General features: G+C 51.2%; 12 protein-coding genes and 2 pseudogenes across 24 annotated transcripts; 7 read left to right on the top strand and 7 right to left on the bottom strand.

The window, feature by feature from the left end:
- The first annotated feature begins 3,396 nt into the window (after positions 1-3,396).
- Positions 3,397-18,583, top strand: SNX15 (sorting nexin 15). 3 transcript variants are annotated; one of them, XM_009008449.5, is made up of 8 exons: positions 3,397-3,600; positions 10,456-10,491; positions 10,704-10,824; positions 13,105-13,220; positions 13,322-13,469; positions 13,778-13,921; positions 17,168-17,425; positions 17,740-18,583. In XM_009008449.5, exons 1-8 carry the CDS (start codon positions 3,502-3,504, stop codon positions 17,781-17,783), a joined length of 966 nt encoding a protein of 321 aa, XP_009006697.3. In that variant the 5' UTR covers positions 3,397-3,501; the 3' UTR covers positions 17,784-18,583. The 3 variants fall into 3 exon arrangements, with proteins under 3 accessions (XP_009006697.3, XP_002755565.3, XP_054097023.2); XM_002755519.6 differs by having other exon boundaries at positions 17,751-18,583; XM_054241048.2 differs by lacking the exon at positions 10,456-10,491 and having other exon boundaries at positions 17,751-18,583.
- A 391-nt stretch (positions 18,584-18,974) lies between these two features.
- SAC3D1 (SAC3 domain containing 1) lies at positions 18,975-22,378 on the top strand. 3 transcript variants are annotated; one of them, XM_009008450.5, is made up of 3 exons: positions 18,975-19,116; positions 19,238-19,889; positions 21,779-22,378. In XM_009008450.5, the coding sequence occupies exons 2-3, from the start codon at positions 19,316-19,318 to the stop codon at positions 22,291-22,293; spliced, it is 1,089 nt and encodes a 362-aa protein (XP_009006698.3). In that variant the 5' UTR covers positions 18,975-19,116; positions 19,238-19,315; the 3' UTR covers positions 22,294-22,378. The 3 variants fall into 3 exon arrangements, with proteins under 3 accessions (XP_009006698.3, XP_035119135.1, XP_035119137.1); XM_035263244.3 differs by having other exon boundaries at positions 19,083-19,951; positions 21,779-22,013; XM_035263246.3 differs by lacking the exon at positions 21,779-22,378 and adding an exon at positions 20,591-20,897 and having other exon boundaries at positions 19,083-19,889.
- NAALADL1 (N-acetylated alpha-linked acidic dipeptidase like 1) lies at positions 22,379-33,237 on the bottom strand. The gene is made up of 18 exons (XM_035263243.3): positions 32,968-33,237; positions 32,709-32,881; positions 32,494-32,615; positions 31,988-32,110; positions 29,166-29,449; positions 28,960-29,064; positions 28,212-28,297; positions 27,933-28,052; positions 25,833-25,918; positions 25,685-25,748; positions 25,514-25,581; positions 25,181-25,272; positions 25,009-25,099; positions 23,966-24,047; positions 23,710-23,883; positions 23,547-23,634; positions 23,344-23,436; positions 22,379-22,996 (listed from the first exon to the last, which is right to left on the bottom strand). Exons 1-18 carry the CDS (start codon positions 33,210-33,212, stop codon positions 22,810-22,812), a joined length of 2,283 nt encoding a protein of 760 aa, XP_035119134.1. The 5' UTR covers positions 33,213-33,237; the 3' UTR covers positions 22,379-22,809.
- A 4,410-nt stretch (positions 33,238-37,647) lies between these two features.
- On the bottom strand, positions 37,648-55,461 carry CDCA5 (cell division cycle associated 5). The gene is given in 11 exon segments (XM_054241052.2): positions 37,648-37,888; positions 37,891-38,041; positions 38,174-38,240; positions 38,994-39,092; positions 39,380-39,471; positions 39,838-39,951; positions 50,985-51,419; positions 54,768-54,803; positions 54,883-54,948; positions 55,027-55,121; positions 55,323-55,461. Coding segments are annotated over 11 exon segments (1,398 nt in total). The 5' UTR covers positions 55,369-55,461; the 3' UTR covers positions 37,648-37,691.
- A 150-nt stretch (positions 55,462-55,611) lies between these two features.
- ZFPL1 (zinc finger protein like 1) lies at positions 55,612-60,420 on the top strand. 2 transcript variants are annotated; one of them, XM_002755522.6, is made up of 8 exons: positions 55,612-55,768; positions 56,072-56,181; positions 56,496-56,607; positions 58,457-58,650; positions 58,755-58,827; positions 58,960-59,106; positions 59,345-59,462; positions 59,951-60,420. In XM_002755522.6, exons 2-8 carry the CDS (start codon positions 56,080-56,082, stop codon positions 60,135-60,137), a joined length of 933 nt encoding a protein of 310 aa, XP_002755568.1. In that variant the 5' UTR covers positions 55,612-55,768; positions 56,072-56,079; the 3' UTR covers positions 60,138-60,420. The 2 variants fall into 2 exon arrangements, with proteins under 2 accessions (XP_002755568.1, XP_035119139.1); XM_035263248.3 differs by lacking the exon at positions 56,072-56,181.
- CATSPERH (catsper channel auxiliary subunit eta) lies at positions 60,394-61,129 on the bottom strand. Of its 2 annotated transcripts, XM_009008452.5 has the most exons (3): positions 60,849-61,129; positions 60,643-60,742; positions 60,394-60,551 (listed from the first exon to the last, which is right to left on the bottom strand). In XM_009008452.5, exons 1-3 carry the CDS (start codon positions 61,038-61,040, stop codon positions 60,475-60,477), a joined length of 369 nt encoding a protein of 122 aa, XP_009006700.1. In that variant the 5' UTR covers positions 61,041-61,129; the 3' UTR covers positions 60,394-60,474. The 2 variants fall into 2 exon arrangements, with proteins under 2 accessions (XP_009006700.1, XP_078197526.1); XM_078341400.1 differs by having other exon boundaries at positions 60,643-61,129.
- An 8,610-nt stretch (positions 61,130-69,739) lies between these two features.
- VPS51 (VPS51 subunit of GARP complex) lies at positions 69,740-97,686 on the top strand. Of its 3 annotated transcripts, XM_078341397.1 has the most exons (11): positions 69,740-69,984; positions 70,499-70,628; positions 91,899-91,996; positions 93,452-93,598; positions 93,674-93,893; positions 94,059-94,776; positions 95,171-95,386; positions 95,587-95,805; positions 96,308-96,429; positions 96,520-96,607; positions 97,321-97,686. In XM_078341397.1, exons 4-11 carry the CDS (start codon positions 93,466-93,468, stop codon positions 97,579-97,581), a joined length of 1,977 nt encoding a protein of 658 aa, XP_078197523.1. In that variant the 5' UTR covers positions 69,740-69,984; positions 70,499-70,628; positions 91,899-91,996; positions 93,452-93,465; the 3' UTR covers positions 97,582-97,686. The 3 variants fall into 3 exon arrangements, with proteins under 3 accessions (XP_078197523.1, XP_035119141.3, XP_002755647.2); XM_035263250.3 differs by lacking the exon at positions 91,899-91,996 and having other exon boundaries at positions 95,076-95,171; XM_002755601.7 differs by lacking the exon at positions 91,899-91,996.
- LOC100410134 (large ribosomal subunit protein uL4 pseudogene) lies at positions 88,214-89,684 on the bottom strand (annotated as a pseudogene).
- A 169-nt stretch (positions 97,687-97,855) lies between the features above and the next one.
- Positions 97,856-102,232, top strand: TM7SF2 (transmembrane 7 superfamily member 2). Its single transcript, XM_002807364.7, has 10 exons — positions 97,856-98,043; positions 98,452-98,648; positions 98,748-98,802; positions 99,152-99,346; positions 99,424-99,527; positions 100,701-100,820; positions 100,909-101,077; positions 101,318-101,398; positions 101,482-101,604; positions 101,896-102,232. Exons 1-10 carry the CDS (start codon positions 97,992-97,994, stop codon positions 102,054-102,056), a joined length of 1,257 nt encoding a protein of 418 aa, XP_002807410.7. The 5' UTR covers positions 97,856-97,991; the 3' UTR covers positions 102,057-102,232.
- Positions 102,233-102,414: 182 nt separating this feature from the next.
- Positions 102,415-103,799, bottom strand: ZNHIT2 (zinc finger HIT-type containing 2). The gene has a single exon (XM_002755602.6). It carries the CDS (start codon positions 103,663-103,665, stop codon positions 102,454-102,456), a length of 1,212 nt encoding a protein of 403 aa, XP_002755648.3. The 5' UTR covers positions 103,666-103,799; the 3' UTR covers positions 102,415-102,453.
- Positions 103,800-106,565: 2,766 nt separating this feature from the next.
- FAU (FAU ubiquitin like and ribosomal protein S30 fusion) lies at positions 106,566-108,067 on the bottom strand. 4 transcript variants are annotated; one of them, XM_017978271.4, is made up of 6 exons: positions 108,017-108,067; positions 107,867-107,882; positions 107,667-107,749; positions 107,428-107,572; positions 106,916-106,971; positions 106,566-106,747 (listed from the first exon to the last, which is right to left on the bottom strand). In XM_017978271.4, exons 3-6 carry the CDS (start codon positions 107,739-107,741, stop codon positions 106,622-106,624), a joined length of 402 nt encoding a protein of 133 aa, XP_017833760.1. In that variant the 5' UTR covers positions 107,742-107,749; positions 107,867-107,882; positions 108,017-108,067; the 3' UTR covers positions 106,566-106,621. The 4 variants fall into 4 exon arrangements, with proteins under 4 accessions (XP_017833760.1, XP_078197528.1, XP_009006704.1 ...); XM_078341402.1 differs by having other exon boundaries at positions 107,667-107,763; XM_009008456.4 differs by lacking the exon at positions 107,867-107,882.
- A 171-nt stretch (positions 108,068-108,238) lies between these two features.
- Positions 108,239-114,035, top strand: MRPL49 (mitochondrial ribosomal protein L49). The gene is made up of 4 exons (XM_035263258.3): positions 108,239-108,356; positions 110,523-110,673; positions 111,777-111,901; positions 112,014-114,035. Exons 1-4 carry the CDS (start codon positions 108,279-108,281, stop codon positions 112,158-112,160), a joined length of 501 nt encoding a protein of 166 aa, XP_035119149.1. The 5' UTR covers positions 108,239-108,278; the 3' UTR covers positions 112,161-114,035.
- Positions 113,948-121,195, bottom strand: SYVN1 (synoviolin 1). 2 transcript variants are annotated; one of them, XM_035263256.3, is made up of 16 exons: positions 121,116-121,195; positions 120,143-120,291; positions 119,855-119,947; positions 119,617-119,769; positions 119,425-119,473; positions 118,908-119,011; positions 118,159-118,285; positions 117,963-118,062; positions 117,821-117,886; positions 117,613-117,729; positions 117,353-117,516; positions 116,967-117,095; positions 116,716-116,886; positions 116,402-116,588; positions 115,237-115,388; positions 113,948-115,159 (listed from the first exon to the last, which is right to left on the bottom strand). In XM_035263256.3, exons 2-16 carry the CDS (start codon positions 120,272-120,274, stop codon positions 115,053-115,055), a joined length of 1,851 nt encoding a protein of 616 aa, XP_035119147.1. In that variant the 5' UTR covers positions 120,275-120,291; positions 121,116-121,195; the 3' UTR covers positions 113,948-115,052. The 2 variants fall into 2 exon arrangements, with proteins under 2 accessions (XP_035119147.1, XP_035119144.1); XM_035263253.3 differs by having other exon boundaries at positions 116,716-116,889.
- Positions 121,196-129,760: 8,565 nt separating this feature from the next.
- Positions 129,761-130,349, top strand: LOC144578178 (HIG1 domain family member 1A, mitochondrial pseudogene; annotated as a pseudogene).
- The last annotated feature ends 4,534 nt before the right edge of the window (positions 130,350-134,883 follow it).

The following is a 134,883-nucleotide window of genomic DNA, read 5'->3' on the forward strand; positions in this document are numbered from 1 at the left end:
TGGCATGATCTCAGCTCACTGCAACTTCCGCCTCCCAGGTTCAAACGATTGCTCCTACCTCAGCCTCCTGAGTAGCTGGGATTATAGGCATGTGCAACCAAGCCTGACTAATATTGTATTTTTAGTAGAGATGGGGTTTCTCCATGTTGGCCAGGCTGGTCTTGAACTCCTGACCTCAGGTGATCTGCCCAACTTGGCCTTCCAAAGTCCTAGGATTACAGGCGTGAGCCACCGCCCCTGGCCTCTACTGCCGCCTTCTGTTTGCTCCTCCTGGTGAGGGAACTGGTGGGATGGGGGATCTGGAGAAGGCCAGGGGCCAAATTGCTCTAGATGAAAAAGGGCTTGGAGGGGACAGGGAGAAGGGGAAAGGGAAGAACGTGGGAGATGCTGGGCCAGAGAGGGAGGGAAGATGGGTGAGAAGGAAACTGAGGCAACAGCCCTGCTGAGGGAACTTTGGCGAGGGGAGCGATGTCTGAAGGAGTCTTCGGAGCAGTCCTGGTGTGTGTTGAGCGAGGGGACACCCCCGATCCCTGGCCTCCTCCTGAACACCTGCTAGGTGAACTACCCAGTTCAGAACTACCAGCATCTGATCTGGAGTCTGCTTTTTTTTTTTTTGAGACAGCATCTCACTGTGTTGCCCAGGCTGTAGTGCAGTGGCATGATCATAGCTCGCTGCTGCTTTGAACTCAGTGACTCCATAGCTCACTGTAACCTCAAACTCCCAGATTCAAGCCATCCTCCTGCCTCAGCCTCTGGAGTAACTGGGTGTACAGACCCATGCCACCATGCCCAGCTAATTTTTTTTTTTTTTTTTTTTTTTTAGAGAGAGTTTTGCTCTTGTCACCCAGGCTGAAGTACAATGGCACAATCTCAGCTCACTGCAATCTCTGTCTCCCAGATTCAAGGGATTCTCCTGCCCCATCCTCCCAAATAGCTAGGATTATAGGCACCCACCACCACATCAGGCTAATTTTTATATTTTTAGTAGAGACAGGGTTTCACCATGTTGGCCAGGTGGTCTTGAACTCCTGACCTCAAGTGATCCACTTGCCTCGACCTCCCAAAGTGCTGAGATTACAGGGGGCCACCGTGCCTGGCCCCTAATTTTTAAATTTTTCCTGGAGTCAGGGTCTCACTATGTTGTCCAGGCTGGTCTCAAACTCCTGGCCTCAAGTAATCCTCTCACCCTGGCCTCCCAAAGTGCTGGGATTACAAGCATGAGCCCCATGCCATGCTTTGCTTCTTTCTGAAGACCCAGGCACCTTGCGTGTACATCTGAGTTCCAGAACAAGAGTGGCTATTCACAGTGGTTCCTCTGCACACAACACTATATATCGTATTTAAGCCTCCCACCTTCATGCTGCATTTCAACAGATTTTCGCTTCAATTCTACACTTACTGGAGCAAAGGTGACCACCATGCCGGGTTTGAGAACACTAGTCTCCACGTGGCCCACAGGGACAGTACCAATACCACCAATTCTGTAGATGTCCTGGAGGGGCAGAACCAAGAGCTTGTGAGCTGGTGGTAGGATGTGAACCAGAGTTTCTGAGCAGCATAGTTCCACAGCATTGCCATCTTTACAGGTGACTTTCCATCCCTTGAGCCAAGGCATGTGAGCTCTTGGCTCCCACCTGTTGTCACCATTCCAACCAGATATTGGCACAAATACTACTGTCAGGGTTGTAGACAATTTCCTAATGTACTTGCTGATTTCCTTAATGATTTCCCCCATCTCTCCTCTTTTTTTTGTTTGAGACGGAGTTTCACTCTTGTTACCCAGCCTGGAGTGCAATGGCGGGATCTCGGCTCACTGCAACCTCCACCCCCTAGGTTCAGGCAATTCTCCTGCCTCAGCCTCCTGAGTAGCTGGGATTACAGGCACGTGCCACCATGCCCAGCTAATTTTTTTTTGTATTTTTAGTAGAGAAAGGGTTTCACCATGTTGACCAGGATGGTCTCAATCTCTTGACCTCGTGATCCACCCGCCTTGGCCTCCCAAAGTGCTGGGATTACAGGCTTGAGCCACCGTGCCCGGCCCCTCTTTAGGGTGGCTCAGTGGGATCCATTTTGTTAACACCAATAAGGTTAAGTCAGAAGGGTGTGCTCACATATCTGCCCATTCTTGGAAATACCAGCTTTAAATTCACCAACACCAGCAGCAACAATTAGGGCAGCATAATCAGCCTGAGATGTGCCTGTAATCAGTTTTTTGATAAAGTCTCTGCATCCTGGGGCATTGATGATGGTCACACAGTACTTGCTGGTCTCAATTGCTGGCAGGGAGGTGTCTGTGATGATACCACTCTCACGTTCAGTTTTCCCAGCTTTCAGTTTACCCAAGACCCAGGTATGCTTGAAGGAGCCCTTTCCCATCTCAGCAGCCTCCTCAAAATTTTCATGAGTGCTTTTGTGGATCCCACCACATTTGTAGATCAGACGGCCAGTAGTGGTGGACTTGCCCAAATCAGAGGACAATGTTGAACTGAGTCTTTTCCCGCTCACTTGGCTTTTTTTTTTTTTTTTTTTTTTTTTGAGATGGAGTCACGCGCTGTTGCCCAGGCTGGAGTGCAGTGGCACGATCACAGCTCACTGCAGCCCCAGCCTCCTGGGCTCAAGCCATCCATGCAGCTCAGCCTCCGGAGTAGCTGGAACTACAAGTGTGCACCACCACGCCCAGCTAATTTTTGTATTTTTAGTAGAAAGGGGGTTCACCTTATTGGCCTGGCTAGTCTCGACTTCCTGACCTCAAGTGATCCACCTTCCTCCACTGCCCAAAGTGGGATTACAGGCGTGAGCCACCACGCTGGAGCCCCATTTTGGCTTCGATTTAACGGTGATTTTCATGACATCTGTGTTCTGGCAGCAAACCCACTGCAAAAAAGCTCCACTGGCCTAGGTAGATTGTATTATAAACATCTCCATTCTACACATAAGAAACTGAGGCTGCGTAGTTAAGGGAAAGTCCTACAGCTAGCAAGAGTCATGACTCAGAGCCCATGACACCATCCTGCTTCGCCAGCGTTCTTTGCTTCCTCTACTTTCCAGAAAATATGAATTATGGAATCCTGTGGAGAGAGACAGGGAAATAACTTGACGTTGTCTTGCACATACTAGACACAACAAGAGTTGGGTGGATGAATGAAAGCAGGGATCTGTGAAGTAGGGAAGTCGTTTGGAGGTCTGTGACAAGGGTTTACGCTCGGATAGGGTGGGCTTGATCACCCGGCAGAAACGAGACAAGTAATGACAACCTCCTCAACCAATCTTTCCAATTACCTAGGTTTACGCTTCACCACAGAGAGGAAACTTTTCAGATGCTCCCTTAGCCCAGCGCCCGCGACCAGAACAGCGCTGTCACTTGCGATCAAATCCCTGGGCCGAAGGAAGAAGGGCGCAGGCCCGGGAGAAGCGGCGGCGGGTGGAGGCCGGGCTGGAGGGGTGGGGACGGCGAGGAGGTGGAGGCCGGTGCTCCGCTCCGTTCAGCTCCAGCTCGGTTTCATGTCCCGCCAGGCGAAGGATGACTTCCTGCGGCACTACACAGTGTCGGACCCCAGGACGCACCCTAAGGGCTACACCGAGTACAAAGTAACCGCGCAGGTGAGGTGGGGCCCAGCTCCTCCTTTACCCTTTTAACTAGAGGGGCGCCGGGTTTTACCTTAAGGAAAGGCGCTGCAGCCTCTGCTCCCTTTTTAGACGCCAGAAATGAGTTTCCCCTTTAAGGGGAGGTTGCGGTACGAGATTTGGTTTACTTCTTTAACCATTAGGGGGTGGGGCCCGGGGGGCGGGGGGGGGGGGTGCTGTCTTTTTTAAAAGGGCGTGGACGGCCGTTCCCGGGCAGGCAAGGCGAGTGTGCCCACGCTCGGTGTGTAGTGTCTAGGCATCAAGCTGTCAATTCCTCTAAATTAGCATGAAAACTGGTTTAACCCAAATATTAGTTCGTACTCCAGTCTCGTAGAGTACGTTTTGTTTATTGGTTTGTTTGATCTTACATAAAATCCCTTTAACGAGTTTAACCATTTTTAATTTTTCAAAAAATAATACTGGTCAATGTTTGAAGAAAATGCATGCAGTTCAGACGGACTTAAGGAGCAAGTCACCATATCAAGGTCACAGCAGGAAGTCGTAGATAGGCTAGAGTTGATACATGAAGCAATAGAAACATCGTAAGCACATGTTACAGAGACATGGAGGAAACCATGAAAATAATTAAAAATAAAACAGTAAAACAGGACACCTGTAGAATGATATACAAGAATTGGTAACAAGGAAGGTCCCCAGGAAGAGGAACTAGGTCACTGGGGACAGGAGTTAGGAGAAGGCTTTTTACTGTAAATTTTTTGTACTTTTACAATTTTCAACTAGCTTACTTTTGACCTTTTTTTTTTTGAGATGGAGTCTCTTTCTGTCCCAGGCTGGAGTGCAGTGGCAGGATCTCAGCTCACTTCAACTTCTGCCTCCTGGGTTCAGCCTCAGCCTCCTGAGCAGCTGAGACTACGGGCACATGCCACCATGTCTGGTTAGGTTTTTTTTATGTTTAGTGTAGACAGGATTTCACCATGTTAGCCAGGCTGGTCTCGAACTACTGACCTCAAGTGATCTGCCTGCCTTGGCCTCCCAGAGTGCTAGGATTATAGGCATGAGCCATCATGCCTGGCTGGAACTGTAACCTTTTCTCATAAGTCTTCCCAAGTGGCTTTTTTGTGTCATTGCTTGCTTTGTTTTGTTCTTGAGATGGAGTCTCACTCTGTTGCCTAGGCTGGAGTGAAGTGGCTCAATCTCAGCTCACTGCAAACCTCTGCCTCCCAGGTTCAGATTCTCCCAACCTTAACCTCCCAAGTAGCTGGGTCTACAGGCACATGCCATTATGCCTAGCTAATTTTCATATTTTTTGGCAAAGACAGGGTTTCACCATGTTAGCCAGACTGATCTGGAACTCCTGACCTCAAGTGATCCACCCACCTTGGCCTCCCAATCTGGGATTACAGGTATGAACCATTGCACCTGGCCATTTTTTTTCCCCTTTCATTTTTAGTAGAGATGAGGTCTTGCTATGTTACCAAAGCTGGTCTTAAACTCATGAGCTCAAGTGATCCTCCTGCCTCTGCCTCCCAAGTGCTGGGATAACAGGCCTGAGCCACTGAGCCCAGCCTCTGCTAGTGTCTTTCTTACTTTTCAGGCAGACTACATCTCCAGCAAATACACGTGTCCACTTTATTGTTATTTATTCACAGTGGCATCTGTATGTTGCTTTTTTTTCACTTGCTGATATTCTTAAATGGTCTTTTGGTTTTTGTCTCACTTTAAAAATTTTTTAAATGGGCCTGGTGCAGGTGACTCACACCTGTAATTCCAGTACTTTAGGAGGCCAAGGCAGGGGGATCACCTGAGGTCAGGAGTTGAGATCAGCCTGGCCAACATGGTGAAACCCCATCTCTACTAAAAATATAAAAATTAGCCAGGTATGGTGGTACACACCTATAATCTCAGCTACCTGGGAGGCTGAGGCAGGAGAATCACTGGAACCCGGGAGGTGTAGGTTGCAGTAAGCTGAGATCGCACCATTGCACTCCAGCCCAGGCAACAGAGTGAGACTCCATCTCAAAAATAAAAAATAAGCCCAGCGTGGTGGCTAACACCTGTAAGCCCAGCCCTTTGGGAGGCTGAGGCGGGCAGATCACGAGGTCAGGAGTTCAAGACCAGCCTGACCAACATGGTGAAACCCCTTCTCTACTAAAAATACAAAAATTAGCCGGGTGTGGTGGCATATGTAATCCCAGATACTCAGGAGGCTGAGGCAGGAGAATCACTTGAACCCAGGAGGCAGAGGTTGCAGTGAGCCGAGATCACACCATTGCACTCCAGCTTGGGTGTAAGAGCAAGACTCTGTCTCAAAAAATAAATAAATATATAAATAAAATGTCAAAAACAAAGGCATAATGTATATAAATGGGAGCAGATTTTAAACATACAGCTTAATCAAATTTCATTTATTTACCTGTGTACAAACATCACTCAGATCAAAACATAGTCCATTGCCCCAGAATGTTTCTCTGGATCTTTTCAAACAGTTGTTGCCCTCTCATCAAGGCAGCCACTGTTCTGACTCTGTCACATGGATTAGCGTTGTCTGCTCTTGAATCTCATATGAATGGAGTCATACAATAAATACTCTTTTGTGTTTAATTTTTTTTTTTTTTTTTTTTTGAGAAAGAGTCTCTCTCTGCTGCCCAGGCTGGAGTGCAATGGTTTGATCTCAGCTCACTGCAACCTCTGCCTCCCAAATTCCATTGATTCTCCTGCCTGAGCCTCCCAAGTAGCTGGGACTACAGGTGCATGCCACCACGCCCAGCTAATTTATATATTTTTAGTAGAGACAGGGTTTCACCATGTTGGTCAGGCTGGTCTCCAACTCCTGACCTCAGGTGATCTGCCTGCTTCAGCCTCCCAAAGTGCTAGGATTATGGGTGTGAGCCACCTTGCCTGGCTGTGTTTTACTTTTTTTTTAACTCAATAAAATGTTTTTGGAATGTATCCATGCTGTTGCATATTTCAGTACTTTGGGGATTTTGGGGGGTTTTGTTTGTTTTGAGACAGGGTCTTACTCTGTCACCCCGGCTGGAGGGCAGTGGTGTGATCTTGCAGCCTCCACCTTCCTGGCTCAAGCCATCCTGCTTCCTCATCCTCCCCCCTCATCCTCCCCAGTAGTTGGGACCACAGGTGCGAGCCGCCAAGCCCAGCTGATTTTTGTATTTTTTGTAGAGATGGGGTTTTGCCATGCTGTCCAGGCCGAAGAGGTTCGTTCTTTGTTATTGATAGTGTAGTAGTCCATTGTGCGAATTTATCACTATGTCTTCATTTATTCTCCTGTTGGACATTTGGGTTGTTTTGAAAAAAATTTTGAGTCATAAAGTTGTACGAACATTCATATGCAAATTTTTTTATTGACTTATACACTCATTTCTCCTTGGTATATACCTAGGAATGGAATTACTGGATCATGGGAAAGGTATATATATATATATATACACACACACATATATATACACACACACACACACATATATATATATATACACACACATATATATACACACACATATATATATATATACACACACACACATATATATGTATACACATATATATAGCTTTATATATATAGCTTTACTAGAAATTGCAGTCACCTCTGGAATCTTCAAAGAGAAAAAAGAAATTGGCAACAGTTTTCCAAAGTGATTGTTACCCTTTTATACTCCATTCTCAGCAGCACTTGCTGTCATCAGTATCTTTCATTTTCATTTCAGCCATTCTTGCCGGGTTATGTAGCGTCTAATTGGGGTGTTAATTTGTATTTCTCTGATGAATAAAATGATCTTGAGCATATTTTCAGAGTCTTCTTGGCCATTTAAACATCTTCTTTTGTGGGAGGTGCTGGTTCAAGTATTCTGCCTTTTTTTTTTTTTTGAGATGGAATCTCGCTCTGTCGCCCAGGTTGGAGTGCAGTGGCATGATTTTGGCTCACTGCAACCTCCACCTCCTGAGTTCAAGCTGATTCTTCTGCTTCTGCCTCCCGACTAGCTGGGATTACAGACATGTGCCACAACACCTGGCTGAATTTTGTATTTTTAGTAGAGATGGGGTTTCACCCTGTTGGCCACGCTGGTCTCAAACTCCTGATCTCAGATGATCCTGCCTGCCTTGGCCTCCCAAAGTGCTGGGATTACAGGCATGAGCCACTGTGTCCAGCTGTATTTTGCCCATTTTTAAAAGTCGTTTGTCTTAAAATTGACCTGTAGGAGAGAGCTTGATCAGTTCTGGATATGAGTCCATTATCAGGTATATATTCATATATGTTGTTTTTATTTTCTTTCATTTTATTTTATTTTTTTGAGATAGGTCTTGCTCTACTGCCCAGACTAGAGTATGGTGGCGTGATCACGGCTCCCAGCAGCCTCAACTGCCTGGACTCCAGCCATCCTCCTCCCACCTCAGTCTTCTGAGTAGCTGGGACCACAGGCTCATGCCACCACACCCAGCTAATTTTTTTTTTCTCTTAATGAGACAGAGTCTTGCTCTGCTGCCAAGGCTGGAGTGCAGTGGCACGATCTTGGCTCATTGCAACCTCTGCCTCCCAGGTTCAAGCAATTCTCCTGTCTCAGCCTTCTAAGTAAAATAGCTGGGACTACAGACATGCGCTATCATGCCTGGCTAATTTGTATTTTTAGTAGAGACTGGGTTTTACTGTGTTGGCCAGGCTGATCTTGAACTCTTAACCTCAAGTGATTCGCCCACCCTCAGCCTCCCAAAGTGCTGGATTACAGGTGTGAGCCAGCACTCGGCCATTTTTGAATTTTTTTGGTAGACACAGGGTTTCGCCATGTTGCCCAGGCTGGTCTCAAACTCCTGAGCTCAAGCAATTCACCCACCTCGGCCTTTCAGAGTGCTGAGATTACGGATGTGAGCCACCACACCTGGCTACTCAATTTTTTTTTTTTTTTTTTAGACAGAGTCTTGCTCTGTCACCCAGGCTGGAATGCAGTGGTGCATTCGTGGCTCACTGCAACCCCCACCTCCCGAGTTCAGTCGATTCTCCTGCTTTAGCCTCCCAAGTAGCTGGGACTACAGGTGTCCACCACCATGCCCAGCTAATTTTTTTTATTTTTAGTAGAGATGGGGTTTCCCTATAATAGCCAGGATGGTCTCAATCTTCTGACCTCGTGATCCACTTGCCTCAGTCTCCCAAAGTGTTGGGATTACAGGCGTGAGCCACCTCGCCCAGCACTCAATGATTTTTAAGTAGTTTCTTCTACCAGAATATTTTAGGCAGTTCTCTGTTGTCATAAGCCAAGGCCAGGGTTTGCGTCCCAGTCGTCCTTCTTACTTGCTGTGTGACCTTGTATGGCCATACCTCTCAGAGCCTCCATTTCCTCGTCTTTTAAGTGGGCATGTTAATTATGTCTGCCTCAGTGGGGTCTAGGATAAGGAACAGGAGATATTTTTATTTATTTAGTGTGTGAGACACAGGGTGTCACTCTTTCCAGGCTGCAGTGCGGTGGTGTGGTCTCAGCTCACCGCAACCTCTGCTTCCCATGCTCAAGTGATCCTCCCACCCCAGCTTTCCAAGTAGCTGGGACTACAGGTGTGCCACGCTACCACACCCAGCTACCTTTTTGTATTGTTTGCAGAGACCGGTTGTCACTGTGTTGCCCAGGCTGGTCTCAAACTCTTAGACTCAAGTCATCTGCCCACCTGGGCCCCCTAAAGTGTTGGTATTACAGGCATGAGCCACTGTGCCCAGCATAGGAGATGTTATTAAGCCATCAAATGCCCTAAACCATAGGACATTATTTTAAAATTATTATGAACCTAACATGATGAAAACTAAATCCTGTTTTCACCTCAAACCCAAGTCTGCCCTTCCAGGGGACTTTAGCTCCAGCGATGGTTTCTTCTGTGTCCAGGGTGCTGAAGCACAGGACTTTCTCCCTTAAGAAAGGGTGTTCCTGAGGCAGAACCTCCCTTCTTTGGAGATTTGGGGTTATTTGGTTTCAGAAGGAGATGCAGGGACTTGGCCTGTTCAAGGAACTGGGGTAAAAATTGGGCTGATGGCCATGCGCACGGGCTCACGCCTGTAATCCCAGCACTTTGGGAGGCCAAGGTAGGTGGATCACTTGAGGTCAGGAGTTTGAGACCAGCCCAGTCAACATGGCGAAAACCCATCTCTACTAAATATACAAAAATTAGCCAGGCATGGTGGTGCACATCTATAATCCCAGCTTCTTGGGAAGCTGAGGCAGGAGAATCGCTTGAACCCTGAAGGCAGAGGTTGCAGTGAGCCGAGAGCACACCACTGCACTCCAGACTGGGTGACAGAGCGAGACTCCATCTCACAAAATAAAAAAAAGGCTGGGTGCCACAGTGGCTCATGCCTGTAATCTCAGCACTTTGGGAGGCTGAGGTGGGCAGATCACAAGGTCAGGAGTTTGAGACCAGTCTGGCCAACAAGGTGAAACCCCGTCTCTACTAAAGATACAAAAAATTAGCTGGGTGTTGTGGTGCGTGCCTGTAATCCCAGCTATTCGGGAGGCTGAGGCAGGAGAATGGCTTGAACTGGGGAGGTGGAGGTTTCAGTGAGCCAAGATCATGCCATTGCACTCCAGCCTGCAGGGCAAGGCTCTGTCTCAAAAGAAAAAATTGCTGGGCTGAGGTTGGAGTAGTCCAAATGGGCCTTTGGGGGTCCTCCTGTTTGACAGATGGAGAAACTGAGGTGCATAGTGAAAAAATTGCTGAGGTTACACTCAAGGCTTAAAGCCAGGGTGCCTTGATGCCAGAGCCCAGTGGCCAAAGCACACTGCCCCTTTCGGGGGACTAGGAGGCACCTGGGCATGACAGGGTGAGAAGGTATCAGTTGGCGGTCTCTGGTCTCAACTGGCTCTTGCCTTTCTTTCTCAGTTCATCTCAAAGAAGGACCCAGAGGATGTCAAAGAGGTGAGGCTCCTGGGAGGAAGAGGGAGGTTCCGGATCTGGAAACTGACAAGGGGCAGCTGGTAACTCTGTTTGAACACCGGCCCTCCTTCCTCCCCGGCCCTGGGCAAGGCAGTGCTACATCCTGATCCTCACACCCCTTGGGGGCAGACTGGGCATGGAGGTGGCTGCCTCCCACCATTGCCAGTCCCAGGCAAGTCTCGTGTCCCTGGTAGGTGGTGGTCTGGAAGCGGTACAGTGACTTCCGCAAGCTGCATGGAGACCTGGCCTACACCCACCGCAACCTCTTCCGCCGCCTGGAGGAGTTCCCTGCTTTCCCCCGGGCGCAAGTGTTTGGTGAGTGTTAGATCTGGGCACTCAGGCTGAAGATAGAGGGAGTATTGGGCAACGGGGACATCTGCCAGTGGGGGCTGGATAGAGAGGGACTGAAACTCTGGGCAGATACACGTTTGGAAGGACCTTTAGGGATGACCTTATTTGACAGATGAGGAAACTGAGGCTCAGAGCAGCCTAACCCTGTATATTGCACTTTTTTTTTTTTTTTTTTTTTTTTTTGAGACGGAGTCTCACTATGTCATCCAGGCTGGAGTGCAATGGCATGATCTTGGCTCCCCGCAACCTCCGCCTCCCGGGTTCAAGCAATTCTCCTGCCTCAGCCTCCCAAGTAGCTAGGACTATAGGTGCGTGCCACCACGCCCAGTTAATTTTTTAAGTAGAGATGGGGTTTCACCATGTTGGTCAGGCTGGTCTCGAACCCCTGACCTCGTGATCCGCCCGCCTCAGCCTACCAAAGTGCTGGGGTATTGTGCCTTTTAACATTCCTGTCAGGCCAGGTGCAGTGGCTCACACCTGTAATCCCAGGGCTTTGGGAGGCCAAGGCGGGTGCATCACCTGAGGTCAGTAGTTCGAGACCAGCCTGACCAACATGGTAAAACCCTGTTTCTACCAAAAGTACAAAAAATTAGCCAGGCATGGTGGCACATGTCTGTAATCCCAGCTACTCGGGAGCCTGAGGGAGGAGACTCACTTGAACCTGGGAGGTGGAGGTTGCAATGAGCCAAGATCGTGCCACTGCACTCCAGCCTGGGCAATAAAAGCAAAACTCCATCTCAAAAAAAAAAAAAATTCCTGTCTTTATTAGCTCCATTTTCTTTTTCTTTTTTGTTATTGTTGACAGCCTTACTTTGCTGCCCAGGCTGGAGTTCAGGGGGCTCACTGCAATTTCCACCTTCCAGGTTCAAGCAATTCTCCTGCCTCAGCCTCCTGAGTAGCTGGGATTACAGGCATGCACCACCCCACCAGGCTAATTTTTGTATTTTTAGTAGAGACAGGGTTTCACCATGTTGGCAGGCTGGTCTCAAATGCCTGACCTCAAGTGATCTGTGTCGGCCTCCCAAAGTTCTAGGATTACAGGTGTGAGCCACTGCACCCACCTATTAGCTCCATTTTCAAGGTAAGCCAGCTGAGGCTCAGTGAGGTGAAGGGTCTTGGCCTGTAGGTGGCAGAACCAGGATTCCTTGCCACAGCTGCACAGCTAGGTTTCCTGTAGACCTGTGCCTTCCAAAACAGTAGCCACGAGCCCTGTGTGGCTGAGGAACACTTGGGATGAGAGTAGCTGGGACTCGAGGGCACGCCACCACGCCCAGCTAATTTTTATATTTTTAGTAGAGACAGGGTTTCACCATGTTGGCCATGCTGGTCTTGAACTCCTGACCTCAAGTGATCCACCTGCCTCGGCCTCCCAAAGTGCTGGGATTACAGGCATGAGCCACTGTGCCTGGCCGAGATGTTCTTTTGAAGCAAGGTGAAGGATCACTGCTGTCAGGCCAGTGGGGAGTGCCGCAGACTGGCCACACAGTAACTGGACCAGAGTTAGCCTGCTCTGCTTAATACCTAGGACAGAGCAATGAAACTGTGGCTCAAATCTGTAATCTCAGCACTTTGGGAGGCCAAAGCAGGTGAATCAGTCGAGCTCAGAAGTTCAAGACCAGCCTGGGAAACATGGCAAAACCCCATCTCTACAAAAAATACAAAAGTTAGCCAGGCATGGAGGTATGCGCCTGTAGTCCCAGCTACTTGGGAGGCTGAGGTGGAAAGGCAGGTTTTCCCAGGAGGCAGAGGTTGCAGTGAGCTGAGATCGTGCCACCGTACACCCACCGGCCTGGGTAACAGAGCCAGGCCCTGTCTCAAAGAATAAACAGGGAGGCTACTTGCCGTGTGACCTTGGGCAAGTCACTTTACTTCTCTGAGCCTTACTTTTCTCCTCATTAGATCAAAGACATCAGAAATGCTTTTGTTTGTTGTTAACTACCTAGCTCTCCCTGTATAGAATATGATATTCACAAGGGCAGAGACTTGTCTCCCCTGTTCACCTTCTGAGCCTAGCATATAGTAGGTATTCAGTAAACATCTGGCGAATGAATGAATAGGGAGACTGATCCCTCCTGGAAACCCCACCTCACCCCAGGAGGAGCCGGGGAAGACGGCTGGGAAGATGGGTAGGAGGGCAGTGAGTTGCTCAGAGCATCTCTGGCAGGACCAGGAAAAGTGGCTTTGGGGCAGAAGCCACTGTGGGTCACCGCCACTCTCCCCTCTTCCCTGTCGCGGGGGCTGTAGGCCGGTTTGAAGCCTCAGTGATCGAGGAGCGGCGAAAGGGGGCAGAGGACCTGCTGCGCTTCACGGTGCACATACCTGCGCTCAACAACAGCCCCCAGCTCAAGGAGTTTTTCCGGGTATGTGCGCCTGGTCCTTCCACCTTCCCAGAACCTGGGCCACGTACCCGCCACCAGATTGCACCCCATGACTCCCCATGGCTGATCTTTCTGTCCTGCAGGGTGGGGAAGTGACCCGACCCTCAGAAGTGTCCAGGGACCTGCATATCCTGCCACCCCCTCTGATCCCCACCCCGCCCCCTGATGACCCCCGGCTACCCCAGCCGCTCCCTGTGGAAAGGAGGGGCTTCGAGGAATTGGAGGTGCCAGGTACATCGGGGTGGGAGGAGGGAACCAGGGCTGGAGGGTGCAAAGTGGGGAGGGAGCCCACACTCCCTCCTCAGCGATCTTGGTGAGAAATGTGTGTGTGTCCTGGGTCTGTCGCTGGCTGAGGAACTTTGGGCAGGTCCTTTTCCTTCTCTGCATTACAGTTTCTTAATCTGTAAAATGGGAACAAACCCTAATAATAGGCTTGTCTGTGCCCGTGGTTGCTGCAAGGGTTTAGGGAGAGAGTAATTCCATTTTGAAAGCTGAGAAATATATGCAGGTATTCATGTCCCCAATTATCTCTTCCTCAGCGGACCCCCCACCATCCAGCCCTGCCCAGGAGGCCCTGGATCTCCTCTTTAACTGTGGGAGCACCGAGGAGGCCTCCGGTTCCCCTGCCCGAGGCCCCCTCACCGAGGCTGAGCTTGCGCTCTTTGACCCCTTCTCCAAGGAAGGTAATGAGCTGGGACAGCCGGGAAGGAGCCTGGGCAGGATATCCTTGGGACAGGGAGGAAGGCAGAGCCTCACTAGCCTGCTCAGTGCCTGCGCAGATCTAAGAAAGATGCCCCCTCCGCAGTGCTGCCCTTCGGGCCAATAGCAGCTTCACTGAGAATTAGAAGCCTGTGCCAGGGCTCGTGCGTGGTGTGCTGGATGCCCCTGTGCAGCGAGTAGCCACGAGGAAGGAAAAGACGCACTTCCCACGTTGGGGCCGTCTCACTGAGGCTTTAGAAAGAGCCAGGTCACACTGCCCTGGGACATTTTAGTTCCTTCCCTGAAAGCTCACGGTGGGATTTCAGGGTCTGGCTGCAGATCTTGAAGGCAAGAGGGCTGCTGGTCAATGGGGGTGAGGTCTGAGCCCAAAGAGCATCCACAAAGGGAAACCCCTCTGGGGGCCTGGAGCCACTGGCATTTGAGGACGCCAGAGATAGAAGGGCCCCCCAGTGGAGGTCAGGGTCCTGGGCGCCTTCTTGCTCTGAGATCCTGGGACTTGACAGTCCCACGTTCTGAGACACTGGAGTTTTTCATTCTAAGATTTGGCAAGGCCTGGTACAGTTACTTACACATGTAATCTCAACACTTTGGGAGGCTGAGGTGGGAATATCGCTTAAGTCCAGGAATTCAAGACCAGCCTGGGCAATAGAGTGAGACCCCATGTCTGTTACTCTTTTTTTTTTTGAGATGGAATCTCACTCTGTCACCCATTCCGGAGCTCAGTGACGCAATCTCCGCTCACTGCAACCTCTTGGGTTCAAGCCATTCTTCTTCCTCAGCCTCCCGAGTAGCTGGGACTACAGGCGCACACCACGGTACCTGACTAATTTTTGTATTTTTAGTAGAGAAGAGGTTTCACTATGTGGTGAGGCTGGTCTTGAACTTCTGACCTCAAGTGATCTGCCCGTCTCAGCCTCCTAAAGTGCTGGAATTATGGGCGTGAGCCACAGCACCCAGCCTGTTATTCTTAGAATTAAAAACTTATATAAGGCCAGGCATGGTGGCTCACACCTGTAACTCCAGCACTTTGGGAAGCCAAGGCAGGCAGATCATGAGGTCAAGAGATTGAGACCATCCTGGCCAACATGGTGATACCTGTCTCTACTAAAAATACAAAAATTACCTGGACATGCTGGTGCTCGCGCCTGTAGTCCCAGCTACTTGGGAGGCTGAGGCAGGAGAATCGCTTGAATCTGGGAGGTGGAGGTTGCAGTGAGCTGAGATTGCGCCACTGCACTCCAGCCTGGTGATAGAGCAAGACTCTGTCTCAGAAAGATAAATAAATACAAAAATTAAAATTAAAAACTTACATAAGGCCAGGCATGGTGGCGTGTGCCTGTAGTCCAGCTGCTCGGGAGGCTGAGACAGGAGAATCGCTTGAACCGGGGAGGTGAGGCTGTTGAGTGAGCCGAGATCATGCCATTGCACTCCAGCCTGGGCAGCAGAGCAAGACTCCATCTCAAAAAGAAACCAACAAAGCAAAACCTATTTTTAAAATATAAGGAAAAGAAAAAATTTGCCAAGTTTATGGTAAATTTGTCACTGCTGGCATTGGTGTGGAGGGGCTGATCTCACTCCGGAATCATCATGGGAGAGTTTCCATTTTGATTCCTTAGCAGTTTTAAGCCTGTTTTGTTGGTGTCCCTTCTTCACCCTTTGGTGACCTCCTGGGCAGACAGACCCGTGGCTTTCTGGTCAGTTTAAGGCATGTGAGCTCTCTCCCTCAGGCAAGAAAAAGTCTAGTCCTGGCGGGGAACAGTGGTTCATGCCTGTAATCCCAGCACTTAGGGAGTCGGAGTTGGGTGGATCACGAGGTCAAGAGTGAAACCCCATCACTACTAAAAATACAAAAAATTAGTCAGACGTGGTGGCGCATGCCTGTAGTCCCAGCTACTCGGGAGGCTGAGGCAGGAGAATCACTTGAACCCAGGAGGCGGAGGTTGCAGTGAGCTGAGATCGTACCACAGCACTCCAACCTGGGCAACAGAGTAAGACTCCGTCTCAGAAAAAAAAAAAAAAAAGTCTAGTCCTTTCTGAATGAGGACCACAGCCTCCCGGTCTCAGCCTCCCAACTCCACCTGGCTCAAGCCTGACCAGTGACCTTAGGCTGTGAGGACTCTCCTTTCACTTTTTTTTTTTTTTGAGACAGAGTTTTATTCTTGTTGCCCATGCTGGCATGCAATGGCAGGATCACTCACAGCAATCTCTGCCTCCTGGGTTCAAGCGATTCTTCTGCCTCAGCCTCCTAAGTAGCTGGGATTACAGGCATGCACCACCACGCCCAGCTAATTTTGTAGTTTTAGTAGAGACGAGGTTTCTCCATGTTGGTTAGGCTGGTCTCCAATTCTCAACCTCAGGTGATCCACCCGTCTTGGCCGCCCAGGGTGTTGGGATTACAGGTGTGAGCCCCTGTGCCTAGCCTTTTTTTTTTTTTTGAGATTGAGTCTTGCTCTGGATTGCCCAGGCTGGAGTGCAGTGGCACGATGTCACCTCACTCCAACCTCCGCCTGCTGGATTCAAACAATTCTCCTGCCTCAGCCTCCCGAGTAGCTGGAACTATAGACGTGTGCCGCCTGGCTGATTTTTGTATTTTTAGTAGAGATAGGGTCTTGCCATGTTGGTCAGGCTGGTCTCGAACTCCTGACCTCAAGTGATCCTCCCGCCTCAGCCTCCTGAATAGCTGAGACAGAACCACAGGCATTCACCATCATGCCCAGCTAAGTTTTTTCATTTTTGTAGAGACGAGAGCTCACTGTGTTGCCCAGGCTGGTCTCAATCTCCTGGGTTCAAGTAGTCCTCCCACCTCAATCTCCCAAAGTGCTGGATTATAGGCATGAGCCACTGTGTCCAGCCAGGATCTTTTCAAGACCCTTCACAGACAGCTCCTGTAAGACATTCACTCAGCATATGGGAGGTTTCAGTGAGTCGAGATCATGCCATTGCACTCCAGCCTGGGCAACAAGAATGAAGCTCTGTCTCAAAAAAAAAAAAGAGGAAGGTAAGGCTGTTTTTACAAAAGCACATGAACCCTATCGATCAAATAGATCATGGCTAGTTTTTGATCCACAGGCGACTTCTGGATTGCTCTGGCATTGGTCCCCTCCACTGGGGACAAGCAGATACCCTGATGGACAAGAGAGGTCTGGGAGTTGGGCAGAGAGCCTTGGGAAAGGAAGGGCTCGTCTGGTCTGAGTCCTCTCTGATTGCAGAAGGTGCAACCCCCAGCCCCACCCATGTGGCTGAGCTGGCAACGATGGAGGTGGAGTCGGGAAGACTGGATCAGGAACCCTGGGAACCAGGAGGGCAGGAGGAAGAAGAGGACGGGGAAGGAGGGCCCACCCCTGCCTATCTAAGCCAGGCCACAGAGCTCATCACCCAGGCCCTGCGTGATGAGAAGGCAGGCGCCTACGCTGACGCACTCCAGGGCTACCGAGACGGTGTGCACGTCTTACTCCAGGGAGTGCCCAGTGAGTAGGGACTGCGGGTGGAGGGTCAGTCCTGGGTCCCAGATGGGCAGTGAAAAAGGGAGCGAAAAACAAGCACTTCAAGGATCAGGAGCTCTTGCTCCTCACTGACCAGCTGTGTGACCTTGGGCAGATTTTTGTTTCTGTTTCTTTTTTTTAACCTCTTGTGCCCTCAGGTTTCTTATTTGTAGAATGGGGAGAATGGACACTGGGCCCCCGGAGGAGGGAAAAGCACATGGTGATGCTCTGTGAATTGTAAAGGACCAGACTAGGGGTTCTGACTAGACCATTGGTGCCCAGGTGCCTCAGCTGAGCAGTCTCTCCACAGGTGACCCATCGCCTGCCCGCCAGGAAGGTGTGAAGAGGAAGGCAGCCGAGTACCTGAAGCGGGCAGAGGAGATTCTGCACCTGCACCTGCCCCAGCTCCCACCCTGATGGGGAGTGGGTCCTTCCCTGGGACTCTCACTCCAGCACTGCCAGCCCCTTGTCCTCTCCCCAGGGCCTGGCCCTACCTCCTGGTCTTATAACCCCAGGGGCCATTTCTGAAGGTAACTGGACCAAGAATGAGAAAAATAATGAATCTCAGCTCCCTAACTACACCTACCACCTTGGAATCAAGGACTCACACTTCTGACCCTGCCTTTTTTTTTGAGATGGAGTCCCACTCTGTCACCCAGGCTGGAGTGCAGCGATGTGATCACAAGCTCACTGCAACCTTTGCCTCCCAGGTTCAAGCGATTCTCCTGTCTCAGCCTCCCCAGTAGCTGGGATTGTAGGCACTCGCCACCATGCCCAGCTAATATTTTGTATTTTTAATAGAGATGGGATTTCACTATGTTGGCCAGGCTGCTCTGGAACTCCTGACCTCAAATGATCCGCCTGCCTCAGCCTCCCAAAGTGCCGAGGTTGCAGGCATGAGTCACCGTGCCTGGCCCCTGCCTGTCTTGATGTGTGAGCATCTAGAGGGGTCATTAGACCCCTCTAGAACGGATCTGCAAACTCCTCCCTGCAGACAGATCCAGCCCACCTCCTTTTTAATGTAAGGCCTGTGAGCTACAGTGGTTTTTACATTTTTTTTAATTAAAAAAAATTAATACTCTGTGACAGGTGAAAATTATATGAAATTTAAGAGTCTATAAATAAAACTTGCTGGAACACAAACAGGCTGATTCATTTAGTATTGTGATGGCTGCGTTCGCGCTACACTGGCAACTGAGCAGTTGCAGAGTTGAGGCTTTGCCGCCTGCAAATCCCAAAACGTGGCCCTTTGCAGAAAGCATTTGCTGATCCCTGAGCTAGAAAATAGGGAGCATAGTCTCCAGGGAAAAGAAAATGACAAGCCGTTGGAGCCGTTTTATTGGGTGGAAGGGACGAAGGAGAGGAACCCAAAGCGGGGGTACCTGTCTCCGAGGCCCCAAAGCCAAATACGGATTGCTCAGCAGGCTGCAGCGCCGCAGGACTGGGGGGCGTGGCCTCAGTCCCGCCCCGCCTCGCCTCACCACAAAGCGATTGGTTGTGGCAGGGATTACACCGGTGTATCATGGGAGCGGCCGGAACTACACTCTAAAAACACCAAGGGGTGCGCGCTAAGCTGTACTTGGCGCTTGATGGGGACTCTTTGCCGCGCGGGAACTACAGGGACGTTGCAGGACTACAGCGCAGTGCATCTGGGGAGGCCGATTCGACGGGACCGGGTGAGAGGACGGAGGTGGGCAGGGGAGGACGGCGGTGGCCCGACGGGCGACCAGGAGGCCGAAGATCATGGCGGGCAGGACGGCCCAGCCAGGTTCAGCCCCGTTCCGTTGCTCCCTATAGCCAGCCGGCCTCGCGTGCTCTTCCGCGGCACCGCCGTCCCCGGGATGCTGAGCCCCCACCGTCTCCTCGCACCCCCTCATGCCCGGCTGCGAACTGCCCGCGGGCACCTGCCCGGACATGTGCCCGGCCGCCGAGCGCGCCCAGCGTGAAAGGGAGCGCCGCCTGCACCGCTTGGAGGTGGCGCCGGGGTGTCGCCAGGACCCGCCGCGCGCTGATCCGCAGCGCGCGGTGAAGGAGTACAGCCGACCAGCCGCCGGCAAGCCCCGGCCCCCACCCAGCCAGTTGCGTCCGCCCTCTGTGCTGCTGGCCACCGTGCGCTACCTGGCGGGTGAGGTGGCAGAGAGCACAGACGCCGCCCGCGCAGAGGTGGCCAGCTTCGTGGCGGACCGCCTGCGAGCCGTGCGCCTGGACCTGGCCCTGCAGGGCGCGGGCGACGCCGAGGCAGCAGTGGTGCTCGAGGCGGCGCTGGCCACGCTGCTGGCCGTGGTGGCGCGGCTCGGGCCCGACGTGGCGCGGGGACCCGCGGACCCGGTGCTGCTGCAGGCCCAGGTGCAGGAGGGCTTCGGCTCGCTGCGGCGCTGCTACGCTCGGAGCACCGGACCGCACCCCCGCCAGCCGGCTTTCCAGGGCCTCTTTCTGCTCTATAACCTGGGTGAGTCGGGGTCCTGGCAGCTGGGTAGAGCGTGGGAACAGGAGCCCTCCATGACAGTGGAGGTAGGGAAAGGAAGGATTGGCTTTAACATCTCACCATTAGCTCCCTCCCAGGACAGCACAAGATCCACCCAGCCCGACATGGGACCTCGGGCCCGTCTGAGTCTTAGTTGCCTCAGGAATAAAAGTGGAGGGGGCGAGGATAGAACGAGAGACTTGGCCTACATCGTGATCGTGATTTTTAACCTCTTTTTTTTTTTTTGAGACGAATTGTCGCTCTGTCATCCAGGCTGGAGTGCAGTGTCATGATCTTGGCTCACTGCAATCTCTGCCTCCTAGGTTCAGGAGACTCTCCTGCCTCAGCCTCCCGAGGAGCTAGGACTACAGGTGCCTGCCATCACACCTGGCTAATTTTTGTATTTTTAGTAGAGATAGGGTTTCACCATGTTGGCCATGTTGGTCTCAAACTCCTAACCTCAAATGATCCACTCACCTCTGCCTCCCAAAAGTCTGGGATTACAAGCATGAGCCACCACACCCAGCCTGTTGGTGTTTTTTAAGACAGGGCCTCACTTTGTTGCCCAGGCTGGCTGGATCATAGTTTACTGCAGCGTCAACCTCCTGGGCTCAAGGGATCCGCCTTCCGAGCAGCTGGCACCACAGAGGTGCACAACCTGGCTAACTTAAAAAAATTGTTTGTAGAGATGAGGTCTCACTTGTTGCCACTCGAATTCCTGGGCTCAAGTGATCCTCCTGCCCCACCTTTCCAAGTATCTGGGTGCCTGCCATCATGCCCAGTTAATGGTTTATCTTGTTCACACTGTGAAGAAGACAGTAATTATCCCTGGTCTAGTGGGGGAAGAAACCGAAGCCCAGGGTGGTGAGTTGACTTGCCTCTTGACACAGCACTGAACAGTAGCAGAGGTAGGACCATGATTTTCTTTTAATTTTTAAAAATTTATTTTTACATAGAGATTGGGGTCTTGCCATGTTAACTAGGATGATCTCAAACTCCTGGGCTAAACTGATCCTACCACCTTGGTCCCCCAAAGTGCTAGGATTACAGGCATGAGCCACTGTGCCCAGCCCTCTAATAAGCTCTGTTCTGGCCCGGCCCTCTCTACTAAAAATGCAGAAATTATCTGGGCATGTGGCACATGCCTGTAATCCCAGCTACTCGGGAGGCTGATGCCGGAGAATCACTTGAACCTGCGAGGTGGTGGAGGTTGCAGTGACCCACTATACTCCAGCCCGGGTGACAGAGCAAGTGGTCTCAAAAAAAAAGACTGTTCTATACAGTTGTAACAAAATGCTGTTGACTTCACAACCTACTAATTGTTTAGAAGCCCCAGTTTACAAAAGTGGCCCAAGGTTCCAGTGCCTGAAACTCTTCTGGAAGGGAAGTAGGAGCATAATCTCCTGAAGAATTGGCCTTCTGGGGTGGTCAGGAGAAGGTGAGGCAGAATTGGCTTCCAAAACTGTGGGTGCAGGGAAGCCAGGGTAGTGGGAAATCAAGTCAGAAAACTTGGATTGGGGTCACCACTCTCAGACGAGTCATTCATTACATTATCTGGGCCAGCTTCCCAAAGCGGTACACCCTGCCTACCTCAGTGTTGTAAGTAAGGATCCGGACTGCAGGAGGTCTAGAGCCTGAGGCAACTCATTCAAATATGGGTCAGGGAAGGAGCCAATGGCTGGACCTTAGAGGGAGGAGGGAAGGTGGGCTAGGCCTGGAGAAGGGGTGTGTTCAGGTAGGTGGGAGGGAGGTCTGGAGCTGAGCTTGGGCCAGAGGAAGGTGGGCGTGGCAAGGAAGAATGAAGAGTTGGGAGTGGAGATGGTCCTGATCCTGTAAGGACCTGGCATCCTCATTCTGGCTTCCCACCCTCACAGGCTCAGTGGAGGCCCTGCGCGAGGTTCTACAGCTACCTGCTGCCCTGCGTACCTGCCCGCCCCTCCGCAAGGCCTTGGCAGTAGATGCTGCCTTCCGAGAGGGCAATGCTGCCCGCCTGTTCCGCCTACTCCAGACCCTGCCCTACCTGCCAAGTTGTGCTGTGCAGTGCCATGTGGGCCATGCACGCCGGGAAGCCCTGGCCCGCCTCGCTCGTGCCTTTAGCACCCCCAAGGGCCAGACTTTGCCTCTGGGCTTTATGGTCAACCTGCTGGCCCTGGATGGACTCAAGGAAGCACGGGACCTGTGCCAGGCCCACGGGCTGCCCTTGGACGGAGAGGAGAGAGTTGTGTTCCTGAGGGGTCGCTACGTGGAGGAAGGGCTACCACCCGCCGGTACATGCAAGGTGTTAGTGGAAAGCAAACTTGGAGGACGCACCCTGGAGGAGGTGGTCATGGCAGAGGAGGAAGATGAGGGCATGGACAGATCTGGATCCCTACCTGAGGAGGGAACATGAGCCTCCCAGAGCCCCGGACTGGGTCAGAGCACTTAGGTTTCTTTTTCCATGGTTCCCAGATAATAAAAGGAACTTGTTTTGTTGGTACCAGTCACTTGACTTGATTTATTTGGGGAGCTGTTGTAGGGAGTTAGGACACCCAGCATGCAGGGAGAGGAAAACAGACTAGGCAAAGCCCAGGGCACCCTGTGCCTCAGTTTCTCCACTGGTCCTTGGCCTTGGTGATCTGAGTTGGCATGCATCCCATCTTCACCCACCCGCCAGCAAGAGCAGTTGGTGGTTTTGCCATTCCCACAATCCCTGTCCCCTCTGCCCACCCTCTGCCACCTGTGCCAGGTTGAGGGTGAGTTGCATCAGGGCTTGCCACTCCCCTCAGGGACCCCAAGCTGTTGCCTGAGAAGCTTGAGAGGGTCCTGTGGTTGTGCCCTCCCCTGGCACCAAGGAAGACAAGGACATTCAGGAAAGCAGGCAGGAAAGGGTGGGGGTAAAGGGAGGGCTGAAGGAAGAGGGCTGGGGTCAGAGGTCAGCCACAGGCCTCAGGGTGGCTGCTGCACCCTCCAGGGCCATCACCACAATGCTGATCTGTCTCTGCACCTCAGCCCAAGCTTCAGATCCAGGGGCTGTGTCCCTGGCCCTGGAGCAGGCATTGGATAGGCCTGGGAATGTGGCTACGGAGCCTGTGCGAGGCGCCCAGAGCACATGGCTGGTGGGAGAAATGAAACAGGATCAGGGTCAGGAAAGAGCAGCCTGTGTCTGGAACTGGCTCAGCTCCTGTATGCAGCTAGGCAGAAAAGCATCTCCCTCCGTTTGTCTCTGGAAGCCGGGGGGCTCTTACAGCAGTGGCAGTGGAGAAGGATATGTGGGTTCTAGTCTCAGCTCCCAGAGGGACCCTCAAGCAACTTTCCTCCCCTCCCTGAGCCTCACATTCCCAACTTCTTCAGGGGCTGGGTTGTGCTGTAAAGGGCAGAGAAGCTACCCACCTCCTCTCAGGTTGAGGGCCTTGCTCGGCCCCACCGGGAGGCAGCTCCCAGGACTTGGGAACAGACTCACCTGTAGTAGCGTTCCTCTGGGAAGGCTCGAGGGTTCAGGAAGGTCCGTTCCAAGAGCATCAGCTGGTCATTGAGCATCCGGACCTGCAGGGGGCTGGTGGAGGCAGGACCTGCCGGTCACCCTGGAGCCAGCAGCCCAGCTACCAGCCTGGTATCCTTCCCTGGATACTGCCCTCCCAGACCCTGCCTGCTGCCCTTGCTCACTCAGGGCTGCCATTCTGCAGTGTCGATATGCGTTCGCCCAAGGCTGCAGCTTCTGCATCAAACTTCTCCACTGCAGCCACCAGAGGCCCTGTGAGGAACAAGCAGTGGCTTAGTCCTGGGGGTGCAGGGCTCCCCGCGCCTCAGCATCAGGGGCTGTGCATACCCAGGCTGATGCTGTGCTGCTCCAGCAGGGCCCCGAGGTCTTGCTGGGCTGCCTGCAGGAAGCTGAGGAGTGTCTCACTGTAGTCACTGACGTTGAGAGGCAGGAAGAAGCTGTCACTGAGCCGGAGAATCACACTCCCTGCTGTCTGGGCCACAGCCTGATGGCTACCGAAGCCTGCAGCAAGGGTCACAAGGCCAGGGCTGGGTCTTCAGCCTCTCTTGTCCCGGTCTCAGGATGCCCCTTGACCCCTCCTCACCTGGGTCCAAAAACTTGTCCACATAGTCAAAGGTGTCAAAGGCTGTGTGGTAGGTGGGGTAGATCCTGGCTGAAGTCTTGCTCTGGGGGAACAAGGCCCAGAGGTGAGAGGCTTGGGATGGGAAGTGGGAGAACGTATACCTCCAGGGAGCTACAAAATGTGGCCATTATCTCCATTGGATCCTGCTCATGTATGTGAGGTGGGTTCTAGAATTTCCACAGAAAAGGAAACTGAAGCTCAGAGAGGTTAACCTGCCTGACATCACACAGCTAATCAGTGGCAGAGCTGGGTCTGGTGCCAGTTTCCAGTTTCACAGGAAGGAGAAGAACCTGGGGCTTTGGAGTCAGATAAAGAGATTGAAATCCCATCTCTACTACTGAGAATCGCTGTCACTGTGAAGTGGAGAACGCACTTTTTGGAGCATGAAATGGAGATTCCAGCTGGTCACTGTGCACCCCTTGTCTTGTTTTACCTTTACCCCAACACTCATACCAATGGTATGGGTCATCCCTGCTTCATACTCTGAGTTAATCGATGCTGAGATTAACTTTTTCGCCTCACACTTTAAGATCTCTAGAACAGGACAGTTCTTACAGGCAATGGCATCCTACAACTGGTTGGAAGTGGTGGTGTTTTTTCCTGAGTGTTGCATAGCATAATGGCACGTCTTATAATCAGTAGTATCTTACATTTGATAAAATAACATAGATGAGCATAAAGAGATGCTTGAAAAGGTTACACAACTTGGCAGAGGCCGGGCGGTGAGTCTCATGCCTGTAATCCCAGCACTTCGGGAGGCTGAGGTGGGAGGATGGCTTGAGCCCATGAGTTCAAAACCAGCCTGGCAACAAAGCAAGACTCCATCTATATATAATATGTGCGTGTGTGTGTGTGTGTGTGTGTGTGTGTGTTTAAGAAACTTGGCAGAAGTAGCAATGAGTAAAGGAGAAGGGTTCAGTCTATACCAGAACAGCCCCAGGAAGAGGAGGTAGGTGGTGCGTGCAGCAAGGTACCGGGACAGGGGCAGAGGGGTTCCTGCTCACCCGGTCATAGGTGTAGGCGAGGTCCATGGAGGAGATGCCCAAGAAGTGAATGAAAGGTGCATAGTCGCTGCCAGCACCCAGAGAACCCAGGCTGCGAGAAGGAAGGGGGCCGGGATAAAGAGCGCTGGGCCGGACCGCCAAGCCCCGGGCCCTCTTCCGAACCGGGGCTTACCTGGGGACCAGGCCGTACACCGGGCTGCTGCGGTTGAAGTACCGGATCCAGTTGTCGTAGATGCTCAGGTTGCCAGGGCCTGGTGAGCGGATCTGGCAGGAGGAAGAATTTAGTCTCGGTGCAGGGCCCTCCCTAGCCCCAACAACAAGGGGTGTCCTCCGCCGGTCTCCAGCCCACCCACGGTCCAGTCCTTACGAGGCTCGCCCCAGCCTCTCACTTCAGCCCCAGCAGATGTAGAGAGTACCACTCCCAGCCCCGCCCGCCCACGCGGCCCCGCCCACCGCACTGCCCCGCCCCCGCTAGTTCAGCCCCGCTGGGCCCGCCCACTTCCACCTCTTTGGTTGCAGAGAAGACGACACTCTGAACAGGGGGCGTCCCCTGCACCCTGAGGGTAGCGTTGGCTGTGGGAGGAGGGGAGAAAGACTGTTTGGGCCCCAGCCCCTTCATTTACCCACCCCGTCGTCAGGCCGTCCCCTCCCCTTTCCCGCCCCGCCACCCCCATACCAAACACCGAGATGTCCACGTTGATGTAGGCCACCGTGCGCTCCTGCAGCTTGTTGAAGAATTCCTGCGGGTGCGAGGGTCGACGTCAGCACTGTGCCGTGCTGCCCTGGGAACCCCTTTAAATCCCCTACAGGGTAGGGCCACTCACTTCTGTGAACTCCGTGGAGCCAATGAGCCCAAACTCCTCAGCCCCCCAGCTTGCAAACACGATTGATCTGCGGGGACGCCAGGTGCCTGGGAAGCGGGGATAGAGGATTGGAAAACGGAGTCCTCCCGATCCTGGGGTGCCTTAGGAGAAAGGCTGCTGACATGGGGAGGACGGGAGAGGTGGAAAAGGCAGGGCAGCTCGTGACAGGAGGTCGTGGCACCCTGCAGCCAGGCCTTCCAGGAGGCTCCTGCACCAAACACTGACTCCAACTCCAAGCTCCCCAAAGGGTCAGGTGGTCCCTTTGCCAGAATGTCCGCCGCCCCTCTCTCTGTGGGCATGCTCCGGGAAGACTTCCGACCCTCCACCCTCAACCCCCGCCTCCAGGCCAAACTCCACAGCCTCTTTCACTCGGTGATAACATATGAAGGTTTCCTCATAGGGCCTTATCCACATTGAACCAATCCTTACAACAATGCCTTGAGGGAGAAAATATTATTTCCATTTCACAGTTGAAGAAACTGAGGCAAAGAAGCTAAATGACTTTCCCAGGGTCACACAGCTGGTAGGCAACAGAGCCAGTTTCAAATCCAGATATTTGGCTCCACACTGTGCTACAGTGGGCCCAGGGACTAGAGGTAGAAGCCAGGCTGCAGGGTGCTCCACTCCCGGGTTCAGGCAGCAGAATCGCTCGAGCCTGGGAGGCAAAGATTTCAGGGAGTCGAGATTGTGCCACTGCATCCAGCCTGGATGAAAGAGTCTCACTCTGTGGCCCAGGCTGGAGTGCAGTGGTGCGATCTCAGCTCCCTGCAACCTCAACTTCCTGGGGTCCAGTGATCCTCTCACCTCAACCTTCCAAGTAGCTGGGACCACAGGCATACACCACCATGCCTGGCTACTATGTATTTTGGGTAGAGATGGGGTTTCTCCATGTTGCCCAGCCAGTCCTGAACTCCTGAGCTAAAGCAATACACCCACCTCAGCCTCCTAAAGTGCTGGGATTATAGGCACGAGCCACTGCAACCAGCAAATGAAGACATTTTCAGTGTGATGTGATTACATGCTTCCAATAACAAGTGTTTACACTTTTTTCTGCCAAAAATATATAATCTAAATCAAATGAGACAAACCGAAATTGAGGGGTATTTGACATAATAGCAGGATAATAATAAAAGGATCATGAAAGAGTAATGAACAACTAAACAATTTTTATAGATTAAAGGAAACCAGTGGCCAGATCACTAGTGTGATCCTGGATTGGAGCGTGATCATGGCTTGCTGCAGCCTCGACCTCCCAGGCTCAAGCGTTCCTCCTACACAGCCTCTGAAGTAGCTGGGACCACAGGCACATGTCACCATGCCTGGTTATTTTTTTATGTTTATTTTTTGTAGTGACAATGTCTCACTATGTCGCCCAGGTTGGTCTTGAACTCCTGGGCTCAAGCAGTCTGCCCACCTCAGTCTCCCAAAGTGCTGGGATAACAGGTATGAACCACTGTGGCCAGGCTTCAATTCTCTTTTCTGAACTGTGACTGCAGTATCATCCAAGGAGGGGGATGGAGCTTGACAGGAGTGGAGTGTTCCTGTGTAATTGCAGTTGAGTGGGGATTGGTTCAGATGCCACGCTTGGAACTCTGGGATGTTACATGTAAGGGAAGATGAAGAAGTTCTGGAGCTGATGGCCGTGATGGCTGCACAACTTCAGAAATGTACTTAATGCCACTGAGACAAATACGTACAAATGTAAAACTGGTGAATTGTGTTGTGTATATTTTACCACGAGTTTTTGAAACTAAAGAAAGAGGGCCTGGTATGGGAACTCACGCCTATGGATCATTGAGTCCTGGAGTTGAAGACCAGCCTAGGCAACATAGTGAGACCCTCATCTCTATAAAAATAAATAACTAAAACTAAAACAGAAACAAGAAATCAACATGGGAAGACCCGAATTCCTGTCTTCCTTAAGGCTGGTGTCATGCATTTCTGCCCCCAGGGCCCTCAGGCATGGCAGAGAGAGCACTGCAGGGTGAGGGAGAGGAGGTGGAACAGAAAGGTGACCTTTCGGGGCAAGAGTCCCTGGGCCAAGGGAGGGGGCCACCTCACCCTTCTTCAGCAGGGTCCCCAGGACTCGGGAGAGCTCCAGGAGGACGGCGGTGCCGCTGCTGGGGTCCACAGCCCCGTGCACCCAGCTGTCCCGGTGGTTCCCATACAGCACGTATCGATCTGGCCATAGGAAGAAAGGCAGAGAACCAGAGAAGAGGGAGAGGTGGGCAGGGCAGCTGGGGTGGGGGTATTGAGGGCAGGGCTGGATGAGGATGCAGTGGCAGCGGCACTCAGAACAGAGCAGGAGCCTGGGGCACACTGAGCGACAGGAGGGCTCACCAGGCTCCACAGCCCCGCGGATGATACCCAGGACATTGGAGGAGTTCCGCAGCTCCAGACGGTTGTGGACACTCACATTCACCTGACTGGGGAGGGTGAAGGGTGTGAGAAGACTCTTGGCCTTGCCCACTGCCCCCCATCCAGTGCAGGAGACAACACGGCCCAGAGCTGGAAAGCAACTTCAAGGTCATTGAGCCAGAGGTACCAAGAGAGGCAGCAGGGCTGAAGCCCAATCTCCTGCTCACTCACTGGATAGGCGCTTATTGGATACTTAGCCCCTGACTAGGCTCGGGGCAGTGACTGCCGCAGATGTGTACCTGGTGCTTGTGGGGCCTCCCTCTCCTGGGCGAGACACACCACAAGGACAGGAAGAGCTGAGTGAAGGGACCTGGGAGGAGAGGGCACCTGGAGGCCAGGGGGTGCTGCAGGGAGGGAGGGTGGTACAGGTTGGGAGTGGCAGAGGCCCTGATTTGGGAAGGAGCTTGGCATCTTCAAGAGAGGGAGTCATGGGGTGCAGATGTCGAGATGAGGTGAGAGGGGCAGGGGAATCCCCCCAGGACACAGCTGCAGCTGTTTCACAAACTTCCCCAAAGACAAGACAGATGTTTTGGGGTCATGAGAGGGTCTGGGAGAGCGAAGAAAGGGGAAGGTCCGGCTTTGAAGTGGAAAGAGGGAATGCAATCATGAGGGAAAGGGAGAGGTGAGTTGGGGGAGAGGGCGGCTGAGGGAGAAGGGGTCTGCGCCTCACCTGTCTGCTGGGAAGTCTCCATTAGGCAGGAAGCCTGGACCCAACCTGTAGCTGCAGCCCAGTGCTCCCTGCCAGGTGGTGGGGGCCAAAGTTCCGTCGAGGTTGCTGGGAAGGAGGAAGAGGCCCTTCAGGGTAAATGTGGGTGTGGGGCTTGAAGTTTGGAGGCCACTTCGTGCTGGGCAGGACACCCCAGGGCACAGACTCACCAGAGTAGGTCTCTTGCATCCTGGAAGCCAATGGGCTGTGTAGGAATTGGGGGAAATCCGGAGACATTGGCCAAGTCCAGGCGGAAGGAAGAGGGAATGGCTGGAAGGTAGGGAGTCAGAGGGTCCCCAAAATACTCGTAGTAGGAGCCTCGCTCCACTCCTGAGGGGGGCAGGTACCAGGAGTTGGGAAAGGTTTCGCTGGGTGAGCTCAGTCCGTCGTTTATGTCGGCGGGGTCTGTGTACACCAGCACCGCGGCCACCCTGTGCTTGGCAGCGTTCACAGCCTGCAGCGGGCAGAGGAGGTCGTGTGTAAGGGAGGGACAGGGACTGGGTGTGTCCTGTTCCTCTTCCTCCCTCCTCCACTGTGGAAGCCAGGATAGACCGATCTTCCCACCATCAAGGTGATGTTTGCACAAGTCATTTATGGCAGTGCTGCTTGCAACAGCAAAGGTCGGGTCGGCACAGCCAAGCCAGTGCCTATCGGCGGAGTCTGGTTGAATATCAGGGACATCCTACAGTGGAATACCATAAAGTTGTGTAAAATAACACGGTTGTGGGCCGGGTGTGGTGGCTCACACCTGTAATCCCAGCACTTTGGGAAGCTGAGGCAGAGGGAATAGGTCAGAAGTTTGAAACCACACTGGGCAACATGGTGAAATCCCATCTCTACTAAAATTACAAAAATTAGCTGGGTGTGGTGGCAGGTGGCTGTAAGCCCAGCTACTCAGGAGGCTGGGGCAGGAGAATCACTTGAGGCGGAGGCTGCAGTGAGCCGAGATTGGGCCACTGTACTCCAGCCTGAGCAACAGAGCCAGACTGTCTCAAAAAAAATAAAATACACGGTTGTGTACTCGTATCCACAACAGAGCTATTCTCAATGGCCAAAAGGAGGAAACAGCCCAAGTGTCCATCAGCAGATGAATGGCTAAACCAAATGTGGGCTATAACATACAATAGAGGCGGGGCACGGGGGCTCATGCCTGTAATCCCAGCACTTTGGGAGGCCAAGGCAGGCAGATCACCTGAGGTCAAGACCAGCCTGGCCAACATGGCTTGTCTCTACTAAAAGTACAAAAATTAGCCAGGTGTGGTGGCACACACCTGTAGTCCCAGCTACTTGGGGGGCTGAGGCATGAGAGTCGCCTGAACCCAGGAGGTGGAGGTTGAGATTGTGAGCTGAGATCGTGCTATTACACTCCAGCCTGGGCAACAAAGCAAGACTCTGTCTTGAAAAAAAACAGCAACAACAATGGAATATTATTCAGCCTAAAAAGAAATAAAGTTCTGATACATCAATGAGCCTTGAAGATGTTATATTAAGTGAAATAAGCCAGACACAAAAAGACAAATATCTTATACTTTCACTTATGCGAGGTACCTAGAACAGGCAAATTCACAGAGACAGAAAGTAGAATTGAGGTTGAAGGAAACAGAGTAGGGGCTGGGGCAGGGACATGGGGAGTTATAGTTAAATAAAGTTTGTTTGAAATGATGAAAAAGTTCTGGAAATGGATAGTGGTGATGGTTAATTAATACCCTGTGTATTTCTACACTACTTGTTCCCCCTTGTTTTTCTTTTCCCTTTCTCCCTTTCTTTTCTTCCTTTCTTTCTCCCCGCCTCCCTTCTTTCTTTCTCTTTTCCCAGCTCTTATTATGGACACTGTTTTTTAAATGGTGGTAAAATACACATAACATGAACTTAGCATGTGGAGGGTGCAGGTCAGTGGCACTGGGCACACTCATACTGCGCACCATCGCCACCACTCACTGCTAGAACTCTTTACGTCGACAAATCCGAAACTGTCCCCATTAAATATTAACTTTCCTTCCCCTCTCTCATTCTACACTTTTTATGTTAAAATTTTTTCTAAGTTTTTTAAACCAGGGACATGTAATACCTAGTCAGAATTTTATTTTATTTTATTATTTTATTTTTTTGCCAGGCAGGTTGGCTCATGCCTGTAATCCCAGTACTTTGGGAGGCTAAGGCTGGCAGATCACCTGAGGTTGTGAGTTCAAGACCAGCCTGATCAACATGGAGAAACCCAGTCTCTATTAAAAATACAAAATTAGCTGGGTGTGGTGGCGCATGTCTATAATCCCAGCTACTCAAGAAGCTGAGGCAGTAGAATCGCTTGAACTTGGGGGGCGTTCAAATTTCTTGAGACCGAGTTTCACTCTTTTTTGCCCAGGCTGGAGTACAGTTGTGTGATCTCGCCTCACTACCGTCTCCGCCTCCCGGGTTCAAGCAGTTCGTCTGCCTGAGCCTCCGGAGTAGCTGGGATTAAAGGAGGCATATGCCACCACGCCCAGCTAATTTTGTATTTTTAGTAGAGGTGGGGATTCACTATGTTGGTCAGGCTGGTCTCAAACTCCTGACCTCAGGTGATCCGCCCACCTTGGCTTCCCAAAATGCTGGGATTACAGGTATGAGCCACTGCACCCAGCCCCTAGTCCAAATTTTTGATGGAAAAGAAATGGCAAAAAAAAAAAAAAAAAAAAAAAAAAAAAGGAAAAGAAATGGCAGGCAGAGGGCCAACAGGAAGGATTTCCACAGGAGGACTTAGACTCTGGAATACCCAACCTGAAAACTACTCAACCCCTTTGTTTCCTACGGCTCAGAGAGGGTCAGGGAAGCACCCAAGGCCACACCGCCCATTGGTAGGACAACCTGAAAACAGCTCGCCTTTCCTGCCCCAGCCTGGGGCTTGGTTCCCTGCTCAGCACTGCCCCTTCTCTTTTCCCCTTCCCCACACTTTCTTCAGTCCACTCTCTGGCCCCTTCCTGGCCCAGGCCTCCTGTACTGGGGAACTGCCACTCACCTTGGCCCCACGCCCTACACCCCCATAGCGAGTCAGGGCAATGGTGCCTTCGAGTTTGATGCCCTGAGTCTGTAGCTCCTTAAAGTCTTCTTCCGAGCCCCGGTTGGCATAGACGAGGAGGCCCTAGTCCCAGGAGGAGGTGATCCTTAGAGCTGGGCCCAGCGAAGGGCAGTGGAGGCGGGAAGGGGGCTGGAAAGCTGGGTGGCAGGAGGAAGGATTTGGATTCTGTTCCCCCACCTTGCCCAGAGCTTATAAACTCCCCAAGGACAGTCACCCCTGGTTTCCTCCATGTCTGGGTGCCCTGTTAGCAGGCCTGGCCTTGAGCAGAGCTACTGGCGTTTGTTGAATGACTGATGGAGGAAAGGAGCAGTGATGAAGGGTGCAGGTGAGTACATTCAGGAGTGGGCGTTTTGCCCCAGCAAGGCATGTTCCCTGGGTCAGGGTGGGAGAAGCCTGGGTGGAACCAAGGGAGCTGGGCCAGGGCAGTAGGGGGGTTCTGGGCCCACCTGTGGGGATCCAGGGGGAGCATAGGCAGCGTAGGGTTGTACCACATCTGGCCCCCCTTGCTCCCCGGTCAGGTTCTCCTCGGTCTGGCGGCAGGAGTAGATGATGTCCCCAGTGGGGCCCACTGTTGGGGGTTGGGTGGCAGTGTCATGGCTGGCCCAGCAGCTCCCCCACTGGGAAACCGCTGGGACATTCCCAAGGCTGGGCAGGACCTCACCAACGTGTACAAGGTTAGGCTGCTCCTGGCTGGGGAAGGACAGCAGCACCTCGTAGTTGGAGGCCTCGGCCGAGTCCAGGCCTGACTCTGGGTCCCTCCAGCGCTGCAGTAGCAGCTGCACCAGGTCTTCATCCCGAGGGCTGGTGGCAACGTGCGGCTCCCTGGAGAGTTCTCTGCAGAGTGGACAGAGGGAGGGGCAAGGCCAGCATCAGGGCAGGGGCTTCTGGCAAATGGAGGAGCAGACACCCCCACCTCTCACCTGAGGTTCTCCCGGATCCTGCTGGCATTCAGCTGCCCCATGACGGTCTCCAGGATCTGTAGGTCCAGGTCCTGGGGGGCTGAGATGCTGGGGGCTGGGGACCCTGTAACTGGGAGCCCTGTAACTGGGGGCCCTGGGGCTGGTGAGCTGGCTTCCTTGGGGATGGCAAAGTGGCCCAGGATGATCCCCAGCCCCAAGAAGGCAGCAGCCCCCAGCCCCAGCCCCAACACCTTTGTCCACTGCATCCTGTGGCCTCTCAGCCACTGGGGTGGGCCTGGTCTATAGGTAATTCCACATATAGGGGGTGTTGGGCCTGGTTAACCATTACCCCATGGGTGGCACTGCCCTTTGGCCCCCAGTTGGCAGGGAGAGAGAGGAACATCTCACAGTGAGAGCCAGGAGCCATCCACATCCACCACATTCTGCATCGTTTACCTGGAATGGCCCTCCAAGGGCAGCAAGGCCACCCAGGGGCACTGAGGCCCAGAGGGACGGGTCTTACCCACAGTATCCCAGTAAAACAGAGGCCAAGCCAGGACTGACTAGAACTCAGAGCTCCTGCATTCACAGCAGGGCCATGCCCACTGCCCACCCTCACTGCCTCTGCCTCCCTCCAAGGCAGCTGATCTGCAGAACACCCAGCCCTGCCTGCCTGAGCAGATTTTGAGTTGAGGCCTCCTCCTTGCTGGACATAAGCTGTGTGACCTTGGGCAATTCACTCGGCTTCTCTATGCCTATTTTCTCAGCTGCATGGTGGGGATAATAAAACCTGCTTCATAACCCTGTGGCACCATTTTCATTCAACAAGATGGCATCTGTAGACATAACTGGAGCTCATTCATTTTAGCTACTCATCCCTCATCTGACTCCCTAAGACATAAGGCCTAGAGTCAAAGGAAGAAGGGGTACCCAGAAGAATTCTCTGCATCTATCCTGAAAGGGGCCCAGCTTTGCGAGGAGTGGGAGTCCTGGGAAGGGAAGCCGTCCCAGAGGACGCAGCCAGGGAAGCCCATGCCTCCTTAGAAAGCTGACTCTTCTTCTATTCCTTTGCCCTGCCTGGACTCCGTCATCCACTCTCCTATTTGTCGATCCCCCCATCCCTCCATTCACCTATTCATTCCTTCCCTATACATGCAAGCACTGTTTATTCATTCTGCGCTACGCTAGAGCCATGCAAAGCTGTGGGGAAGAAAGTCCAGCAGGTGAGGCAGACAGACTCCAGGTTCAGCCATGTGGCCAGTGCCCCGTAGAGGGAGGATCAGCATGCTCCCAGTGAGAGAGTGAGGAATTCCGTCTGGGGGGAACATTTGAGGGGGTCCTCCAAGGCTGAGAAGGTATTCCAGCATGTGCAAGGGCAGAGAGGGCAATGAGGCCCCAAGTACGCCATACACATACTGAGCCTCTTCCAGATCTTACAGCCAGGCAGGGCTGGGAGGGTCCCTAGGGCTTGAGCTGAGACTTCTCCCACCCTCTCATGGCCTGTCCTGCCTTGACTCTGCCTGGCTAGGTTGCAGCCCATGGATGGGCTCAAAGACGCCTGCAGAGCTTGGGGGCTGGGCCAGGGCAGAGTGTGTGTGCGTGTGTGTGTGCGTGTGTGCATGTGTGCGCGTGTGTGTGCATGTGTGTGTGTGATTTCACAGCCCCATCTCAGAGTAGCCTCCTTCCTGCTCACAACCCCATTTTGCTGGCACCATCATCTCTTGTGCTGCTGGTCAGGAGGGTCAGCATGGGAGGACTGGGGTGGCTGGGAGGGGGTGTCGTGTGATCAGTGACTTCTGGGAGGTGCACCAGGAAGCCACAGTTCTTGGCAAGGTGATTATCGACGCCCAGAATATGACCTTGGATCTTATCAGAAGCCCATCAGTGCAGGGAGCATAAACCTTCCTTATGAGTACACAGGACAGTTACCACCAGGTGGAAACCGGGACGCCAAGGTCAGCTGATAAGTTGAAGGACTGAGGCAGCCACTCCTGGAAGGAGTTAACCCCTCGATCATATGATGACAGGACAAGAGTGTGTGACGCCTAAGTGGATGACACCCATGGTTTGTGTCAGAGAGTGTGCAAACAGCTGTGTGTGTGACACCCAAGAGATCCACTCAGGCTGCTGGCATCCATGGTGCCTACATGGCTGTAGGCATCAGACATTAACTTGGTTAATTTTCTTCCTCCATCTTTGCTGGATGGGTGGTATGGCCCCCTCCCAGAATATTCCGGATTGTGGGCGTTGCTGGAAATCACTTAAGGTAGTTAGGGCATGTGACCACCTTTCATTTTCCCACTTTATTCCCCCAATGGCTCTGGCTCCAAGGGGTCTTTAATCTTCCAGGACCAGCAATGTACTGCTGCTGGCTCCGTCCCACTCTCCACCTGCCCCACACACTCACCTTCATTCCACCCTCCTTCGCCTCCCACATGTACTCACCTTGCCCAGTTAGAGCCCTGGAAACCCTCTCAACCCCCGATCCTCTCTGCTTTGCTCACATCCCCTGGGAAAACCCCATTCTGGTTACATCTGACTCACTCTCTGCCTCCTCTGTACCTGTACTCTTGCCCCTGGATGTGCTTGCAGAGCCACGTGGCCTCCCAGACGCCATGTTGTGAGGACACTCAAGAAACACTATGGACAGTCCTCACGGTGAGGCACTGAAGCCTCATGTCAACACTCAGCACTAACTTGCTAGCCCTGTGAATAAGCCACCATGGAAATGGGTCCTCCAACACCAGCCAAGCCTTCAGAATACGGCAGCCCCTGCTGGAATCTTGACTGCAGCCTCATGAGACACCCTAAGCCAGTGCCACTGAACCAAGCCACTTAGAAATTCCTAACCTGTGGACACTGTGTGAGATAATACATGTTTATGGTTTTAGGCTGCTAGGTTTTGGAGTAATTTGTAACAGCAAAATAGACAACCAATACAAATGACCAACTATAAACCAGAAAGCCACAGTATACGTCTCCCATAAGAACCTCTCCCCCGAACTCTTGCATTTCCAGCTGCCCAATATACATTCACACTTGGGCGATCAAAAGGCATTTCAGGCTTAGCATACCCAGAACTTACCTCCCAATCCTCCTCCTCAACCTCCTCTTCCCACAAGTTACACTTTTTTTTTTTTTTTTTGAGACAGAGTCTTGCTCCATTGTCGGGCGCCAGGCTGGAGTGCAGTGGCACGATCTTGGCTCACCGCAACCACCACCTCCTGGGTTCAAGCAATTCTCCTGCCTCAGCCTCCTGAGTAGCTGGGACTACAGGCGCACACCACCATGCCCAGCTAATTTTTGTATTTTTAGTAGAGATGGGGTTTCACCATGTTGGCCAGGATGGTCTCGATCTCTTGCCCTTGTGATCCGCCACCTCAGCCTCCCAAAGTGCTGGGATTACAGGCATGAGCCACTGCGCCCGGCCTTTTTTTTTTTTCTGAGACAGAGTTTCGCTCTTGTCACCCAGACTGGAGTGCAATGGTGTGATCTCGGCTCACTGCAACCTCCGCCTCCTGGATTCAAGTGATTTTCCTGCCTCAGCCTCCCAAGTAACTGGGATTACAGTATTTGCCACTACACCCAGCGAATTTTTTTTTATTTTGGAGACCAAGTCTCGCTCTGTTACCCAGGCTGGAGTGCAGTGGTGTCACCTTGGTGCACTGAAGCCTCCGCCCCTGGATTCAAGTGATTCTTGTGCCTCAGCCTCCCAAGTAGCTGGGATTATAGGCCCACACCACCACACCTGGCTACTTTTTGTATTTTTAATAGAGACCAGGTTTTGCTATTTTGGCCATGCTGGTCTCGAACTCCTGACCTCAGGTGATCCGCCCACCTTAGCCTCCCAAAGTGCTGGGATTACAGGTGTGAGCCACCATGCCCAGCCCAGGTTATGGGATTTAAAAAATAAATGCTCTGTAGAATACTAAGGAATATTAACCACTTTTGATGTAATTTAGCAATCTTCTATCAAGATTCCTTCCCTTTCCATTTAATGTGATTCAAAAGAAAAAAAAAAAAAACTAAAGAAAAAAAGAGGAAAATAAAAAATAATAATAAAAAAGGAAAAAAAAAGATTCCTTTCTCCCCCTTGACTATGTATGTGCCAGTTTTTTGTGTTCTTCTGTTTTGTAGCCACATTGGTGGAGAGGGGCTGGGGGCTCCCAGGAGGCCTGGGGCCAGAGGGTCCCTGGGTGGGGGGGTGAAACTCAAAATTGTTATGTATCTCTAGGCCTAAGGGGTGTAGGATTCTGGCCCTTGAGGAATTGCCACCCCTCTCTCTTCCCCCCAACCCCATGACTTACGAAAGGGAAGGGGCTTTTCCAAGGTAACCAGATGGGTAGTGGCTCTTCCTCTATCCCACCCCCACCCCCACCCCAGTGTCCTTCTGCACTTTGGAGTTAGAGCAAGGCGCCTGGATCCTCTGGGGAGCGGCTGTGGCCCCTTTCCAGCCTCACCCCAGTGCTTATGGAGGGCAGGGAACATCGTCCTTGAGCTCTCATCTCAAGGCTGACAAAAACCAGCTCTGGAACCGTCTGTGAGGGGTGGCGGGGAGGGCAGGGCCATGTGGGGGAGTGGGTAGATCCAGGATGAGTGAACTAAGGGAGTGGAAGTAATGTCAGAGGGTGGCTGAGGGGCTGAGCTCAGTACGGACTTGGTGACCTCCTGCTCCCCATCTGAGGCCCAGGGCCCACAGACAGGCGGTGGAGCTGAAGTTCAGTTTCCAAGTTTATTGCCGGGACCTAGGGAGGAGCTGGCTGATGGACAGGCCTCTCGAAGACGTGTCCGACCTCTGGCCTGGGGTCCAGCCGGGCCTGACCCTGGTCTCTGTGGTCGTGAGGCAGGTCAGGCAGCATGAAGAGATCTGCCTTCTCAGGGTTTGGGTCACTGCAGGCAGGGACAGCTCGAGTGAGCAGCCTGGGGCAGCCGCCTCCTCCCTCCCTGCCCCACGGCTGCCCACACACCTGAGCAGAGCCACTTTCAGCAGAGCCTGGGTTTCCTTCCGCAGGGCCTTCACTTCATCCTGGATGGCCTGGGCCTCCTCCTGGATCGCCTGGGCTCCCTCCTTCAGGCTCCGATACAACAAGGTGGGCTGGACAAAGGGTTGCAGGGCCCGAGGTGGGTAGCCGGCCTGCTGGACAACCTGAGACCCCTCTAGCAGAGCTGGGCTGGGAGGCAGGGAGGGGGCAAGACAAAGAAAGGGGGTCCTGGCTCAGGGGCTCACCAGGTTTTGCAGCTTCTCCCCCAGGGCCAGGTTGCATGCTTGGGTAGCTTTCAGTGACTCCCGAAGCCTAGGGTTGAGAAAGAGACCCCTTCCACCTCAGCCCCCAGGCTCCTGTTCCAGGCAGCACCCCCCCCCCACCTCCTGCATCAGCCACCTGGGACCAGCGTCACCAGTCTTCCTGTCCCGGCAAAACCACAGGTGGGATGGGAATTGTTCTCTCTGAGTGATTGGTAGCGGGGGACCCAGACAGAGACTAATGCTTTTTGTCTTCCTTTGCAAGAGCAGGGCAGGCTGCTTCTATGGCTGGGCTAGAAACCCTCTGAGGCTCCCGTTGGAAGGGTGGGTGGTATAGGGCTAGCCGCCCCTTTGGGCTGTAGACAGGGTTGAAACAGGATTCTCTGTGGCCCCAGGGACAGGGTCAGCACTGGAACCAGCCCCGCCTACGTGCTCCAAGTCAGCTGTGTATGAATGGGTCACTTAGGTCACTTAGTTCTGGTTCCTAGATCAGGAAGACTCTGGAAGCCTCTGCCATGCCCCACCCCGACCCAGCACCGCTGCTGACAGGTGGGGCTCTGACCCCGGCATTACCCCAGAGGGGTGAGTGGCCATGGGATTGTGCAGACCCCAGCTCCAGACCCTGACATTCAGGGAACAAGTCCCTCCCCAAGACTGAACCACTCAAGTTCTTGGACAATTAAAGGTGGGGGGTTCCTGAATACCCGCTCAACAAGCACGTGGGCCCTTACCTGAAAGCCAGGCCTTGCCTCGGCTGGGGGAAGCCCTGTCACCCTACCTGCCCCCACTTGCCCAACCAACTTACCTCATGCAGTCATTCTGCAAATGCCTGATCTCCTTTGTGGTCTGCTGGGGGCCCCAGCCTTCCTGATCTAGGAACCAGTACTCCTGGATCTCTGAGTCCCTGGAGCAAGTGGGCAGGGAAGGTCAGGCCAGAGGCTCTAGGGGATGGCAGAGGAGGGTGGGCAGCGTGGGGGTGTCCAGCCGAAGGCCCAGGCCCCATCAGGCCTCTCTGGGCTTCCTCTCTGCACAGCCCAAGGCTGAGTCCTGGCCCAGGTTTGAATGTTTCTGGGTATGGGGGTGGGAGAAGCACCATCCGCCTCCCTGTTTTTCACATGCCTGCATGCGCCTGCATGTGCACACACACACACACACACACACACACACTCTCTCTCTCTCATGCAGCCTTACGATTCAGGGTCTTGGGGCTCAGTGGGCTCAGACGTGTTCAGGAGTGTAAACAGGAACGTGATGGTAGGTTCCAGCTGTTCTGAGGAAGGTGGCTTTGCAGAGAAGGTGACAAGGTGATGGAGAGGGACGAGGCAGCTCACCCAAGAGCCTGGGTCCTCCCATGCCCCCGTCCTTTCCATCTCCCTGCTTTGTAGGGGCCCTGTCATCTGTATCCCCCACCCTGTAGAGAAAGTGTGACAGGAGATGTGAATGGGAGCTGTCCAGGAGGCCCTCCACTGCTGAACTCCCCTGCACCCGTTCCTCAGCCCTGAGCCCAGGAGCCAGGCCTGGACACTGACAGCTGGAGGCTGGGTGTGACAACGGGTTGTTCAGGCCTCCATTCGGACACAGGAAGAATTTCTCCAGCTCTCCTGCCTCCCCTGGCTGCTGCCTTGGGAGGCCCTGGGGCTTCCTGTCACCTCTGTGTTCCGTTCCTCGGAAGCCTGAGGGTCCTTGGGTTCCTGCTTCTCAATAGGCTGCACCACTGGCTTCTTGACCAGCTTGGAGTAGGCTCTTTGTCCGCCCCTAAGAGACTGAGGGAAACAGAAGCCCACATCTACCACACCCCCAAACCCTTTCTGGACTGGTCTTGTTTTTGTGGGGCAGCTTCCAGCCTGGGGAGTGTCTACCACCAGCTCTGTCCAGTAAGCCAGACCCTCTCAAAGTGAAGTTGCTAGATTTAACAAATACAACACAGGCTGCCCAGTGAAATCTGAATTTCAGCTGAAAATGGATACTTTATCATTATCCGTCTCACACAATGTTTGGGATACTCTGTACTAACAAACAGTTCACTGTTGATTTGAAATGCAAATTTAACTAGGTGTCCTGGATTTTATCCGGCAATCCTACCAAACTACACACTGAAAATATTTTGAGGCTGAATGCAGTGGCTCACACCTGTAATCCCAGCACCTTTGGAGGCCAAGGCAGGAGGAAGGATTGCTTGAGCCCAGGAGTTAGAGACCAGCCTGGGCAACATAGCAAGACCCCCATCTCTACAAAAAATGTAAACATTGGCTGGGCATGGTGGCGGGTGCCTGTAGTCTCAGCTACTTGGGAGGCTGAGGTGGGAGGATCACTTGAGCCTCGGAAGTCAAGGCTACACTCAGCTGTGTTTGTACCACTGCACTCCAGTCTGGGCTTCAGAGCAAGACTCTCAGGTAAAAAAAAAAGGCTGAAGTTAATAGAATTGTTGCCATTTTTCACCCTGGTATTTTTCAGAATCCTGTGCATCTTCTGGCCAAGTAACCACAGACATGGTTCTTCTTCACACTGAGCCCCCCTGCGCCTCTAGATCCCCGTGGACTTGTGGCATAGGCTTGTGGCTGTGTTATATTGTACCTTTCTAGGCAGCCTAAAATTACACAATTCCTGACCACGTGATATAAACCGACACTCTGCAGAGGGCCCTGTAACCCCAGAAAGTCCTTGAGTCCAGCGTAGTAGGGCTGCTGGAGAATAGGCAGCTCTGTCACCAGGGGAACCTGGCTGCGGAACGATCGATCAAGAGTCATGCCTCTGAGAAACTCACTTTGCAAACTAGGCTTAAAGAAACAACTCCAAATAAAAGCAACTCACACGGACGACCACAATAGCTGATTTGCACCATGAAGAAAAACTGGAAGTGGCCTAAAAGGCCCAAATATAAGAAATGGTAAGGAAACAAAGACTTACTCACATGCTGGGATACATTCACTCACGCGCTTACAGGCACATTGCCTATGGCATAGGTCCTGGGAACATATAGATGGACGCAACCTGGTTCTGCCCAGGAGAAGTTCCTGGAGGATGGGGGAGGCTCAGGTTTGCAGATGACCACAGTGCATGGGGATGAGCCACAAGAGGTCTGTACAGAGAGGCTGCAAGAAGAGGGAGTCATGCCCTCTGCTTTGGAGCTCCGGAAAGACTACATGGAGGATGTGCCGCCTGGTCTCAAACAAGAACGCAGGGGAATCCAGAGCAAGAGCTGTGGGGTCCTGCGAAGGGCCCACAGCAGGGCCTGGGCTGTAGCCCTCTGGGGATGAGGAGGTATGGGGATCTTTGTGAGTCTGTCTATGTGGGCTGTTTGGCCACAGTTCAGAGGGTGGGTGGAAGGAGGGAGGCACTGGGGGGAGAATTGCCAAGGGTTTTGGAAGTGAAGAAGTTGGTGGCTGCGTGTGACAAGTGTCTAAACTGAGTTAATCCTGGAGAAGGTGTGCATGAGACCCTGACACACTTACTATAGAATGGGCCAGGTACCATTGTACCCACGTAGCGTTGCCAAATAAAACACAGAATGCCAGGTTAAACTGGAATCTCAGATAATGAATTTTTTTGAGACTTTATTATGTATTTGCTTTTGAGACAGGGTTCCACTCTGTCGCCCAGGCTGGAGTGCAGCGGCGCCCTCCTAGCTCACTGCAGCCTCGACTTCCCAGGCTCGGGCAATTCTCCCACCTCAGCCTCCCGAGTAGCTATAACTGTAGACCTGCCACCACACCCAGCTAATTTGTGTATTTTTTGTAGAGACAGGTTTTCACCATGTTGCCCAAACTGGTCTCAGTTTTATCTTTAATATCCCCACCCGAATTTCATCTTGAAGGGAATTTCTTATCCGAAATGCCTATCTAGAAGTGTTTTGGATTTCAGATTTCTTAGGATTTTGGCATATTAGCATTACACCAGTTAAGCATCCCTAATCTGAAAATCCAGAATCCAAAATACTACAGTGAATGTCATGGCAGTGCTCAGTTTTTGGATTTTCAGATTAGGGATGCTCAACCCACATATGCATATCCCATATGTGGCATGGGACATACTTGTACTAGAAAACTATCTGTTATTTCTCTGATTTGGGACATGCTTATTCTTTTTTTTTTTTTTTGAGACAAGTCTTGCTTTGTCACCCAGGCTGGAGTGTAGTAGTGCAGATCTTGGTTCACTACAACCTCCGCCTCCTGGAGTCAAGCAATTCTCCTGCCTCAGCCTCCTGAGTGGTTCAGACTACAGGTGTGTGCCACCATGCCTGGCTAATTTTTTGTATTTTTAGTAGAGACAGATTTTCAGTGTGTTAGCCAGGATAGTCTCGATCTCCTGACCTCATGATCCACCCACCTTGGCCTCCCAAAGTGCTGGGACTACAGGCGTGAGCCACCACGCCTGGCAGGGACACGCTTATTTATTATTATTATTTTTGAGACAGACTCTCACTGTCACCCAGGCAGGAGTGCAGTGGCTCGATCGAGGCTCACTGCTACCTCTGCCTCCTGGATTAAAGCAATTCTCTGCCACAGCCTTCTGAGTAGCTGGGATTACAGGTGTCCGCCACCATGCCCGGCTAATTTTTTGTATTTTTAGTAGAGACAGGGTTTCACCATCTTGGCCAGGCTGGTCTTGAACTCCCGACCTCCTGATCCACGCACCTTAGCCTCCCAAAGTGCTGGAATTACAGGTGTGAGCCACCGCACCTGGCCAGGGACAGGCTTATTCTGAAAAAATTGTGTTGTTTATCCAAGATTCAGGCTTAACTGGGCATCCTGTATTTTTTTGCTAAATCTAGCAACTCTTAACACCATGCCCACATATTAGTGCCCATCAGAGGACACTGGGAAGCATGAAAAGCTCCATGGTTACCAGTTGGTAGGTGAGGATGAGCAGATAGACAGACAGACAGGACTGGGGTCCCCTCAGGGTCCCACCAGCCAAGCACAGACAAGTGTTTACTCAGATGCGGACAGAAGATAGCTCAGGACGCAGATTTGAGTCCTGCTCTGCCGCTCATAGATGGGGCAGCTGCAGGAACTCAGGCTCAGCTTCCTACTCTGTGAAATGGGAATTCAACTCCACAAATATTGATTGAGCCCTAACTTTGTTCAAGGTCCTTCCCTGAATGTTGAGAAGGTACAAAAATGAATCTCCTCCTTTAAGGGGTTAATCACAGGGCTGCGTAAAATGCTGCTAGCAATTTATGAGGAGGAACTGTGCTAGCTGCTTTGCATGTGACCATCAATCTGGAAAACAGCCCCCAACCAACTCCGTTAGAGGGAAGGAATTGGCCCCACTTTTCAGAAGAGAAAACTGGCTGGAGAAGAGTCACGGCTGGAGGTGGACTGATCCTCAAGCAGGTGGCTGTCAGAGAGCCTGCCAAGCTGTCAGCCACACTGTGGAGGGGAAGGCAGGCTGGTCTAGGCTCCCGTGTTGGGAGAACCACCAGGCTTGAGCCAAGGCCTCGTCTGAAGGGGTGGTGGGCCACCGGGCTGAGGACCCAGGTGAGGAGGCAGGGGTCCATAGGCTGTGTGGGGACGTGCCCTGTGGAGAGGGAGGGTGAAGTCCACTTTCCAAGAAGTGGGGACAGCTGTGAGCCATGGGGCTGGCTTCAGTCCTCACATGCACGCTGGTGGGACCAGAATTTGTACCTGTGGGAGGTCATGCCTGAGGCAGGCTGCCAGGCACCATCGCTCGACTCCATCTGTGCCCCTCCAACCGGGCATTCAGAGGCTCTCTGAAGCCTCTGTCCCCAGCTCCCACTGGAGGGGCACAACTACGCAGGCTGGTGGGAAACCACCACAGCCACTTACTTCATGACATGCCTGGACCCTGGGGGGACAAAAACAAATATGACCCTGTCTCCAGTCTGAGGGAGCTCACAGCTACTGTGTGAACGTGTGAGGAGCAGACAGAATGGAGCTTGAAGGTGTTCTGATAGGTCCGTGTAGGCTTCTGGGACTTAAAAATGGAGGGAATGATCAGTTTGACTTGAAAATTGTTCATTGAGCACTGACCATGCACTAAGTACTTGTAGTATCTTCTTTTTTTTTTTTTTGAGACAGTTTTGCTCTTTTGCCCAGACTGGAGTGTGGCGTCATGATCTTGGCTCACTGCTACCTCCACCCGCCCCTGCTGCTGCTCCAGGTTCAGGCAATTCTCCTGCTTCAGCCTCCCAAGTAGCTGGTATTACGGGCACCTGCCACCATGCCCGGCTAATTTTTGTATTTTTAGTAGAGATGGGGTTTCACCATGTTGGCCAGGCTGGTCTTGAACTCCTGACCTCAGGTGATCCACCCACCTCGGCATCCCAAAGTGCTGGGATTACAGGTGTGAGCCATCGCACCTGGCCAGCTATCTCATTCTATTTTTTTTTTTTTTTTTAAGAGACAGGGGTGTCGCTATGTTGCCCAGGCTGGAAGTGCAGTGGCTATTCACAGGCACGATCCCACTACTGATCAGCACGGGAGTTTTGACCTGCTCTCTTTCTGACCTGGACCAGTTCACCCCTCCTTAGGCAACCTGGTGGTCCCAGGAGGTCACCATATTGATGCCGAACTTAGTGCATAGCACACTACAGCCCAGAACTCCTGGGCTCAAGCAATCCTCCCACCTCAGCCTCCCGAGTAGCTGGGACTACAGGCACACGTCACCTTGTCCAGCTATCCCATTCATTTTTAAACACTATGGCATAGGTATCATTATTGTCCCCATTTTACAGATAAGGAAACAGGCACAGCAGAGGCTAATTATTATCACTTGCCTGGGGTCATACAGCTAGAAACTGGCAGAGCTAGGCTTCGAACCCAGTTGGATTCCAGAACCTGTTCTCTTTGCTTCCACTGTGGTGGGGCAGGTGGGGAGGAAAGGCTCAGCAAGGGGGACATGTGAGCCAGACTTAATGACGCAGGGCTCCCCAGGTGACCCCGGAGTGGGGAAAGACACAAGAGGCAGAGAGCAGTCTAACTGAAGGTTCAGAGGCAGGGACCTCCGAGCAGCTAGTGGCCTTTGGTAGGTCTGTGGGCTGAAGCCTGGACATCCACCTCGGCCTGGAGTTTTCATGAGCCCCGCTAAGGTGTCAGGGGCCCCCTAGACCAGCCAGGGTTCTGGGGTGCTAACAGGAAACAATGCTGGCTGATTTGAGTGAAAAGGAGTTTATTGGCAGGATGCTGAGGAGTGACAGAACTCGTGGGAAGAAGAGACTTCGAAGGGCAGACACTGTGAGGTGCTGACTGCCAGAACCAGGACATGGGGAGGGCCTGCAGATAAGCAAACTCACATTCCTCACACCAGACACTGCTGGACAGGTGGTGCCTTCATTCCTCTTCACACCTGTCACTCCAGGTGGAGAATCTGATCAGCTTAGGTCCTGGTTGCCAGGATCAGGGAGAGCACGCATCTGATATTCACTCCCACAGGGGGCTGGGGTCCTGCAGACAGCCCATGCCTGGAGGCTGAGACGCTGCTGGGCAGCCAGACACCAGCGACCATCCATTACCCCGCTGCACGGAGCATGGGAAGTCAGTGAAGATTTCTGTTTTATTGTGGTAAGATACGTAACACAGAATGTGCCCATTTTTCTTTTTTGCTATCCATATTCTAATGGCATTTTTTCTTTTTGAGATGAAGTCTTGCTCTGTTGAGAGGCTGGAGTGCATGGGTGGATTTTGGCTCACTGCAACCTCCACCTCCTGGGTTCAAGCAATTCTCCTGCCTCAGCCTCCCAAGTAGCTGGGATTATAGGTGTGCACCACCATGCCCAGCTAATTTTTGTATTTTTAGTAGAGACAGGGTTTCACCATGTTGACCAGGATGGTCTCAATCTCTTGATCTCGTGATCCACCTGCCTCGGCCTCCCAAAGTGCTGGGATTACAGATGTGAGAATGTACCATTTTAACAATTTAAATGTACAGTTCAGTGCCATTAAGTACATATATATTGTTATGCAACCGTCACCACCGGCTCCAGAACTATTTCATCTTCCTCAACTGAAACTCTACCCATTCAACACGAACTCTCTATTCACCCCTCTCCCCAGCCCCTGGAAACCACCATTCTCCATTTTGACTCTGAGAGTTTGACTATTTTAGGTACCTCATATAAATGGAATCATACATGGTTTCTTCTGTTGTGACTGGCTCATTTCACATAGCATAATGTCTTCAGATTCATCCATGTGTAGCATGTGTCAGAATTTCTTTTTTTTTTTTTTTTGACAGTCTTATCCTGTTGCCCAGGCTGGAGTACAGAGGTGTGATCTTGGCTCACTGCAACCTCCACCTCCCAGGTTCAAGCAATTCTCCCATCTCAGCCTCCCGAGTAGCTGGGACTACAGGCACATGCCACCATGCCCAGCTAATGTTTTGCATTTTAGTAGAGTTAGGGTTTCACCACGTTGCCCAGGCTGGTCTCAAACTCCTGAACTCAGGCAATCCACCCACCTCAGCCTCCCGAAATGCTAGGATTACAGGTGTGAGCCACCGTGCCCAGAAAGTGCTAGGATTACAGGCATGAGCCATTGTGCCCGGCCATCATTTCCTCCTTTTTAAGGCTGAATGATATTCCACTGTATGGATAGGTCACACTTTATCCATTTAGCTGCTGGTAGGCATTTGTGTCATTTCTGGGTTTTTGGTTATTGTTGAATAATGCTGCTAGGAACATGGGTGTACAAATCTATTCCAATCACTGCTTTCGACTTTCTCTGGTCTTACACTCAGATGTGGAATTGTATTAAAAGGTTTTAAAGGCTGGGCATGGTGGCAAGCACCTGTAACCTTAGCTACCTGGACAGCTGGGGTAGAAGGATGGCTTGAGCCTGGGAGGTGGAGAGTGCAGTGAGCCCAGATCACACTATTGCAGTGCAGCCTGGGTGATGGAGCCAGACTGTCTCAAAAAAAGGGGGGGAGTTTTAAGGAGGGGAGAAATAGGCCAGGTGCACCAGCCATGGTGGCTCAGGCCTGTAATCCCAGAACTTTGGGAGGCTGAGGTAGGTGGATCACCTGAGGTCAGGAGTTCAAGACCAGCCTAACATGACGAAATCCTGTCTCTACTAAAAATACAAAAATTAGCCAGGTGTGGTGGTAAGCACCTGTAATCCCAGCTACTTGGGAGGCCGAGGCTGGAGAATTGCTTGAACCCAAGAGGCGAAGATCGCAGTGAGCTGAGATTACGCCACTGCACTCCAGCCTGGGTGACAAGGTTGAAACTCCATCCCAAAAATAAAAATAAAAAATTGAGGGGAGATGGGGTCCAAAGTGGCTCCACCGGAGGTCCTGGAGCTTGCGAAGGCGAGGTCATGAGTTCAAGGCTAACCTAAGCAACCTTATAAGCTCAAACTGATTGGCAAAAAAAAGAAAAAAAAATTGAGGGGAGAAACAGGATCAGTGTGTCTTAGGAAATGTGTTCTAGGTGCAGTGTGGACAGTGTGGAGACAAGCGGTTAAAGGGAAGGAGACCCACAGGAGGTTATGCAGCTGTAGTGGCTGTGGGGTGGGGGGTGTTGAGGAGGATGGGGCTGGCCGGATAGGGGGCAGGAAGCAGCTGCAGTTGGTCCCGGGTTCCAGTAAACAGCAACTTGGACGTTCCTTCAAGCTTAAAAGGAGAGAGTAATGGTAGTAGCTAACAACAGATGCTGGTCAAGACTTTTGTTTTTGTCTTTTGAGACAGGGTCTTTACTCTGTCACCCAGACTGGAGTGTAATGGCATTATCATGGCTCACTGCAGCCCTGACCTCCTGGGCTCAGGTGATCCTCCAACCTCAGCCTTCTGAGTAGCTGGGACTACAGACATGCGCCAGTTAATTTTTTACATTTTTTGTAGAGCCAGGGTCTCCCTATGTTGCCCAGGCTGGTCTTGAATTTCTGAGCTCAAGGATCCTCCTGCCTCAACCTAAGTGCTAGGGTTACAGGTGTGAGCCACTGTGCCCAGCCTGGTTGTCAATTTTTAACAACAAAGCAAATAAAAGCCATTTAGGACTTGGAAGAAAAAGAGGAACAAGGTTTTAGAACGCTAATTGGACCAAAAGCCAAAGTGGAAAGGCTAGCCTTGAAGAGGGGACCCATCTCCTCTGGGTAGGGGAAGGAGGTCAAAGTAGATTAAGTCTGGGGAGAACTTCATGACCTTGATTTGTCTGGATGACTAGGAGGCAAGTACGAGTGTGGAGGATGGGATGGAAGGGAGGCTGCTCTATGCCCTCTGCCTGTAGGTTCCTAGCCTTACCTAAGGCCAAGTGGGAGAATTTTCAGACATCAGCATCACTGACCAGCTCCCCAGGGGTCCCGCAGCACCTACTGCTACACAATGTCCAGTCGGGACCACAGAATGAGCAACTCGGGCTCCTTCAAAGGAGCCTGAAAGGGAAGGGGGAACAAGGGCTGGACTCAGGAGGGTGTTTCCTTCCCAGGCATCTCCCCCGGGCCCTGGGGGAGCTCTTAGAACCCTCACCCCAGACCCAACTTTCTTCCTCTTGGAAGAGGAGCAGATGGGGGACTGGACAGAAATGACATGGGGCAGGACAGTGATCTACCATGGGGCCAATAGGGGGCAGCGGGGCGGGGAGGCCCTGGACAGAAGGACAACCCTGGTGATGCAGCCCAAAGGAGGCCTGACTCTACCCTCGGCTCTGCCTTTGACCTATTAAAAGAAACACAGTCCATGAACAGGCAGAAACTTTTATTTTATTTTTAAACAGAGTCTTGCTGTGTCACCCAGGCTGGAATGCAGTGGTGCAATCTCAGCTCATTGCAACCTCTACCTCCCCAGTTCAAGTGATTCTCCTACCTCAGCCTCCCAGGTAGCTGGGACTACAGGCGCCCGCCACCATGCCCAGCTATTTGTTTTTGTATTTTTAGACATGAGGTTTCACTATATTGGCCAGGGCTGGTCTTGAACTCCTGACCTTGTGATCCGCCTGCCTTGGCCTCCCAAAGTGCTGGGATTACAGGTGTGGGCCCCCGCACCCAGCCAGAAACTCTTTAATCAGAGTTTTTTCCAACTCTACAACAAAACCCCATTTCCCCCTTAAACTCAGTTCCTCAAGAACAGAGAAATTTGCAATGATGATCTCAACTCCACATCATCTGGTGACCCCAATTTTGTAGGACTAAGACATTTCCCAAGAGTTTTGCCCCATCAGCCAGTGAGGAAGAGAGTACTTCAGTACGGCTCAGCTCAAGGACACCTAGGTTTGCTTGTAGGTCTGACAAAGCACGGAGTGTTGAACAGATGGCCTGGGACTCCCAGGCCTGGCAGAGGGTTTCATTGAGGCCCACCTAGCCTATGCCATTTCATCCAAGTACCTTGACCTGGCGCTCATCTTCCCTGGCATTCTCTGTTATCCACCAGCTTTTCTGTACACCTCAGCTTCTACTTCCATGAACTTGTAAACATCAAAAGGTCCAACATCCTGGAATGCAGCAGGTGGGGCAGGGCAGCCTCCGAAACCATACCTTCTACCAGTATTGAAAGAAGAGAAAGTGGGGAAATTGTCCAGAGATCACAAGATGCATCCCAGGCAGTGTCTCATGTGAGGGCAGGGAGGCCACAAACAAGCTGCTGTAAGCCCCTGCTGCTGTCTGGCGCTAGGAAAGCTTCTGAGGATTTTACAAGCATAGTCGCACAATGCTAGTAGGGCTAGGACCCTCCAACTTTTTCTTCTAGGGCCAAGTAGACTCTGTGTAACTTATATTGTAAGAAATGGGTGTGGGTGACAAGAGGGGCCACCTTCCACTCCTGCAGCAGAGTGGTAAGACTCCAGTCTAGGCCCTGTGCAGCGGACCAGCCCAGAGGTTGTGAGCCACAGAAACTCACCGCACCTGGTGGCCATACGCCGAAATGCACACTTTGCTCCAGGCAGCCAGCGCCCTATCAACCTGACATTTACCAAACATCTCAACAGCAGACCACAACTAGAAAACACAGCTTCTGGTAGTAAACACTTACAGTCTGAGACCCAAATAAGGCCCCCCTCCATGTCCTTCAAAACCCAGACTCTACAGGCTGAGTGTCCAGCTTCTTCCTCCAAGACAGAACTGCTCTCAGCCCACAGATTCTCTCTGGGACTATCTACAAAATCGAAGAAAAAACCCACAGAATCCAAAACCTCTTCACATAGCTGGGCTCAGGAAGAAAGCCAACTGAAGGCAACTCAGGAGGGAGAAGCCAAGGCTGGCAGAGCCCCTGGGCCTGTTTCTAAGCAGCCACCATTCCCAACAAGAGCAGAGGTGCCCTTCACCATAACCCCCAGTCCTTTAACTTCTGGCTGGGCCAGTGATTCTCCTCCCCAGTCTGCAGCCCACCTGGAAACTGGCTGTGCTACTTTAGGGAGATAGGAAGGACAGGATGACAAGAGACAGGACACTAGTGAGTGGCTGGGCCAGGCGACCCCATTTCCTGAAACCAAGATGGCTGCCACTGCTGCCCAAGCTCTCAAAGGTGGACAGGCCTCACACACGGCACCAGCACACACACGAGTAACAAGACCAGGGGAGGGGAACCTAAGTGTCCTCTCCACAGGGAGGTTGCTATGTACAGGGACAGGAGGGAGAATCTGGCCAGGTGCACCCCCACTGCATCTCATTCAACCAGGAGATCAAACTGCTCAGCAGCTTCAAACTCGGCATTCATGGCTGCAGCCCACTCATCCAGCTCCGTTTTCTGGAGGAAGAGAATGGGGAGCAGATGAGTGAGAAGGGAACACAGTGGCTGGAGCAGCTCACCCACACCCTGCAGGTGCTGCTTATCCCCCAAAAGAGCCAGAGCCCCAGCCCTGCACATCTCCCGGAGCACACAGCAGAGAAAAACCCCATCTCTCACTCACCAGTATCTCTGGCATCTTCTTCTTCTTTCGTTTCTGCTTCTCGGGTGGTGGAGAGATTCCAGGGAGAGTCGTGTCTGGGGCCCAAGGCTTTGCACCAACCCTGGGGACCTCGATGAATTTTGAGCACACCACTGGTGAGACTCCGGACAAATCTTCTGCCCCCAGCAGCCCTTCGAAGCCAAAGCAGGACCGACGGCCTGGGGTGGAGGTGGAGGTAGAGCCCAGGGTCTCCAGCCGGCTGTAGGAACGCCTGACTTTCTTAAACATTTCCAAGTCTCTGGCGTCCAGCTCTCTCTCCTTGGAGCTGGACTCAGCCTCAGGGTTGAGCACGGGAGAGGTGTTGGGAGTGTCAGGGACGCTGTGTATCTTGGAAAGGTCCTCCTTAGTCAGCTCCCTGCAAGGGGGCTTGTTTTCCTTCTCCAAGAAAAAGGCAATCTGCACCAGGACAAAAGAGAATATGCCCCCAGTACTTAGCTGCACCGCTTACTTCCAGAAAAGCCCAAGAAGTTCAGGGTGGAAACAAACACCCACAGGACACATAGTTTAAGGAAAAAACAAATCAGACCCTGAAAGAGATGTGGGGAGAAGAAAACACCCCACCATTGCTTACACGGAGTCTGCGTTTGTGACTCAAGTGGATTTGCCCCCACCGGCTGGTGTGTTTCTAAAATGCGCCCAGCATCCAGCTTCCCCTCTGACCAACTCAAACCCTCATTAGGCGTCTTCTAGACCAGGTCAGCAATCTTTTCTGTTTTGTTTTTGGATACAGGGTCTCAACTCTTGTTGCCCAGGCTGGAGTACAGTGGCAGGATTATGGCTCACTGCAGCCTCGGCCTCCAGGGCTCAAGCAATCCTTCTACCTCAACCTCTGAGTAGCTGGGACTACAGGCATGTGCCACTCTGTCTGGCTGATTTTTTTGTCAGTTTCTTTGTAGAGAAGAGGTCTTATTATGTTGCCCAGGCTGGTCCCAGCAACCTTCTGATTGCTCTCCCTGCTTTTGTCCTTTCCTGCTATGATCCATCTGCCACACAGCTAAGGAGGATTGTCCTAAAACGTCCACTTGGTCCATAAGTACTTATCAGTTACCTGTCCTGTGCCAGGTACTGGGAATACATCAGGGAATAAAACAGAGAAAACCCCTACCCTACTCTAAGGGAAAAACAGGTAAGAAAGTTCAGTATTATGTTAGCAGTATCAAGCACTACAGGAAAACATAGGAGAGAGTGCTTGGGGTGGGTTAGAACTGTAAAGAGATAAAGGTCAACATAGGCCTCATTGAGGTGATATTCGAGGTACAGCTTGAAGGAGGTGTGGGAGTGACTCATGGCCAAGTGTTCTAGGCAGTGGGAACAGAAGGTGCAAAAATCCTGAGGCCACAGCATACTAGTCGGTGTAAAGAACAAGGAGGCCAGCGTGACTGAAGTGAAGGAAAGAGGACAGAAACTGAAGATGAAGCTCAAGAGGTAATGGGTGGCCAGATGTGGTGGCTCACACCAGTAATCCCAGCACGTTGGGAAGCTGAGGTGGGTGGATCGCCTGAGGTCAGGAGTTTGAGACCACTCTGGCCAACATGGTGAAACCTTGTCTCTACTGAAAATACAAAAATTAGCTGGGCATAGTGCCGTGTGCCTGTAGTCCCAGCTACATGGGAGGCCGAATTATGAGAACTGCTTGAACCCATGAGGCAGAGGCTGCAGTGAGCCAAGATGGCGCCATTGCACTCCAGCCTAGGTGACAGAGTAGGACTCCATCTCAGAACCCCGCCCCCAAACAAACACACACACAAAACCAGGGAGGCTGAACAAATTGGTAGTCACCACTAACTACTCCCTCATCCTCTACAGCCAAGCAGTCACTCGGGTCCTGGCGGCTTTACCCTGCTCAATGCCCCATGAATCTTCAATCAACCCACAAGAACGAGTGGCTACTAGGGGAAGAAGAGTCCCTACCCTTCAGGTGCCTGTGTTCTTAGAGGGAAGGGAAAGACATCAAACATGCAAGAAAATAACACTATAAGAACCGATAAGGACAGGCACAGTGGCTCATGTCTGTATAACCAACACTTCAGGAGGCCAAGGTGGGAGGATCACCTGAGCCCAGAAGTTCAAGACCAGCTTGGGCAACATAGTGAACCCTCATCTCTACAAAAAAAATTTGAGAAAACATCAAAAAATCAGCCAGGCATGGTGGTGTATGAATGTAGTCCCAGCTACTTGAGAGGCTGAGGAGGGAAGATGTGCAGTGAGCCAAAATCTTGCCACTGTGCTCCAGCCTGGGTGGCAGAGCAAGACCCTGTCTTAAGAACTGATAAGGCCTAAGAGAATTACATGGAGAAATGTGACAGCAATAGGGAAAGGGTAGTCAGGGAAGGCTCTGGGGAGCAGTTCCCTCTGAACCCGGTACTGTGTATCATCCTGCCTTTAGCTCCCACCCTTACCTTCACGCTTCAGGGTTTCTGAACTTCGTTATCCCACTGGTCTTGGAGGCCCAGGGTAGCCCTTCTCCAAACCAATCACCCCACAACTCCCAGAGGGATCTTTCTTAAAACACTCAAACTTGACTCCGTCTGTACCTTACCTGGAACTCTCCAAAGGCTGCCCACAGATCCAGGAATGAAGCCCAATCCCGAATGTGGCTTTTGTGCCTCATCAGGATCTGCTCTGCTGTAGGGTGCTCCCTCCCCTGCTGAGGTCTGCTGCAGACACTAAACAAATTGCTATCCCCCAAACCTTGTGATTTTTCTTTAAATTTCCAGTCTCTGCAAACGTGGCTTCCTTGGTCTGCAACACCCTTGCCTTTTTTTTTTTTCTTTGAAATGGAGTCTCACTTTGTCACCCAGGCTGGAGTACGGGGGCACGATCTTGGCTCACTGCAAACTCCACCTCCCGGGTTCAAGTAATTCTTCTGCCTCAGCCTCCTGAGTAGCTGGGACTACAGGCATGTGCCACTATGTGCCACCATGCCTGGCCAATTTTTGTATTTTTAGTAGAGGCAGGGTTTCACCATGTTGGCCAGGCTGGTCTCCAACTCCTGACCTCATGATCCACCTGCCTTGGACTCCCAAAGTGGTGCTGGGATTACAGGCGTAAGCTACTGCGAGTGGCTTTTGCTTTTTTTAAACACAGAGTCTTGTTCTTGTCACCCAGGCTGGATTGCAATGGCACGATTATGGTTCACTGCAACCTCCGCCTCCTAAATTCAAGTGATTCTCCTGCCACGGCCTCCTGAGTAGCTACATTACACGGGCTCAGCACCATGCCCAGCTAGTATTTGTATTTTTAGTAGAAACGAGGTTTCACCATGTTGGCCAGGCTGGTCTTGAACTCCTGACCTCAAGTGATCCACCTGCCTCGGCCTCCCAAAGTGTTGGGATTACAGGCGTGAGCCCCTGCACCTGGCCCAGATTTTCTATAAATGAAACATCCTTTGATAATAACTTCTGCTAAAGCTGTAAAAATATCATACACATGACTTACCTTAGACCACCCATAAATGAAAACTGACGACAAAATGGATTAGAAAGATAGTACTTGCAGTTAAGACACAGCTCAGCTTTTAAAAGAAGTTCTGGAAAAATGGTAGAAGTACACAAGGCATAAAAAGTTAGGTGTATTAAGTCTTCAGGGAGTAATGAAGACTGGCAATGCATGCAGGTGCCCAAAGGCAAACTTACTGCAGTATTGCAAAACAGCTCCCTGGGCAGATGTGAGCAGCCAATGTGTACTGTCCAGCTCTAGAGTGGCCCTGATTTTACGTAACTAAGTAGATTAAAGTGAACTCACCCTAGGGCTCCTGCGAGGCGAGTGAACAGCTGGGACCTGCGGGTGACAATACCAATTGATCACATAGCTGGTTTTGCCCACCTACCAACCCACAACATCCTATCTTAGCTTTTACCTCTACAGCATGGGCCACGATCTTCTTCAAGACGATGGGCTTTCTGATTGCTGCCGCACTGGGTGTCTGGAGAAGAAGGATGAAGATGAGCTCTACATTAGGTGACGGGCGACAAGGGGAGGAAGTGAGAAACCTGCGGCTCACCTTCGGCCAGATTTCAGGGGGGATGCTTGGGAGATCAGAACCTGATTTCCGTTGGGACCTCCGCACAGACTTAACAGGAGATGGGGCCCTTGGCCCTGGAAAGAGAGAAAAGTTACGAGAGGACTCTAGGTCTTAGAGTCCAGAGAACAGAGTCTAGAGAAAGCGAGATTCCCAAACAAGCTCTTTTAAGGGCGCCTCGTCCGGCGGCGGTAGCAGCCGGAGGGAAGGGCCATCTTTCACAAGACCGCGTCCCCCAAACTGCTCGACCTCATGTCTCCCGCGCGCCCTCCGCTCACCGGAGCGCTGAGCGGCCCCTCCGGACCGCGTTCGCCTCCCAGGCATAACTAGGCTCCGTATCGAGCTCCTCCAGAGCCGCCACCCCGGGCGCGCGCCAACCGGGAAGGCCACTCGCTGCAAGAAACTTTCGAATTACCCGCCCTGCGGGGAAGGAAGCGGAAGTGACGTAAGCGAGAGGTCCGCAGCGCCTGGATCATGCCCCAGTCTTTTCCACCCGTCTTCACGTCTAGCGTCATAGAGGCGTGGCCCAGTGGTGCGATGGCGTCATCAGCGCGCGCCGCACCCGGAAGAGACGTGGCAGCGGAGGGGTAATCGAGACGGCCGAGGCTGAAGGGAGCGGAGCAGGAGCCTCGGGGAGCGTGGTCCCTGCCCTACCGCTCCTCGAATCATCGCTAGCGCCCTTCGGAACTGGTGCAGAGGCCGATCAGTAAACACAGAGACTGGGGTCTGTAGAGAAGGGGCGGGGCTTGGAGGGGGTGGGGCTCAGGAGGGGCCTTGGGGGCGGGGCCGGTGGTATTGGGGAGTCGCTGATGGAGGGACCTGGCCGGGGGCGGAAACCAGAAGGATTGAGGGGTCGCCGGAGGCGGGACTTATGCTGGGAATGTTTTCCCGCCTAAGGAAGGGCAGTGAGCAGGAATCTGGGGTCGGGGCGAATATGAGAGGTGTTGGGGAGTTAAGTGGAAACTGGGCTGGTAAGAGCGTAGTGGCGGCCACCAGAACCTGGCTTCCTACCAACTCCCTTTCCCAGGATCGATCATGGGGCTTTGTAAGTGCCCCAAGAGAAAGGTGACCAACCTATTCTGCTTCGAACATCGGGTCAACGTCTGCGAACACTGCCTGGTAGCCAATCACGCCAAGGTGGGGCCTTCAGGGGGAGCGGTTGAGCAGGGCACTGGGTGGGCAGGCGGTATTGGCTTCCTCCAAATCCATGAGGGGCCCCGCGCTAGAATGTAAGCCCCACGAGGGCAAGGACTTGGTTTATTTTGTTCTCTGATATATCCCCTGGCCCCAAGAGAGAGTCTGGCACACAGTATGTGCTCAATAAATGTTTATTGATTGAACAAATGAAAGGATGAGTCTCCTCTGTGACTAGAGAAAAAGAGGCTGTTGGACCTTGGGGTGATAGGCCGAGCAGCACCAGCACCAGTTGTGACATCTCTCTCCCACTCCAGTGCATCGTCCAGTCCTACCTGCAGTGGCTCCAGGATAGCGACTACAACCCCAATTGCCGCCTGTGCAACATGCCCCTGGCCAGCCGGGAGACGACCCGCCTTGTCTGCTATGGTGAGGCCCTGGCATCTTGGGGGGATCAGGCCAGCCTCAGGGGCCAGCTTGGTGACTGGTTTCCAGGCCCGTCTCAAGCAGCAGGACAGTGATTCCCCCAAGTCTCAGAGCCCAGATTCTAGTTCTGTTAAAGTTCCTTACCTGCTCTGTAAGTTCAGGCAAGTTGTTCTTCCTTTCTAGGCCTCACTGTCTTTCCTAAAAAGTAAAGCTCCAGGCCGGGCGCGGTGGCTCATGCCTGTAATCCCAACACTTTGGGAGGCCGAGGTGGGTGGATCCCGAGGTCAAGATATCGAGACCATCCTGGTCAACACGGTGAAACCCCGTCTCTACTAAAAATACAAAAAGTAGCTGGGCACGGTGGCGCGTGCCTGTAATCCCAGCTACTCAGGAGGCTGAGGCAGGAGAATTGCCTGAACCCAGGAGGCGGAGGTTGTGGTGAGCCAAGATTGCCATTGCACTCCAGCCTGGGTATCAAGAGCAAAACTCTGTCTCAAAAAAAAAAAAAAAAATAGTAAAGCTCCTAGTTCCTCTTTCCTAAAAATTAAAACACTGCCAATCTGGAGGGTTGAGCGAGAGCCAGTCAAGCTTGTGGGTATGGTGGTGGCTGTGACTATTAGCTAGCCAGACCAGCATGTAGCTCTCAAGGTTTCGGATATTTAGGATCCAACACTGATTCCAGGGCTAAACAGAGAGGAAGTGAGTTTCCCACATTAAAGTTAGCTAAAAGAAGTCAGCAGACATATGTGTCATGACTTTGACCTGAATCTGGAGTAAGAGCCTTAGCTCCAGTTTTTGTTTTCATTTTTTGGGTTTTTTCTGAGACAGTTTCACTCTTGATGTCCAGGCTGGAGTGCAGTGGCATCATCTGGGCTCACCACAACCTCTGCCTCCCAGGTTCAAGCGATTCTCTTTCCTCGGCCTCCTGAGTAGCTGGGATTATAGGCATACGTCACCAAGCCCAGCTAATATTGTGTTTTTAGTAGAGACAGGGTTTCTCCTTGTTGGTCAGGTTGGTCTCGAATTCCCAACCTCAGGTGATCCACCCGCCTCAGCCTCCCAAAGTGCTGGGATTATAGTCAGGAGCCACTGCGCCTGACAGCTCATTTTTGAAGGAGCACATGCAAGAGACAGCTCTTTATGTGTTTCTCCTTGTGTGTTGCAAGTGTGTGCTTGCAGGCATTTAGTGAACATGGTGTGTTCAAATGAGTGTTAGTGTGTTGATTAGTACTTGGGGGTGAGTGAATGGGTAAATGTACATATGTGAACATATGAATACAGGTATGTTGTGGGAGTGCAAGAGAATGCATGGTTGAGGGTGCCTGAGTGTGAGCAAACCTGTGAGTATATAGATGTGTATGTGTGAGGGCTATGGTGCCCATAGTCTAGATAACAGGGAATGCCACTTATGTTTGAGTATGTGCTTATAAGCACATGTACATTTGTGCACATGGATATGAACGTATATATATGTTCCTGTGTGTATATCGAGGAACTTTTTGGAAACTGTTCATTATTAGCCATTAGCCCAAAGAGTATGATGAGTGCAGGCCCAGAGAGGACTCACTTCAACGGGAGGTGACATTTTCTTGCCACCCAACCTCACCCCTGTGAACTGGACAGATTGGTAGCAGCTGCCTGAACTTAGATGGTGGTAGCCAAGAAGACTGACGTTTTAGGGAACACTGATGAAACGGACCTTTAGGGGAGGGGGGGGAAGGGGGAGGAGAAGACTCTGGTATACATATATGTGTTCATATGTCCCTACAGTGGTCTGGGGGCTGATGCTAGGCTAGGAGCCCTAAGTGCCCTCTTCCTCATGTCTCTTCTCCTCTGTCTCATGGGCCCTAAGATCTCTTTCACTGGGCCTGCCTCAATGAACGTGCTGCCCAGCTACCCCGAAACACGGCACCTGCCGGCTACCAGTGCCCCAGCTGCAATGGCCCCATCTTCCCCCCAAGCAACCTGGCTGGCCCTGTAGCCTCCACACTGAGAGAGAAGCTGGCCACAGTCAACTGGGCCCGGGCAGGACTGGGCCTCCCTCTGGTGAGAGTCCCTCTGACCATCCATCTGCCCTGGGCCCCACCTGAGCTAGATGGGTGGGTGGGGACAGTACTAGGCAGCCTGGTGACCCAGATTCCTTCCTCCAGATCGATGAGGTGGTGAGCCCAGAGCCTGAGCCCCTCAACACCTCCAACTTCTCTGACTGGTCCAGCTTTAATGGTAAGTGGTGGCTTCCACCGGCTGTTTGAGCTTTAGCCTCCCTGCTCCGCTGACAGCTCTCTTGGTCTGCAGTCAAATGCTCTACCCCTCAGCTCTACCCGCTTCTGCTGACAGCTCTCTTCCCACCCACAGCCAGCAGTAGCCCTGGACCAGAGGAGGTAGACAGCGCCTCTGCTGCCCCAGCCTTCTACAGCCAGGCCCCCCGTCCCCCGGCTTCCCCAGGCCGGCCCGAACAGCACACAGTGATCCACATGGCCAATCCTGAGCCCTCAACTCACGGTGAGCCTGGGAGTTATCCAGGTCACAGAAGGATAAAAAAGGGGGTAGTGGTTTGTGTGGGGGGAGCTTGAGGATCCAGAGACCCACCTGGAGGAACCTTTCTCAATCCAGGCCCTGCCATTACTTCCTCACAACTCTGAGATGCTCTGCCAGACTGAGGAAGGCAGGTGACCCCCCAGCCCCTTGCAAAGAGGCCAGTTTTCCTGAATCTACTGATGCTAGTGGCTCTACCCTATAGCCCCAAGGAAGGTGTATGACACACGGGATGATGACCGGACACCAGGCCTCCACGGAGACTGTGACGATGACAAGTACCGACGCCGGCCTGCCTTGGGTTGGCTGGCCCAGCTGCTAAGGTACAGAGGGTCAGGCAGGGCAGAGTGCCAGGAAGGGGCAGAGAGGGAGTAGGAGCCAGAGGCCTTGGGAGGGACAGTTTCATGACAAAAGGGACTTGGTCTGGAAAGGAACAGTACCTGGTGCTGTGCAGAGAGGCCTTGGCTGCACAGCAAAAGCTGTGGTTTGTTTCTCTCTGGGGCTGTCTCTGTGCCTCCCACACAGGAGGTTTGGATTCAGGCTCATTGAGGCCCCTTCCCGATCTGACACCCCCTAATCTTTCTAACTCTGCCTGATGCCTGACACATTTTGGTTTTTGGAACACAGCCCTGTGCTTCCGCTGGTCTGAGCTGTACAATAGCACCCTTCGGTGGCAGGTACAGGAGTGATCATCCCTGAGGCACAGATGAGGAGGCAGAGGCTCAGGAATGGGTGGTGACCAGGGCTTCTCTCCATGCCGTGGGGGCCGCCGGGGGCTGGGGCCTGACCTGATTTTCCCCTCATCCCCCAGGAGCCGGGCCGGGTCTCGGAAGCGGCCGCTGACCCTGCTCCAGCGGGCGGGGCTGCTGCTGCTCTTGGGGCTGCTGGGCTTCCTGGCCCTCCTTGCCCTCATGTCTCGCCTAGGCCGGGCTGCAGCTGACAGCGATCCCAACCTGGACCCGCTCATGAACCCTCACATCCGCGTGGGCCCCTCCTGAGTCCAGTTGCTTGTGGCTAGGTCAGCCTAGGACTTGTTCCGGTGGAGGAGAGGCGGGGTGGTGGGGAGGCTGGGGGCACCTCTTCACTGCTTCTCTCCCTCAAGCCTAAGACACTAAGACCCCAGGCCCAAAGCTGAGTCTTACCAGAGTGGTTGCAGGCCGGGCCTGGAGTCCCCGTGAGTCAAGCATTTGTCTTGACTTGCCCTCCCCTGGGTCTCCAGCCTCCCACCCCTCACCCCATGAAGGAGTTGGCAGGTGGCAATAAACAGCAACTTTATTAAAACACCCGAGGCAGCTTTTTCCTTCCCCTCCTCAGCCCTGTTCAACCCCCCAGGCCTCAGTGGTTCTCCTCCCGGTACTCAATGGCCAGAAACTCCAAGGACAGGCGACTGAAGAACATGGCTCCATTGAGGACTGGGTGGGGGACAGAGCTCCCATCAGCCCCAGTACCCTTCCCTGCCTACTCCCTGCTCCCCCTTGCCACCCTCCTGCTCCTGCCACTCACTCAGGATGGTCATGGCAGAGCAGCAGGTGTACTTGTTTTTTGTCATCTCGGCGTAGAGTGACCCCGTGGCGGCCCAGCAGATGCTGATCACCTGGGAGAACTATAGGCCCATCCAGTGGGAGAGTGGCCCCCTGACACAACAGTGGGTTTCCATCAGCCCCTCGGGCCTCCCGCAGCCAGCCCTTGAGTCCCTGCCCTGAGCTTACCATCAGGACGACTGTGTAGTGGAAGCTCATGCGGTCGTAGTGGTAGGTGATGCAGAAGTTGTGCGTGTCGCTGATGAAGATGCCCAGGTGTAGGAAGAAGAGCATCAGTGCAGCCGTGGTGAGCACCATGCCTTTTGGGAAGAAGAATGTGGCGATGCGGTCCCGCAGCCGCATCTTGCCCACAGTATACATGCAAGTCAGACTTGAGAGCTGGAGCAAGCAGGCCCTGCCCAGGAAAAGCAGCAGCGCCTTTGATTCTAGGGTGCCTGGCCTGGAGTGGCAGTGGGATTCTAGAGCCAGAAGGACAGCAGAGGGGACAAGATTCTAGAACACAGGCTGATTTCAGCCAATGCAGGACTCCTTCACAGTGGTAGGAGGTGCTTTGAATTGTGAGACCGGGGGGGGCCCGTGGCGATGGCGAAGGGGCAGCAACCCTAGTTGTCCTGTCCTCACGCTAGATTTTGTGCACATCTCAACTTTCCCACAACGGAGACAGTGTGAGCGCAGTCTATAGATGAAGAACAGGGGCTCAGAAAAGTTGAGGAGCGGCTGGGCATGATGGCTCACGCCTGTAATCCCAGCACTTTGGGAGGCCAAGGTGGGTGGATCACCTGAGGTCAGGAGTTTGAGACCAACCTGGCCAAGATGGCGAAACCCTGTCTCTACTATAAATACAAAAAAAAAAAATTACCCAGGCATGGCAGTGGGTGCCAGTAATCCCAGCTACTTGGGAGGCTGAGGCAGGAGAATTTCTTGAACCCGGAAGGCAGAGGTTGCAGTGAGCTGAGATTGTACTACTGCATGCCAGCCTGGGCAACAGAGTAAGACTCTGTCTTAAAAAAAAAAAAAGTTGAGGGGCATGGTATAGAGCCACAGAAGTCTTAGGCAAATGAGAGATTAGGACCCAGCTGTAGAGCTGGAAGGCATTCCCAGGTAAGGGGAGGCCTGGGCTGGATCCCAAGTTCCAAGTATTTTCTCAACTCTCTGGTGGAGAGGAATTATGAGAAGGGAAGGGTCAACCGATTCTTCAGAGCTGTTCTGGGACCTTCCCCATGCCCTCCCCAGGTGTGGTCCAGAGGGCACCTGGCTTTTCCATTCTCCCTAGATGTTCTTACAGGACCTGATGCTGAGCAGTTTTCCCCTCTGCCACCTACAGGTGCTTGGAGCACTTTCACCTCCATCAGTCCAAGAATCCCATGAGACAGCTGGGGCTGGTGGGATAAATCCTATTTGACACTTAGACGTCTGAGGCGGAGGGAGGGATGGGCTTCCTCAAGCTGTCATAGCCAGTAAGGGACAGAGTCAGTACTGAAATAAAGATCCGATACTACCTTAGGCTGTGCTGAGTGAGCAGGGTCAGATGCAAGAAAAAATTTCCTCCATGCATGTAAGAGATGAGAACTAGGCTGGGCATGGTAGCTCACGCCTACAACCCCAGCACTTTCAGAGGCCCAGGTGGGAGGACTGATTTGGGCCAGTAGTTCAAGACCAGCTTTGGAGATGGCAAGACTGCATCTCTTAAAAAAAAAAATTGCTGAGTGCAATGGTAAGTAGTCCCTAGCTCCTAATTTAAAAAAAAATTATACATGTAATATATTAATATGGGCCAGGTGCGGTGGCTCATGTCTGTAATCCCAGCACTTTGGGAGGCTGAGGCAGGTGGATCACCTGAGGTCAGGAGTTCAAGACCATCCTGACCAACATGTTAGGCTGTGCGAGGTGGCTCACCCAGTAATCCCAGCACTTTGGGATTCCGAGGTGGGTGGATCACCTGAGGTTAGGAGTTCAAGACATGCCTGACCAACATCTCTACTAAAAATACAAAATTAGCCTGGCATGGTGGCACATGTCTGTAATCTCAGCTATTCGGGAGGCTGAGGCAGGAGAATCGCTTGAACCTGGGAGGCGGAGGTTGCAGTGAGCCGAGATCTCGCCATTGCACCCCAGCCTGGGTAACAAGAGCGAAACTCTGTCTTAAAAAAAAAAAAAGTGCATATATATATGAATATGTTCTTGTAAAATACTTGCATAATACACAAGCATCAGAGGAAAATGTAACGTTCTTTCCGCTGCATCCCCACCACTGAGGTAACCCCTTCACCACTTTGGTGAGATGGCATCTTTTAAGTCCCTTCTTTGTGTAATGGTAATGGTAACTTCATAAATCTAGATGTACATATATGTAGGGTCCAGCCCTACTGGGTCCTGTGAGCCCCTCTCTACTGGTGTGGAAACGAGAAACCGTGGAAATAAAAGACACAAGACACCAAGAAAGAGAAAAAGAGTTTGGGCCCAGGGGTCCACTGCCAGCCAGCATGGAGTCCGGCAGTGGCCTCGAGTGCTTGGACGCTCTGACTTTTACTGAGTACAAAGCAGGGAGCAGGGTAGGTAGGCCAGGCATTGGTGATCAGTGATAGGGTCAAGTACATTACGTCTTGGAGAGAGGGGCCCAGGACTTTCAAGTAGCCGAGGTGAGGAGAAAACCTAATGTGTCAGCACTTTTCCCATACTCGTCAGGAAATAACATGGACACTAAGATTTATGTTACTATTACTGATTGTTATCTTTGAAGAAAAAGAGGAACCAGGTGCAGAAGCGGAACATGAGAGTGGACATGGAACGTGACCGCTGAAGCGCAGCATCACATAGAGACAAGCCCCTGGATGTCTGTGGGCCTCCCTGACAGCTGTCAGGTCTACCGCAAGAGCTTGGAGGAGCGGAGTTTTCTCCTCACTCCCCTGGGAAGGGGATATCTTGGACATCTCCTTCCCTAACTGGCTAAACAGCGGACGCGTTCCCAGCACTGGCACTCCAGCAGCTCTTATGAGGGCGTGACAGAGGACTTAAACCAACTCGCCTTTCCAATGGCACTTCATTTCCACACTTCATGACCTGAGAATCCTTAGTAAAATTAAAAGGTTATATTGAGTATATGCATGTCTGTGATTACATATGAATATGTGATTATGATTATAGGAATAACTATGTAACTATAACTCTTAATTCTTTTCTAGTTCAATATTTATATGGGAACAGGCTGAGGCTTCAGACCCTCGCCTCGGCACTTAAAGGGTCTCCTGCGGGGTCTCACACCCACACATATATATACATAAGTTTAATGCATTTTAAAAAATACCATATGATTTGTCAAAGCGTACTTTCAAAAAGTTAAAAACTATGTCTAAATATAGAATGAACACATAACTAAATTTATTGGGCCAGGTGCAGTGGCTCATGCCTGTAATCCCAGCATTTTGGGAGGCTAAGGTGAGAGGATCAGTTGAGCTCAGGAGTTTGAGACCAGCCTGGGCAACATAGTGAGACCTTCTCTCTTTACTAAATTTTTTTTTTTTTGAGACGGTGTCTCGCTGTCACCAGGCTGCAGTGCAATGGCCTGAGCTTGGCTCACTGCAACCCCTGCCTCCCCAATTTCCCTGCCTCAGCCTCCTGAGGAGCTGGGACTACAGGTGCACGCCACCATGTCTGGCTAATTTTTGTATTAGTAGAGACGGGGTCACACTGTACTGGCCAGTATGGTCTCTATCTCTCATTTTTTTTTTTTTGAGACAGAGTTTTGCTTTTTGTTAACCAGGCTGGAGTGCAATGGTGCGATCTCGGCTCACCGCAGCCTCCCCCTCCTGGGTTCAAGCAATTCTTCTGCCTCAGCCTCCCAAGTAGCTGGGACTACAGGCACGCACCACCATGCCCAGCTGATTTTTGTATTTTTAGTAGAGATGGGGTTTCACCATGTTGACCAGGATGGTCTCGATCTCTTGACCTTGTGATCCACCTGCCTCGGCCTCCCAAAGTGCTGGAATTATAGGCGTAAGCCACCGCGCCCTGCTGGTCTCTATCTCTTGACCTCATGATTCACCTGCCTTGGCCTCCCAAAGTGCTGGGATTACAGGCATGAGCCACTATGCCCGGCCTCTCTCTACAACAAAATTTAAAAAAATGAAATTTGCTGGGTGTGGTGGCCTGTGCCTATAGTCCCAGCTACTTGGGAGGCTGAGGCGGGAGGATCACTTGATCCTAGGAATTCCAGCCCTGCTTGCACCATTACAGTCCAGCGTGGGGGCACAGTGAGACCTTGTCTCAAAAAAAAAAGATCTTTAACTCATCAGTGAGGGATTCCCATTTGATAAGGTGGTGATGCACATGAATAGCCGGACAGGACAGGCATTTAAAGAGGAATGTTAGGCTGGGCACGGTGGCTCATACCTGTAATGCCAGCACTTTGGGAGGCCAAGGTGGGTGGATCACCTGAGGTCAGGAGTTCAAGACCAGCCTCGCCAACATAGTGAAACTCCATCTCTACTAAAAATACTAAAAAGTAGCCAGACACGGTGCTGTGCGCCTGTAATCCAGCTACTTGGGAGGTTGAGGCAGGAGAATCGCTTGAACCTGGGAGGCAGAGGTTGTAGTGAGCTGAGATTGTGCCATTGTACTCCAGCCTGGGTGACTGAGCAAGTCCGAAAATAAATAAATAAAATAAAATAAAGAGGAATGTTTAGCACATGATTAGTAGGTTAGATGCAAAATGCACTGGATGTCCTACATGACAAAAATTATACCCTTTGAGGTTAGTTTTCCTACTGTATATACATGTTTTTCATCTCTCCTGCACTATATCTCCTTGTCATTTCAGAGTCTGTTTACCTTACTAGGAAGCAGCAAAGTCAAACAACTGTGCATTCCTGTGGGGAAATAATCCTTGGGTGGGCTTCCGAAACAATGACCCAGTGTGACATTGAAAGGACACGCTACGCTCTTGGATTTCCAAGTTTGGGATGATTTTTCTTAACATTATTCTCCAACTTTTTTTTTTTTGAGACAGTGTCTTGCTCTGTCTCCAGGTGCCAGGCTGGAAGGCAATGGTGCGTTCTCGGCTCACTGCAACCTCTGCCTCCTAGGTTCAAGCAATTCTCCTGCCTCAGCCTCCCGAGTAGCAGGGACTACAGGCGAGCGCTACCATGCCCAGCTAATTTTTTTTTTCTTTTAAAGATGGGGTTTCGGCCGGGCTCGGTGGCTCATGCCTATAATCCCAGCACTTTGGGAGGCCGAAGCAGGTGGATCACAAGGTCAAGAGATCGAGACCATCCTGGTCAACAAGGTGAAACACCGTCTCTACTAAAAATGCAAAAATTAGCTGGGCATGGTGGTGCGCGCCTGTAGTCCCAGCTACTTGGGAGGCTGAGGCAGGAGAATTGCTTGAACCCAGAAGGCGGAGGTTGCAGTGAGCCGAGATCGTGCCATTGCACTCCAGTCTGGGTAACAAGAGCGAAACTCCATCTCAAAAAAAAAAAAAAAAAAATACAAAAATACAAAAAAAAGATGGGGTTTCACCATGATGGCCAGGCTGGTCTTGAACTCCTGACCTCAGGTGATCCACCCACCTCGGCCTCTCAAAGTGCTACAGGATTACAAGCGTGAGCCACCGTGCCTGGCTTTTTTGTATTTTTAATAGAGACAGGGTTTCACCATGTTGGCCAGGATGGTCTCGATCTCTTGACCTTCTGATCCACCCATCTCAGTCTCCTAAAGCGCTGGGATTACAAGTGTGAGCCACCCACCCGGCCTATTCTCCAACTTTTAAAAATGTTTATAGACTTCTTGGAGTAGACCTCAATCTATACCTTTTCATTTTGTTTTTGTTTTTTGAGATGAAGTCGCCCTGTCGCCAGGCTGGAGTGCAGTGGCACAATCTCAGCTCACTGCAACCTCCGCCTTCTGGGTTCAAGTGATTCTTCTGCCTCAGCCTCCCGAATAGCTGGGACTACAGGCATGCGCCACCATGCCCAGCTAATTTTTTGGGTATTTTTAGTACAGACGGGTTTTTGCCATGTTGGCTAAGATGGTATTGATCTCTTGACCTCATGATCCGCCTGCCTTGCTCGGCCTCCCAAAGTGCTGGGATTATAGGCATGAGCCACACTGCCCAGCCCCTTTTTTCATTTTCTTAAGATGATAGCTTCACAGGCTGAAATCTTCAGGTATTTTGAAATGGTCTTTGGACATCCCATTGATTCAGAGGTCAGCAAACATTTTCTGTAAAATATCAGATAGGAAATGTTTTAGGTTTGGATGACCATGACGTCTCTGTGGTAGCTACTCAAAGCTGCTCTTTTTTTTTTTGAGACGAAGTTTCACTCTTGTCGCCCAGGCTGGAGTGCAGTGGTGCAATCTCGGTTCACTGCAACCTCCACCTCCCGGGTTCAAGTGATTCTCCTGCCTCAGCCTCCCGAGTAGCTGGGATTACAGGTGCCTGCCACCACACTTGGCTAATTTTTGTATTTTTAGTAGAGATGGGGTTTCGTCATGTTAGCCGGGCTGGTCTCAAACTCCTGACCTCAGGTGGTCTGCCCGCCTTGGCCTCCCAAAGTGCTGGGATTACAGGCATGAGCCACCATGCCCAGCCTCAACTCTGCTCTTATAGAGTAAAAGCATATAGATCATATGTTAAAAATGGGTGTGACTGTGTTTCAATAAAACTTATGGACAATGGAATATGAATTGCATTTGATTTTCAGGTGTCATGAAATGTTATTTTTTAAAAAACTATTTACGAATGAGAAAACCATTCTAGCTCACAGGCCATATGAAAAAGGAGCCCTGGCAAAGAACAAGTAAACCAGTGAGTTTTTCCATTCCAACCTTCCTCCAACAGCCTATCATAAGTAATGTTTCAAGGGCTACTTTGATACTTGAGAAAGTCTTTTTCCCCTTTTCCTGCATTCCAACTCTGTGTCCTAATCTGAAGTCCAGATCGTTCTCTGTCCTCATGAGCTCCTCATCTTTGTGCACAGCTGCACTTTTATCCAAGTCAAACCCTGGAGAGAAGGTCAGTAGGCTGAGGTGGGGGGATCCCTTGAGCCCAGGAGGTAGAGGCTGCAGTGAGCCAAAGACAGCACCACTGCCCTCCAGCCTGGATGACAGAGCAAGACCTTTTTTCAGAAAAAAAAAAAAAAAAAAAAAAAAAAAGGCCAGATGGCTCACGCCTGTAATCCCAGCACTTTGGGAGGCAGGTAGATTGAAAGGTTAGGAGTTGGAGACCAGTCTGGCCAATATGGTGAAACCCTGTCTCTTCTAAAAATACAAAAATTAGCTGGGTGTGGTGGCAGGTACCTGTAGTCCTAGCTACTCAGGAGGCTGAGGCAGGCTTGAACCTGGGAGGCGGAAGTTGCAAGGAGCCAAGATCGTGCCACTGTACTCCAGCCTGGGCAACAAGAGCAAGACTCTGTCTCAAAAAAAAAAAAAAAAGGAAGAAAAGAGAACCTCTAGAGTTATCCTTCACATTTCCACCCATCCCCTCACTCAGCACATTCCATTAGTCACTTAAACTCTGCTGAATCTGTCCTTTTTTTTTTTTAGATAATAGAGAGGGGATGGTTTCACTATGTTGTCCAGGCTGGTACTGACCGCCTGGGCTCAAGTGATTCTCCCACCTCCGCCTTCCAAAGTGATTGGAAGGGGATTGCAGGAGTGAGCCACTGTGCCCGGCCCTAGGGGTTCTTAAATGTCAGTGTGCATCAGAACTACTTGGGAACTTTCTAAAAAGCAGCTAGGTCTGAGAGAAGCCCAGAGGTTTTTTTATTTTTTTGGTTTGTTTTTTTCTTGCTCTGTCACCCAGGCTCGAGGGCAATGGCATGGTCATGGCTCAAGGGATTCCCCTACCTCAGCCTCCGAGTAGCTGGGACCACAGGCGTGGGCCATCATCCCAGCTAATTTTTGTATTTTTTTTCCCTTTTTTGGCAGGGGGATGCACTCTCGATTTTATGTCCAGGCTGGAGTGCAATGGCACAATCTTGGCTCACCACAACCTCCGCCTCCCAGGTTCAAGGGATTCTCCTGCCTCAGCCTTCTGAGTAGCAGGCATGCACTACCACGCCCAGCTAATTTAATTTGTATTTTTAGTAGAGACTCGGGGTTTCTTCATGTTGGTCAGGTTGGTCTTGAACTCCCGACCAGGTGATCCACCCGCCTCAGCCTCCCAAAGTGCTGGATTACAGGCGTGAGCCAACGTCCCCGGCCATTTTTGTATATATATTTTTTATACAGAAGGAGTTTCGCCATTTTGCCCAGGCTGGTCTCCAATTACTGGCCTCAAGCGACCCACCCGCCTCGGCCCTCCCAAGTGCTAGGATTACAGGAGTGGTTGGTGCAGCCCAACCCAGAGACTTATAACGCGCCACAGATAGTCCTGAAGGCAATTCTGATGCAGGTCAGAGGACCAGGCCTTAAGAACCACTGCGCGGCCAGGCGTGGTGGCTCACGTCTGTAATCCCAGCACTTTGGGAGGCCGAGGCGGGAGGATCACCTGAGGTCAGGAGTTCGAGACCAGCCTGGCCAAGATGATGAAACCCCCGTCTCTAAAAATATTTAAAATTTAAAAATAAATAAATAAAATAATAAACGAAGCACTGCGCTAGAGGCACAGTACGGGATAGTGTGCACGCATTTAATCCTTGCAGCCCCACTGTGAAGTATGTACCCCAATTTTAGGAATGGGATAAACTGAGCCACTGCCCAGGTATCGAGACAGTGGCAAGATCCCAGGAACATTCTACTCTGGCCTCACCTCCCGCATCCGTTCATTGCACCTGGGCACATATTCCGTGGGCCGCTTGCCTGCGGGGGTGCAGGTTGGGGAGCCATTACCCGTCTCCCTTCTGGGAAAGCAGCAACTTGAGGCAGTTCTACAAAATGCTTCCACCCATCAGCGCTCTTCCGGAACCTTTTCACTTGAGGAAGACAGGTGTGGTGGAACTCTTGTCTCGAAGGACTCAGGGTTGCTGGGGGACGTTTCACCTGAAGGACTGCCTCGTTTCAACAACAACTTTATGGGTCCCGGAAGTGCCTCCTCCCCGCCCCGTTCCCAGCCTCACGCTCCTGGGCTGCAGTAGGAGCGATGGCGGCGGCAGCCACCGCCGGGTCTAGCCCGGGGTCTGGACCTGGGGACTCCCCAGAAGGGCCCGAGGCTGAGGCACCGGAACGTCGGCGAAAGGCGCATGGGATGCTGAAGCTTTACTACGGGCTCTCGGAAGGGGAGGCGGCGGGACGCCCCGCGGGTCCCGACCCCTTGGACCCGACTGATCTGAACGGGGCGCATTTCGACCCGGAAGTTTACCTGGACAAGGTGTGTGTGCGGGTGGTAGGAGGGGTGAGGCGAGGGGGGAAGGGAACCAGGCCCCCAATATATTGCATCCCCAGATCACGCCTCCGACTTTTTGTGAGGTTGAGAGGAACAGGGGTTCCTAAGAGGACGAGCCTCGGCCAAGGAGGACGAGCAGTTCAGGCGTCTGAGGGGATGTGAGAAGGATTGGACTGGCCTAAGGTGATGCGGCATCTGAGGTCTCCTGGGCTGACGTTGTGATAGGCCCAGGATTGGGGGCGTGGCCCAGGCGTTGACAGGCGCGGGGCTGGGCTTAGGCCGAGCCCCAGGATTTCAAATGCTGGCAAACACCAAACAGGGTCGAACCTAGTAACCCCTGAGCTAGGCCACTTAGGGCCCGATGCCTGGGATTCCTGAGCTGGCAGTGGTTGCAGGGGGTGTGGATCAGAGATTTCTTGCACTGAAAGCCTATCAGCTGCAGGCAGGGCTGGGGGGTGAATGCCTCCTGACTCAAACGCTAACCACCCAACTTCTCCAGCTGCGTAGAGAGTGCCCTCTGGCCCAACTGATGGACAGTGAGACGGACATGGTGCGGCAGATCCGGGCTCTAGACAGCGACATGCAGACCCTGGTCTATGAGAACTACAACAAGTTCATCTCAGCCACAGGTGATCCCCACGGGGACACACCCTCCAAAGTCTCACAGCCCCCATTCTCCCACCTGTGTTGGGAAAACCAGCAAGGGATTTAGAGGGAGGAGACTCAGATTCCAGTCTTGCCCTGACATTATTCCATTCCACCTTCTTCCCTTTGAGCCTTCGTAGTCAGACTACTATAGAGATAATAGCTGCTCTCAGACGGTTGTCTTAAGTACCAAAGGAGAGAAGAGACAAAAGGAGATTATTTATTTATTTATTTTTGAGATGGAGTCTCACACTGTCGCCCTGGCTGGAATGCTGTTGTGCAATCTCAGCTCACTGCAACCTCTGACTCCCAGGTTCAAGCGATTCTCCTGCCTCAGCCTCCTGAGTAGCTGGAACTACAGGCATGCGCCACCTTGCCCAGCTAATATTTTTGTATTTTTAGTAGAGACAGGGTTTTGCTATGTTGGCCAGGCTGGTCTTGAACTCCTGACCTCATGATCCTCTTGCTTCAGCCTCCCTAAGTGCTGGGATTACAGGTGTGAGCCACTGCGCCTGGCCTACTTATTGTTTAAGAGACAGTGTCTTGGTTTGTCTCCCAGGCTGGAGGGCAGCACATGGTCATGGCTTACTGCAGCCTCGACATCCCAGGCTCATGTGATCCTTCTGGATCCTCCCAGGGCACTAGGATGACAGGTGTAATGAATCCCTGGCCCAGCCCAAAATGAAATGTATTTATCTGAAGCACTTAAAAGGCCAGGCATGGTGGCTCATGGCTGTAATTCCAGCACTTTGGGAGACTGAAATAGGAGGATCACTTGAGCCTAAGAGTTTAATATTGACCTGGGCAACATAGTGGAACTCCACCCCTACAAAAAAATAAAAACAAAAATTAGCCAGACCTGGCGGCATATGCCTATAGGCCCAGCTACTCAGGAGACTGAGGAGGGAGGATCACATGAGCCTGGGAGGTTGAGGCTGCAGTGAGCTGTGATCGTACCACTTCATTCCAGCCTGGGCAACAGAGCAAGACCCTGTCTCCAAAAAAAGTTTCTATCTGAAGAAGAATCCCTGACACCAAGGAACCCTCATTAAGGTTTAGTTTCTCTTATTATTGATAGCTTTATTCTCTGCTCCAGAGAAGAAAGAAGGTGATCTTGTCCCTCCCTTCCTTTCTCTCTCCCTTCTTTCCCTCCTTAACTAAGCAAAGAGAGAAGATGTATGATACTAAGGGACACAAAGATCATGTAGAGGCTTTTTTTTTCTTCTGTCCTCCTTATTCTCTAGCACCAGACAGCGTTCTGCTATTTTCCACACTGGCTTCTGTGCTGTTTTGAGGAGACAGATGTACTGCTCAGACTTCTGTAGTAATTTTGCACCCATGTGTACTAAGTCCAGGACGCAGATCAAAGGGTTTACCTGCAGTCTGTGGAATGTTCGGGGAGCATCTGCGGGGTTGCATTCTGATGTCTGTTACTCTCCTTGTGTCGCAGTGGTGGGTGTAGTAACCTCTACTCATTGTTCTTTTATCTGATTTGAAGCAGCTTCCATGAGTAGGCACCTTCCTATTTGTTAATAACAGCATCAAAATGGCAAGAAATTATAGCTTCTGTGCTGGGATATTTCTCACAGGAATTTTGTAAGATTATGTTTTCTATTTGTTGGACTGTGTATAATGTTTTGAGACTTAGCTCTTTTTGTAGGAAAAAGAGAGAAAATTATGAAGTGATTGGGAGTCAGGGGTTCTAAATCTAGGATTACTAGCCAGGCGCAGTGGCTCATACCTGTAATCTCAGCACTTTGGGAGGCTGAGACAGGCGGATCACCTGAAGTCACTAAGGAGGGACTGTGGAGTGAGAAGAGCAGAGGTCTGAGCACTGCACGCTGGGGCATCCTGACACTGAGGATCAGGAAGAGGCCTGAGGATGGGGCATCCAGACACAGGGTCAGGAAGGGGTCTGAGGACCCAGCACCCTGACACTGAGGGTAAAGAAGAGGTCTAAGCACTGCACCCTGGGGCATCCCGACACTGAGGGTAAGAAAGAGGTCTGAGTGCTGCACCCTGGGACTTCCCAACATTGAGGGTCAGGAATAGGTCTGAGGACAGGGCATCCCCACACCGAGGGTCAGGAAGAGGTCTAAGGATGTGGCATCCTGACATTCAGGGTCAGGAAGAGGTCTGAGGATAGGGCATTCCTGCATTCAGAAGCCATAGAGATAAGGAAGATCCCACAAAAGGAACAAACATTTAGGAAAGTGTGAGGATAACCAGGAGCATTGATGTCTTAGAAGCTTAAGTGAGGGGCTGGGCATGGTAGTTCTCACTTGTGATCCCAGCTCTTGAGGAGGCTGAGGCAGGTGGATCACTTGAGGCCAGGAGTTCAAGACCAGCCTGGCCAACATGATAAAACCCTGTCTCTACTAAAAATGCAAAAATTACCTGGGCAAGGTAGAGCATGCCTGTAGCCCCAACTGCTCGGGAGGCTGAGGCAGGAGAATCGCTTGAACCCAGGAGGTGGAGGTTGCAGTTAGCTGAGATCGCGCCAGTGCACTCCAGCCTGGGCAACAGAGCGGACTCAAAGAAGAAGCTAAGTGAGGAAGGCGTTCCAGGATGTGGAATTGATAGACTTGGGCGAGACACTTAGCAAAGTAATGTAGCATAGAGTGTATATCGATTGGGCAAGAGAGAGAAAAAATGAGAAAGGAACAAGGTCCTCAGGAAGGAGAGGGGGTGGAGCAGGGCAGGGAGGGAGGCGTTAGCCTTAGCCAAGGGCCGGAAGCTCATCTAGGGCAGCAGGAGGGGAAGCAGGATGTGAGCAGAGCCAGGGAGGTAGTAGATGTGCACTTTAAGTGGAAACCTTCCAGAACATGTTAGGATTTGGACTTTTTCCACCGAGAGCTGAGACAAATGAGTGATGCACTCAGATTTCTGGTTTGAAAAGATTCCTCCAGCTGCATTGGAAGGAATGGATTGGGCTGAGCACAGTGGCTCATGCCTGTATCCCTGCACTTTGGAAGGCTGAGGTGGGAGGATCACTTGAGCCCGAGAATTTGAGACCAGCCTGGGCAACATAGTGAGACCTGATCTCTAGGAAAAAAAAAATAGCTGGATATGGTGGTATGCACTTGTTAAATTAAACCCAGCTACTTGGGGAGGCTAAGGTGGGTGGATCACATGAGCCCAGGAATTGGAAATTGCAGTGAGCTATAATCTCACCATGGCAGTCTAGCCTGGGTGACAGAGCAAGACCTAGTCTCAAAAAAAAAAAAGGCTGGGTGCAGTGGCTCATGCCTGTAATCCCAGCACTTTGGGAGGCTGAGACAGGTGGATCACCTGAGGTCAGGAGTTTGAGACCAGCCTGGCCAACATAGTGAAACCCCATCTCTACTAAAAATACAGCAAATTAGCTGGGTGTGATGGTGGACGCCTGTAATACCAGCTACTTGGGAGGCTGAGGCAGGAGAATCACTTGAACCCGGGAGGCAGAGGTTGTAGTAAGCAAGATCACTGCAAGCCAAGGTCACTGGAATGCCATTGCACTCAGCCTGGGTAACAAGAACGAAACTCTGTCTAAAAAAAAAAAAGGAATAGGTTGGAGAGGAGGCATGCGTGAGGCCATCATATCAGGAGTCAGGCCAGAGATTCTGGGATCTGACACCAAGATGGTAATGGTGAAAATGGACAGTGATGGGCAGACTGGGGTATCGACAGCCCTGGTATTGAGGAGCTCTGGGTGTAAAGAGTGACCTCTGCTTAAGCTGAAATCTTAATATATAGCAGCAAACAAGACATTAAGCTGTCACAGCACATACATTCTAGAGAAAGGCAGTTAATGAACAGACTGATGAACAACCTGTGCGGAGGCCCTGGGACAGCTCTGCAGCGTAGGAAGAGCAGGACTGTGGGGAGGGAGGCAAGCAGGGCTAGACTATAACTCAGGGGTTGTCACACTTTTTTCTGAAAAGGATCCGAAAGTATTTTAGGCTTTGCGGACTCTCTGGTCTCTTGCAGCTACTTGACTCTGCCACTGTAGCCTGAAAGCATCATAGACAGTATGCCAATGAATGAACATGGCTGTATTCCAGTAAGAAAATTTTATATTTACAAACGTGGGCAGTGAGGGTCTGGAGTGACATCTGCAAAAATGCTGGAGTAAATACATGAAATATTTTTATCCTCCAAAAAAGCAATGAAAAAAATTAGGCTGGGTGTGGTGGCTCACACTCGTAATCCCAAGACTTTGGGAGGCTGAGATGAGTGCATCACAAGAGGTCAGGAGTTTGAGACCACCCCGGCCAAAATGGCGAAATCCTGTCTCTACTAAAAACATAAAAAAGGACCGGGTGGATCACCTGAGGTCAGGAGTTTGAGACCAGCCTGGCCAACAAGGTGAAATCCCATCTCTACTGAAAATATAAAAATTAGCTGGGTGTGGTGGTGTGCACCTGTAGTCCCAGCTACTCTGGGAGGCTGAGGCAGGAGAATCACTTCAACCTGGGAGGCGGAGGTTGCAGGGAGCCGAGATGGTGCCGCTGAATTCTAGTCTGGGCGACAGAGCGAGACTCCATCACAAAAAAACAAAACTAAACTAAACAAAAAAACAAAAAAAATAGCTGGGTGTGGTGGCAGATACCCATAATCCCAGCTACTCAGGAAACTGAGCCAGGAGAGAATCACTTGAACCCAGGAGGTGGAGATTGCAGTAAGCTGAGATCACGCCGCTGCACTCCAGCCTGGGTGACAGAGCAAGACTCCTTATCAAAAAAAAAAAAAAAGCAATAAAAAATCTAGCCAGAATAGTCAGAAACAACTTTATTCTGGAAATTAACCAAGATTTACATCAAGTAATCCAGGGAATATATTAAAAAACGGCTGAATCTTGGTAAGAATAGTGAACCCTGTGGTATTTAACTTGCCCTAGCCCCACTACTTGCCCTCCAACTCAGCTGTAGCCTTAAAGAATAACACCTCAGGCCGGCCACTTTCGGTGGCTCACGCCTGTAATCTCAGCACTTTGGGTGGCCGGGCTGGTAGAACATGAAGTTAGGAGATTGAGACTATCTTGGCCAACATGGTGAAACCCTATCTCTACTAAAAATACAAAAATTAGCCAGGCGTGGTGGCATGCGCCTGTAGTACCAGCTACTCGGGAGGCTGAGGCAGGAGAATCGCTTGAACTTGGGAGGCGGAGGTTGCAGTGAGCGGAGATCACGCCACTGCACTCCAGCCTGGCGACAGAGTGAGACTCCATCTCAAAAAAAAAAAAAAAACCCCAAAATAACCAGGGGTTACACATGTAATCCCAGCACTTTGGGAGGCCGAGGCGGGTGGATCACGACTTCAGGAGTTCAAGACCAGCCTGCCCAAGATGGTGAAACCCCTTCTCCACTAAACATACAAAAAAAAAAAAAAAAATTAGCCAGGCCTGGTGGCAGGGTTTTGTTTTGTTTTGTTTTGTTTTTGAGACAGAATCTCGCTCTGCCGCCCAGGCTGGAATGCAGTGGTGTGATCTCAGCTCATTGCAACCTTCCTATCCTGAGTTCAAATGATTCTTCTGCCTCAAACTCCAGAGTAGCTGGGATTACAGGCGCTCACCACCACAACCAGCTAAGTTTTTGCATTTTTAGTAGGGACAGAGCTACTGTCCTACTAAACATGCTGGCCAGGCTAGTCTTGAACTCCTGACCTTGTGATCCGCCCACCTTGGCCTCCCAAATTGCTGGGCTTACAGGCATGAGCCACTGTACCTGGCCTACCAGGGATATTTTTTTGGAGACGGAGTCTTGCTCTGTCACCCAGGCTGGAGTGCAGTGGCATGATCTCGGCTCACTGCAACTTCCACCTCCTGAGTTCCAGTGATTCTCCTGCCTCAGCCTCCCGAGTAGCTGGGCTCACAGGCATGAGCCACCATAGCCAGCTCATTGTTGTACTTTTTACTAGAGATAGGGTTTCACCATATTGGCCAGGCTGGCTACCAGGACTTTTTCATTGTCAAAATAATTATAGGCCAATGTTGAGACTGCCCGAGTTGCTGGGTGATACGTTGGTGCAGACGTAGACTAATCAAAAAAGCCTTAACGAAAAGCTGAGAAGTGGATATCCACAGTGGCTTCGCCAAGCTCTGACGTCTTCCCAGGAACCTTGAGGGCCACAGGCATTCGTAGGGCTGTATGTTGGTTCGGGAAAGACCTGAGGATGCCCGGTGCTCTCATGCCTGGCTCATCTCTAGGCTCTGCACAAGCAGGAAGTAAAGTCTCAGGCCAAGTGAGAAACTGTCTGGCTGTGTTTAAGGTGCGCCAACACCAACACACAGAGCCCCTCAGCAAAGACAGAGATTTGGATCCAGGCATTTCATTTTTAAATTTTAATTAATTTTATTTATTTATTTTTTGAGACAAAGTTTCCCTCTTCTTGCCAGGCTGGAGTGTGATATTCTCAGCTCACTGCAGCATCTGCCTCTCAGGTTCAAGTGATTCTCCCGCCTCAGTCTCCCGAGAATCTAGGACTATAGGAACCTGCTACCAGGCGCAGCCAATTTTTGTATTTTTAGTAGAGACAGGATTTCACCATGTTTGACCGGGCTGGTCTTGAACTCCTGACCTCAAGTGATCTGCCCACCTTGGCCTCCCAAAGTGCTGGGATTACAGGTGTGAGCCACTGCACTTGGCCTCTACAAAAAAAAATCTTTAAAAATTAGCTGGCGTGATGGCATGCACCTGTGGTCCTAGCAGCCTAGGAGGCTGAGGTGGGAGGATTGCTTGCTTGAGCCTGGGAGGTTAGATTGCACTGAGCTGTGATCGCGCCACTGCGCTCCAGCCTGGGTGACAGAGCAAGACCCTGTCTCCAAAAAAAGAAAAAGAAAAACAAAACCACTCAATATAATACCCCATAGTAATAAGATAAATAGTAATAAGAAAAAGGGCAAAACACATGATCAACTTAATAGATACGGAAAAAAATATCCCATAAAATCAAACAGCCTTTCATGGTGAAACACTAATGAATCAGGACTGAAAGGGAACTTTCCTCAAGGGAGGGATAGGAAGAGATGTGTTAAAGGATCCAGAATTACAGCCAGATAGGAGGAATTCATTCTAGTGTTCTGTATCACTGTAAGATGACTGTAGTTAACAGTAAAATACAGTTTCAAAGAGCTAGAAGGAGGATGTTGATTTCCAATACAAATAAATGATAAATGTTTGAGATGATGGATATGCTAATTACCATGATCTGGTCACTATGTGTTATATATATGAAAACATCACTATGTACCTCGTAGATAAGTACAGTTATTATTTGTCAATTAAAAAAAATAAAAATTTGGCTGGCTGGGTGCAGTGGTTCACGCCTGTAACACCTGTAATCCCAGGACTTTGGGAGGCTGAGGCAGGGGGATCACCTGAAGTCAGGAATTCGAGACCAGCCTGGCCAACATGGTGAAACCCCATCTCTACTAAAAATATAAAAAGTTGCAGCCAGGCTTGGTGGCTCACACCTGTAATCTCAGCACTTTAGAAGGCCAAGGTGGGCGGATCATGAGGTCAGGAGTTCAAGACCAGCTTGGCCAACATGGTGAAACCCCATCTCTACTAAAAATATAAAAAGTTGCAGCCAGGCTTGGTGGCTCACACCTGTTATCTCAGCACTTTGGAAGGCCGAGGTGGGTGGATCATGCGGTCAGGAGTTAGAGACCAGCCTGACCAACGTCGTAAAACCCCGTCTCTAATAAAAATACAAAAATTAGCTGGGTATGATGGCGTCCATCTGTAATCCCAGCTACTTGGGAGGCTGAGGCAGGAGAATCGCTTGAACCCGGTAGGTGGAGGTATGGTGAGCCAAGATCGTGCCACTGCACTCCAGTCTGGCAACAGAATAAGACTCCATCTCAAAACAAAACAAAACCCAAAAAATTAGCCAGGTATAGTGGTGCACATCTCTAGTATCAGCTACTTGGGATGCTAAGAAAGGAGAATCATTTGAACCCGGGAGGCGGAGGTTGCACTAAGCCACAGCACTGCACTCTAACCTGGGTGAGACAGAGAGAGACTGTCTCCAAAATAAATAAATAAAAATAAAATAAATAAAAATTGGCTGGGCGTGGTGGTTCATGCCTATAATCCCAGCACGCTGGGAAGCTGAGGTGGGTGGATCACCTGAGATCAGGAGTTCAGGACCAGCCTGGCCAACATGGTGAAACACTGTCTCTACTAAAAATACAAAAATTAGCCAGGTGTGGTGACATACACCTGTAATCCCAGCTACTCAGGAGGCAGAAGCAGGATAATTGCTCCAAGCCAGGAGGCAGAGGTTGCAGTGAGCCAAGATCGCACCACTGTACTCCAGCCTGGGTGACTGAGTGAGACTCTGTCTCAAAAAAAAAGAAGAAAACTTAAAAAAATAAAAATTTAAGAAAAGAAGGGGAGTTTCCTTAACCAGCGAATGATGAAAAACCCCTAGGTAACATCATACTTAATAGTGAAAGACTGAAATACAAAAATTAGCTGGGTATGATGGCGTCCATCTGTAATCCCAGCTACTTGGGAGGCTGAGGCAGGAGAATCGCTTGAACCCGGTAGGTGGAGGTATGGTGAGCCAAGATCGTGCCACTGCACTCCAGTCTGGCAACAGAATAAGACTCCATCTCAAAACAAAACAAAACCCCAAAAAAAAATATCTTTGCTAAGAGTCAAAGATATCTGCCCTTACCATTTCTATTTGACTTTGTACTAGAGGTATTAGAGCCTGGGCGATAAAAGGCATCCAGATTAGAAAGGATGAAGTAAAACTATCTCTGTCTGCAGATCACATAATCTCTGTCTCAAAAAAAAAAGAAAGAAAGAAAAGAAATTAAGAAAGCAGTTCCATTTATAGTAATATCAAGAATAAAATATTTAGGAATATATTTAATAAAAGAAGTAAAGGTATTTTGAGTATTTTGTATATTGAAAACCATAAAACATTGTTGAAAGGAATTAAAAGAGACCTAAATAAATAAAGACATTCCATGTTCATTGATCAGAGAACTTTTTATTTATTATGTTTATTATTTTTTTTATTTTTTTGAGACAGAGTCGCGCTCTGTCACCCAGGCTGGAGTGCAGTGATGTGATCTCAGCTCACTGCAACCTCAGCCTCCTGAGTTCAAGCAATTCTCTGCCTCAGCCTTCTGAGTAGCTGGAATTACAGGCACCCTCCACCACACCCAGCTAATTGTTTTTGTTATTTTTAGTAGAGATGGGGTTTCACCATCTTGGCCATGCTGGTCTTGAACTCCTGACCTCGTGATCTACCTGCCTCAGCCTCCCAAAGTGCTGGGATTACAGGTGTGAGCTACTGTGCTTGGCCAAGTACTTTTTAACTTACTATTTAAGATGGCAGTACTTCCCAAATTGATTCAATGTCTTTCCTATCACTTTTCCAACTGACTTTCTTTTTTTGCAGAAATTGACAAACAGCATAAAATTGTATGAGGGATTACAGGAGATGCAGAATTACAGGAGATGCCCCAAATAACTTTGCAAAAGAAGGACAAAGTTGGAAGACTTACACTTCCAAGTTTTTTTTTTGGAGATGGAGTTTGGTCTCACTTTGTGGCCCAGGCTAGAGTGCAGTGGCATGATCACAGTTCACTGTACTCTTGGCCTCCCAGGTTCAAGTGATCCTCCCACCTCAGCCTCCTGAATAGCTGGGACCACAGGTGTGTGCCACCACAACTGGCTACTTTTTTAGAAGTTTTTTGGGCTGGGTGTGGTGGCTCACTCCTGTAATCCCAGCACTTTGGGACACTGAGTGCCAGATCCCACCCGCAGACCCTGACTGAGTAACAGATGAAAGAAATACACTGACACAGATATTTTGCCTGTCAGCATGACTAAGGGTTTCTGCTTCCAGAATTAGCAGCCACCCTGATAAGCCAGTAGCCTTCACATTTATTTAGTACAAATGAAATGAGAAAGGTTCCAAGTAAACACCGTTAGAGGGTAATTAACATTGCTAACCCCCAGTAGAGAGCAGTCATGCACCCACAGAAGATCAAAAATCAGTCTTAAGACCACACGACTGCTCATGCATGGCTAAGAAAAAAGAAAAAAAGAGAGAGAAGACCACAAGAGTAAACAAGTTATTTAGATAAACTCCTTTTAATTCCTTTGTATCTACACCTAGCTATTAGCTCAAGGTAAGGGGGTTATGCTGCCTTCAGCCATAACCTCTTTCCCAAGGCTTTTGCAAAACCTTCCGGCCTTCTAAGAAGGTTTACGTCTTTCTATAATTTTTCCACCACCCTAACTGATCTACATCTGAGGTGGGCAGATTACTTGAGGTTATGAATTTGAGACCAGCCTGGCCAACATGGTGAAATCCTACACAGAAATTAGCTGGGCGTGGTGGCGCACACCTGTAATTCCAGCTACTTGGGAGGCTGAGGCACAAGAATCGCTTGAGCCTGGGAGACAGAGTTTGCAGTGAGCCGAGATTGCACCCTTGTACTCCAGCCTGGGTAATTGAGTGAGACTGTTGTTAAAAAAAAAAAAAAAAGAAAGAAAGAAAAAGAAATTTGTAGAGATAGGGTCTCATTATCTTGCCCAGGTTGGTCTTGAACTCCTGAGCTAAAGTGAACCTCCTGCTTTGGCTTCCCAAAGTGCTGGGATTACAGGTGTGAGCCAGTGCACCCAGTCACAATTCCAAGCTTTAAAACTTAGTGTAAATCTACCATAACTAAGGTGGTGTAATATTGGCATAGGATAGATACCCAGTTCAATTGAATAGAATCGAGAATCCAGAACCAACCCGTGTATCTGCAGCCAACTGATTTTTTTTTTTCCTGCAAGCTTATCCTTAAGGTCAACTGATTTTTAATAAGAATGCCAAGGTCATTGAATGGGGAAAATAATCCTTTCAACACATGATACAGTGCTTGGACAACTGGATATCCATAGACAAAAGAATGAAGTTGAAGGCAGGGCACAGTGCCTCATGCTTGTAATCCCAGTGCTTTGGGAGGCCAAGATGAGAAGATCACTTGAGCTCAGTAATTCAAGGCCAGCCTGGGCAACATAGTGAATTCTCAGTGTCTACAAACAATTTAAAAAATAGTTAGCTAGGTGTGGTGACACATGCCTTTAGTCTCAGCTACTTGAGTGGCTGAGGCAGGAGGATTGCTTGAACTCAAGAGGTAAAGGGTGCAGTGAGCTATGATTGTACCACTGCATTACATCCTGTGTGACAGAGCAAACCCTGGTCTCAAGCAAACAAACCACAAAAACAAGAAAAAACAAGAATGAAGTTGGATCCCTACCTCACATCACATACAAAAATTAATTCAAGATGGATCATAGACCTACACATGAGAGCTAAAATTGGCCAGGTGCAGTAGCTCATGCCTGTAATCCCAGCACTTTGGGAGGCTGAGGCGGGCAGACCACAAGGTCAGTAGTTCGAGACCAGCCTGGCCAATATGGTGAAACCCCATCTCTACTAAAAACACAAAAATTAGCAGGATGTATAGGCAGGCACCTGTAGTCCCAACTACATGGGAGACTGAGGCAGGAGAATCACTTGAACTTGTGAGGCGGATGTGGCAGTGAGCTGAGATCATGCCACAGCACTCCAGCCTGGGCAACAGAGCAAGACTGTCTCAAAAAAAAAAAAAAAGAAAAAAAAAAAAAGAACTAAAATTATAAAACTCTTAGAAGAAAACAGATATAAATTTTTATGACCTTAACCTTGGATTATGTAGTTTCTTAGTGATAACACTCAAAGTACAAATAACCAAAGAGAAAAACAGATACATTGGACTTCATCAAAATTCAAATCTTGTGCTTTAAGGACCCTATGAAGAAAGTAAAAGGGGCCAGGCATGGTGGTTCACGCCTGTTATCCCAGCACTTTGGGAGGCTGAGGCAGGCGGATCACGAAGTCAGGAGATGGAAACCATCCTGGCCAATGTGATGAAACCCCATCTCTGCCAAAAATACAAAAATTAGCCATGCATGGTGGCATGTACCTGTAGTCCCAGCTACTTGGGAGGCTGAGGTGGGAAGATCACTTGAGCCCAGGAGGTTGATGCTGCAGTGAACTGAGATCATGCCACTGCACTCCAGCCTGAGTGGCAGAGCGAGACCCTGTTTCAAAAAATAACAATTGGGCCGGGCGCGGTGGCTCATGCCTGTAATCCCAGCACTTTGGGAGGCCGAGGCAGGTGGATCACGAGGTCAAGAGATCGAGACCGTCCCGGTCAACATGGTGAAACCCCATCTCTACTAAAAATACAAAAAATTAGCTGGGCATGGTGGCGCATGCCTGTAATCCCAGCTACTCAGGAGGCTGAGGCAGGAGAATTGCCTGAACCCAGGAGGCGGAGGTTACAGTGAGCCGAGATCGCGCCATTGCACTCCAGCCTGGGTAACAAGAGTGAAACTCCGTCTCAAAAACAAAGCAAAACAAAACAAAACAAAATAATAATAAAAAAAAATGACAGCACATGGACTGGGGGAATATTTGCAAATTGTATATCTAATAACGATCTAGTGTTCAGAATATATAAAGAACGTTTTTTCGCTCAGGGCTAAAAAGACAACCCTAATTTAAAATGGGCAAAGGATTTGAGTAGACACTTCTCCAGAGAAAACATACAAGTGGCCAATAAGCACATAAAAAGATGCTCAACATCATTAGGTCTTAGGGAAATGCAAATCCAAACCACAAAATGCTGCACCCAATGCGGGAGACAGTTTGATCGTTCTTCAAAACCACACACAAGGTTACCATATGATCTGGCAATTTTACTCCTAGAAATATACTAAAGAGAACTGAAAATGTATGTACACACAAAAACATGTACACAAATGTTCATAGCAGCATTTTTTTTTTTTTTTTTGACAGAGTCTAGCTCTGTTACCCAGCCTGAGTGCAGTGGTGCCATCTTGGCTCACTATAACCTCACTTTCCTGGTTCAAGCTATTCTCCTGCCTTAGCCTCCTGAGTAGCTGGGATTATAGGTGTGTGCCACCATGCCTGGCTAATTTTTTTTTTTTTTTTTTTTTTTGTATATTTAGTAGAGATGGGATTTCACCTTGTTGGCCAGGCTGGTCTCAAACTCCTGACCTCTAGTGATCCACTTGCCTTGGCCTCCCAAAGTGCTGGGATTACAGGTGTGAGCCACCTCACCTGGCCAATAGGAATGCTTTTTTATAATAGCCACAAGGTGGAAGCAATCCAAATGGCCATCAATTGATGAGTGAATAAAAACATATCCACACAGTATAACATGCTGACACAGGCGACCACATAGATAAACCTTGGAAACATGCGAAGTAAATCATATATGCCTATGATTCCATTTCTGTTAAATGTATTCTGTAGAATAGACAAATCCATAGAGACAGAAAATAGATGAATGGCTGCCAGGTTCCAGGAGTGGGGGAATAAGGAATGACTGCTGAGGGTTACAGAATTTCTTTAGGGGATGATGAAATGTTCTGGAATTACATAGTGGCATTGTACAACCTTGTGAATATATTAACATATTAAAAACCACTGAATTTTATGGTATGTCAGTTATATCCCAATTAAAAAGAAACACGAAGCATTGACCCAGCTTTGGCCTACACATCAGATTTCATTGTATAATAATGCATTTACTTGTGTCAAAATTAGAAAGATCTCAAACGTTATGCAGGGAAAAGCCTCTTCTAATTCTTTTCTCCTGCCAAAGACAAAGCAGTCTTTGACAGTACAGTTCACTGAAAATTAACAGAGGCCAGGCGTGGTGGCTCATACCTCAAATCCCAACACTTTTGGAGGCAGAGATGGGCAGATTGCTTGAACTCAGGAGTTCAAGACCATCCTGGCCAACAGGCGAAACCTGTCTCTACAAAAAATACAAAAATTGGCTGGGTGTGGTGTCGTGCCCCTGTAGTCCCAGCTGCTTAGGAAGCTGAGGTGGAAGGCTTGTACCTGGGAGGCAGAGGTTGCAGTGAGCCAAGATTGTGCCACCACACTCCAGCCTGGGCGATAGACCCAGATCCTGTCTCAAAGAAATATAAAAAGTTAACAGCTATACAGAAAAGTGCGCATAAGTGGACAGCTCCATGAATTTCACAAAGGGAATGCAGTCACATACTCAGCGTCCAGGTTGGGAATCAGCATAACCAGCAAAGACCCCGAGCCTCCTAGCAGTTACCACCCAGTCCCCTCCCAGGGTAACCAACATCCTAGCATCCAGGTGATTTTCACTCTCCCTGGTTGCAAACTGCGTAACAAGCTTTTTGTTTGTTAGTTTTTGTTTTTGTTTTTTTGAGACAATCTTGCTCTGTCACCTAGGCTAGAGTGCAGTGGCGCAATCTTGGCTTGCCGTAACCTCCACCTCCAGGGTTCAAGTGATTCTCCTGTCTCAGCCTTCCAAGTACCCGGGATTACAGGCACCTGCCACCACACCCAGCTAATTTTTGTGTTTTTAGTAGAGACAGGTTTCACTCTGTTGGCCAGGCTGGTGACCTCAGGTGATCCCCCTGCCTTGGCCTCCCAGAGTGCTGGGATTACAGGCACGAGCCACCGCGCCCAGCCTGCTTTTCTTAAAGCTTGAAACGCAAAGATAAACGGTGCGGTCTTTATGACTGAATGGTATGGATGCTTTTCACTGTTGTTTTTGGAGATGGTCCTAATTTTTATCTCCAGTTTAATGGCTCCAGGACTACGCAGGCCGCAACAACGACAGGACACAACAGTGCTAGGTGTTCTTTTACTCTATTTTTGTAACAGCTTCGTGTTTGGAGTTTACCTTTAGAAGTTGGCTTCAAGCTTCCTTCTGGAGGTAGCACCTAAGTGTCATGGGCTCAGACATCCGCTACCAAAAGAGTCTGCTCTTTGGATGGTAGGTTTTGGCAGACCTGGAAGGAGCTTGTCACATGGCCTGTAAGCAGAATCAAGAATTCACTGGGCGAAGACAAAACGCCTCATCAACTGCCAAGCCTCGGTCTCCCAGTGGGTCGTGGGCCCATGATCCCTTTGCCAACCTCAGCCTCTGCCCTGCTTTTACTGGTTTTCAGTGCATAGCACAGCCTTTGCTATGTCCATTAATTTACCATCTATGAACTGGCCAGAAAAATCATTTTCCTCACAGGCATAGTGGCTCATACCTGTAATCCCAACACTCTGGGAGGCTGAAGTGGGAGCATTGCTTGAGCCCAGGAGTTTGAGACCAGCCTGGGCAACATCGAGAGACCCCATCTATATAAAAAATTTTAACAAAAAAATTAGCCAGATATGATAGTGCATGTGTGTAGTCCTGGCTACTTCAGAGGTCAAGGTGGGAGGATCGCTTGAGCCCCAGAGTTCAAGGCTGTAGTGAGCTGTGTTTGCGCCATTGCGTTCCAGCCTGGGTGACAGACAAGACCCTGTCTCAAGCAAACAAACCAACCAAAATACGATTTTCCCAACAAAATATAAGCAGTGGTCCCAAAAGTAAGATGGATGTTGTTTTTATTTATTTATTTATTTATTTATTTAAGACAGGGCTTCACCATATTGGTCAGGCTGGTCTTGAACTCCCGACCTCAGGTGATCCGCCCGCCTTGGCCCCCAAAGTGCTTGGATTACAGGCGTGAGCCACCACGCCCGGCCAAGATGGATGTTTTGTGTCATGTGATTTTATTCCTTAGTAACCCTCCTCTCTATGAAATCATCTCTAAGAGGGTTAAATGATCTTTTCTCATGGACTGTGTTGCTAAAATGAAAAGTTCATTTTGCTGAGCATGATCTACCTTTCCATGTAACTTTTAAAAACGCTTAGTAGCTCTACAGATGTTAGCCCTGTAGGTTCTTTGTCTCGGGCAGTTCTTTCTCTTGGATTTTCTCTAGTATTTTCTTCCTGCGTTTTTTGTGTCTGTTTCTTGTCAAATTCACATCGATGCTTTTTTTCTCCTTACCCTTCCAGCGATCTCCCCAAGTGGAGTAGAGTCCCACAGTCCAGGGAATGTTCTCGAAACAACACTGGGACTCTACCCACTTGGGGAGATCGCTGGAAGGTTAAGGAGAAAAGCACTGATGTGAATTTGACAAGAAACAGACCAGGTATGGGTGTGTGAAAGCTCACAAGTGACTGCAGTTAGATATTTCAATATTCTTTTTTTTTTGAGGCAGAGTTTCATTCTTGTTGCCCAGGCTGGAGCGCAATGGTGTGATCTTAGCTCACTGCAGCCTTCACCTCTTGGGTTCAAGCGATTACAGATGCCCACCACACCCAGCTAATTTTTGAATTTTTAGTAGAGACGAGATTTTGCCATATTGGCCACCCTGGCAGTTAATGAGGCATTTCGTCTCAAACTCCTGACCTCAGCTGATCCAGCTGCCTTGGCCTTCCAAAGTGCTGGGATTACAGGCATGAGCCACCACGCCCGGCCCCACATTCTTCTTTATATACTGATATTTAATACAGGGCTAACATCTGTAGAGCTACTAAGCGTTTTTAAAAGTTACATGGAAAGGTAGATCATGTATCAGCAAAATGAACTTTTCATTTTAGCAACACAGTCTATGAGAAAAGATCAGTATCTCTAATACTGATCAGTTTGTATAACCACCAGCAAAGAAGAGAATACTTCTTTCCATCTTTGATAATCTGAAAAGTAAAAAGTGGTATTTTAAATTGTGTATAGTAATATTTACAGGGTTTTTTTTCTTTAGGGCTTTCTATTTATTCAATTACTATTATTATTTGAGACAGAGTCTGGCACTGTCACCCAGGCTGGAGTGCAGTGGCACAATCTTGGCTCACTGCAACCTCTGCCTCCTGAGTTCATGCAATTGTCCTGCCTCAGCCTTCCCAGTAGCTGGGATTACAGGCATCTGCCACCACACCTAGCGAATTTTTGTATTTTTAGTAGAGACGGGGTTTCACCATGTTTGCTAGGCTGGTCTCGAACTCCTGACCTCAAGTGATCTGCCTGCCTCAGCCTCCCAAATTGCTGGGATTACAGGTATGAGCCACTGCGCCCAGCCTATTTATTGGATTATATCATCTGCAAATAGTGATACTTTCCCTCCTTTACAATTTGTGTATCTGCATAATACATCTGGCGAGTCTAGCTGAGTTGGCTGATGCCCCAGAACAATGTAGACAACATTGGCAATCAAGGTTGTCCTTGCCATGTTTTGACTTTAATTGAAGTGCTTCTAGCACTGCCTCGGTCAACATGATACTGAGTTTTGGAGGTTAGGGAAATATTTAGCTGCTCATATGTTATTGAGCGGTTTTTTTTTCTTAATTTTTTTTTACTTTTTATAGACGGGGTTTCACCATGTTGGTCAGGCTGGTCTTGAACTCCCGACCTTAGGTGATCTGCCCGCCTTGGCCTCCAAAGTGCTTGGATTACAAACGTGAGCCACAGCGCCCGGCCTTTTTTATTTTTATTTTTTAGATGGGGTTTCACCATGATGGCCAGGCTGGTCTTGAACTCCTGACCTCAGGTGATCCACCCACCTCGGCCTCTCAAAGTGCTAGGATTACAAGGCGTGAGCCACCGTGCCCGGCGAGAGTTTTTTAAAAAGTCAATAATAGATGTTGAAATATCTCTCTCATCTATTAACATGGCACACTATTATTTTTTTTTTTTTTTTGTGTTTCTCTGCCTGTTTGATCAGGTGTTTATTCAAAAGAAGCTGTCCAAAATGATTTGACCTTTATGGAATAATCAAATTTAAGAGTTTATGCAGCAGGCTTCTTTTCCTCTGTAGTGGGTTTCTTTTCTGCTGGCTTCTTTTCAAGGGCTGGTTTCTTGGTAGCTGCTGCCTGTTTTCCTACCGGAGGCTTCTTTGCTTCTTAACACCAACGGCAGCCTTCTTTCCTTTCCTTCTTGCCTGCAACCCCCTTCTCATCTGATTTGGCTTCTAGTGCTGCTGCTGCCACGGCCGCGTTATCCACCCGCAGCTTGTGATTCCTGGCCTGGCGGAGAATGGTGTTCCGGCGCGTGGTCTTTGCGTATGGGTTTAGCTTCAACATGATTCTCAGGTTTTTCATGGGTTCTTATTTAGGACTCTGCGTTGAATCTTCTTGCGTGGTGCTCGAAGGGCTCTTTGGATCTCTGGGCTTTTCAAGATTCTTCTGAGATCCGTATTGATCATCTTGTGCATGGGGAGATTGTAGTTACTCTTGAGGGAAGCAGCTTTACACCAAGTGCCATACAATTCATCTAACTCAGAAAAGCACTTTTGGTCCAAATGCAGAAACGTCCCACATGCCCACTGGGAGCAAGCTTCAGAATGTTCAGTTTGCTTACATTAAGCAGAGTAATTCCAGGGATGTTTCTGAAGGCCCTGATGGTACCATTATGTTCATCGTAGATGGTGCAGGGGCCTCGGCGCTGGATAGGGCCACGGTTTCCGATTTTGCCCTTGCCAGCTCTCATTCGCTGAAAGGCATAGACCGTTTTGATACCATTCCAGGCTTTAAGTTTCTTGAGAAGCAAAACAGCCTCCTTGGTCTTCTTGTAGCCTTCAACTTTGTCTTCGACTACCAAAGGAAGTTCAGGAACTTCCTCAATACGATGACCTTCAGACATGACCAGTGCTGGTAAGGCTGAGGCAGCCAGGGCAGAACAGATGGCATATCGTTTTTGGGTTGTGTTCACTCTACGATGCCAGCGGCGCCAGCTTTTGGTTGGTGCAAACATTCAGCCTCCGCAACACATATTTCCAAAAGCACCCTGGCCAGAATGGTGAGTCCCACCACCTCGAACTCTGGGAATTCGAGCCGCAGCTCTGCCAGTACCCCAAGACTCAGCACTAGTCTGATGGCCTGCTAATTCACTGGCTGCATAGGGCTGTCTGTTGTTTTTGCGCAAGTTGGTGTGAACAAAGTTCACAATATCTGGTCGAATAGGAGCCTTGAATACAGCAGGCAAAGTGACAGTTTTGCCAGGAGACTCCCCTTTTCGGAGTACACTGGTATCAGTGGGCAAGCACACGCCATGGCGGAGAGAGGAGACGGCCACGCTCCTCTCAGCCCAGCAGCTGCCACAGGAAAAGCCATGGCAAACGATTATTATGAGATCCTCTAATTTTGAGTCATCCTGGCATTCATGAAACAAAACCATCTGGTATTTATCAATTATTCTTTTAATGTGCCGCTGGACCTTGTTTGCTTATTTGTGCATTTCCATTTGTTTAATTCATCCTTCCATCTCCATTTGTAAGAAATATGAATGTGGATTTCTTAAGTGTTTCTGTTATTTATTTTTTGAGATGGTGTTTTATTTATTTATTTATTTTTTTCTCCCTCCCTCCTGAGATGGAGTTTTGCTCTTGTTGCCCAGGCTGGAGTGCAGGGGCACGATCTTGGCTCACTGCAACCTCCGCCTCCCAAGTTCAAGTGATTCTCCTGCCTCAGCCTCCCATGTAGCTGGGATTGTAGGCATGCTCCACCATGCCTGGCTAATTTTTTGTATTTTTAATAGAGATGGGGTTCTCAATATTGGTCAGGCTGGTCTTGAACTCCCAACCTCATGTGATCCACCCACCTCAGCCTCCCAAACTGTGCTGATTACAGGCATGAGCCACTGCGCCCAGCCTTCTATTATGTTTTCATAACAGTGTTACGTTTGTCCCACCACATTTGTGTGAGACCTATTCTCATTTCTCGGCTGGGACAGTGTTTATACAGAGAATTGGAAGGACCTGACCTTCAAGCCGTGGCAACACCCTTGGACATCTGGGCCAGGTACCTTTGTGTGGAGGGGAAGAGAGAGGAGGGTCTTTCTTTCACAATATTCTCTGTTTTTTCTGTTTGTGTTTTCTTGTTTTCTACGATCCATTTTGGTAAATCCTATTTTTGTGGCAAATTATCCATTCTAGCCATAGAATTTACCAACCCGCTACCAGTTTAGTGTTTTCTTGCTATTTTACCTATGCTGCAATTGCAGTTTTGATTTCCTTTTCTGACCTCATAATTGGTTGAGAATGAGGTTTTTCAGCTGGTTCCCCCATGCTGTTCCCTTGATACTGAGTTCTCACGAGCTCTGTGGTTTTATAAGGGGCTCTTCTCCCTTCGCTTGGCACTTCTCCTTCCTTCTGCCTTGTGAAGAAGAAACCTTGCTTCTCTTTCATTTCTGCCATGATCGTAAGTTTCCTGAGGCCTCCCCAGCCATGCTGAACTGTGAGTCAATTAAACCTCTTTCCTTTGTAAGTTACCCAGTCTCAGGCAGTTCTTCGTAGCAGTATGGACCCAGACTAATATACCTTTGCTTTTATTTTCTCCCAGGTCCGGCTTGAACCTGGGAGGTGGAGGTTGCACTGAGTTGAGATCATGCTACTGCACTCCAGTCTGGGTGACAGAGGGAGACCCTGTCTCAAAAAAAAAAGCGTTTTTTTTCCTTGGTAAACTACCGTCTGGAAAGGTTTGGGTGTATTTTATGGCGTTGTTTGGGAAAACGCAAACTGTGCTTTCTACTTGCGTCACCACGGTCATGACCATCAAAGGGTTCTGAGACCCAATGTGTTGGGTTTCTTCCTTTCGTACCGAGCAGCAGGCACCTGTAAGCTGGGTGTCCTCTGATATAATTCCAATGCTTTTTTTTTTTTTTTTGAGACAGAGTTTCGCTCTTGTTACCCAGGCTGGAGTGCAATGGCGCGATCTCGGCTCACTGCAACCTCCGCCTCCTGGGTTCAGGCAATTCTCCTGCGTCAGCCTCCTGAGTAGCTGGGATTACAGGCACGCGCCACCGTGCCCAGCTAATTTTTTGTATTTTTAGTAGAGACGGGGTTTCACCATATTGACCAGGATGGTCTCGATCTCTTGACCTCATGATCCACCCACCTCGGCCTCCCAAAGTGCTGGGATTACAGGCTTGAGCCACCGTGCCTGGCCTTCCAATGCTATTTTTTTTTTAACCGAGTCTCACTCCATCGCCTGGGCTAGAGTGCAGTGGCGTGATCTCAGCTCACTGCAACCTCCTCCTCTGAGTTTTGTTTTTGGAGGTGTTACATGTGCGCTTTTTGTGCACTGTCCCCATCAAGGTGTTAACTAGGTCATTAGGCAGTGCTCTAGTCAGAACAGGAGGCAGCAGTGTCTCAGTCACCACAGCTGCAGGATTGGATGAGACCTCTCTGGAGAGGGAGAGCAGGAGACATAGACTGTGCACACAAGTCTGTTTGCTTTGCACATTTATAAGGAGTTGATGTTTGCTTTTATTTTCCCCATGAGGCACATGTGTGAAGCCAGGTCCCAGTGGAGAGTTAGCATGTATGGGAGGTTTTGTTGTTTTTTGTTTGTTCTTGAGACAGAGTCTCACTCTGTTGTCCAGGCTGGAGTACAGTTGGACAATCTCAGCTCACTGCAATCTCCGCCTCCTGGGTTCAAGAGATTCTCCTGCCTCAGCCACCCGAATAGCTGGGATTACAGGTATGCCACGATGCCTGGCTAATTTTTGTATGAGATGGGGTTTCACCATGTTGGCCAGGCTAGTCTCAAACTCCTGACCTCAAGTGATCCACTTGCCTCAGTCTCCCAAAGTGTTTGGATTACAGGTGTAAGCCACTGAGCCTGGCCTTGTATTGGAGTTTTGAGGACTGAGAAGAAAATGTTACCTTGGGCAATGAGAAAGCAGACCCACTGGAAGGTTTAGAAGGATGGCTAGACAGTGTGGAGTGCTATTTTGGGACTTGAGGTCATAAAATTTAAAGGGAGACAAGTTGGGATGATTGGTTCAGATGCCAGGGGGACGTGGCTCATTGGGCTTAACCTGCAGTGGGGTTTTGTCTGACAAGTAATGGAGGGGGTTGGGGCAAGAGAGGCAAGGGGGCTTGCAAACGGTGATGATGCTGATGGAGAACCCCAAATTCTGAGAGCAGTGAGGGTAAGGGAAGTGCAGCCAGGAGGGGTGTTGTAAACAGGGACCAAGTGCTGGGGTCAGTGCATCCAGACTTCCTGCAGAGGCCGACGGATTATCAGGGCAGACAGGGTGAGCGGCAGCGAGACTCGAGGCTGAGATTTTAGAGGCGGCAGTTGTTGGTGATGGCAAGGGGAGGGTGGACCAGATAAAGGCAGACACTAGAATAGGTGGAATTGAGGCAGTCAGTGAACAGTCGAGAACGTTTGAAGGCTCATCCATGTGGGTGTGCACAAGGAGGTGATGGGAGGGGGACAAGAGGAAGCAGTGACCGGGAACTGAGAGGAGTAGCAGAGGACAGTAGAGACAGCAAAGAGGAGGCCTGTAGCTTGATGGCATGGTCTTCGGAGAAGCTGGGGTTTTGAAGAGGAGGTCTAGACATGATCTAGAAGCATGAAGGGACAGGGCTCCCAGGCACCTGGGGTGTGAAAGCAAGAGCAGCCTCCCTAGGCAGGTTTCTATCAGGACCAAAGGGAAAGGGCCCTTCAGAGAAGACAGCCCCGTTCCGGAAAGCACGTGAAAGGCTTTGGGAGGTCTGGAAAGGAGATGGTGAACAGGAATGTATTGCTTCCTCTGGGCAGTGCGCTGGGCACACACATGTGCCTGGGAGCCAGCAATCTGTACCTTGGCTGTTGACGGACAGTTGAGGCACAGTGGCGGCAGCTGGCTAAGCACCTTCGGCCTGCTTCGCTCTGGACTTCTGAGGGCCGGCACTGTGGCTTTTCCGGCCGGCTCCCCTGGGCACCAGGGCTAGGGGCTCACAGGGCTTATGTAGGTGATGCCTGCTTTGGGAACATAAACCCCCCCTTCCTCGTCCCCATTTGCTCTGTGCATGGCCCTTTCTCTCGAATCATCCATGTACCCCTGGAGCAGCCTGGGGCATCTGTGAAGGGGTGTGTGAGTGGGCTGAGGTTTCACCGGCCCCGCAGTCACCCGCTCTCCCCTCTCCTCGGCCCATGCCCTCCTAGACACCATCCGGAAGATGAAGAATGATTTCCGGAAGATGGAGGATGAAATGGACCGGCTGGCCACCAACATGGCAGTGATCACGGACTTCAGCGCGCGCATTAGCGCCACGCTCCAGGACCGCCATGAGCGCATCACCAAGCTGGCAGGTGGGTGCTGCCAGGCCGGGCCTGCAATGGGCCTCCCCTGGGGCTCTGGGGCTCACGCTACCCTTTGTCCCCCAGGGGTCCATGCGCTGCTGCGGAAGCTGCAGTTCCTCTTCGAGCTGCCCTCACGCCTCACCAAGTGCGTGGAACTGGGCGCCTACGGGCAGGCAGTGCGCTATCAGGGCCGTGCTCAGGCCGTATTGCAGCAGTACCAGCACCTGCCCTCATTCCGCGCCATCCAGGACGACTGCCAGGTCATCACGGCCCGTCTGGCCCAGCAGCTGCGGCAGCGCTTCAGGTGTGGCCCGTCTTCCCTGACTCCAGCGCTCCCGCCGGCCCGAGCCCACCTATACCCTTCCCCTGGGCCCTCCTGGAGCTGTCGCCCTGCTCCTGCCCCATCCACCAGCAGCCCCGGCCCTGCCCTTCACTGGCCCTGCCCTTCACTACCGTCTCCTTCGTGTAGGGAGGGCGGCTCAGGTGCCCCAGAGCAGGCAGAGTGCGTGGAGCTGCTGCTGGCTCTGGGCGAACCTGCGGAGGAGCTGTGTGAGGAGTTCCTGGCGCACGCCCGCGGCCGGCTGGAGGAGGAGCTGAGAAGCCTGGAAGCCGAGCTGGGGCCCTCCCCTCCGGCTCCCGATGTGTTAGAGTTCACCGATCACGGAGGCAGTGGCTTCGTGGGTGGCCTCTGCCAGGTGGCAGCGGCCTACCAGGAGCTGTTTGCGGCCCAGGGCCCAGCAGGAGCCGAGAAGCTGGCAGCCTTCACCCGGGAGCTAGGCAGCCGCTATTTTGCGCTGGTGGAGCGGCGGCTGGCGCAGGAGCAGGGTGGTGGTGACAACTCACTGCTGGTGCGAGCGCTGGATCGCTTTCACCGGCGCCTGCGGGCTCCTGGGGCCCTGCTGGCCGCTGCCGGGCTCACAGACGCTGCCACAGAGATCGTGGAAAGAGTGGCCCGCGAGCGCCTGGGTCACCACCTGCAGGGTCTCCGGGCGGCCTTCCTGGGCTGCCTGACTGACGTCCGCCAGGCACTGGCAGCACCTCGCGTGGCTGGGAAGGAGGGCCCTGGCCTGGCTGAGCTGCTGGCCAATGTGGCCAGCTCCATCCTGAGCCACATTAAGGCCTCTCTGGCAGCAGTGCACCTTTTCACCGCCAAAGAGGTGTCCTTCTCCAACAAGCCCTACTTCCGGGTATGGCCTCCTCTCGGGTGTTGCTTGTTCGATCTGCTGGTTGACCCTTCAATACCCTTTATAACCGTGCTTGGGGAACTGGGGACAAGTTACCAGGGTAGATGCAGTCCCTGTCCCAGGCACTCTGGGTTTGGTTTCAGGTTCTTGTGCACAGTCTGGGGGGTAGGGAAGGCATGGGCAGTGTGCAGCTGGGCTAAGAATAGGGGTGCAGTGGGGTACCTAGTGTTGGCTCTCCCTGCCCCCACTCAGGGAAGCTGCTCCAGGGCACTTAGAATGCAGGATGATGTTGTCCCTTGCAGATGGGGCTGGAGCACTTAGAGCCCCAGCAGAGGGTCATTAACAGCCCTACCTGGAAGAGGGGACCTGCGTGGATCTGGGCACCTTCTCCTTGCAGGGTGAGTTCTGCAGTCAGGGTGTCCGTGAGGGCCTCATCGTGGGCTTCATCCGCTCTATGTGTCAGACGGCTCAGAGCTTCTGTGACAGCCCTGGGGAGAAGGGGGGTGCCACACCACCTGCCCTGCTCCTGCTGCTCTCCCGCCTCTGCCTGGACTATGAGACAGCCACCATCTCCTACATCCTCACTCTCACTGATGAACAGTTTCTGGTGCAGGTGAAGCACTAGCTCCTCCTACAGGGATGGTGGTTCTGGGAATGCAAGTGGCTAGACAATGCCCTCATGGCCAGACCCCAGACCAACTGCTGTGTGCACCCCAGCCTCCATGTTGCCTAGTCTGCCTAGCTCCTGGTTGGCAGTGGCCCCTGAAATGTCCCCCTTACCCACTCCCTCTGTCCTCTGCCTCCTTGGCTCAGGATCAGTCCCCGGTGACGCCCGTGAGCACACTGTGTGCAGAGGCCAGGGAGACCGCACGGCGGCTGCTGACCCACTACGTGAAGGTGCAGGGCCTGGTCATATCGCAGATGCTGCGCAAGAGCGTGGAGACGCGGGACTGGCTCAGCACCCTGGAGCCCCGGAACGTGCGTGCCGTCATGAAGCGGGTAGTGGAGGATACCACCGCCATCGACGTGCAGGTGCTGCCCAAGCTGGCCCAGGGAGCCCTGATGCAGGCTGGGGGTGCTGTCCCTTCATGGGGGGCTGGGGCAGCAGAGGATCACTAGTGGCCCCTGCCTGGAGGAGAGGACCTGTTGTGTATCTGGGCCTCTCCTCATGGGGTGAGTTCTGTAGCCAAGGCATCTGTGAGGGAACCCCGGGGAAACAAATCTCCAAGATGAAGACGAAAGGGGCTGGGCAGTGCCTGTGTCCACTGTCATGTTCCTTCTCAGCACTGGGTGATGGCATCTTCACCCCCGTTTTGCCTGTGGGTAAGCAGAGGCTCAGGATTACCCAGGAAGTCAGGGCAGGGTTGGTGCTGAAGATTAGGTATCAGACCAACTCTTCTGTCCTGCCTTTGCCCCACTCCACTGGTTCTATAAATAGCGACCATGTGCTCGGATCTCCATGCAGTACCTTTTTTTTTTTTTAAATCATGTAGTCCTCAACAACAGGTGTTGCAGTACCTCTTTTTACCACCAGGTGGGTCTCCTGTACGAAGAGGGTGTTCGAAAGGCCCAGAGCAGCGACTCCAGCAAGAGGACCTTCTCCGTGTACAGCAGCTCTCGGCAGCAGGGCCGCTACGCCCCCAGCTATACCCCCAGGTCTGGCTGGTCAGGGGAGCCCCAGGGGAAATGGGCAAAAGCGGCTGAAGGTGCAGGGCAGGCCCTGATTCGTTGTCTCCCCCAATCCAGTGCCCCGATGGACACCAACCTCTTGAGCAATATCCAGAAGCTATTCTCTGAACGTATTGATGTGTTCAGCCCTGTGGAGTTCAACAAGGTCCGTGACTCAGACTTCCAGGGAGCCCAGGGAGGGTTGGCTGGAGCAGCCCCACACCTGCCCAAGGAGCCCCAGGACTCTGACCAACTGGGGGTGACCTTGACCCTCCAGTTTGTCTCTAGGACTGTTTTTAGGCAGTCCAGAGTACCCTGTCCCCAAATTCCATGGCCCCTGCCCCAAACTTGGTGTATGCCCAGCCTGAGTCTCGGTACCGACCTGGGATGACTCTCTGCCCTTGTCCTTGTCCCACAGTAGTCCTGGGTCCTCCCCAGGATTTCCTATTCACCCATGGTCCCTGGACCCCACTCTCCAAGCTCAGGGATGCCTCTGATTGCTGGGCCCTACACCCATGGTCCTGGCCCCCCACTCTCCAAGCTCAGGGATGCCTCTGATTGCTGGGCCCTACACCCATGGTCCCTGCACCCCACTCTCCAAGCTCAGGGATGCCTCTGATTGCTGGGCCCTACACCCATGGTCCCTGGCCCCCCACTCTCCAAGCTCAGGGATGCCTCTGATTGCTGGGCCCTACCTGTCCCCTGCCCTCCAGATGACAGCACTAACATTGTATCCCTCCCCTCTTATCTGGCCCTGGGGACTTTCTGCCTCATCCCAGCTACTGGCACCGTATGTCTCCATGGCCCCTGCTCAGAACTTGGGTGCCCCTCGCCAACACCTGCTGTCCCCAAGCTTCATCCCTGTGTCCCTGCCTGCAGGTGTCAGTGCTGACGGGCATCATCAAGATCAGCCTGAAGACCCTGTTGGAGTGTGTGCGGCTGCGCACCTTTGGGCGCTTCGGGCTGCAGCAGGTGCAAGTGGACTGCCACTTTCTGCAGCTCTACCTGTGGCGTTTTGTGGCTGATGAAGAACTCGTGCACCTGCTCCTAGACGAAGTGGTGGCCTCGGCTGCCCTGCGCTGCCCAGATCCTGTGCCCATGGAACCCAGTGTGGTCGAGGTCATCTGCGAGCGCGGCTAGGAACAGCCGCTGCCATGCACGGGCCTGCCCCGGCGCCCCATGGCCCGGGTGGTCTTTCACCGCTGGCAGGTGTCAGGCCCCGCCTAATAAACCTGTGTGATTGTCTCCTCTCGTTTGCTGGGCGGACCTTTCCGGGGGCGGGGTTTTGGAGCTGAGGCTTCTGAGGCGCCCGCGTCGGTTCCGCCCCCGAGTGCCGATTGGCTGGTGTTCTGGGCCCAGGATGGGCAGGGGGCGGGTCCACCTAAATACTCGGACAGGCGTGGTCCCTGTCTGCACTCAGTGTTCTGGCAGGTGCAGCCGCCGCGGGGCCGGATCCTCGGCGCTGCAGAGCCCGTCTCCTGGGAAATGGGGCGGGCTGTGTTTCCTTGACCGACTATTGTGAGCGCCCCCTCTCCAGCAGAGCGGAGACCATGGACCCCCCTCAGGGCCCCCGGGCTCCACTGGAATTCGGTGGCCCCATGGGTAATGGGGCAGAGAGAGGGAACCTGGGGCAAAGGCTGAACGAAGGAGAGCTGGAGGGGGTGAACTAAGAGCGGGGGTGGGATCTGAGGATGGAAGGCCTGTGAGTGTCGTGGGCAGAGGGAGCCGGGGGCAGAGGGAGCAGAAGTGTCTGGAGAGCGAGAGCTGAGGAGGGGCCGGTTCTGGGGGCTGCAGAGCACGGATTTATGGGGTCTACTGGGAGCAGAAGGAGGATCTTCGAGGGGGGCAGGGGACCGGGAGGCAGCGGGGAGCCTGGGGGTTGAGGGCTGAGAACGGGATGCGGAGGCGGGCGCTGGGCATGCCTGGGAGACCCCGCAGAGACGTTAGGGCGCCTGGGGGAGCCAGCCGGGGGCTGGGGGCGGACGCTAGACGCGATGGCCCTTCCCGCAGGCGCCGCGGCTCTGATGCTGCTGCTGCCTGCCACTGTGTTCCATCTGCTCCTGGCGGCCCGCTCGGGCCCCGCGCGCCTCCTGGGCCCACCAGCGTCACTGCCAGGGCTGGAGGCGCTGTGGAGCCCACGGGCGCTGCTGCTATGGCTCGCCTGGCTCGGCCTGCAGGCGGCGCTCTATCTACTGCCGGCGCGCAAGGTGCGGGCCCCGCTCGCGGACGCGCGGGGGAGGGAAGCGGAGGGGCTGGGCGAGGGAGAAGACGCCCCGGGCCTTATCAGAGTTCCCTTGGACCCGCAGGTGGCTAAGGGGCTGGAACTGAAGGACAAGAGTCGCCTGCGCTATCCCATTAACGGTGCCTGGGGAACGGGCCCTCGCGCTGGAATTGTGCGGCCGGGGGTGGAGCTCCAGGCCTGGCGGGGAGGTCCACGGAGATTGGCCCCCACCCCAGGCCCGTTTGTGTGCCTCTGTTACCGCCAGGACAGACCCGGGGGCTCTCCCTAATCCCCTCGTCCCCATACCCCACCCCATTTACAGCTACTCTGCACTCAGCAATGGCTGGGGTGATCCTCTTAAGGCCAGGGTGGCAGCCTGATGCTTGGGGCAGGGTCTGTGGCCCCCCTGAGTTTTGGGCTCTGTGTGTGTTTGCGGGGTGGGAATGTGGAGGTGCGCAGCCCCCGGGCTCACTGTGCGCTGTGGTTCAGGCTTCCAGGCCCTGGTGCTGACCGCTCTGTTGGTGGGGCTGGGGATGTCGGCGGGGCTGCCTCTGGGGGCGCTCCCGGAAATGCTCCTGCCCTTGGCGTTTGTCGCCACCCTCACCGCTTTCATCTTCAGCCTCTTTCTCTACCTGAAGGCGCAGGTAGCCCCAGTCTCGGCCCTGGCACCTGGGGGTAACTCAGGTGAGAGGGGTGCTAGGGGGTGGAGATGGAGGCAGATGGGGCGTCTGCCTGTACCTGCACTCTCCAATATTCTCTAGGCAATCCGATTTACGACTTTTTTCTGGGACGGGAGCTCAACCCTCGTATCTGTTCCTTCGACTTCAAATATTTCTGTGAACTGCGGCCTGGCCTCATCGGCTGGGTATGCTGGACTTGACTGAGCTGGCCTCAGGCCGGGGGAGGGTTAGGGTGGGTGAGCAGTGCTTGGGCAAGGCAGGGCCAAAACTGTGCAGATAAGAATCATTAATCATACATAGGTCACAAACATTTGTTAAATCCACCTGTGCCCTAGGCCCTGCTCTAGGTACTGGGAGACAAAAATAGAGGCAAGAAAAACATCTTTGTCAAAGAGAGCCTACATTTTAGTGGAAAGACAGACAAAAAATAAGTAAAATATATATAGCATGTGACGGATGACATTATGAGAGCATGCGCAATTCTCAGCAGCAGTCAAGCACAGAATCTACTTCTGGGGAGTGATGGCGTGCTGCTTGATGGTCAAGGCAGTGCAGAACCTGAAATTGATCACTGGGTTTAGCAACCTGCCTGTCACTGGTGGCCTTGATAACATTCCAACTGTGTTCTCTGGTTATAATCACCCATGCCGGACTGTGGCCAAGATTACCCAAAGGGACTCTTGGGCAAGGCCTCTCCTGTCACCCTGGAAATTCTCTTACCTGAAACAAGAGTGCCAAGTGCCCACCTTGGATCTGGGCCCTGGCCTGACCACAGGCACATCTGAGGCCCTTTCTTCATCTCTGAAATGGGATAAAATTAAAGCTTTCTCCTAAGATTACTGGAAGATTAGAAGAGGTAAACTTCATAACAGAACAGAGCTCAGTGTAAAATGCAGGCGCCCAGCTAAGGCTTGCTCCAGCTAGCCAGCACTGAGCATGTACCACGTGCCAGGCACATGCTGGAGTGCTTCGAACACAATGATACCATTGAGTAATGACAGGCCCATGATTATCCCCATTTTTCACACAGGGGTGGGGAAAGTAGGCTGTGGAGAGGGTAAGCAACCTGCCCAAGTGATGATGCTGAGATTCCAAACCAGGTCTGTTTTCGCTCTGGAGCCTGAGCCCCCAACTGCTCCCTGGGTTGCTCCTTGAAAGAGCTCAGGACAGACAAGGCAAGAAGAAGCAGGCTTTGAGCACCTCCCGGTCCACAGTCTCTTTGTCCTGGGTCCAGAGCCTGGATCCACTCAACAAAGGGCTGGAGTGTAACTGACAGCTGAGAAGGGCAGAGGCTGGCCACTGCTTTACCCAGGGCTGCCACCTCTGTGGAGATGATTACCCTGTTCCCTCTCCCCCAGGTCCTCATCAACCTGGCCCTGTTGGTGAAGGAGGCAGAGCTTCGAGGCAGTCCCTCACTGGCCATGTGGCTGGTCAATGGCTTCCAGTTACTCTATGTGGGTGATGCCCTCTGGCACGAGGTGAGGCTGGACTCACCCTCACAAGGGAGGGTGTCTAAGGGCCGCATGGGGACTAAGCCAGTGTGTTTGGGTCCTATCTACCCTGCAGGAGGCTGTCCTTACCACCATGGACATCACACATGACGGGTTTGGCTTCATGCTGGCATTTGGGGACATAGCTTGGGTACCCTTCACCTACAGCCTGCAGGCCCAGTTTCTGCTGCACCACCCACAGCCCCTAGGGTTGCCCATGGCCGCTATCATCTGCCTCATCAATGGTCAGTCACGAAGGTCATCAATGGGCAGGCTGGGCCCATCTGTCCCCTCTCCCATTCATTCATGCGCTGTTTACGCAGCACCACCACAGAGGTGCTAACCCCCAGGGTCCTCTCTAAAGCCAGGGCGGGGTCCTGGGTGTCCAGGCAGAGTCTGGGCTACAGACAGGTTGGGAAGATGGTCAGGGAAGGCAGGAGGCTGCAACCCTTGACCCTGACCACCGGCTCACACTCTCTCACCAGCTATTGGTTACTACATCTTCCGTGGGGCGAATTCCCAGAAAAACACTTTCCGAAAGAATCCTTCTGACCCCAGAGTGGCTGGTGAGCTGGGTCTCTAGGGTGCCATGGGTGAGGTGGGGCAGCTGGACTTCCTGGAAACTCCCTACCCTGCTGTCTTTCCCCAGGGCTTGAGACCATCTCTACAGCCACAGGGCGGCAGCTGCTAGTGTCTGGGTGGTGGGGTATGGTCCGCCATCCCAACTACCTTGGAGACCTCATCATGGCTCTGGCTTGGTCCTTACCCTGCGGTGAGTGGCCCACAAGGATATGGGCAGGGACATGTGAGGGAAGAGGCGGCTCAGTGACCACAGGATGCCTAGTTTGAGTATGCATTGGTGAGAGAGAGCTGCGGATGGACCCAGTGTGTGGCTGGGGCACACATCTGTGCCAACCTAGTACCATCTGCCTTGCTGCAGACCCCAGAGCTTTTGCTGCTGAGCCCTGATGCCCACATAAGCCATCAGGGGTGGAAACATTTGCGAACCGAGGTGTGGGGGTAGGGGGCTGGCAGGGTGGTCACAGAGCCTCTCTCCCTGCAGGGGTGTCACACCTGCTGCCCTACTTCTACCTCCTTTACTTCACCGCGCTGCTGGTGCACCGTGAGGCCCGGGATGAGCGGCAGTGCCTGCAGAAGTACGGCCTGGCCTGGCAGGAATACTGCCGGCGTGTGCCTTACCGCATCATGCCCTACATCTACTGAAGCGGCTCCACCACCCCAGGTCGGGGCATGTGCCCACTCATCCAGCACACCCAGGACCAGGAGACAGGGCACACTCAGGACTCAGGGGCTTGCACCCCACCCAGCCCTGAGGATGAACAGCCTCAGAGAAGAGGCAGTTTAGAGCGAGGAAAAAATGAAACAAGTGACCAAAATCAGAGATGGTCTTCCTCCTTTGGATAAACACTGGGAACCCTTGGTGCACTTCTCTGCCATTCTGGGGCTAGGGTATTTAGGACTGGCTGGGTCAGCACTGATCAGGGAGAAACTGAGCAATGAATGGCTGGTGGGCCCAGTGGGTCAACAGCTGTCCCTCGGAAACAGGCACTGTCAACAGGGCTGACCAGTCACAGCTTTATTATTGACAAGGGTCCTCAGTTCAGCCAGGAAGCTCCTCGATGAGAGTCCTTGGGGCAGGTGGCACGGAGCCGCCCCAAAGTCGCTCCAGCTCCCCAGTGAGGGCAGCCACCTCCTGCGCTGCCACAGCATGGGCTCGATGAACCCTGGCGCAGCCTAGAGCCAGCGGTGTGAGGGCAGCCTCATTTTCGTTGGTCCAGGCCAGGAGGAACTGGCACTTCTTCCGGGCCCGGTAAAGGTGATCTCGCTCTTCTCTAGCCACAGCCTGTTTCCGGGCACGGCCCAGGGTCTGTGCCAGGTGTCCCAGTGCTGCCAGCGTGTAGCCTTTCTGGTTGGCCAGGCCCTCGCCCAGCAGGATGCGAGCAACTTCGTGCATAGCCCCTCGAGTGCCCAGAGGCCCAGGCGGGTGCTCGCCAGCTTCCAGCACGTGGGCTGCGGCCTGCAGGGCTTCTTCCGCAGAAGTGAAGACTTGCTGGGCACCCAGTGCTCCGGAAACGCCGAGCAGTGTGGCACAGAAGTCAGAGAGCAGTGCGTCGTCACCACCGTGATACAGGGCAAGAGTGTGCGCGTAGGCGAACAGCACGTTGGGCAGCTGGAATCGCACAAGCGGCGAGACTGGGCCGCGGCTCAAGCTGACGAGCGCGGGGATGCGGGTGGGCACGGCGGGCATAAAGGTCCCTGGAGCATGTCCAAGAACCCGCCCGGCGGCCACAGGCTCCGCGGCGGAGGCAACTTTCACGGATTCCTGCGGGGTCCTCGCAGGGGCGGGCTCCAACCCCGCGGCATCACTGCCCGGGGCATCATCCAGCTCCTCTAGGAGCGACGTTACGGATTCGCGGTTCCACCACCAGGGCCGCCATGGAGGCAGCAGCCGCCCGGCCTCACCGCGGCTCAGCAGCCGCTCGAAGGCTGCTTTTTCGGCCGGTGCCAGCCGCTCCCAGAGTCCCGAGAGGCCGCCGAGCGCCGCGCCGGGGCTGAGGCCTGCTTCCCCAGGCTCGTCCTCGGTTTCGCGTTGCTGACGCAGCCGGCGTAGGGCGCTCGCTAGGCGGCTGGGCGAGGCGCTGCGGCCGCGGAGCTCTCCCAGCACCTGGTCACGGTAGAAGTTTTCTGCGCAGGTGCCATGCGCCCGATAGCAGCGCAGCGAGCAGTACGGCGCATTACAGCGAGGGCAGGTGTAACGCGCGGGTTGGCCCTCCCCCGCCGGGCAGAAGTCACAGGGCCCGGCCGGCTCCATGGAAACTGGCGCCACGACCTACCTGCGAATGCAAGTCGGCGTTAGTTCGAAACTTCCGAGACTTCTCTGATTACTTCCGGTCCACCGCGGGGCCGACGGCGCGCGTTGGTCTCGCAAAGCTCCCAAGGATTCTCGGCAATTTCCGCCCACGCCCGGAAGCCGAACCCCACCCCTTTCCCAAGCAGGGCGGGGGCGGGCCCAGAAAACGGGAGTCAGGTACGAGCCCCGCCCTGTACGATGACGCAAGGAGCGGAAAAATGGGTCTGACCAGCGGTCCGCCCGTGCCACGTCGCCCCCTAGTGGTTACACCAAAACGTAGTCCGATAGTCTAAACAGAAAACCCTCTTTTTAGCACTATAATGCGCTGTGGCAGAAATCCGTATTTGCGAAGCATCTACCGTGGGCCACTAATTGTGTCAAGCCTACGGGAGGTGATGCAACCCTGCGCTGGAGAAGCAGCCATTCCACTAGGGGACACAGATAAAAGGGCAGTTGGAGCCGGGCGCTCATGCCTGTAATCCCAGCACTTTGGGAGGCCAAGGCAGGCATATCACCAGAGGTCAGGAGTTTGAGACCAGCCCGACTAACATGAAGAAACCCCGTCTTTACTAAAAGTACAAATATTAGCTGGGCGTGGGGACGGGTGCCTGTAGTCTCAGCTACTCAGGAGGCTGAGGTTGCAGTGAGCCAAGATCGTGGCACCGCACTCCAGCCTGGGAGCCTGGGCCAGTGAGAGAAACTCCTCAAAAAAAAAAAAAAAAAGGCATTTGGGTCCGCCTAGCCTACATAGCCTCGGTGTGTTTCCCCTGTTCCGCAGAAAACAGTATTTAAGAAATATCCGGCCGGGCTTGGTGGCTCACGCCTGTAATCCCAGCACTTTGGGAGGCCGAGGAGGGTGGATCACGAGGTCAAGAGATCGAGACCATCCTGGTCAACATGATGAAACCCCGTCTCTACTAAAAATACAAAAAATTAGCTGAGCACGGTGGTGTGGGCCTGTAATCCCAGTTACTCAGGAGGCTGAGGCAGGAGAATTGCCTGAACCCAGAAGGCGGAGGTTGCGGTGAGCCGAGATGGCGCCATTGCACTCCAGCCTGGGTAAGGAGAGCGAAACTCCGTCTCAAAAAAAAAAAAAAAAAAAAATCTGAGCTCCTATTTTCCTCCAAACCCACCTTTTCATTAAATACTACTATTCATCCATCTTTATTAAGTGCAGGCCCCATTGTAGGTGCCAAGAACACAACACAGATAAAAGGGAGTGGGGCGCGGGGGGGGAGGGGGGTCCCTGTCCTAATAGAGCTGTCTTGTGGCGGAATGGGGTTGTGACAAACCAAACTGTGAACGTATTCTTTGCATTCCCACTACTACTGGTGGTCTAAGCTTCCTGCCCTTCACCTGGATGACAATACATTGTTTTTCCTTTCTTGCCACCCTCCAGAAAAACCTGCCAGAGAAATCAGATCACATCCATCTCTTACTCAGAACCCTTCTGTGACCCTCCATTGCACTTGAACTCAAATCCAAACTCCTCTCCACGGCTAACAAGGTGTTGCAGGATCTGCTACCCATCCCTAGACATCACCTCTTCCCCAGTTTTCATACAGTCCTTTTGGCTTGAAATATTCCCCTACCTGATCACTTGATTGGTTCATCTCCGGTCTCACACGTGTCATTTAAACAGGCTCTCTAGGCTGGGCACAATGGCTGATGCCCATAATCTCAACACTTTGGGAAGCCAAGGTGAGGGGGTTCAAGACCCAGTTCAAGACCAGCCTAGGCAACATAGCAAAATGCCGTCTCTCCAAAATGTACAAATTAGCCAGGTGTGGTGGTGCACACCTGTAGTCCTCAGCTACTTGGGAGGCTGAGGTGGGAGGATCACCTGAGCCCAGGAGTTGGAGGCTGCAGTAAGCCGTGATTGTGCCACTGCACTCCAGCCTGGATGACAGTGAGACCTTGTCTCAAACAAAAACAAAAAAAGAGGCCCTGCCTGGGATGCTGTTCTGTCTGTCCATATCCTCCCCCGTTCTAAACTGCTAGTAGGCACAAGTCATCTCTTTAACACCACAGAGACAAAAACAGCCAATATTCACAAATTCACTATAAGCCAGATGTTGATCTACATCCTTTAATCCTCGCAGCAGCTACGGAGATGATGGCAGAGATTAAATCAGCAGTTAGTTCAAAGGCCAGCCACCCAGTAAATGGAGCAGGAAAAAAGAAGGTCCAAACTCAGGCAGTCAAAAGTCCACAGCCCAAGGGCTTTACCCTGTGGGATGCTATTTTCTAAGATCTGGCAGGTCCAGAAACTTTGGCTAAATGAGTGAGTAGGGTACGGAAGTGCTGGGAGACTCAGGTGCCAGAAGGGAAGCTTGAATCAGCCCCAGAGGTACTCCACTTTTGGGAACACGGTATCCGATCACAGATGTGACTAGGTTAGCATGGCCGGCCAGCCTGATTTCCCATCACAGATGTGATTAGGTTAGCATGGCCAGCCAGATTCCTGCCCTGGACTCTAAGGCCACAGCTGGTCCCAAGTTCAGGGAATGGCCAGATTCATCTTCTATACAAACCTCATCCCCCACCCCTCTCTTCCATTGCTGCCTCCATAACAAACCTCACAATTATTCCTGCTACCTTCTCTGTTTAGAAGATGAAAAAGAGTAACTTGGGAGGACTGATCAAGTTACTTAGGATGGGGAATAACCCCAATTCTGCATGTGAAGCGCCAGGATCTGTGGCTATTGCTTCTTTACAGGAAACTTTTCTGTGAAGGAATGCTAGTTTACCATTTCGTCCCCCCATTATCAATGGCTTCTGCCTTACTGTTCTAGGGGAAACACCACCAATCCAAGAAGCCACACCTCTCCCTGATGCTTTGCAAATAAAGATGAAACAACTTGACGACTGAACTATGTGGCTTTTTTTATTAGAGAAAGTCAGAATTACAATGGACTTAAGAGTTGGCATTTGGGCCCTTCTTCTTGCCAAAGGTGGGCACAACGTTGACAAAGCGCCGGTTGTACTGCATCCGCCTCTTAGCCCGGCCTGTCTTCTTCTTCTTCTTCTCCTGTTTGGCCACCTGGAAAAGGGAGGGCCCTGGTTCCTGTATACCTTGCCTAGCATCCCTTCCTCAGGCTCATCTCCAGGGAGGAGAAGGCAAACCAGGTAAGAGCCCAGGGTCTTGGATTAGCTCTGACAGGAAAAGACAAAGTTCAAACAACACCACTGCTAACACTCTCTCACTCACCTTAGGAGTCTGACCTCTCACCTTCCCAGCACGGGCCAGGGAACCATGGACTTTACCTGTAGTGGGAAAGGAAGGCAGGTTAAGAGCAAGAAGGTGCCACCCAGCAAAACCCCTCTTTCCTCAATTCAAGCTTTAAAAAGAAGCTGGGCCCAATAGGTAATGAGAACAAAGTTGCAGATATTTGATCTTGAAATCTGAAGTTTCATTTAAGGATTTTCCAGCTCCTAACTTTATAGAGCACTTTGGGGGCTCTGGGCTGACCTAATTTTAGTGAGGAAGCTTATAGCCAGACAAGGATCCTATATGTGATTGAAATGCAACTTCACTCTGACTCAGTCTCTCATGGATGTCTGTGTTCAATTTGAGGCACGTAAACAAGAAGAATCACTGTGAACTGAGGATACAGGGGAGAACTCTGTATTACCATAGGTTTGACGACACTCAGCTACCGGGACCATGCCCCACACCCATAGACGCGTACAGGTAGTACAAAAAATATTCCTCTCACTCACCTCCGAGCATTCGGCCTGCTACTTCCAGCGTGGTCAGGGCCTCCACCCCGCACTGGCCCAGGGTGGCCTCATCCTCCAGGGGCGTGCCTGCCAGGAGTACGACTTGATCTTCCGGGGCAATGCCCTCCAGTGAGGCTACATGAGCCTACAGGGAAAGATAAAGCTCCTAAGAGTCCTCTCGGTCCCCGAAGGTGAAGAGCACAAGAAAATGGAATCCAGGGCGCACCAAACAGCCCTACCTTAATCTGGGCGACCGTCTCCTGGCCGGTCACCTCAAGGGTGTGTAGGTCCTGGGCGCGGACGAAGAGCTGCATGTTGGCGACTGAGTAAAGACGGCTTGTAAGAGAAGCGAGGAAACGCTCTGGGATAAAGCAGGTTTGGGAATGGAAAGCGGCCCAGAAACGATCGCGACGGGATGGAGGGGGTCGCGGAGACTCACGTGGGGAAGGCCAGGCCTGCCAAGAAGTTCGGATAGGAACTAGAGCAGAACCACAGAGCAGGTCCCGTTCTTCAGTTTACCCCGCTCCCTCTGACCCGGCAGCCAACTTGCTACTAAGCCCTTCGGATCCAGCCAAGGCCCGAGTCTTACCTGAACCGCGGTGTCAGCTGCCGCTACCGTGAAGATGGAGTCGAGAAAGAGGAAGGAGCGAGGGCGCGCACGTACAGATCACCGGTTGCGCGTCGTGTCACTACTGAGCGACCGCGAGGGGCCCTGGTATTTGTACCGCCCAAGGCGGCACTAGCTCCGCCCCTTTACACTGGCGCAGGCGTTTTTCCGTCCCAGGCAGCGCGCGCAGGAGGGGGCGGGACCAGACGGTTGCGCGCGCCGACGGCTAGCGTAGCGGGTCAAGATGGCAGCTACCAAGTTTTGGGCTTTGCTGCAGGGATGGAGAACCGGTGTCCAGCGGAGCTGCGGGCTACGGCTGTTGGTGAGAGCGCTGAGCCTGGAGCTGAGGGCATCGCGTGTCTGAGGCTCACTGTTAATCATTGTAACTCTGAAAACTAAGGCATTCCTACTTGGGGCCTTAGTTTTGCAGTTTTACGATCTGGAGAACTTGTCTCGAGTGTAGATATAGGAACGAGAGGGAAAGTGGCAGAGACTGGAGTGCTCTTTGGGACAGTGTGTGGGTTAGATTCTGGCTGCAGGACATCCCAGGTTAGTCAGGACTGAGAGGAGTTGCACATCGACTCCAGTAGCTACCCAGTTTTTCGAAAGCGAAATCAGAGCAGGCGCTGGCACCAGATCATTGGCGACGCTTTTGGGAGCGCAGAGCTGCTGATATTCAGCTACTTCATCCTACTTCCCTGCTCTTGTAACCCCGAGCTTGTCAGAACTTAGGGGTATCTGTCCAAGAAGGATCTTTATGCTGGAGGATGGGAAGGCAGACTCCGGGCTGTGACGTTAAGTAGAGTTTACAATTATTTGTTAGTGTTGGCCTTTCCTGGCTGTAAAAAAGGTGTAATAAAATACCTAATCAGGCACGTTATTAGAATCAAGTGAAGGCCAGTGCCCGTAAAGCACTTAACACAGTGCCTGGCAATGTCTATATGAGGCCAAAACTTTTCAGATAAGGGGCGGGGTCCTAGCATATGAGTGTGTGTGGGGAATTATGATTGCCTTAAGAATTAAGGCAATCATTAAATTAAACACCACTATATCCAATCACAGATGTGATTATGTTAGCAAGGCCAGCCAGGCAATCATGGAGGTACAAACAAGGCCACCCTGCCAATGTAATAATAATATTTATTTCTAAAACCGAGGCAGAAAGTTAAGCCTTAAGTTTCTGTACGCTTTTCAGAAGCGTACACATACTCTTGAATCCCACAGAAATCCTAAGAGAGGCAGACCGTTCAGAGTACCTGAGCTTCCTTTCCATTCCATCTGTACCCTTCACCATGGAAAACTAAAGACCGGTGCTATCTTATGTCAACCTAAATAACAGACTCTAAAAGAAAATGATATTTATTTGGGAATGGGTGTAGACTATATGCTTATCAGGGAGGTAAAAGAAGACAAAGGTTTTTTTAAAGGAAACATGGGCCGGGCATGGTGGCTCTCACACCTGTAATCCCAGGACTTTGGGAGGCCGAGGTGCGCAGATCACCTGAGGTCAGAAGCTCGAGACCAGTCTGGCCAACATGGCAAAACCCCATTTCTAATAAAAATACACAAATTAGCTGGGTGTGGTGGCAAGCACTTGTAATCCCAGCTACTCCAGGGGCTGAGGCAGGACAGTCGCTTGAATCTGGGAGCAGGGTTGCAGTGAGCCGAGATCACACCACTGTACTTACTCCAACCTAGGTGACAGAGTGAGACTCCATCTCAAATAAATAATAATAATAAAAATAAATCGAAGGAAAGCAAAAATGAGTGTTATAATTGTTTTGGGGAAAAAATGTTTTGAGCTAGTCATCTTTGGCTGCAAGGATGAATAACAAGGGTAGTGCCAGTTCAAGATTGGACAGGAAGTTGTTGGGTAGATGTCCTTGCAGGAATTTTTTTTTTTTTTTGAGACAGAGTCTCACTGTCTTGCCCAGGCTGGAGTGCAGTGGTTCAGTCTCAGCTCACTGCGACCTCCACCCCCTGGGTTCAAGCGATTCTTCTGCCTCAGCCTCCCTAGTAGCTGGGATTACAGGCATGCACTACCACGCCTGGCTAATTTCCGTATTTTTTAGTAGAGATGGGATTTGGCTATGTTGGCCGTGCTGGTCTCGACGTCCTGACCTCAGGTGATTTGTCTGCCTCTGACTCCCAAAGTGCTGGGCTTACAGGTGTGAGCCACCGTGCCCGGCAGAAATGTTTTTGTGTAAGGCTGTGGTGGCCTTTGTGCAAGGCTGTAGTTTTTGCAGTCTTTTGTGATAGTTCTTTTTAAGTATTTGTGCACAAGAACTCTCTTCGTGGCCCTCCCTAGCTGTTTGTTGGGTTTTTAACCCAAGTGACTCTATTTTGATTCTGATAACTTTCACACAGATCACACCTTTTATTTCTGCCATTCTCTCTATTTGTAATATTTCCATTCTCTACTTACTGAAGTTACGCCATCCTATGTTGGGAAGGCTAATGGAGAAACGGGTTTTTTGTTTTGTTTTAGAGCCAGACCCAGGGTCCTCCGGATTACCCCAGCTTTGTGGAGTCTGTGGATGAATACCAGTTTGTGGAACGCCTTTTACCAGCTACGAGGATCCCAGTTCCCCCAAAGCATGAACATTACCCTACACCTAGTGGTTGGCAGCCTCCCAGAGGTGAGCTGGGTGGTTAGGGATGGTTTGAAGGCTTCACAGAGCAACCTCCTCTACAGAGGTTGGCCTCCCCCATGAGGTTCCAGATCTCCAGTGGGTTCAGAACTTGTTTTGATATCCCTTCTGGGTTAAATCTCTTTCATGCCCAAGGAAGAGCCCAGAAGTGGAGCCCCGTTTCACTGGTACTCATCCATCCACACTACTGGGACTGAATCTTCCCCATATGGGGGAAAGTCTTCTCTCAACAGAGAGAAAACCCAAGAGCTTGGACCTTCTTTCCCCCTAGCAGACTGTATACTGTAATTAAGAACACGGTTTGGAGTCAGGCAGTTCTGGGTTTGAATTTGGCTTTATTTACCGTTAGCTTGACCCAACCTGTTTTAGCAAAATGGAGATGATCTGCTCAGTTCGCAGAGCCCTTAGTGCAGAGCCCAGCACATGGTAGGTAAATCCTATGCTGTAGTGCTTGTAAATCCCAATCTCTTTGTTCCAGAGATTGAGTTCGCCCTCCCTGACCCAGTGGAGAAGGGCAAGGATTGGCCCAGAGGGGGACCCGAAGATCTGGGGAGGCATGGCCTGACTTCATTTTTCTTGAGCACCTACTTAGTGCCAGGCCTTGTGGTAACAGGGTGAACAATTTGGTCCTGACTCCAAGCTGAAGCAAAGAGGAGACCCCCCCTGAGCTGAAGTCTGGTGGTGGCTTGGTTCAGCTGGGTGTACTGTCTTGCAGACTGAGGGGAAGGGCCTTGGCTGGGGTGGGATGGTGCCTAGGAAGAGTTGATTTAACCATGCCTTTCCCGGCCGGGCACAGTGGCTCATGCTGGGTAATCCCCACACTTTGGGAGGCCGAGGTGGACAGATCACGAGGTTAGGAATTCGAGACCAGCCTGTGTAACACGGTGAAACCCTGCCTCTGCTAAAATACAAAAAATGTGCTGGGTGTGGTGGCGGATGTCTGTAATTCCAGCTACTCAGGAGGTTGGGGTGAGAGAATTACTTGAACCTGGGAGGCAGAGGTTGCAGTGAGCCGCGATTATGCTACTGCACTCCAGCCTGGTTGACAGAGCAAGACTCGTCTCCAAAAAAAAAGTCTTTCCCTGTTGCAGACCCCCCACCCAACCTGCCCTACTTTGTACGACGCTCTCGGATGCACAACATCCCCGTCTACAAGGACATCACGCATGGCAACCGGGAGATGACTGTGATCCGGAAGGTGGAAGGGGACATCTGGGTAAGTGGGTGGGTGGGGCTGGGGCTGGGCCTGACCCTTTCAGGGCTGAAAGGACAGGAGTCCTTTCAAAGGGAGGGACTCTTGGCCTACCTGATTTGCTATCTTCCCCCAGGCCCTGCAGAAAGATGTGGAAGATTTTCTGAGCCCACTGCTGGGGAAGACACCCATCACCCAGGTCAATGAGGTGACAGGTACCCTGCGGATCAAGGGCTACTTTGACCAAGAGGTTAAAGCCTGGCTTTTGGAGAAAGGGTTCTGAGGCCCAGCGGAACAGCCTTCATGACAGCAGCCCCTGCAGACTGAGAGCCTAGGGGGCCGAGGGAGGTGGATGTTGGAGCCCCTGGCACTGCAGATACAGAAACTAGGGCTAAAGGACTTTGGGGTGAGGGCTTGCTTGCATAAAGGAGAAAACTGGACCCTATGTACATGCTGGGGTAAGAGTGCCTAACACCGGAGACCAAATAGGATTAAATTAGGCTCGTGGGGGGCATCAGCAGCTGTCTATCCTACCTTGGCCTGTTTTTTTTTTGAGACAGTCTCACTCTGTCATCCAGGGTGGAGTGCAATGGTGTGATCTTGGCTTACTGCAACTTCCACCTCCTGGTTCAAGCAGTTCTCTTGCCTCAGCCTCCTGAGTAGCTGGGATTACAGACGCCCACCACCACACTGCTAGTTTTTCTTTTTTTTTTTTTGAGATGGAGTCACTCTGTCCTCCAGGCTGGAGTGCAGTGGTGCAATCTTGGCTCACTGCGACCTCCGCCTCACAGGCTGGAGTGCAATGGTGCAATCTTGGCTCACTGCGACCTCTGCCTTGCAGGCTGGAGTGCAATGGTGCAATCTTGGCTCACTGCAACCTCCACCTCGCAGGTTCAAGTGATTCTCCTGCCTCAGCCTCTCAAGCATTGGGGATTTATACTACCACACCCTGCTAATTTTTTGTTTTTAGTAGAGACATGGGGTTTAACCACATTGACCAAGCTGGTCTCAAACTCCTGACCTCAGGCAATCTGCCTGCCTCAGCCTCCCAAAGTGCTGGGATTACAGGCAGGAGCCACCGCACCTGGCCTAGTTTTTGTACTTTTAATAGAGATGGGGGTTCACCATGTTGGCCAGGCTGGTCTTGATCTCTTCACTTCAAGTGAGCTGCCCACCTTGGCCACCCAAAGTTCGGGGATTATGGGCGTGAGCCACTGCGCCTGGCCCACCTTGGCCTGTTTTTTCCTTTCCTTGGGACTCCTTGGGCTCAGCAATTCAAATTCTAGTTGTTTTCTTGTGGAAGCAGTAGCCCAACCCAGTTTAGGGGAAGGTAGAACAGGGCAGAGCCACTGGGTACTTTCCTTTCTCCAGAGATCACTGTTGCAAACATCCCCAGGCCCTTGTTGCAGGCCAGATCTTGCTTGGTGCAGGCTGTGGGGAACACAGATGACTCGGGCATGAGTCTTGGAGATCTTCTGTTCCAAGTGCAGTGCTGACACTGGGGCACAGTGCCCACATTAGCCCTGGGCTCTTTCTGAGAGAGAGAGGTGGTCCATTCTTTCTTGGTCACTATTCCATTGCAGACTAGACTTGCTGGCCTGACCACAAGGAGTACCTGGGAACTCCTTGCAGCCAGCCTAGGGCCATCCTCCCCAGCCTGCTGACCTGGAATCAAGGCTGGAGAGGGGTTTGCAGGGAGGAAGATGCTGACCCTTCACTCTACCATTGCATCCCAACCCCAGCCAACTAGTCTTCGTACATGCCCTATACTTGGAGTCACAGGGGCCAAAGGCCTGAGACCTCACCCTACCCCTAAACTGGCTAAGACAGCTTTCAGTTCCTGGCTCCCCAACTTGGTCTCTGCCCTGAGGCAGAGCACTGAACTCTGGGCCACTTCTCCATGTGTAAAATGAGCACATCTTCCTAATCTGTTAATGGTCTATGGTGTCCCCAAGGATAGTTCTGGCTTCTATGGAAACCCTGGAGCCTGAAGATTCCAGGCCATTCTCAAGTGTACAGCCAGAGCAGGGAGCCCAGCACTGATTTCTTTCTGTGACACAGCCTCACCAATTGTTAATGCAAGTTTTTATTTGGCTGTATATACAATTTAAGCTATTAAAATTTGTACAATATTTACAAATTAAATAATCATCTGAAACTGTCTCCAGCAACTCTTGTAACACAAAACCAAGGGGAAAAGACAGGGGCAGGCAAGACCTAGCTCCTGTGGTCCCTCCTTGGCACTGAGCCTTTTCTGAACTGGAAAGACCAGGAGTCTGGCACTCCTGCTCCTCTTTCCTGGGCGGGTTTAAGCATTCAACTTCAAAAGACAAATTTTAAGCCAAAAGACACTAGTGAGGAAGTAATTCCAATTCTAAACTCAAGAAGTTCTGCTAGTTGAGAAGTGGCCTTCCTTAGGCGCTGGGGTTGCAGTGGTCAGGAGCAGGCACACTGGCCCTTGCCTGGAGTGTGGCTGGGCAGTGGCTGCTGGGTGAGACAGGTCAGTCTCACCTGAGAAGCTGCAGGGGAAAGAGGCCTGGGGGGAGGGGAGGGGCAGGGTCCCTCAGTGCTGCCCGCCTGCCCCCCCACTCCCAGGCATTCCTTTCCCTGAGTTGTGTGGTTGCCAGTAAGATGCAGAAATGCCACAGGGCATAGGGGGCACAGCCACCACCACAAAGGACTTCTGGGGAGATCAGGATATGAAAAGGAAATGGGTACCAGTCTTGGGGGCAGGCCAGGGAACAAGTTCCTAGCTTATCTCTAGCCCCTCTGGAGTCCCCACTTGGGAACAGGAGCTAATACTGTTCGGCACTGCAGTGTGACTCCACACACACAAGTAGGACTCAGAGGGGCTGCCCCTCCTCCCAGAAAGGGGTGGGGAAGAAGAGGACTTCTCAGAGGCTGAATCACCTGCCTTCATGGCCCCAGCAGAACACAGAGCTGAAGAGTTGGAGAGGAAGGCTGGAACTGACCCAAGATCCCCATGACTGGCTGGGACTACGAGGGCTGGAGTCCACTGGGAACTCCAGCCTCCTTCCACTGGCCTAGGGGATGCTGCCGCCTTTTTCTCAGAGCTGGGGTACTACTCCCTGGTGCAGACAGAGAGGGAGCTGGCACTTGGTGGCAGGACGTGTTCCAGCGATGGCTGCTCAAAAGAGCAGGGACTGGGGCAGTGTCAGTGGGCAACAGGAGACTCCAGCTTCTGCAGGCGGCGCCGGCGGAGCTCGGCTGCATCAGGCTCTCCATCCTCGGGCATCTCCTCTGTGCCCACTGACTCAGGAGCTGGGGACAATAGATTAGAAGTGGAACCTACAGAAGTTCCCTCCTCCCCGCCGCCCCCAGAGGCCAATCACACCTACCTGGAGGCCTTTCCGTTTCAAGGGCTGGTGGGGAGGCTCCTGGGGTTGGGGTCGTGGCCTCTGAGTCAGGGATGCTGGTGGAGGCGGCAGCAGCAGCAACTGTAGTGGCAGTCTCCTCAGTGCGGTTGACTGAAGTGGCAGGCCGGGGGGGCCTGGGAAAAGAAGGGATGAGAGGCGGGCCAAGCCTTGGCATCCTAGGTTGGGCAGATTCTCCTGCCCTTGGTGAGCCTTGCAGAACAGAGTATAGAATGATGTGCCCCTGTGGCCCCAGTGCCTGGTAAACACAAGTGAACATGCTGAATGAACTCAGATAGGGTGACTTGACTCAAGGACCAAATGATTCTATCCCTGAGACTAAGATGCTTGCAGGTAAGGACTGGTGAGCTCTTCACTCTTACCCTGCAGTCTCCACCCTGGGGAGTCAGGCACTTTATAGGGGACCCACCAAATACGTCACAGTGCCCAAGCCTTGGACTCAAGTTCCCCTCCAAGCCTGTGCTGTCACTGCTGCATGCCAGGCATTATGTACATGTCACTTTAAGAGACAGGGTCTTAGCTCTGTTACCAAAGCTGGAATTTAGTGGCACAATCATAGCTCAGCCTGCAGCATGAAACTCCTGAGCGCAAGCAATCCTGGCTCAGCCTCCTGAAGTGCTGAGATTATAGGAGTAAACTACCACATCAGCAGTACACGTCACTTATGAACAGGAATTAAGACCTCTATTCAAATAATATGAGAGGTCAAAAGCAAGTGAGTGATGGGACCAGCGCTTGAACTTGGGATGGCTCCGAGTGACTTCCTATTATTTGCTCCCTCAGTTGGAGGGCAGCAGTTGCCAATCCAAGTGTTACCATATCTCAGGAGAATATCGTGATCAATTAAAGCACTGCAAATTCTGAATAATTTGACTTTAGAAAAATAAAAAGTAGTAAACTCCAAGGTCAGCTCTCAAAGAAACATCACTCCCACTTAGATCCAGACATGCTTTTTGGAGTGGGAAGACAGACAGGCACCAGGAGTTACCAAGAACTTCAGGAGACCCTGGGAGGGCCTGTAGATGGGCAGCCTGAACCAGCAGGTGTCAAAGGCCAAGAACCACTGCTGGGGACCTCTTAGCAGCTCCATTCCCACTAAACCCACTCTGCTTCCCCTGTGCAGACACACCCCAAGGAGGCCAGCACAGTGAGGTACTGGTTGATCTGCAGCATGGCGGCGTCCAGCAGTGTGTGGATGTTACGCAGGCTCTGCAGCCGGGCCTCTAGGTGCTGCCGCTCATGGCCCTCCAGAGCTCGCAGCTCCTCTGGGGTCAGCCCAGCAAAGCCCGCAGGGGGCACAGGCATTGGGGGGAAGGCTGGAGAGAGAGAGAGAGAGAGAGAGAGAGAGAGAGAGAGAGAGAGAGAGAGGCTCAGTCTGGGCTGCTTCTGGGGCCAGATACCAACCTCACCCCCAAGAAGAACCCAGAGAGTGGCCCAACTTACCGAAGGGTGGAGGCAGGGGCATGCCCATCCAGGGAGGAGGGAAGGGGAAGCCAGGGGCAGGGCCAGCCTCTGGGGCAGAGCTAGAGCCCGAGCTGGATGGTGTAGCAGAAGCGGCAGCAGCACTGGTGCCAGCAGCCGTGGTTGTGGCTGCTCCACTGGGCCGAGAAAGGGCTGCTGAAGAGCAGGAACAAGTTGTCAGTGAGTGTTCCATCCCTGCCAACCCCTGGCTGTCACAGTACCCAAAGGCTCACCTGCACTGGTGGATGGAGGGGCCACAGCCTCTCCTGAGCTGGGAGGAGGTGGGACAGGTGGAAAGGGGCCCATGGGGGGCCACAGTGGGAACATGCCTGGAGGAAAAGGAGGCAGGAGGCCCTGGGGGACTGCAAAGAAAAGACAGAGGTGAGAAGAGGACCAAATGGACAGGCAGGGGGCCTGGCTACTGGGAGCTCTGTCCAAGGTCCTGAGCTCAGCACTGGTCACACTGACTATAAGCATCTATTTCTCATCTTTTCACCCCTCCCTGGTCCAGACTGAGACACTGGAGGACAGGGACTCTCTAATTTCCCAGCATCTTCCATACCCATCCCAGGGCAAGTACCCAGTGGTGTGCTGGATGGCCAGACAAGAGGACACTCACAGTTGGGGGGCTGAGGCAAGAGTGGTGGGGGATGGGGGGCGGGGGGTGGCCCCTGGTCCGCAGGCTCCGGGGGTGGTGGTGACTGGGCTGGCAGCGATGCCCGAAGGACATCCATACGGCAGGTGGGGCAAGTCTGCTGCCGCTGGAACCAGGAGCGCAGGCAGCTGGGGGTCAAGGCCAGGCAGAGGTCAGCAGGTCCCTAGGGGCCTGCCTTCTGGGGCCTGTGCCCTGATGTGCAGTCTCCCCAGGGCTCCTCCCACCTGGTGTGGAAAATGTGGTTGCAGGGCAGTCTCTTGGCACCAGTCACCATCTCTTCTCGGCAGATGATGCAGACATTGTCCATTGCCTGGAGTTCCTCTGGGGTGGCATCTGGATACCTGGGTTAGGATGGCAGGGAATGTGTCAGGCCCAGCGCTGGAAGCAGGAGAGGACAGAGCTTGGGGCAGCAGCCATGACAAGCCTACTTACAGAGTGTTCATGTTGCGGATGGCCCGGCGAGACATAATGGCATCTGTCACAGCTTTCTTGAACTGTCTGAAAGGACAGTCAGTGAAAGCAGGGAAAGGGAAGGGATTGCATCAGGAGGATCGGGGGACAGGCCTAGGCTTACCTCATGGCCAGGTACATGGGCCGGATGGCAAAGAGTGGGAAGGTGTGCACCTTGATCATGATGGTCATGAAGGCCATGTACAGCAGAACCTTGATGAAGCCTGTGGGGAAGGGATGCAGAGGGCAGCAGGTCACAGGGCCTGGAGGCAGAGTACAGGGTGCTGATCCACGGCAGGAGAGGCCCAGGCTACTCTCACCTGTAAACAGCTCCGTGTAGAGCATGTACACAGCCTTGTTGTCCCAGGGGTTCTCACTCTGGAGGTCCACGGAGTGCAGCACATACTTGATGAAGATGGTGAGCACCATCGTCATCAGGATGGCATACTGGAGGGAGAGGGGGGGCGAGGGGGATGTAAACACACAGCTCCCCGGGCCTCTGTGCAGCAGGTGCAGTGGTACAATCACAGGCTCTGGACACACCCGGGGTCGTCCTAGCTCCTCCACTTGCTAGCTGTGACTTTTGGCAACTCGATGAACCTCAGTTTACTCATCTATAAAATGACAAAATTAACTATTCCTTTATAACAATATTGTCTTGCTGAGTAAGAGATGCAGGTCAGCTCAGCACAGGGCCTGGTGTGAAATTCACACTCAACAAATATGAGCTGTTGTCACTGAACACATTCTCCCTCTGCCAGGGACATGCCTCCAATTGTCCATCAAGCTAATCCTCTCCTGTCCATTAACAGCTAGCTCTGGCACGAGCCTCCAGGAACCCTCCCCTGAACCCCAGTTTGGGGTTCCTCCTCGGCTCTAGCCTTTGTGCTCTTCCCCAGTCACCTAGAAGTGAGTGTGTGGAGGGCAGGAGCCATATCTGATCGCTGCCCCTTGGTGGCCGACACAGGTTAGCCACATAGCAGATGCTGAGGAAGGGTCTGTTGGGTTATTCAAGGCACATATGGGGTCACCTTGAGCTTGTCCTCTCAACCTTCCAACCCAGTCTTACCTCAAAGCCAAACACCAGCTGCACGGAAGCCCCACGGGTCAGGATGCTGTGATAGGCATGGCTGACGAAGAGGAAGTCCAGGATACCCAGGAGGAACATAAGAGCTGTGGGGACCCCCATAAATGGGGGGTAGGTGGGATCAGCCCAGGGCTCAGTAGCTATTTAATGCTCTACCCTCAAGCCCTCCATGGCCCCAGGAACCTAGTCAGGTGGGACACCACTGAACCTGGCCCTGAACCTGGGCCAGGGAACACACACCACTGAACCTGGCCCTCTGGGAACTCCCTGGGGGAGGGGGAGTCGTTGGGGCTGCCCAGGCTGCAGGTGAGGAGGCAAAGAGCTGAGGGCCCAGGCAGTTGAGAAGCCCTGGAGTGGAACAGGACAGAGACTATGCAAATTAACTTCCTAAATTATCTTTCCTGTACAGCTGTGGGCTAAGGGAGCAGCCGGTGCTCTGGAGTACAGGTCCATGGTTCACGTTTCAATCCTTCCCTCCCCTCCCCTGAATCTCACTCACAGACAATGCGGCAGTGGAAGAGCCAGGAGATGTTGGGGCTGCGTTCCATCTGAGGCAGAGCACAGAGGGGGCCTGTCAGGAAGCTTGGGGCTCACCCCAGATCCCCAACCCAGCCCTCCCTGCTCCGTAAGCCTGCCCACCGGTCACTCCCTGGCTTCCACCTGCTCCAGAGAACCCCCTGCCTCGACTCACAAAGTCCACACGGTCCTCAGCCAGCCAGTGGAAACATTTGAGGAAGAGGAGGAGAGTGAAGAGTGCAACAAAGCGGGGGCTGAAGTCATCCCGAAAAACGGTGAAGGCCAAACAAGTCTCTGTGACAGCGTACCAGGAACGTTCCAGAAGGTGCTGGGGGCCAGGCAGGGAATAACATGGATCCCAAACATTCTCTCCCAGCACCCTGCCCTCATCTGTGGGGCCGCCGCCATCTTACCTCCATCTCTGCTGCCCTCAGCTGCCCAAAGAACACCTTGCCCATCACCTTGCCCAGGAGGAAGACAAGGACAAAGGCCTGGATGTACAGGACCTAGGAGTGGGGAGAGGCTGTGGTTTGAGGTCACTTTCCATTTTCTTCTGCCTGGGACTCGTCATTCAGGATCCTCCATATCCTCATCACAGTTTATTCAAACTTAGGCAGCTGGTGGCTACTTCCCTACTTATGTGATCTCTAGCCCCGCCCCTAGCCCAAGAAGACACCTCCCTCCCTGAGCCCTGAACTCACAGCCATGCTGGGGCTGGACTTGGTCAGGTACACCACAGTGGGGTAGAACTGGTGTTTGAGGTAGTAGGCGTGAGCCACCACGGCCCCGGTCAGCGCCAGGCTGGCCGCCATCATCACTGCCGTGCGGAACATTGCCCTGGCCCGGAGACCTGCATGGGGCCAGAAAACTTATGTGATGCTCATGCTGTGCACAACAGCGCGGCGCCTGGGACAACCCCAACAGGAGGAAGCGGGGAAATCACGTTTCTCTCGAAATCATCAGACCAAGAATAGCTTACTCTCCCCCATTTTACAAGTAAGACTCGAAGGGGTTAAGTGATCACACTGACGCAAGGCCTGGAACCTGGGTCAGTCTTGTTTCAAATCTAGGGCTCTTTGCACGCTGCCTGCCAAGCCGCCTCCTCTAGGGAGGCGATGAGGAAAAGCTGCAGTGTTGGAGGAGGGGGAGCTGCACCGCTGACCCTCCAGTGGAGGAGCTGGGATGGAAGTCCACAGCAGAAATCTGCTCCAGGGGCGGGAACGCGCGGCCAGGGCTGAGAGCAACCAAGGCACAGGGGGATGCAGACCGGGTAGGCAACAGCGCCGGTGACAGCTGTGTCAGGTTGGGCAGGTCGGACGCACGCCCTGTGGGAGTGGGCGGGGAACGTCAGCCTGGAACCCTGGGGTCCCCCGACCCCCGGTGTGGTGTCAACTCAGGGCACCACAGGAACGGCCGGCCGGCAGAGAGCAGCGGCGGGACGGGAGGAGCCGGGTCGCCCTCGCGGCCTCGCATCTGTAGCACTAGGAGTTGCGAGCGTCGCAGGCAGGGTCCAGGCTTGAGCAGAGCGGCCGCACCGGCATCTGAGGTCTCCCGCCAGCTGACAGGCCGAAAGCGAGCGGCAGGGCTGAGGGGCGCGCCGACCCCAGAGACCTCAAGGGGAGGGTTCGGGTCCTGACCCCGACCACAACTCGGGCCCGACTTCGCCCCACTCACCAGGAACCCAGGGCCGCAAGCCCGCTCAATCCGCGCGACTGCAGCGGCCGCTCCGGTTAACAACACTCCCCACCCCCTGCGAACCGGAACTTCGAGGGTCAGACACCTCACTTCCGGCTGCGCGGGGCGCGGCGTGGGTCGTACCAAGTGGTTCCTGCTCTGGCTCGCACTACGCCCTACATGGGACCATGGCAGTGGTATTACCACCGTATCTGGGGCTCGTGTCTACGGGAAATGGCTGGGCAAGATATGCGAGGGTTGGTCAGAAGGTAATAGGGCAACAGGGGGGATTCGGGCCCCCCTATTATTTATTAGTCACAGATGGTACGGCCCCTGCTCTGAGTGGCCTCCGCCAAGTAGGGGACTCGGCCCCGCGAGCGGCTGGGAGGTGGAGCCGTGTGCGGGCTGTACCACCTGGAGCGGGGAGTAGGCCAGCGACAGACTGTACAGGCCTAAGCGGAATGAAATGTTTAAGAGCTTCAGTTTAGGGAGAGTCACAACAGTTTGACAAATAAGGTGCTCTCTGAGAGAACTGGATGCGGAAGACAAAAATTTGTCTTCTCCATGATCACCCCCCAAATTGTGTGGGAGTGAGTTGGGTCCCGTGGCTGCCACTGATTGGTTGTGATAAAGTTACGCGGACCAATAAAAAGAAAGTACCTTTGCTGGCCTGTAGAAAGGGGAAAGCAGGTGAGTGGTAGTTAGGGGCGGCCAGCTGTGTTGCCTAGGCCTGGGTCCAACCCTAGTTGGCTGAGAGTAGGGAAAGCGCAGTCCGTGGGCGGGTGATCCCTGGCTGGCCTCCGGGGATATTTGCCGCACCAGGACAGGGAGGGGCAGCCAGGTGTACCCGGGACAGGGAGATTAATTTCTGCTGATCATAGGATGGAAGTGTTCTGTTTGTGCAAAGGAATTGACTGCAGCGCAACAGGTCTGCCCCCATCTCAGTGTGTGGTTTTGCTGTCCGTGTATTGTTCAGTTCTGAGCCATAAGCAAGACCCCCGCTGGTCCTGGGCTGTACTGTATTTTCGTTCGTGTCTGGGTCGCAGCCACCTAAGCCCGCTGATTAACAGCATGGAGCTAATGCATCCATTTTGTTCCTTGCGTTTTCCTCCGTCATCTCATTTAATCTTCAGTCACTAAGGTTCATGAACTAGGGGGTGCTACTCCACCCCCTTTAAACTGGGGCAATTGAGATTCAGAGGCTTAACAAAACCTATCCTAGGATTGGCGCCAGGTCTGTCTGCCTCTAAATCTCTGTGCTGTTGGTCTCAGCCATCTTCCCCGCCACCTGTTGACCTGACAGTTTCAGCTTATAACCAGTCAGAGTTTGCGTCCTGTAAGGCCACATATAACTAACTTTTCTTTTTTTCTTTCTTTCTTTTTCTTTTCTTTCTTTCTTTCTTTCTTTCTTTCTTTCTTTTTTTTTTTTTTTTTTTTTTTTTGCGACAGGGTCTTGCTCTGTTGCCCAGGCTGGAGTGCAGTGGCACGATCAGGGATCATTGCAGCCTCGACCTCCCGGGCTCAAGCAATCCTCCCACCTCAGCCCCACAAGTGTTGAGATTACAGGCGTGAGCCACAACACCCGGCCTATCTGTAACTTTCTAGTGACTGCATCCAATGGTTGGCTTTCAGCCCTTGCTTGACTCAACCTCTCTCCATTTCTTGAAAGTCTCCTCCCTAATCTTTTGTGATCCACGTGCCTCTGCTCCTCTTTTCTCTCTGGCTATGCATGTGTCCCCTTCTCTTTACCTGATGTCTTTCTCTACTTTTCCTAGGTGATTTCCTCTGCTCCTGTGGATTCAACCCCCTGACCCAGATGCTGATGATTTCTATGTCTGATCTCCAGCTAGGGTCAATCCTGCTTTTAAAACAGTTCAGTGTCCCTAGACACTCTGCACCCCAGCTCCAGAAACGTATCATGCTCATTATCTGCCCCCACACCCAAACTGATAATTAAATCATTTATTCAGTTAGGCTACAAATATGTATCAGGTGTCTCCTGTTTTAGGGACTTAGGACGTCAGTGAACAAAATAAAGATCTCTGCCTCTGGAGCTTATCCTAGTAGATGTGACAGCAAACCATAGACATAAGTGAAAAATCTAACATGCTGGAATATGATCCGTGCTTAGGAAAAAAGTAGAGCAGAATAAAGGGGATCACGATGTGGTGGGGTTCTTGAAGATGGTTGCAGTATCAGCAAGGATAATTGGATAAACTTCCTTGAGAAGGTGACATTTGAGCAAAGACTTAAAGGAAGGGAGGGCATGAGCCAAGTGTATGTCTGAGTAAAGAGTTACAGCTCAATGAAGGTGGAGCAGTTCTGCTTTGTTGGAGGAGATGAGTGTGGCTAGAGTGGAGCTAGTGAAGGGTGAGTAGTAGGAGAGACGGCCAGGGCAGGATCCCGTTGGCCATCACAGGGACCTTGGCTTTTCCTCTGAGTGATGTGAGAAGTCCTTGGAGGGTGCTGAGCAGAGGTGTGACATGCTCTGACTTAGGTATAATAATGTCACTCCCGCTCCTGTGTTGGAATAATCTGTGGTGGGGTGGAAGGAAGTGTGGAAGCAGGGAAGCCAGTTAGGAGGCTCTTGTAGTGCATTAGGCAAGAGAGGACGTCCTGTTGGTTCTACCTCCTGAGTGTCTCTACGATTCATTCTTTCCTTGCCATTTTCACTGCCACTGTCCTAGTCCAGACTGTCATCATCTCATGCCTAGGAAAATGCAACAGTCCCCTTTCCTATGATTTCCTCTTCATCCCTTATCTATACAAGGGCCAGAGAGATCTCCGGACACCTGAGCTCAGGTCTTGCCTTCCCTCCCACAGTCTGCCCTTCAGGCATAATGTCCCATTTGTGGGGCCTGAGATGTACCATACCTACCATGCCCCAGGCAGGCCCATCACCTTTTGTGTATGTTTTTCCTACCTCCAGGAACATTTTTTTCTCAAATATCACAAAAAGCATTGCCTGCCCCCTCAGGCTGGGTGGAGTATGTGCCATCATGCCTGGCTAATTATAAAAATACATTTTTTTTGTAGGAACAAGGTCTTGCTATTTTGCCCATGTTGCTTTTGAACTCCTGGGCTCAAGTGATTCTCCTGCCTTGGCCTCCCAAAGTATTAGGGTTACAGGCATGAACCACCATGCCTCAACAAAAAGCAGTAGTACTTCTAAGTACTAACAATAAGCAACCAGAAATTGAAAATTCACTACTTATATAGCTTCAAAAAATCAAATGCTTAATAATAAAATGTAATCAAAGATGTGCAAGAGCTGTACACTGAAAAGTATAAAACATTGTTGAAAGTAAAGATCCAATAAATGGAGAGATATACCGTATCCCTGGATCAGAATATGCAAGACTCCTATGATGTCAGTTCCCCCAAATTATAGTTATTGCCATTCCAATCAAAATCTCAGTATGCATTTTTAAAAAATTAATGCTGATTCTAAAATGTGAAAATTCAAAAGACCTGTAATATCCAAAACAACCTTGCAATGCATAAACAAAGTTGGAGAATTTATACTACCTGATTTTAAGACTTATTATATTATAAGCCGGGTGTGGTGGCTCATACCTGTAATCTCAGCACTTTAGGAGGCCGACATGGGTGGATCACCTGAGGTCAGGAGTTTGACACCAGCCTGGCCAACATGGTGAAACCCTGTCTCTACTAAAAATACAAAAATTAGTTGGGCGTGGTGGTATGTACCTGTAATCCTAGCTACTCAGGAGGCTGAAACAGGAGAATCACTTGAACCCAGAAGGTAGAGGTTGCAGTGAGCCAAGATCCCACCATTGCACTCCAATCTGGGTGACAAAATGAGACCCTGTCTCAAAAGAAAAAAAGTAAAGCTACAGTGATTAAGACAGTGTGGTTTTTGGTGTAAAGACAGACATGTAGGTTAGTGAAGCAGAATGTAGTACAGAAATAGAATAACATTTATATTGATTTGCAATATAGGTACTAAGGCAATTCAATGGTGAAAGATGATTTTTCTTTTCCTTTTTTTTTTTTTTTTTTGAGGCGGAGTCTTGCTCTGTCGCCCAGGCTGGAATACAATCTCAGCTCACTGAAACCTCTGCCTCCCAGGTTCAAGCAATTCCCCCGCCTTAGTCTCATGAGTAGCTGGGATTATTGGCATGTGTGGCCATGCCTGGCTAATTTTTGTATTTTTAGTAGAGACAAAGTTTCATCATGTTGGCCAGGCTGGTCTCGAATGCCTGTCCTCGTGATCTGCCTGCCTCGGTCTCCCAAAGTGCTGGGATTACAGGCGTGACCCACCAGGCCCGGCCAAAAGATGATTTTTGACAGAAGTGGTGAAATAATTGTATATCCATATGAAAACATAAAACCTACTTCCCTACCTTGTATCATATACAACACTTAACTTGAAATGTACCATAGGTCTAAATGTGAAACCTAAAACTAGTATCTCTAGAAGAAAACAAAACATCAAGTTATACAAAAAGGTAGTTGCAGGTGATAAAGAATAAAAAAAATTCTTGGTGATGCTGGGTAGGCAAGAATTTCTTAAATAGGACACAAATAGTATAAACTATCAAAGAAACTGATAAATTGGATTTAATCCATACTAAACACTTTAGCTGTCCAGATGACAGGTAAAGGGAGAAAAATCGGGAGAAAATATTTGCAAAGCATATATCTGACAAAGGACTCATGTTGTGAATACATAAAGTATTCTTATAACTTAATAATAAGAAAATGAGGCCGGGCGTGGTGGCTCACGCCTGTAATCCCAGCACTTTCGGAGGGTGAGGTGGGCGGTTCCCCTGAGGTCAGGAGTTCTAGACCAGCCTAGCCAACATAGTGAAACCCTGTCTCTACTACAAATACAAAAATTGCCGGGCGTGGTGGCTCACACCTATAATCCCAGCACTTTGGGAGGCTGAAACGGGTGGATCACGAGGTCAACAGGTCGAGGCCATCCTGGTCAACATGGTGAAACCCCGTCTCTACTAAAAATGCAACAATTAGCTGGGCATGGTGGTGTGTGCCTGTAGTCCCAGCTACTCGGGAGGCTGAGGCAGGAGAATTGCTTGAACCCAGGAGGCGGAGGTTGTGGTGAGCTGAGATCGTGCCAATGCACTCCAGTCTGGGTAATAAGAGCAAAACTCCATCTCAAAAAAAAAAAAAATTAATTGGGCATGGGGGCGGGTGCTTGTAGTCCCATCTACTCAGGAGGCTGAGGCAGGAGAATTGCTTGAACCCAGGAGCTGGAGGTTGTGGTGAGCTGAGATCATACCATTGCGCTCCAGCAATTGCCTGGGCAGCAAGAGTGAGACTCCATCTCAAAAAAGAAAAAATGAGGAGAGAGATCCAAGATGGCTGATCATTAGCAGCTTGGGATTGTGGCTCCCAGTGAAAGCACAGAAAACGAGAGGACGCCACACTTTTAGACGAATTTTTGCTGCTCATAGACCAGGAGATTCCCAGCGGAGGAGTCCCATGGGTCACTGGTGCGGTGGTTTTGCCGGAGCCTTGGCACGGCAGTTTTTGGTGCAGTCAGAAAAGCACCATCAATCTTAATGCCGCTGTTTTAGCCAGCACAGTGGGTTGCTCAGATTCCGGTGCTGGTGAAGCAATAAATTGGACATCCACTTATAAACCTAGTTAGAAAGGCAGTAATTACAAACACGACAGATGGATAAATTTATAACCAAGGGAAGAAACCAGCCTAAAAAGGCTGAGAATACCCAAAATCAGAACACCTCTTCCTCTACAGGGGATTATAGTTCCTCATCAGCAACGGAACAAGGCCTGATGGAGAAAGACTGTGTTCCATTAACAGAGGCAGGCTTCAGAAGGTGGATGATAAGAAACTTCTGGGAGTTGAAGGAACTTGTTCTAACCCAATGCAAAGAAACTAAGAACTTTTTAAAAAAAGATTTGATGAAATGCTAACAAGAATAGACAATATAGAGAGGAATATAAGTGAATTAACGGAGTTGAAAAATACAACACGAGAACTTCGTGAAGTATGCACAAGTTTTAACAGCCAAATTGATCAAGCAGAAGAAGGGATATCAGAGGTTGAAGACCAACTTAATGAAATAAAATGAGAAGACAAGAATAGAGTGAAAAGGATAAAAAGGAATGAGCAAAGTCTCCAAGAAATAATATAGGACTATGTGAAAAGACCTAATCTACGTTTGATAGGTGTACCTGAATGTGACGAAGAGAATGAATCCAAGCTGGAAAATACTCTTCAGGATATTATTCAGGAAAACTTTCCCAACCTAGCAAGGCAGGACAATATTCAACCCCAGGTAATACAGAGAACACCACAAAGATATTCCTCAAGAAGAGCAACCCCAAGGCACATAATCATTAGATTCACCAGGGTTGAAATGAAGGAGAAAAATATTAAGGGCAGCCAGAGAGAAAGGTCAGGTTACCCACAATGGGAAGCCTATCGGACCCATGGCAGATCTCTCAGCAGAAACTCTACAAGCCAGAAGAGAGTGGGAGCCAATATTTAACATCCTTAAAGAAAAGAACTTTCAACCCAGAATTTCACATCCAGCCAAACTAAGCTTTACAATCAAAGGAAAAATAAAATCTTTTGTGAATAAGCAAGTACTCAGAGATTTCATTACCACCAGGCCTGCTTTACAAGAGCTTCTGAAAGAAGAATTACACACAGAAAGGAACAACCAGTATTAGCCTTTCTAAAAATATACCAAAAAGTAAAGAGTATCAACATAATGAAGAATTTATATCAACTAATGGGCAAGATAGCCAGCTAACATCAAATTGCAATAATCTTAAATTTAAATTGACTAAATCCCCCAATCAAAAGATACAGCCAAAACCCATCGGTATGCTGCATCCAGACCCATCTTACATGCAAGGATACATAAAGGGTCAAAACAAAGGGATGGAGAAAGATTTGTCAACCAAATGGAGAGCAAAAACAAACAAATAAATAAAAAAGTAGAGGTTGCAATTCTCGCCTCTGATGGAATGGATTTTAAAGCAACAAAGATCAAAAGAGGACATAATGGTAAAAGGATCAATGCAACAAGAAGAGCTGATGATCCTGGATGTGTACGCACCCAATACAGGATACATAAGACTTGTAAAGAGACTTGGACTCCCACACAGTAGTAGTGGGAGATTTCAGCATCAGTATAGATAGATCAATGAGACAGAAAATTAACAAGGATATCCAGGACTTGAACTCAGATCTGGAGCAGGTAAACTTAATAAACATTTATAGAGCTCTCCACTTTAAACACACAAGATGTGCACTCTTATCAGTACCACCTCACACCTACTCACAGGTTTAAATGAAATATTGGTTGGCCATTATTAAGCACGATTGATGGTATAAGGGAGGTTTTCAATACCCATTTTTAGACTGCATTCTAGCCTGGGCAATTAAGCAACACTCCCGTTCTCTCTCCCTCCTCCTCTTCCTCTTTTTTCCTCTTCTTCATTCCTTTTTCTTTCTTTCTTTCTCTCTTAAAAAAAAAAAAGAAAAGAAAATGAAAAGCTAATACAAAATGGGCCAACATTTTGAGCAGACATTTTATCAAAGAAGATACTCAGATGAAAATAATCCCATAAAAAGATGTTCAACACAGGCTGGGCGTGGTGGCTCATGCCTGTAATCCAAGCACTTTGGAGGCCAAGGCGGGTGGATCACCTGAGGTCGGGAGTTCAAGACAAAATGTTCAACACCATTAATTATTAGATAAATTAGTTGAAAGCAATGCAATACTATTACTACTAGAATATTGTTGGGGTCCGGCACGTCTGCCAGGGGGCTACCGACCTGCGGGAGTCCCTGAGACCACCAGTGTAGATGTCTCATTCAACCTGAGGGAGAGAGCACACAGAAGTGAAAGAAAAAAGAAAAGCGGAGCCTGGAGGGCTGGCTTAGGCTGTGTCTAAGCAGCAATTTTATTTTTGCAATATGTTCCATTATATACTTTTCTGAAGTTAATGTTGTTTACGCCAGATCAACATACTTAAGTTACAGTAAGCAAATTACGCCCACTGAGTTACGCCCAGTAAGTAAGTTAAGCCCAGTAAGTCAGTTACGCCCAGTAAGTACTTAACAATTGTAAATACTTAAGTCACAAGGTAAGCAAGTTACAGTTACGCCCAGTAAATTATGGTAAGTAAGTTACAGTTACATCCAGTAAGTTATGGTAAGTAAGTTACCAAGTGTAAATACTTAAGTTAATATTTTACAATGAAGGTAACAAGGGTCCAAAATGAACACAATTAAGCAATAAACCATAAGGAGCCGAAAGTGGACACAATGCCTCCCAGGTTTTCATATCCATAAAGTAACGTCTGTTAATTATTTTGAATAGCATAGTCCCTCTCTCGGTTCCTGCTTTCCCACAGCTCGACTCCCCCAACTGGGGATCTGTGTCCGGGCTCAAGCACACTCTGTGTCCGGGCTCAAGCTCACTCTGTGTCGAGGCCCATTTCCTAGCGGCCTCACATGGGAGCATTCCCCACAGATCCCTCAGAATATGTCATACAAAGTGGTGGTAATGATGTGGAACACCTAGAACTCTTTTCGATTGCTGGTAGTGTCAGCTACTTGGGAGGCTGAAGCAAGAGAATCGCTTGAACCCAGGAGGCTAAGGTTGCAGTGAGCCAAGATCATGCTCCTGCACTCCAGCGTGGGCAACAGAGTGACACTTCGTCTCAAAAAAAAAAAAAACAAAAAACACCTTGCTCTAAATCTGTCACATACTTGGTGCTCAATAAAAACATGTTAAATGTTAATTAAAAGAATGTTGACATCAGGTGTGAGAGGTTTTCTTGCTCTGGGAGAGATTTTTCAAGTAATCACTATGTCAACAGACGTAGATGTTTCCCTTTCTTTATATGTTGATGATCAGGGACCCAAACTTACTTGAAAAGCTAAAGAGGCACCATTTGTTTCCACTGGAATGGCAGGTTTTGCAGCAATTGTTGCATTATGGATTATACAGACTGAAGAGCACTAAAATGTCCCTTCGTCTGATCCACGTGTGTGGCAGCCCAAGGCTTTGTTGCAGGAGCAGTGACCATTGGTATGGGCTATTCCATGTGTCGGGAATTCTGGGCAAAACCTAAGCCTTAGAAGAGGAGATGCTGTCTTGGGTTTCAGTACGTTGGTCTCGAACTCCTAACCTCAGGTGATCCACCACCTCGGCCTCCCAAAGTGCTGGGATTACAAACATGAGCCACTGCACCCGGCCTCATCAATCACTTCTGTGTCTGTGACATCCTTTAGGACAGGACTCAGAATAATAAAAATAACTACTACTGACATGCTGCAATAGTTCGAATGATTCACGCGGCCCACATGTTGTCCAGTTCCAGTGTTAACCTTCATGTCAATCCTATGAGTCAGGCACTGTTATTATATCCGTTTCATAGATGAAGAAACTGAGGCTCAGAGAGATTAAGTAACTTACCTGAGGTTTGCATAGTTAATAGGGAAAGACAAAGTCAGATTGAAAGCCCAAGCCGGGTGCAGTGGCTCACACCTGTAATCCCAGCACTTTGAGAGGCCGAGGCAGGTGGATCACCTGAGGTCAGGAGTTTGAGACCAGCCTGGCCAACATGGTAAAACCCCATCTCTACTAAAAATAAAAAAATTAGCTGGTCATCAGGGGTGTGTGCCTGTAATCCCAGCGACTCCGGAGACTGAAGCAGGAGAATTGCTTGAACCCAGGAGGCGGAGGTTGCAGTGAGTCAAGATCGCACCACTGCACTCCAGCCTGGGTGACAGAGCAAGATTCTGTCTCAAAAAAAAACCAAAAAGATTTAAGCCCAGACAGGGTGGCCTCACGGTCCTGCTCTCACCCCCAATGTTTGTAATAGGTCCATTTTCAATCCCCATGGCAACTAGCCATTTTATTAATGAGAAAACAGATGTTCTTGAGGTTGCAGAAAGAAAGAAAAATAAAACAGATGTTGGGAGAGGCTAAGAAAGCCAGCCAGAGTCACTTTGCTGGAGTGTGGCCCAGAGGCACTGTGTCTACTTCCCTGCCATTGGGCAGTGCCTTCAGTGAGTAGTGACTTCCTCCTATCAAAGCAGCTCCTGGGGCTGAGTCATTCCCAACAGTTTCTGTGCAAAGCCAGGGACAGCCACCTCGGGCCTGTTGGCAGGCTACCACCCTAGGCAGTTGTCTCGAGTCTGGGTGTCCTCAGAGGGCAGAGCAGGGACAGGAAGCTGATGTCTCTTCCCTCTGCAGGAGGTGGGCAGCCAGGCAGTGAGGCCCCATCAGGACTCAACTCAGGCTGGCCTGGAAGGAGGGTAGGGGGCAGGCTGGGGACATCCAAGGGCAGCACAGATCACCCAAATCTGGTACAAAGAAAGGGGATGGGGCATTAAGGTGCAGTTTGGGCAATCAGCTGGCACCTAGGCAGTCGGCACACAGTTACCTTATGTGCAGGTGCAGGGCTGGGTGCTGGGATTCCGGGGTGAGCAAAAAGGCACCTGCCCTCACGAGACTGTTGCCCAATGCAGGATATCCAGGGCACACACCTTTTCTTCTACCGCTCACACTTGCTCCTCCTGCCTCCTCATTTTCCCTTCCAGCTGGAATGAGTGGAGTTTCCCTCTTCTCATTCATTCACTCGATTATTCACCCAAGTATTTATCCAGTGCTTACCGTGAACCAGGTCTTGTTCTAAGTGTAGTTAGCAAATGAAATAGACAAAAATCCTTTCCCTTATAAAGCTTACAGAATATTAAAGACAAAAAAATAAACCAGGAAGCACATAGAGAAGTGATGACTTTGAGAAATCAAGAAGGGAGAACAGGCAAGCAGACGAGGAGGACCCAGAAGCTTTGAAACGAAGAGAAGTTGGGCGTGGTGGCTCATACCTGGAATTCTAGCACTTCGGGAGGCTGAGGCAGGAGGATCACTTGAGCCCAGGAGTTCAAGACCAGCCTGGGCGATATAGTGAGACCCCGTCTGTATTTATAAAATGAAAAAGAAAGGAGGAGAAAGATCGCTCTTCCATTCTAGTAGGAGAGGAGGCAGAGAAAGAGTGTACAGGTGCAGATTCAGGTAAGATTGAAGAGAAGAAAAAGGGAAGGAGGCTGAGCACAGAGGCTCACACCTGTAGTTCCAGCATTTTGGGAGGCTGAGGTGAGTGGATTGCTTGAGCCCAGGAGTTCGAGACCAGCACGGGCAAATGGCGAAATGCTGTCTCTATAAAAAATTATCTGGGCATGATGGCGTGTACCTGTGGTCCAAGTTATTCAGGAGGCTGAGGTGGGAGGATGGCTTGAGCACGGGAGGCAGAGGTTGCAGTGAGCGGAGATCAAGGCACTGCATTAAACAGCCTCGGTAACGGAAACCCTGTCTCAAAGCAAAAAAAGAAAAAGAAAAAGGGAAAGAAAGCATGTTGGAGGTTTGCAGAGAGAGAATAGGGTGTGATTAGTTGCTTAGAAAGTGGAATTGTGATTCTGAATGACATTTTTGTAAGGAAAAAAGTGGAAATGGGAAGTTTCTAGATATCTGCAGTGTGATTGCCAGGAAACGCCCGAGGAGTTTTGTGCCTGAGTTGAAAGTGAAACCGTCCTCTGTTTATCTGATTTCTTCTTCTTCGAGTACAGGCACCAAGTAGGTGGATGGATGGGTTCAACCAGGGCTTGAGTCTCGCAGGAGAGGTGGTTTTAGGAATGTCCATGCATTCTAGATACTCCTCCTTTCAAGACATGGAGCCTACTTCCCCTCCCCGTGAATGTAAACTGGACTTAGTGACTCACTTCTAAAGAATAGGATCAATGAAAGTGATGGGGAGAGGTTTAGGAGACCTGGCACAAACACATTTTGGCTTCCTGCCTGCACTGTCTCTTGGATCTCTTGCTCTGGGGGAAGACAGCTGCTGTGTCATGAGACACTCAGCAGCCCTGTGGACAGGTCATGGTAAGGAATTGAGGCCTCCCAACCAACAGCCTGTAAGTGAGCCTCCTGGGAAGGTGATCCTCCAGCCCCACACAAGTCCTCAGAAGATGGTAGCCCTGGCCAACATCTTGACTGCAAACCTCATGAGAGACTGTGAGGTAGAACCTCCAAGTTAATGCTCCTAAATTCTTGATCTACAGAAACTGTGAGATAAGAGGGGCTGGGGACAGCAACTCATGCCTGTAATCCCAGCACTTTGGGAAGCTGAGGTGGGTGGATCACCTGAGGTCAGGAGTTCGAGACCAGCCTGGCCAAGATGGTGAAACCCCATTTTTACTAAAAATATAAAAATTAGCCAGGCATAGTGGTGGGCACCTCTAATCCCAATTACTCAGGAGGCTGAGGCAGGAGAATCACTTGAATGTGGGAAGCAGAGGTTACAGTGAGCTGAGATTGCGTGATTGCACTCCAGCCTGGGTGACAAGAGTGAAACTTTGTTCCCTCCCTCCAAAAAAAAAGAAAAGAAAAGAAACTGTGAGATGATAACGTTTTTTTTTTTTTAAGATGGGGTTTTACCATGTTGGCCAGGCTGGTCTTGAACTCCTGACCTCTGGTGATCCACCCACCTCGGCATCCCAAAGTGCTAGGATTATAGACGTGAGCCCCCGCGCCCGGCTGAGATAATAACTTAATAAATTGTTTTCTTCATTTAAACCACAAAGTATGGGGTGATTTTTATTTATTTAGTGCAAAGCTGACACATTCCAGATAAGACTCCCAAACTCTAGCTGCTGTCTCAACAACTGGCCCCAAAGACTTTCTGCCCAGTTGCTGCCTCTCCTGGTGCTCCTTGCCACAAGTCCCTACTACATGGCGTGATATGGACTTGTGGGGTCTGGTTCACTGCACATAGCAAGATGTACTCTCTGCAATCATTGAGATTGTTCAGTTTTCTCCTCTAGTCTGTTAAGGGGTAAATCAGATTAATCAATTTTCTCATCTCTAATCTTGTATTTTTAGAACAAATCCAGCTTGGGCACAGTTCCCTTCATGTATATTACCAGATTCGTTTTGCTAATAATTTGCATAGGATTTTTTCCATCTGTGTTTGAGCCTACAATATTTCTTTCTCATGCAGTCTCCATAGGTTTTCATATCAAGTACAGTACCCTTATGACATGTGGAGGAGAGGTCCCTCTGTTTTTCAATACTCTGGAAGAATTTATACAAGATAGAGTGATTTGTTTTCTCATTGTTTGGTTAATCTTTCTGGTGGAGCCATATAGACCTGGAGTTTTCTTTGTGGTACAACTTTGTCTACTTAATCAATTGATTATATATGTATGTGCTGTGGAAGCGAGCACTACTTATTCAATTTATTTAATGTTATAGGACTAATCAGGATTTCTATTTCTCTTTGTTTTAGTTTTGGTATATTATATTTTTCTATAAGGTCTTGTTCATTTTTATATACATCTAAATATAAAAGGAGTCTTCAAAAAGGTCATGGAAAATGCATCTTATGAAAAAACAATGCATGAATTTCAAAATTTTTTGTTATCCAAAGAATAAGTTGTTATAACATGTCTGGGGCCAGGTGTGGTGGCTCGCACCTGTAATCCCAGCACTTTGAGAGACCAAGGTGGAATCATCACTTAATCCCAGGAGTTCAAGATCAGCCTAGGTAACAAAGTGAGATCCTGTCTCTATTACAAATTAATTTTTTAAAAAATGTCTGGGTTGGGTACAGTGGCTTATGCCTGTAATCCCAGCACTTTGGGAGACCAAGGTGGGTGGATCACCTGAAGTCAGGAGTTTGAGACTACTGGCCAACATGGTGAAACCCTGTCTCTACTAAAAATACAAAAATT

This window comes from Callithrix jacchus, chromosome 10, assembly GCF_049354715.1.
Source record: "Callithrix jacchus isolate 240 chromosome 10, calJac240_pri, whole genome shotgun sequence".
Classification (NCBI taxonomy): Eukaryota; Metazoa; Chordata; class Mammalia; order Primates; family Cebidae; genus Callithrix; species Callithrix jacchus.

What these genes read in the sequence shown, in the direction of transcription:
- SNX15 (XM_002755519.6), top strand. Translation starts at nt 3,502, where the DNA reads ATGTCCCGCCAGGCGAAGGATGACTTCCTGCGGCACTACACAGTGTCG. An exon ending in CCCCCGGGCGCAAGTGTTTG is followed by an intron (nt 10,825 to 13,104) that starts GTGAGTGTTAGA and finishes CGGGGGCTGTAG; the next exon opens with GCCGGTTTGAAGCCTCAGTG. An exon ending in CGAGGAATTGGAGGTGCCAG is followed by an intron (nt 13,470 to 13,777) that starts GTACATCGGGGT and finishes TCTCTTCCTCAG; the next exon opens with CGGACCCCCCACCATCCAGC.
- SAC3D1 (XM_009008450.5), top strand. Translation starts at nt 19,316, where the DNA reads ATGCCCGGCTGCGAACTGCCCGCGGGCACCTGCCCGGACATGTGCCCG. An exon ending in CTTTCTGCTCTATAACCTGG is followed by an intron (nt 19,890 to 21,778) that starts GTGAGTCGGGGT and finishes CCACCCTCACAG; the next exon opens with GCTCAGTGGAGGCCCTGCGC.
- NAALADL1 (XM_035263243.3), bottom strand. Translation starts at nt 33,212, where the DNA reads ATGCAGTGGACAAAGGTGTTGGGGCTGGGGCTGGGGGCTGCTGCCTTC. An exon ending in TCTTCTCTGCAACCAAAGAG is followed by an intron (nt 25,273 to 25,513) that starts GTGGAAGTGGGC and finishes TCCTCCTGCCAG; the next exon opens with ATCCGCTCACCAGGCCCTGG. An exon ending in GTGTACGGCCTGGTCCCCAG is followed by an intron (nt 25,100 to 25,180) that starts GTAAGCCCCGGT and finishes TCCTTCTCGCAG; the next exon opens with CCTGGGTTCTCTGGGTGCTG.
- ZFPL1 (XM_002755522.6), top strand. Translation starts at nt 56,080, where the DNA reads ATGGGGCTTTGTAAGTGCCCCAAGAGAAAGGTGACCAACCTATTCTGC. An exon ending in GACCCGCCTTGTCTGCTATG is followed by an intron (nt 56,608 to 58,456) that starts GTGAGGCCCTGG and finishes ATGGGCCCTAAG; the next exon opens with ATCTCTTTCACTGGGCCTGC. An exon ending in CAGGACTGGGCCTCCCTCTG is followed by an intron (nt 58,651 to 58,754) that starts GTGAGAGTCCCT and finishes TCCTTCCTCCAG; the next exon opens with ATCGATGAGGTGGTGAGCCC.
- CATSPERH (XM_078341400.1), bottom strand. Translation starts at nt 61,040, where the DNA reads ATGTATACTGTGGGCAAGATGCGGCTGCGGGACCGCATCGCCACATTC. An exon ending in CTCTGCCATGACCATCCTGA is followed by an intron (nt 60,552 to 60,642) that starts GTGAGTGGCAGG and finishes TCCCCCACCCAG; the next exon opens with TCCTCAATGGAGCCATGTTC.
- VPS51 (XM_002755601.7), top strand. Translation starts at nt 69,757, where the DNA reads ATGGCGGCGGCAGCCACCGCCGGGTCTAGCCCGGGGTCTGGACCTGGG. An exon ending in CGGAAGTTTACCTGGACAAG is followed by an intron (nt 69,985 to 70,498) that starts GTGTGTGTGCGG and finishes CAACTTCTCCAG; the next exon opens with CTGCGTAGAGAGTGCCCTCT. An exon ending in CAAGTTCATCTCAGCCACAG is followed by an intron (nt 70,629 to 93,451) that starts GTGATCCCCACG and finishes ATGCCCTCCTAG; the next exon opens with ACACCATCCGGAAGATGAAG.
- TM7SF2 (XM_002807364.7), top strand. Translation starts at nt 97,992, where the DNA reads ATGGACCCCCCTCAGGGCCCCCGGGCTCCACTGGAATTCGGTGGCCCC. An exon ending in CCTGCGCTATCCCATTAACG is followed by an intron (nt 98,803 to 99,151) that starts GTGCCTGGGGAA and finishes GCTGTGGTTCAG; the next exon opens with GCTTCCAGGCCCTGGTGCTG. An exon ending in GGCACCTGGGGGTAACTCAG is followed by an intron (nt 99,347 to 99,423) that starts GTGAGAGGGGTG and finishes AATATTCTCTAG; the next exon opens with GCAATCCGATTTACGACTTT.
- ZNHIT2 (XM_002755602.6), bottom strand. Translation starts at nt 103,665, where the DNA reads ATGGAGCCGGCCGGGCCCTGTGACTTCTGCCCGGCGGGGGAGGGCCAA.
- FAU (XM_009008456.4), bottom strand. Translation starts at nt 107,741, where the DNA reads ATGCAGCTCTTCGTCCGCGCCCAGGACCTACACACCCTTGAGGTGACC. An exon ending in AGACGGTCGCCCAGATTAAG is followed by an intron (nt 107,573 to 107,666) that starts GTAGGGCTGTTT and finishes CTTTCCCTGTAG; the next exon opens with GCTCATGTAGCCTCACTGGA. An exon ending in AGCAGGCCGAATGCTCGGAG is followed by an intron (nt 106,972 to 107,427) that starts GTGAGTGAGAGG and finishes TTCCCACTACAG; the next exon opens with GTAAAGTCCATGGTTCCCTG.
- MRPL49 (XM_035263258.3), top strand. Translation starts at nt 108,279, where the DNA reads ATGGCAGCTACCAAGTTTTGGGCTTTGCTGCAGGGATGGAGAACCGGT. An exon ending in GCTGCGGGCTACGGCTGTTG is followed by an intron (nt 108,357 to 110,522) that starts GTGAGAGCGCTG and finishes GTTTTGTTTTAG; the next exon opens with AGCCAGACCCAGGGTCCTCC. An exon ending in TGGTTGGCAGCCTCCCAGAG is followed by an intron (nt 110,674 to 111,776) that starts GTGAGCTGGGTG and finishes TCCCTGTTGCAG; the next exon opens with ACCCCCCACCCAACCTGCCC.
- SYVN1 (XM_035263253.3), bottom strand. Translation starts at nt 120,274, where the DNA reads ATGTTCCGCACGGCAGTGATGATGGCGGCCAGCCTGGCGCTGACCGGG. An exon ending in GCCCCTGCCTCCACCCTTCG is followed by an intron (nt 116,589 to 116,715) that starts GTAAGTTGGGCC and finishes CTCTCTCTCCAG; the next exon opens with CCTTCCCCCCAATGCCTGTG. An exon ending in TGAAACGGAAAGGCCTCCAG is followed by an intron (nt 115,160 to 115,236) that starts GTAGGTGTGATT and finishes TATTGTCCCCAG; the next exon opens with CTCCTGAGTCAGTGGGCACA.